The sequence below is a fragment of the Salvia hispanica genome, chromosome 6, assembly GCF_029641045.1.
Source record: "Salvia hispanica isolate PSC_SH4W2 chromosome 6, Shi_PSC_v1, whole genome shotgun sequence".
NCBI lineage: Eukaryota > Viridiplantae > Streptophyta > Magnoliopsida > Lamiales > Lamiaceae > Salvia > Salvia hispanica.
Window position 1 is genome coordinate 33484936 of NC_142697.1, and position 103471 is coordinate 33588406.

The 103471-nt window shown below is 37.5% G+C and overlaps 10 protein-coding genes and 1 pseudogene across 21 annotated transcripts; 2 read left to right on the forward strand and 9 right to left on the reverse strand.

Moving 5' to 3' along the window:
- Nucleotides 1–3287: 3287 nt before the first annotated feature.
- LOC125205424 (uncharacterized) lies at nt 3288–5537 on the reverse strand. Its single transcript, XM_048104347.2, has 2 exons — nt 5260–5537; nt 3288–4442 (listed from the first exon to the last, which is right to left on the reverse strand). Exon 2 carries the CDS (start codon nt 4394–4396, stop codon nt 3518–3520), a length of 879 nt encoding a protein of 292 aa, XP_047960304.1. The 5' UTR covers nt 4397–4442; nt 5260–5537; the 3' UTR covers nt 3288–3517.
- Nucleotides 5538–7064: 1527 nt separating this feature from the next.
- LOC125205420 (mitogen-activated protein kinase kinase kinase 1-like) lies at nt 7065–11612 on the reverse strand. Its single transcript, XM_048104343.2, has 9 exons — nt 10065–11612; nt 9617–9701; nt 9428–9490; nt 8932–9089; nt 8416–8488; nt 8242–8301; nt 7968–8072; nt 7610–7829; nt 7065–7448 (listed from the first exon to the last, which is right to left on the reverse strand). The coding sequence occupies exons 1-8, from the start codon at nt 11369–11371 to the stop codon at nt 7623–7625; spliced, it is 2058 nt and encodes a 685-aa protein (XP_047960300.1). The 5' UTR covers nt 11372–11612; the 3' UTR covers nt 7065–7448; nt 7610–7622.
- Nucleotides 11613–19710: 8098 nt separating this feature from the next.
- On the forward strand, nt 19711–24682 carry LOC125205422 (uncharacterized). Of its 2 annotated transcripts, XM_048104345.2 has the most exons (6): nt 19711–20015; nt 20121–20634; nt 20761–21482; nt 21574–21663; nt 23206–23988; nt 24205–24682. In XM_048104345.2, exons 2-6 carry the CDS (start codon nt 20547–20549, stop codon nt 24340–24342), a joined length of 1821 nt encoding a protein of 606 aa, XP_047960302.1. In that variant the 5' UTR covers nt 19711–20015; nt 20121–20546; the 3' UTR covers nt 24343–24682. The 2 variants fall into 2 exon arrangements, with proteins under 2 accessions (XP_047960302.1, XP_088917257.1); XM_089061131.1 differs by having other exon boundaries at nt 19711–20634.
- Nucleotides 24683–25345: 663 nt separating this feature from the next.
- On the reverse strand, nt 25346–34297 carry LOC125205419 (PHD finger family protein). 5 transcript variants are annotated; one of them, XM_048104337.2, is made up of 20 exons: nt 32545–34297; nt 31218–31303; nt 30889–30973; nt 30616–30803; nt 30419–30502; nt 29907–30284; nt 29624–29684; nt 29272–29368; nt 29008–29114; nt 28693–28941; nt 28313–28554; nt 28007–28237; nt 27668–27889; nt 27514–27567; nt 27368–27433; nt 27125–27265; nt 26986–27039; nt 26751–26810; nt 26106–26501; nt 25346–25982 (listed from the first exon to the last, which is right to left on the reverse strand). In XM_048104337.2, exons 1-20 carry the CDS (start codon nt 33884–33886, stop codon nt 25818–25820), a joined length of 4308 nt encoding a protein of 1435 aa, XP_047960294.1. In that variant the 5' UTR covers nt 33887–34297; the 3' UTR covers nt 25346–25817. The 5 variants fall into 5 exon arrangements, with proteins under 5 accessions (XP_047960294.1, XP_047960296.1, XP_047960297.1 ...); XM_048104339.2 differs by having other exon boundaries at nt 25346–25979; nt 32545–34296; XM_048104340.2 differs by having other exon boundaries at nt 25840–26012.
- Nucleotides 34298–36386: 2089 nt separating this feature from the next.
- LOC125205426 (uncharacterized) lies at nt 36387–37679 on the reverse strand. Its single transcript, XM_048104350.2, has one exon. The coding sequence runs from the start codon at nt 37658–37660 to the stop codon at nt 36572–36574; it is 1089 nt and encodes a 362-aa protein (XP_047960307.2). The 5' UTR covers nt 37661–37679; the 3' UTR covers nt 36387–36571.
- Nucleotides 37680–39087: 1408 nt separating this feature from the next.
- LOC125205425 (DNA-directed RNA polymerases II and IV subunit 5A-like) lies at nt 39088–41931 on the reverse strand. 2 transcript variants are annotated; one of them, XM_048104348.2, is made up of 5 exons: nt 41786–41931; nt 41104–41309; nt 40281–40460; nt 39890–40003; nt 39088–39462 (listed from the first exon to the last, which is right to left on the reverse strand). In XM_048104348.2, exons 2-5 carry the CDS (start codon nt 41299–41301, stop codon nt 39337–39339), a joined length of 618 nt encoding a protein of 205 aa, XP_047960305.1. In that variant the 5' UTR covers nt 41302–41309; nt 41786–41931; the 3' UTR covers nt 39088–39336. The 2 variants fall into 2 exon arrangements, with proteins under 2 accessions (XP_047960305.1, XP_047960306.1); XM_048104349.2 differs by having other exon boundaries at nt 41104–41306; nt 41786–41929.
- Nucleotides 41932–43141: 1210 nt separating this feature from the next.
- LOC125205423 (histone acetyltransferase of the MYST family 1-like) lies at nt 43142–47391 on the forward strand. Its single transcript, XM_048104346.2, has 9 exons — nt 43142–43458; nt 43839–43927; nt 44115–44174; nt 44605–44814; nt 45050–45118; nt 45729–45890; nt 46398–46491; nt 46806–46948; nt 47031–47391. The coding sequence occupies exons 1-9, from the start codon at nt 43167–43169 to the stop codon at nt 47232–47234; spliced, it is 1323 nt and encodes a 440-aa protein (XP_047960303.1). The 5' UTR covers nt 43142–43166; the 3' UTR covers nt 47235–47391.
- A 1499-nt stretch (nt 47392–48890) lies between these two features.
- LOC125206651 (uncharacterized) lies at nt 48891–49852 on the reverse strand. Its single transcript, XM_048105893.2, has one exon. The coding sequence runs from the start codon at nt 49708–49710 to the stop codon at nt 49120–49122; it is 591 nt and encodes a 196-aa protein (XP_047961850.1). The 5' UTR covers nt 49711–49852; the 3' UTR covers nt 48891–49119.
- An 8391-nt stretch (nt 49853–58243) lies between these two features.
- LOC148923639 (putative receptor-like protein kinase At3g47110 pseudogene) lies at nt 58244–68800 on the reverse strand (annotated as a pseudogene).
- Nucleotides 68801–70607: 1807 nt separating this feature from the next.
- Nucleotides 70608–84494, reverse strand: LOC125205418 (uncharacterized). 6 transcript variants are annotated; one of them, XM_048104334.2, is made up of 14 exons: nt 84360–84494; nt 83788–83905; nt 80379–80552; nt 79774–79986; nt 79442–79660; nt 77539–77751; nt 77174–77392; nt 76385–76747; nt 75538–75750; nt 75183–75401; nt 74666–74737; nt 73984–74127; nt 71406–73232; nt 70608–71300 (listed from the first exon to the last, which is right to left on the reverse strand). In XM_048104334.2, exons 2-14 carry the CDS (start codon nt 83792–83794, stop codon nt 70909–70911), a joined length of 4275 nt encoding a protein of 1424 aa, XP_047960291.1. In that variant the 5' UTR covers nt 83795–83905; nt 84360–84494; the 3' UTR covers nt 70608–70908. The 6 variants fall into 6 exon arrangements, with proteins under 6 accessions (XP_047960291.1, XP_088916575.1, XP_047960293.1 ...); XM_089060449.1 differs by having other exon boundaries at nt 80379–83449; XM_048104336.2 differs by lacking the exon at nt 80379–80552.
- Nucleotides 84495–93552: 9058 nt separating this feature from the next.
- Nucleotides 93553–96345, reverse strand: LOC148923640 (uncharacterized). Its single transcript, XM_089061565.1, has 3 exons — nt 95281–96345; nt 93916–94002; nt 93553–93633 (listed from the first exon to the last, which is right to left on the reverse strand). The coding sequence occupies exons 1-3, from the start codon at nt 96343–96345 to the stop codon at nt 93553–93555; spliced, it is 1233 nt and encodes a 410-aa protein (XP_088917691.1).
- Between the last annotated feature and the right edge of the window lie 7126 nt (nt 96346–103471).

The window sequence follows — 103471 nt, forward strand, 5'->3', positions numbered from 1 at the left end:
CGGCTAGCAAGTGGAAGCGACATGCGGGGGGATGCATGCATCTTGCGCGCTCATGTATATTTACACAATATAGCATGTAAAGCGTTGTGCACGCATAAGATTAAAATGTGTGCACGCACATTGTGGAAACGCTTGAGCACACCGTTATAGTGCCCTAAACAAGTCTCTTATGAGATACTACAATCTTACGTGTTGTTAATTTGTTTTTATCTTCATAGTAAAAATAAATCAAAACTTGATTTTGTTGTTATTTTAGACTTCATATACATATGTGCAATGCAACTCATTTTTTCCTAGGAATGTGTTGGTATAAGAAAGGGATAAGCTTCCTTTATTATTTCATATCTCGTTTGCTTTTACATAAAAAAATTCCAAGTAGACCGTATAAAATTTGGGACAGCATATTTTTTTATCTAGGTAGTGTTAGAATTTTATATCTCCTGTAATCTTTCAAAAAAAATAAAATATAAAAATGTGGCAATCAAATTAAATAGAAAATAGTACACCAAACGAGATTATAAAAAATGTCCACGAATCTTTTATACTCCAAATAGTAGTTTAATTATTTGAAAACCTACATCTAAAATATGTTTCATAATCTCTTGCTAGATGCTCTACCCAAACATACTCCAACTTCAGTGTTTGACATAGCTTAATGATATATATACCTTAATTAGTACAGGGTTTTAGTTCACGAAGAAGCGATAAAGACGTTTCTCTTTAACCAATACGTCAGGAATTGAGTTATAACTCGAAAAAACAGGAATATTTTCTCTCTTCATGGATATGTGTGTGGAATACGTGTGAGTTATAACTCAAAAAATTAAAAAGTGGAATTAATCAACAAATCTTTACTATACATCATCCATATTTATTAGTGAAATCACCTAACCAATTTTATAAAATGGTGTATTCCAACAACATTATGTAAGCAAATATTGTGGAATCAATCCATAATACACCTATAACAAGAAAAAAAGTCGGCAATAATTTATTAACGAAGGAAAAGGAATATAGCATTATACCTTTATGACGTCTTAATTATAAATAGTGGTCATTGTTATTAAGTCAATATAATCTAAGTGGCTCTTCCTTACAAAAAAGTCTTTATCTTCGTGTCTTTTCGCACTCCACATAAAGTTTGGACCCAACTCACGTATAATATCAATAGAATTATCTTACCGAAATCTAAAACATCGATAATAAGATATTTTTATCAAATAAAGAAAAATCTAAAAACGTTCATGCATTAAATTCACACCATTTAGCATGTTCCCAATCGTCTATAATTTTTGTATAATGTATTTTTGGTTGAAATTTATTTATATTCCTTTATTTTCCCATTGTAGTGTTAAAAAATCTTTGGCTCCTTGGATCGGTATTTGATTTATTTGATAGCTGTATTTATGAAAAGAAAGATTTGAATCAAGATGATTCAAGTAATTAGGGCCGTTGATAATATTTGAAAGTTTTGAATTTTTATTTATTTTTTTCTTTTCTTTCTATTATATTGTGATTTAGTTTGATCCAAATTTGTAGCATGGGTCGTCAGTGCCCTTGATTCCACAAGAAAGAGAAATACAAGTTATAGAAAAAAGGGGTGGAAGTGATGATGAAAAACATCAATATTCCATGAAAGATTCAAAAAGGAATTCTATTCCACCAATGAAATATAAGGTCTTTGTTTGGGATGAAAAACCTAGGAATCAATTCACATGGAAAAGGCCCCTTTTCACACCTCACCAAATCAACAAAGATTATGAGACATTGATCTTTTAGGATTGATCAATGAATCTAGATGTAATACTATGTATTTCAAATTGAAAAAATTAAATTCAAAATATCCACCAAAAAGGTAGCATTGGATCAAATCAATGGTGTGTAAATGATTCCATAGGAATCTAATTGGCCAGATTCCCAAATAAAAAAGAAAGAAAGAAAAAAAAAAGATTCTCATAGTTATAAATTACTCCTACTAAATAGCTAGATCTATCCTATTAATTGCTTTTTCAAATTTTTTTTAAACTGACAGACTTAATAAACTAACATTATGAAGCTCCCACCAACTAGGGTAGAGAGAGACTAGTAACCCTCCAATAATATGCAGAAAGAATGGTGGAGAAAATACAATAATTTTTATATTGAAGAATCTTGATTTAAATTAATGCTATAGAGACATGAAATTTCCTGAAAGGGGTTATGTTGTATGATTTCGAGTTTTTGCATCACAGTATAACAGTCATAGTTAGTAGAAACTAAAGATTAAAAATGGAAGAAAAAAAAGTTATATGCATTGAATGTTTGTATACAGCTCATAAATTATAAACAGGACAGTGAAGATGATTGTAAATTAATCAACAATTTCTTAAATTATCAATAGTACTATTATTGAATGATATGTGCATATTTTATTAATTGACCAAACAACCAAAGGATAGATCTAGTGGATCTAGATTGATATAAAAAGTTTACTGAAAGAGTTTGACCTAGGAATAATTTCTTGTTCAATATAAAATGCAAATTATGAAATATTGACTCACAATATAGTTTTATTTATCTACCACTAATGAAATTATGTTTATCATTCTAAGTTTTTATTTTATTTTTATCTATAATTAAATTTTAATGTTTGTATATGATAGATATACATATGTTCATACTATAATTTAACCATTTTTGTATAATAGTTTATATTTGATGATAATAAATTTATTTTTTAGAGATATGTATGATTTAATTTTTTTGTAATGTGTAATTAATACAATTAAATTGTAATATTTTTTATAATATATATTTAATCATCTACAGTATTCCGGTCCGACCAGTGGTTCAACCGATCGGACCAGTTGAACCATGAACCAGTAGCCTCACCGATTCGCTTATCGATCCGGTTTTTAAAATATTGGAATGAAGTTACTAGGCTTTCTTCACCAGAATAGCCCACACAATAATTAGATGGGATCAAAATTGCATCCCACTATGTATGTGAAGTCCATTTTCTACTCCATGATAAGAGTATTATTTTGCTTCGGAAAAAAAAGGCTGAATGCAAGATATTAATATTTCACTTAATTTTTACTTTTTAAAAATGATTACATGAAAAACGAATGGAAAGGTTAGGATAGGATTTTGATAAATTGATGCTAGATTGATAAAATCACTAACCTAATAAAATCACTACTATAACTCGGAGATTTGACAATCAACCCAAAAACATATAGTACTAAATTACTAATAACCAAACACAAAATGCTAAAGATTAAAATTTTGAGGATGACAAAAAATAGTGAAACATCAAAAAAGAAAATCATGTAGATTAATAATGTTACATGCTTTTCTTTCTATCTTTCTTTTTCATATTTGAGGATTATGTTCAGTGGAAAGGAACTACGATCAACACAGAGCTATACAAAACTAACAAAAACCAGCAATAAACAAGTCACTACCCAATAATACATACTAATGTCTTTTCAATCTAATGCAAAAACAATCTAAATTTCCTTCCAAACCAACCCCTTTACCTGCCTTGCCCTCTGAGCCGCCCCGTAATCCGATGCGCGAATAATCTCGCCCGTTGCCCGGGAGGACGATGGCGCCTGTCGGGTGCTGCCACTCGAGCTCCGCTATCCCACCTCCCGCCATACGACGGGCCGCTGAACCTCAAGTCATCCATATCATCATCATCGTCAGTACTGTCACCGTCATCGTCCAAATCATCATAATCGTCGTAGTCCCTGTAACTGTGGCGGCCCCTCTCGATCACGTAGTCACCAACGACAATCGCCCCAGGCATGGTGGACCGGATCGTGCTGATCACGTCGCTGATGTCCCTCTCGTTCTCGAGCTTTTTCCACTTCTCGGCGTGCGAAGGGTCGACATCCCGGGGACGGGCCAGAGGGTGCTCTAACTTGACGTGTTTCCGAAGCTCTTTGTAGCGGCCCACGAACGAGCAGCCGTCCTGCACGCAAGCCCTCTTCTTTGAATTGAGATATCTCCGCGCGGGCTCCACCACAGTCCAGCCTTTCACCTGGCCGCGGCAGAGAGGGCACAAAATCCCGGATAGTTCAGAGGCAGCCGACGTCGGTTTCCATGTTTTTGAGCTCAGGTCGGGGGTGACCTTCGTGTACTGCTCAAGGCAATTGGAGTAGCGCTGGCTAGTAGCGCACATGTAAGGACGACACCCCTTGTCATACGAGGAACAGAGCAAGAGAACGGCATTGTGAGGAAACTCCAAGCAGACCGAGCACTCTGCATCTTCCCATTCCTTCTTCTCGGATGCTTTTTTCCCGTTGTGTGTGTCTCCACAGACCTTCGTGCACCTAGACGACAGCTTACGCAGGCCTACTAGATGGTGCTGGGAGTCCGATCTCCTCTCCAGCTTCTTCGATTTAGCCATTGTCAATCCAATCTTCGATGAACCCAACACCCTCAACAGATAAAAACTAAGTCCACGAACAATAACGAATCAAAACGAGGCAATCAGTAATAAGCTATACGATGCTAAACAAACTATGTAGCTATCAGATTTTACATAATTAGAGGAATATGCATAGACAGAGCTGTTCATCACATGTTCCACAACCATCTTCAACATTAATTTTTAAGAAATTTATAATATCACTTGCACACATCACACACCAAAACTAACATTTACAGCATCTGTAAATCATCAGAAACAGCAAATGCATAGCATTTCCCCCTAACACAATGAAAATTTAAATAAACTGGAAAATTGCAGCAGCATCTGCACACACACACACAAAAACTAACATCGGATGTTTTTTGGCTGAAAATTAATGAAATTACTATGATTTACAAAGCATAAACAACAGAACAAATTCAATTAGTGTGATGTTAAATTTAAGAAATTTATAATACTCCAAAACCAACGTTTTCAGTTTTCTGGTGATAAAATGAAACTAATCCAACTGTAAATCATCAGAAACAGCAGATGCATTGCATTTCCCCCCTAACATCATGAAAATTTAAATAAACTGGAAAATTGCAGCAGCATCTGATGTTTTATGGCTAAAAATCAATGAAACTACTATAATTCACAAATTCAATTAGTGTGATGTTAAATAGAAACTACCTCACTGTAAATACAAAGCCGCATTGGAAATACCTAACCAAAAAACACCGAAATTCGACGATCGCAAAAATCAACGCATCTAAATTCGAATTTCATTCCGGATCATACATGTCCAGATTCATCATACCAAATCCAAATGTATTTGCAACAAATTGAAGGCGAGTTACCTTTGATGTGAATAAATAAAGAGAAACCGCGATAGATGCGCGCGGTTATAGGGTGAAGATTGTGGAAGTGGGGGTTTCGTCGAGTTTTTATACCGTACAAGTATGGAATCAAATTTGTTGGAATTTTAGGGTTGCGAGGGAAGACCGGAACACTCTGTCTCTCTCTCTTCCGCCTCTGTCGCTCTTCACGCACGATAGCCACCTCCTTCAGTTGATACGCGATCGTCGTCATTGTGGGTATACATATCGAATATTACTGGATTCTCGGGGGATCATTTTGTATAATATGGGCTTTTCAGTGGGTTTTTTTGTTAATATTGGATTTTATGGTGTTGAATTTCACGTGTATATATTTACGTTAATGACATTTTGATCCGAATTTAATTATATGTATAACTTTATTATAAAAGGTGGGGAATATTTGTAACCTAAATATTTTTATAGTGTAATTATTCAAATTTTGCAATATTAATTTAAATTCAAAAATCTATTATTCATATTTTATTATTCAGAGCTTATAACTCCAATTTTTATTATCTGATCCACAACAAAAAATAAAGGTAAACAGACCACGGAAATTAAAAAAAAAACAAGTGTTCAGAGTTAACAATCACTCAACAAGAACGTGATGCCGATTGCTTCGACACCAAAATATGTACTTACGAATGTAGGTGAAGACTAAAGAGACTAATTGGAAAATTAGGCAGAGACATGAAAGTGAAAAAAATACTCCAGTTGATTTGTTGTCTATTAGTGAGACATTTTTAATGAGGCGAGCAAGAATGTTAGTAGTATTATTTAATTTTAAAGTGTAATAAATTTTTTATCACAGTTTAACAAAAGAGATAAGTATATTATATTTATAATTATTATAAATTCATACTAAAAAATTACTCTACAATTAAATTAAAAACAGTATGATCATATTTCACTTCACTCAACTAAAATTGCAAAATTGTGCAAACGATTTCAACCAATATGATTTATCATATACCTAGGGCAGGTAATTCGGTCATTGGTTAGTCGGTTAACCAATGACCAAACCGATTACAGTGTTTCTCGGTTAACTGATAACCGATAATTTCGGTTATCGGTTCGTTTCGGTTCCAAAAGCAAGGCGTCTATCGGTTATCGGTTCGGTTCCAGAACCGATCGGTTAGAACCTCCGATCGGTTAGAACCGATGAGAACCAACTCCTCATTCCCACCGCCTGGCTACTCCCAGCTGCCCGCCCACTGCGCCGACTCCTCCTTTCCAGCGACGCAGCCACCAGTGACACAGCACATTCATACACAAGTTGTCTCAAATACATAAGCACATTTTGAGTAAGCAATTATTCTTTCTCGTGAGTGTCTCAAATTTGAGTAATCAAATATTAGTTCTCAAATTATTCTTATTTGCTCTTACATTCCAGAAATATATGAATGAACAGAGCAGTTTGTTGTTAATGTCAAGTGTTTATGTTACTTGCTTTTGAAAGAGAGTGTTTATCAGAATTTAGATTTTCCAGCACCATTCCTCACAGCAAAAATCATGAAATGAGGAAGAACAGGGGTGCCAATGTATTATTTGGCAGTAACAGAGTATTTAGTTTTCATTGATTTCGTTACTTTGCATAATATTTTTTTCAATTCGGTTTCGGTTCGGTTAATCGGAACCGAACCGACCCTATTCGGCTAGGAACCGAACCGAACCGATGCCAATTCGGTTTCGGTTCCGGTGCTCCGATTTCGGTTACTATTCATGTCGGTTAACCGTATTGTCGGTTCGGTTAGAACCGAACCGACCGAATTACCTGCCCTACATATACCAATAAAATTTATTACACCTTTTTGTACAAATAATAAGTGGAACACCATATACAATGAACTAACTAGCCTATGGGGTTTTGGGCTTGAACAACCCCAGCTCTAAAAAATTGAAATATATCAATAAATAACACTATCCTTAACAAAGAAAATCAGAATTTATAGTGCTACTCACTCACTCACCTCCATGGATTCTTGGGAGAAAAAATAATTGTGAAATCTCAATAACTGATCTGCAAAATCTCCAATGCCCCTATTCTAACTACAAGATGCAATGCTACAGTTTCAATCCCCAAAGACCAGCTGCAACGGGCGAGAACTCGGAGAAATACGAAGCCATCCAGGCTATATCAGATTATACAATGCAGTCCACATATTGTGCTGGGGAAGAAAAGGAAAAGGGACATTAGTCATATATGGCAATAGATTATCTAGAAATGCATAGCACCACATCTCTCTTTATCTTTTCTTTAGAATACATGAAGTTTGTGACAATATGACAAGAGAGATGTCAGCTATTTTTAGGTTTTATATAAGTTTACCTGAACTCTCAAATTAGCCGGTGAAAGGATTAGGAGATGCAAATCCCAATGGTACTGGCAGTGGTTGCTTCACAAAGGGATGATTCAAGAGCTCGGCAGCTGTTGACCGCACACTTGGGTCAGCTTGTAGACATTTAAGTAAGAAATCTCGTGCATCGCTGGAAAGAGAATCGGGAATAGGTGGTCTCTCGCCCTTTCCTATCCTATACATCGCTGGCATCTGTAGTTTCAACGAACAGTCAATCTCGGAAAAAATGTGTTTACTTAACAGAGTTTAGAGAGAGATAGCCACCCAGCAAACTTGAAGGAAGACTACTCAAGTAAACTGAGCTTTGATAAAGGGGCTAATGGAACTTACACATTCCATATCCCCATATGGAAAACGCCGGGTTAGCATCTCCAATACAGTGCACCCCAGGCTCCATATATCTGCCGCAAGGCCATAGCCCTCGCTCCTAACTACCTGCAGTCATGTAGTTTGATAACTAAAAATCGCAGCACCAAAAAAGTTTCATTACTATGTCGCTCTTCATTGATAAGGGAGAACATATTAAAATTACAAAGGCCAAGCATGGATATGTTAAATTAAGTAGTAAGGCAAGGGTGACAAAAGAGCAGTTCATGGGTCAAACCTCAGGAGCCATCCAGAATGCAGTCCCCTTGCAAGATTTGACATCATTCAACTTAGTTGCCTGCACAATGAATCATAAATATGTCAGTTACAATGAGAAAGACTGTATCATACTGTTTCATATGCTGAGAAATGTCTCAATTAAAAGAAGAGAGAAGGGAAAACAAGACAGAACCTTTGCAAGACCAAAATCCGCCAGTTTCACCAACCCATTAGTGTGCACCAGTATATTTGCACACTTGATGTCTCTGTACCAAAACAAGTAATGAGGGTACTGGAATGAGGACTACAATATTAGACGTCATATGCTTTCTTAAGCACCTTAAGAGTTCATTAGTAGTACAAGATCCATGTTGTATTGAATTCAAAATCAGTAACCTAGGATCCACATCTATGGGAAGATGATTATTGACTAGTAATGCAGAAAGTACAACTGTGCAATACAGGGATAATAAAATTACGAGAGAGTTGCATGAAATCAGATCCAAGCCTCAAAAAAGCATCGAGAGCGTAAAAGGGGCTCCAGGATTGAAAGAACCAAGATAAAATCATATCAAGTACAAGCAAGAATACACTGCAAACATGAATGCTTTACAATTGTCAAACATGTAAAAACACAAGAAACCATTTCGCCGAAAAATCATACAACTGGAAAAAACAGAAATGTAAAATAAGAAAGATAGGTGATTACCTGTGAACTACACCTTGGTCATGCAGATATTTTAAACCATGAAGAATCTGTCTTGTATAAGCAGAGACTACGGAGTCTCGGAGGGTATATTTCTGGTAAAGGCTCAAAAGGGAACCTTTGACAACAAGCTCAAGAAAGATGTAGAGACGTGAATCATCCTACAAAATGAAGAAAATCAAATAAGTAAAGGAAAAAAAAAGAATATGAGGGTGTTAATAGCTTTTCAATCTTCTTAAATATATTAATGGTGAGTAGAAATGGAACTTTTGGTACCTATTTCTTTTGGGTTATACATAATATATATATATATAAGGATAATAGGCCACTTGATGGCTTAAAATGTGTGTTAGTGTGTGTACTTTAGATATGAGCATACAGAAAAAGTACAGGGCATATGAAATCCATTATCCATAGATTATAGTAGTGCAAAAACTGTACATCATGATGTTAATAGTAATCATACTAACAAACTTTAGACAAAAAGCCAAGAGTTCACCTTCTCTGTGCCATAATACTGGACAATATTTTCATGCTTAAACTTCCTCAGAAGTGCAATTTCCTGGACAGACACAAAAGATTGCAAAATGATTTATAAGAAAAAGGTTCCACATAGATCAAGACCAGCCATAATTACACTCAAAAACTACATTGTTCATGACCAATATCATTACAAGTGCAACTAAACCTGTTCAAGTTGAGCGATACGCTGCTTTCCTTCTTCCCCTTGATCAAGCAAAGATACTTCCTTAATAGCAAAAAAGACTCCATCACTGCAGCAAAGCATGTCAAGACCAAAGCATAAGCCACCTATTATATGCCCTCATGAAAATCGCTACTAAAAGGATATCTACTATGCTACTAAATACTTATAAGAGACATTGATCAAGCTCCAGTCAGCAACTGAGGCGGGGTCCCCTAGAATAATGATGTTTAAAAAGTAAATTCCACCTGACCTTACACAATCATGTTAATACCCAAAGTGTAGTGTTCAAGAAAGCCACTAACTCACTCTATCCAAATTACAAATGATGGCAGCCCAAATGCATAGAACATATGGTTTCGTGCTCAGGTGAATACTTATACTTTTGCAGTGATAACTATGAAAGTAAAATGGAAAAGCAGTTTACACATACTCAGCAATTCCCTCATACACAGAGCCAAATGATCCACTTCCCAAGAGATCGCCCTTTTGCCAAGATGAAATAACACGTCTAAATCCCCCATTCGGTGAAACGCTTGATACAGGATCTGTTGTAGTACTCGAGGAATCATCATCATTCGAGCTTGCTGTGAATGAACACGGTGCTGAGAGAACAAAGTTCTCTTCCCTTGCCATTCTCCTTCTTCTTTCATCCTCCTCAACAGCATCCTCAGTCCTACCCAAACCACCTTGCTCATCCAAGGCCTGCAGTCTTCCATTGTCTGGCCCAAAATTTCGGAAGATATCCCAAGTCGAGCAATCTTGATCAATCACAGGTAACGACATAAAAGGCGGTGGCGCCAGCAGGCCGAGAAACGGCGGCCTCACACCCTTAATGCCACTTCCACGGAATTCATTCGATCTAGTACTCAAACTATCATTCGAAACTCCATCACTTACCCTCACAATATCCACCATTGCACTACCAAAAATATTAGCCTTATCCCTAAAATCACGAATTCCCTCGGAATTCTCACTGATTACTCCACCGCTGTGATCAGAACATCTAATTAAGCTATCACTTACTCCAATTCCCCTATTTGGCAAGCCAGCAACCTCAACATCACCAGAAACTTCAACAGCTCCATCACTAACCTTCTCGATTGGAACTCCATCACTTACCCTCACAGTATCCACCATTGCACTACCAAAAACATTAGCCTTATCCCTAAAATCACGAATTCCCTCGGAATCCTCACTAATTACTTCACCGCTGTTACCAGAACATCTAATTAAGCTATCACTTACTCCAATTCCCCTATTTGGCAAGCCAGCAACCACAAAATCACCAGAAACTTCAACAGCTCCATCACTAACCTTCTCCAACGGCTGGCTGAAACGGACTGGAGCAGAAGATGATCTCACTTTCATAACCTCATACTCATCAGGCGAAATAGAGAAATCATCTACCCCGGAGAAACCTAGGTTTTTGCACATAATCTCGATCTCGCCGTCGACACCTTCAACCCTAAAGCTCCGCCTCCCTCCGTACAAATCGAGCGACCGCGTGCGCGCGGACTCCTCCGACGCGGTGTAGTACGACGACGACGAAGAAGAAGGCGCCGAGGCGGAGGATGGCGAGTAATCGTAGTCGATGTTCTTCCTCGCGTTACGGCGCTCGAGCCTCGGCTTCGAACCGGCGGCGCGGCGGCTCGAGCTGGAGCTGCCGCCGGAGATTGAATCGGAGTCGCTTCTGCGGCGCTCGGAGCTGCTAGCGAAGATTTTTGGAAGGCGATGCATTGTGATCGCACGGAGCAAAATCCATCAATCGAGAGCTGGTGAGCTGGTGAAACTGTTAAATTAGCTCTCCGATTCCATTATCTATTGCTTTTTGCAGCTTTGGATTGATTTGTTTGGAGGTTTATAGGGAAATCACACCTTTTTTTAGCGGGGGGAAAGGGTTGAAGACGACAGTCGACAGACAAACGATGAGAGCTGAAAGCAGAGAGAAAGCGAGAAGCTGAGAGAGAAGTGGGAACGCGGTGCCAGGTGGAAAATGGAATTAAATTATTAAATTATTATTTGGGTACTAACTTTTCTACATTATGTAGGCTTTTTTGTTTTTATAGTCAACTTTCCTTTTGAAGCCATGTAAAAGATACCAACTTTATCAATTTAATAATGTCGATAAGTTACTTAATGTGGTAATATTAACATCTTACTTTGGAGATTTAACTCATTCTTTCACTCTTTTTTGAATAAGTGATATCATAAATTTTTTAATATTAAATTGGTGTTAGATTCTTTTAAGTTACCGCTTAAATAGTCATATTATCACAATCTCGAAATTAAACAGAACCAATACTACTTGGTACTATTATCTAATTTCAAAATTAAATGTTCGTTATGTAATGCAAGATCGGATATTTATAGTGCGAGAGGATGACATCTGCAGGGGGAGAGGTCGGGATTTTGGGGGAATAAGTTAGACACTTCTTAAATGCTAGCTAGTTAATCAGATTTTAAAACCTAACACATAAATACATAATGTCTGAATCCTCCATGAAATTGGATATCCTTGTACCCTTTGACCTTGAAAAGTATAAACGTTTGGTTGGTCATGGATTTTAATGCATAGTTGATAAAGTAAAATAGAGGGAGAGAAAGGTTAATGGAAGTTGTGTTAATGGAGAGTGAGATCCATATTATTAATAGAGCGATTGAATTTCTGAATTTCGAAAGTTCATATAGAGTACTATTTAGAAACAGAGTAAAAAGAAAAAAAGTTCATACTTTTTAGAGACAGAAGCAAGCAGTATCTAATAAGTTTTGATATTCTTTTGATATTTTCAACTACTCTCGTGGTAACTCAAAACTCCTAAGTTATTAATTGGAGTTGAAATATTCTGACAATTGAAATGTACTTCATCATCACCTAATGTTTAATATTCGATATTCATGCACACATTAGACCCGAACTTGTACTCAATGCGTGTAATTGTTGGTATCATATACAAATAATTCGTGATATCTGCTGTCCGATTTGACACTATTAATTAGATCATGATTACTCAACTAAACAATAATGATACTTACTTTTATCTAATTTATCAAATGTAATATTACAATTTACCAGTAGTATGAAATTAAAAGCTATTCGTCTATGAGATTCTAAGAACCTTTATCGAAATAAATAAAAGTATTGTGTAATAAATTATTTGATGATTAGTAAAGATTATGGGTTGATGCGATGGTCAATGGAGTGATGAGATATGTATAGTATACTAGATTTCGACATTCGGCCAACGTACGATTTAAATTACTAACAAAATATCCTAATGACGTACACAAGATATTCCCTAGTCTCATGACGTCAATTAGATATTAATAAATAATCTTTCAATGCAAAATAAAAATATCAGTTTTATAATTTGCACTATATAATTCCAAAAAATGTAGTGGAGTACTATTATTGCGCTGTAAAATTTGCAGTATATTTTTTGAAATTACATATTGCATATAATATTAATTATTCCCTTCGTATTATTATAGCCGAGTCATTTTATTTTTTTTATTTATTCAGTCTGTTATTTTATTATTTCTTTATTTCACTACTTTATTCTCTTTTATAAACTTTATCCATTCCCAATTCAACTTATTTAACATATTTCTTTTGAAATTACGTGTCAAAAGAATTGTCTCTATTTTAGAGGGATTGTAAGAGTACACAATGCATATAAGTAGGTTTCGAATACAACTTCGCTAAGATGAACTATTGAATGCCTCAAATCGCCACGTAATTAAATTAATTATGTTTAAAGGAGTCTAAGTATTGTTTGTTTATTTGATGGATGTCGTCTATTATGTTGGCGAGACCTATTTGTTTTTTTAGTAGATTCTTCAAGTTAGATTCTAGTACTATATTTTAAAAATATTGGTTTGAACAATTTTATAAATGACGTTACTCTCCCGTACGGCAGATGTATGATTGAAAATACGAAAAAGTGACAAAAGATGATTAATAATTCCACAAGCGTAAATGTGATTCTCTAATAAATTCAATTTTATTTAAGGGATTCTGTTCACACCAGCGATACTCTCAAACATTTTATGAGAATATTTTAATATTCCACCAATTCCACCTATTGGGCCCAAATTTTATAAGTATAGTTAGGTCTGTCAAATTGGATATCCGCGGATATTCGATTAGAAGTTTTTAGGTATTTGTTTTCAAAATTCTTAAAATTCAATATCTGATACCCGGCCCGAATTTGATTTCGAGTACTCGGATACCGGACTCAAGTATCTAGTCCCGATTGTGATTTTGATTTTTTTTTTTTTACCTCCAATCCTCGCAGCTGATGGCGGTAGCGAAGGCGGTGGCTATGGATGGCGGTTGAGTGGGACAGTAGCGGAGAGGGTGCCTTGTTGTTGGCTGCTGGGAGAGGGCCGAGGCGGAGGTGGACGGCCGGAGGAGGGAGGGGCGAGAGGGAAAGGGAGAGTCGAAAGGGTGACGGGAGGCGGAGAGGGAGCGGCACCCACTTCATTCTTCAACTGAATAAGAATTTGAATCGGGGACTGGGAATTGGCCGTTTGGGCCCTTGGGTTATTCTAATTTTACTAAGTCAAAATTTGTGTTTGACTCATTAGTTAATACTCCCTCCGTCCCAAGATAAGTGACCTACTTCTTTTGGGCACGGGATTTAAAGAATGGTATTTAAATAAGTTAAAGTGGTGAGAGTAAAGTATGAGAGAGGGAAAAGTAGAGGAGAGAAGAGAGAATAAAGTAGGTGGAAAATAAAGTAAGAGATATGACTTTTTGCTAAAAATGGAAATAGGTCACTTATAGTGGGACACCCCAAAAAGGAATACAAGTCACTTATCTTGGGACGGAGGGAGTACTTAATACTCCCTTCGTCCCGGATAATTTGTCCCACTTTGACTGGGCACGAGTTTTAAAAAATGTAATGAAAAGTAAGTTGAAAAAGTTAGTGGAATGTGGGTTCTACTTTATATATTAGTTTTATAATAAAATGTGAGTATGAATGAATTAGTGGAATATGAGGTTCACTACCAAAAATGGTAAAAAGTGAAATGAGACAAATTATGTAGGACGCACCGAAATGGAAAAATGAGACAAATTATCCGGGACGGAGGGAGTAATTTATAATTTAAAATTAAAATAAACTAATATAAGATTAAAAAATAATCGGGAAATTCGGGTATACCCGATCGGATATCGGGTTACCCGATATCCGAAAATCCAAAAATTGAGTACCCAATCCCGAACCTGAAAAATCGGGGAAAAATCGGATATCGGGTATCCAATAACCCAATTTTTCGGATTTGAATATCGGGTATCTAATATCCGATATCTATTTTGACAGCCCTAAGTACAATAGTACTACAATGTTTTTAGTACGTTAAAGTATATAAACTAAAATAAAAATATTATATTTTTATATTTAGAAATTTGTTACTCAGTTAGACAGAAGAGAATACTTGTTTTCAATGACAAGTCATTGCATTAGATGAAATCTAATTGTTCCATTTCTATGTGTGACACTCTTAAATCAATTATTTCAATAAAAATTACTCCGTATATAACTAACTATAAATAATATTTACTAGGCAAATTTGAAAATTAAATTAAAAATTACATATTTGGTTTTAATAATATCAAAATTTTACATTTGTGCGCCAACTTAACATTATATTTGCTTGTAAAAATTTATTTGAGGACATAAAAATATTTGAAATTTCATGATTTAGTATTCAAATTTTAAAGAGTGCGGAACAAATATTCAAAATCAGTTCAAACACCGTGATGCTACAAACAATTAAAATCAAATAGTAAGAATTTAAAAACTAAAATAAAATCTCATATATACAAAGACCTATGTTTCGTAAATAAGACTTTTCTTATGAGAGTAAATAAGATATTTTCCTTCAAAGTGCATGAAAACTTATAATAACACCAAATTGAACTTTGAGCTAGGTCAATTTTGGGTGCCGATCGGGCATGAGTTGGCCCGGGCTGGGTCTGGCGCTAAGCTCTTGCTTCAAAATTTATTTGATTACCCATGTGATTATTGTGCAATTTTTTAAAAATAAATGACTAATAATGATTTTTCGCAGACATGCTGATTTGAACCTTGACTTATTAAAGATGTTATCAATCAGGAAACTAATCAATGTCATCGTCAACAACTTTATTATCTTATTAAATACTTAGAAAATTTTGTTTATAAGTAGTAGACAATTATGTTTCAAAATTGCCTAAATTTGAAGCTATTTTAGATAAGCATCGCTTGACTATTATGGATTGGTTGTCCGAAAAATTTGATTTTTGACTGAAGTATGGTCACACCAAACTTGAGAAAGATGTACTATAAAATATGATAACTGAAAAAAATAAATATCGAACAAATATAAAATCGATGAAAGCGACATGGTAACAAATTGATTACATACACATAAAATACTTATATTTAAAAGATACTACTACTATATTGAAGCTTACATATGGAGGATATTTATGGTTTAATACTTTATTTAGCTCTATTATGAAAGCATAGAGAAACAGCTTCGAAGCAGCACATTCGTTTACATAATTACATTAATTTCTTGTTTAAATAATAAACTCTTGCATGTTGTGGGATATATTAAGAAAGAAGAACTTAACCTTTAATTCATGATTAATAATTTATCTGCGTAAGAAATAAATAATAAATCCTTCAGAAAAACAACTTAATATTGAATGATAAATCCTTTGGAGAAAACAATAAATAGTTATTAAATTGTTCTTTTCCATGGAAGTATTTGACTAGTTTTTTTTGGAAGAATGCATTTGACTAGTTTATTGATGAGGTTCTATCCATAGCCTCCTTTTCACACAAAAAATCTCTTCTAAAATAATTATACGAAATAATTATGAATATACTGGTTTATCCTATAGTCACATTTCTCAAAATTAAAAAATCTAATACATGTATTAGTTTATAAATGTTAATGACTTTGTATTATGAGTGGTTTCTCAGTCGCAGACTGATTCATGGTTTAATCAACCAAGTTTTTCGATTCATAATATTGGACCGAACGATGAGCCGATTCACGGTTGAACCGATCCGAGTCAAGTGATTTGTTCCGACTTTTAAAGCGCTACTAATATTGTTGAAGAGTCTCTCATATTAATTTAGTGAAACTTTTTAACTCCATATGAGTGGGCCATAAGCCCGACTTTATTGGGCCGTGGGTTAGGCCGATTGATTGGGCTCAGTTTGCCAATTTATAGAATGAAATACCAATACTCATCCAAATTGAATACTACTTACATTTACCAGTTTTTTTTTTTTTTACCTATAACTCTAAATTAAATAACCTAACAATTGATTTATCATTCCAATTTTGTTCCAATTTATATAATTCTACAAGAAAAGAAAAGTCCAAATTCGGGTCTTCTTGTTTTTCAACTTGTTTCCCCATATACTTGTTGAATATTTATGCACTCTATTTTGAATTTTCTATTACTTCAAATTATTTTATAGAATCGTAAATGAGGTTGAATTAATTGTTTAATTTGACCAATTAGATCAAGTGTTTATCCTCAATGAAAGGGCTACAAAATAGATTGATCTTTTTTTAAAAAAATTGTAACTACATGGACAATATTTTCATTATTTATATGGTTGGGTTATAGTAAGTGAAATTAGTGCTATGACTAGAATATTCTAAGGCGAATAGTCAGACACGTCTCATATTTAATAGTCAATTTGTATTATTGTTTTTTTCTTTCCAAAAATGCAATATAATTTGAGGATTGTGATCAATGGACTTGAACCCAAAGATTTTTGTCTCTACTCTCTATAATCACTCTTTATTTGGGAGCAAATGCAGAAAAAATTATTGGAGGAAGGCAGGAATCATTTTTAAAAAATGAGTTTGGAATCTCAAAAGGATATTTTTCTTACTATGAATGGATGATATGCACTATTGTAAAACAATTGCAAAAAATATGTCAGTAATTTAACAATTTTCAAAAAGAAATTATGCAACACCTAACACGATTTAACATTAAATCGTCGACTTATTTAATCAATATTAAAATTACATTAAACTATGCCAATTTATTGTCATAAATTTGACGTGGTTATACATTTATAGAATGCTTTAAACGTGACGTTACACTTGCAATTAATTGATATTTTAAGCAATTAATTCAGATAATTAAAACGGATAATTTTGAAATAAATAAATGAGATTTTTGCAGATTAGCCTATTATTTACCTTCACAATGAATTACGTCAAAAAAGCATTGTGAAGATTTCATTGTTCCTTTATGCTAATTTTGGGAAGTAATTGTCGATTCTAGAAAGCAATTTTCTTGGTACTTTTCATGGATCTGTGTTATTTTTTGTATCTTTCTTTTTTCTATGAAACAAATTAAAGTTTATACAAGTACAACAAACTCAAAGTGCAAGTCACACTCATTTCAACTTTTCTTTTACAATTTCCTGTTTGCTTTTGATATAAGAAAAATGTTCAAATAAAAAAATAACAAACTAAAAATATGAAAATAATTCAAAATATAAATATTAAAAATAGAAAAATAATAAAGTAAACGTTCTATTTAAAACTATTACTACTATAAAAACAATAAAACTAAAACAAATTAGCAGCACACGAAATAACATTATTTTTTAGAAGCTAAAATAATCTTCTAGGAAAGGTTAATAGTAGAATCAAGTCATATATAGTTATTATGATTGTTAATCTATTTTTACACTATTATTCTATTTGGTAAACGATAATTTGTTACTATCAGAGATTATGATATTCTATCGGTTCACAAAAAGTATTCCACTTTTAGATATCACTCCCTCGAAAAAAAATTCTTCATTATCATTAGTCATATTTTTGAGGAAAAAAAAATGCTTATGACTATTCATCATAGATGTGCTTTTATATTATAGAAATCAAGACATAGGGGTCGGTTTTGATTTCATAGAATTTTTTAAAACTTTTAAATAGGGATATTAGCTCTATGATAGACTTTTCGAAAATTTATTTTTATTTCTATAAACTTTGAATTTGGCTTATATAGTTGTTGGTTAACCATATCTGGCTTTTAAGGATTTTATAATTATATCGCTATCATTTTTCAGTGATAACCATATCATATGTAATGTATTAATAAATAAAATGTAGCCGAATTTTGTCGTCTGTGAAAAAAAATCATCAACCATGTTACCACAGGTCTTGGTCGAGCTCAGAAAGAGACATTGGAGAACTTGAAAGCAATCGACCGAACCCTCCACCGAACCTTGAGTCACACAGGCCTCATGCTCGGATACCACTGTTGGGGATCGGTGGTGCACACCCGACTCCACATTAGTATGATATTGTCCGCTTTCGATAAAGCCTTTACGGTTTTGCTCTTGGGATACTCCCTAAAAGGCCCCATACTAATGGAGTTGGAGTAACCCATATATATGCTTGTAACTCGTATTCATTCTCTAATGTGGGATATTGTTTGCCCGCACACTTATTATGTTCGCCTTTTTATTGGATCGACTTGATAAGCAGACGATGATACTGGGTTGGATTCTGGTTGGATAAATATAATTATTTTATTTATTTATTATTTTATTAGAGTTATGAGTATGTTTTTATTTTCTCATTTCACATATGATGCATTTACTCTTTACTTTAACAATCATGACCGATATCACGACGTCGTCGGGTCATACCTCCTCCACAAAAAGTCTAAATCAGTTTGTGTTATTATCGCGTGGTTGTCGTGTGTTGTCATTATTGTGTTTTATCCCGTCGTGTCGGGCCATATCTCCTCCGCAACACGTTTGAATCGGTTCGTGTCATTATTGCGTGGTTGTCGCGTGCTGTCAAGTTTGTCCAGTTATTGTGTTTTTATCCCGTCGTGTCAGCATGAAGAAGGTCATATCACTAACGCATTCGTGTCATAAGTTGCCCCGCGTATGAGTTTATTCGGATTGACTTTATCAGCTCAATTTTCCATTTTTATCCACAATCCGAATAGATTAACCCGATGCTTTTAAAAGCTGAACATTGACATCCCTCCCGAGTATATACTTTAGTTTCTCAAGTCCACAAAATCGAAAAAAATCAAATTAAAAGACACAATATTTATTTGTGTACCCTAAGATTAGCCTCTCTACATTCACATTTAAATCCATCGTTGATGAAATTCACATCTTAATTTCGCCGCCTGCATTTTTCCTGCTGCCAAACACGTAAACTGCAAAAACGCTCAACAACTGCGAATTCACAATCTTTCCATTTTCTCCGTTCCCAAATTCGACCTTATATACTGTTTTGTGGTGAAGTTTTTCACTACTTTTAGTGTGGCGATTGTTGGAGGGGATATGGTTTTGTACGATCCCTTTTTAGGGGAATTTTTCACGAGGTAGGGTTACTTCTCTCCCTCTCTCAATCGATTTTTCGTATTTGGATATCTATGCGAACGAATTAGGTTTTTTCCTGGTTTCTGAGTGTATTTATCAATCGACAGAGCCTAGTTTTGGGGGAATTTGTCATTTAGGGTTTGCCTTTTTGATTCGCCGCATATCACATTCTGTTCACGGTTATCAGTGTGTGGTTTTGTGACATTTCAAGCGAGGGAAGATCGTGTATTGGCGATTTAATCGTGGAATTTGGCGGTTGGAATTGAAATTGTTAACAATGGAGTGAAGTAGGAAGAATTTTGATTGTTGATTGAATATTACGTGAGGATTGTGGGACAGTTAAGCAGGACGGTTGCATTCCTGGGGGTTGGGGAGAGTTTGGTTTCCAGGAGTTAATACACCGTCTAAAGGCACTGTTTGTGGGTCTAGAAAGCACGTTACATTCGAAAGGATTTATCTTGGGGATAATCAGTACTGTGTTGTGGCATTAGAATTTATTCTTTCTAAGAATAACTGGATCATGTCTGGTGCTGATGGAAAGAACTGAGCCAGCATTAGTTCCAGAATGGTTGAGATGCACAGGAAATATTGCCGGAGGTGGCGCAGCACTCCATATCTCAGGTAAAGTTACTTCGATGATCTTTCACGCATTCACTGCACTTTTTAATTTACCGATCATTTGCTCTGCCTGGATGTTTGGATTGTTATAATCTGGTTTTGATTGTTAATTTCTGTTTTTCTTGTCAGATACTTCTTCGCCGCGAAGTAGGCCTTTTAGGAGCAATAGTGAGAAGGAAAGCTCACATTACCTTCAGAGGAGTTCTTCGTCGAATTCTAGGCGTAGTTCAGGTAGTAATGGCTCTGCGAAGCATCCGTATAGTAGTTTCTCAAGGAGCCACTGGGACAGAAACCGTGACAGGGAGAAAGAGAAGTCTATTTCTGAGGACTTCTGGGAGCATGGCTCTTCTGACCCTTTGGTGGGTATATTAACTAGTAAAGTTGAGAGAAATGCCTTGAGGCGTTCTCAGTCATTGGTTTCAAGAAAGACTGGTGAACCTTCACCTCAGAGAGTAGATAACAAGGACTCACCTATTCCTGGGAATGGTGTCCTTTCGCGGGGGAGCAAGCTAAATGTAATTCAGAAGTCTGTGTTTGAAAAGGATTTTCCATCGCTGGGGACTGAAGATAAGCAAGGTGTAGCGGGAATTAGGAGAGTCTCATCTCCTGGTTTGAGTTCTGCTGTTCAAAGTTTGCCCATGGGCAGCTCAGGGTTTCTTGGTGGTGAGAAATGGACATCTGCTTTAGCAGAGGTGCCTGCTGCTGCTGCAAATAATGGCACATGTCACTCTCCTGTCCAACAGAATGTTTCTACATTTCCAAATTCATCTTCTGGGGTTTCTAGTACTGTTGGTCTTAATATGGCCGAGGCACTGTCACAGCCTGCAACACGTGTTAATGCTAATCCCCAGGTAATTAGTGAATGTTCCTTATATGTTCATATATTTATATCTTTGCTAGTGATTACATTGTAACTTATAGTTTCTTCAATGAAAATTGCAGCTACCAGATAAGAGTCAGAGACTTGAGGAGTTGGCCATCAAGCAATCGAGACAATTAATTCCTGTGACACCTTCAATGCCTAAACCATTGGTAAAAGGAGTGATTATGCTACATTATTTAGATTATCTGATTATATGATGACACCTTGCAAAATTCTCATTCACCTTGAACATTATAGCAGTTCTGCTGTGACATTTTAATTTTAAGCCCTTACTTTTACTCTCTTGTTTACAAAATAAAAGCATGAGGTGCTACTTTATTTATAGCCAAGGCAAAACATGTTTTGTCAGATCCTATAGACAACAGGATAGCATGCAATTCGTCTCTATTAATTTATATGCCTAGCATGTGTTTTTTCTCAGCATGACTGTATTCGCTGTTTCAGACTTCAGCAATGATAAATTCATCCAGGCACGCCTGTCTTGAGCACACAGCCTTACTTTTTTTCTTCTGTGTGGAGTAGTTAGAGGCATGGGGTCTTATTTAAAAAAAAAAAAGTAGTTGAATGGTATAAGTATCTGAAACAGATAATTGGCCTCTATAAGGACTTGGTGCACACACTCACTTCTAAAAGTTTGTGAGTGTTCTATGACAGTTGAGTTTCCTTTTTCTTCCTCCTGAATTAATGCAACATCACGGTACTAAAACTGTTACTAGTTCTCACTGCCGTAATACCCTGTCATATGACTACAAATAAATGTGCCCCTCATCAAATTCTTTCATGCCATGCCTTTTCTGGTAGAGCCCATCCAATTCTCCTTCAGTTTTAGTGATGACCTTGTTTTTCGTACTCTTGTGTTGCCACTTGCCAGATCCTTAAAAGTTGGTTGTTGGTAGTACAACACAGGCAGGCCAATTTTGTAAAAGTCTGATTGAATCAGTTATTCTTTTTCTCATAACCATCAAATTCACTGTAATTTGTTATGTATTTGAGTGTGTTGTGGAATTGGTAAACATCTGCTGACGAATTGGTTCTACTCTGAGAATTTAAACTAACTGAGTGTAGTAACTAGTAACTACTAGTCTGATCAAGTTTGGGCAATATGTAGTTGAGACACTGTGTGATTATGAGTCTCTGTCAGGAAAGCACTGCTACTTACGATTCCACTCCTCTTTTCTTCTATTTATAGGGAGATTCCTATGGCCATATCTCTGCTAGACTATTAGAACTACCAAACCTAAAAGAGTTTACCCCTCAATGCATGCAGTATGTTGTTTCTAGGATTTTACATGCAAACATTAGTTATTGCGGCAAACTTTGTCATGCTCTGTACTTGCCCAACTAATCTAGTTGATACTGAGCATGCCATATCTCTTCTGCATTTTTCCAAATCTATACTTTGCATTCATATTTACAACTAGTTCAGACTATGAGTTACTTAAATATGGAACTATATCAAATGATGGTCAAAAGTTAATCTGCTCTGTATACTGATGCGCTGTCATGAATCATGATCATTGATTATGTTGAGCTAGCTTTTCTTAATTCACAGTAAATGCAACCTATGTAAATGGTCATTATATCACTTCTTGGCTTATATGTTTGCTATAATGTAATGCGTTGGATGGCAAGTGGTGTTCTTGTCTTTGACTAGGATGATTGTATGTGTTAAAATCGGCTACACTTTTCAGGTTCCTGGCACTGCAGATAAATCAAAGCAATCAAAGATTGCTCTGAGAACCAATGAGATGACTTTGGCACCCAAGGCTATTCATGCACAACCCAATTCTTCTCATTCTGTTAATCAATCTCGTGCTGGACAAACCAGGTCTGATTCTGCAAGCAACTCTCATGTTGGAAAGTTTCTGGTTCTTAAACCCGGCCGTGAAAGTATCGTCGTTGGACAAAAGGATGTAAATAGTGCACCTGGTAATGGCAATGGAAAAGTAGCTAAAGATGGCCAGCTTGCTATGGGTTCAAGTACTGCGACTGCATCAAATAGTGCAAGCAATGTGAGGGTTTCTGTTCTTGAAAACAAGTCTGCTGCCCTATCTCTAGGATCAAGATCCCCCGTGGAAAAGAAATCGCCCCAATCTCTGGCACAAAGTAGAAGTGAATTCTTTAATCTGATGAGGAGGAAAACCTCAGTCCGTGCTCCTGCCATTCACTCAGATTCAAGTTCGGATATTCTCTCTCCCACTGCAGAGACAACTGTAGAAAATTGTAAAGAAGGCCATGCTTCTGACACTCCTTGTGTTTTGGAGAATGGAAACCAGATGGTGTGTAATGGTGATAGATATGACATTACTGAGAAGACAGGATGTCTTCCGGATGTCGGAGACAGTAGCTTGTCTAGTCATGGATCAATTTACCCTGATGCAGAAGAGGCTGCTTTCCTTCGATCACTTGGCTGGGAGGAAAATGGTGAAGATGAAGGATTAACTGAGGAAGAGATTAATGCTTTTTATCAGGAGGTGAGTCTGCCCAGTATTTATTTGTTACTACTAGTTCGATGTAGCACAATATTAGTAGTATTTCTTAGGGAATAATGGTGCATCCGCCATAAACTCCGAGACAATCCAAGTTGAAGAAAGCAATATGACATGTATACATTTGCTAAGATGGTCATTTGTTTTGTTAGCTCATCACCACGTACGTCTTAATTGACCCCTGTTACGTATTCTATGCAGTACATGAAGCAGAGGCCATCCATGGCAGCGTGTCAAAGCTCTCAGCCCAAGCAGCCTACACCGTCAAAACTTCCCAATGCTATTTCAGATGTTGCAATATCTGACTCCAGCTCCTCTGAGTCAGAGCCCGAAGCTTGATTGTCAGGACCATGCTGAAAGTTATGTGGAGAACTCAATTTTGTTTGCTTTTTGTTCTAGAGGAGACCTAAGGTTTTTGGTTGATAAGGATTTTTGGCTGTGGCAGAATGAGGGGCCGTATAATAAAATAGCTGGCACCTGATATTGGCAGAAACGGCATCTTGTTGACCGGTCTACGTCTGAAAGACAGGATAGGGGATGCACTCTTGCATTTTGCATTGACAGTAGTTGGTAGGACTTCTTTATGGTATTTTCTTTCTAGAGGTTGGGAAAAGAAGTTGCCATGTTTTGATTAATTTTACGCCAATAGAAAGGAAATGAAAAGTGGGTTACATATTTATTCTTTTGTTTGTAGGTTGGCTATTTTTTTGCTAATTCTCTTCACTTTTCCTGCACATTAATGTGGCATATAAAACAAATTTTATAAATGAGAAATAAGTCCTTTGAAACAGCAGCAAAGCATAAATTTGTGTTTCTACATTCTCATTTTCTTTCCTATACTTGCTGTTTTTCTTCATACTGCTACGGTTGCACATCTTTGTTTTTGAGCAGCAAGTGAGGCTTCGAGCCTTCTCCCCCACGTGGTGGAAGCTGTTCGTAACTAGTTTGTGCTTGATCTTGCTTAACAACTTCAAGCACTGTTGTGACAAAATTGAACAATTATGTAATTGAGACAACCAAAAACGTAAAGAGAAATAGATTTACATGTTTCACCAACATTGTTGGCTATGAACATGAGCAGAAAATCGAGAACACTATTCAGATTGTTTTCGGATTTCAGAGTTATATGTGCCCTATTTCTATATAAATAGGCACACACAGATTCAAGGCATACTACCAAGCACGGTATAAACAATATCTGTAACATGCGACTACCAGCAGACGTTTGAGTATCACACATGGGAGTACTACATAAGATAGATATAAATACATCTCATTCAGTCATTGATCACTGAACACATACATCAAAATAAATATAAATTGTTTGGACAGAAACCTTGGATGAATCTAATTGGACTAAATTGCGTTGATTCTTTTAATCATGATACCACTACTATATACACAACTTTACAAGATACTACAAGAAACATAGGCAGATGGTTTTGTACAATTATTACAAGCAGCAGAGCTCCATTGCCCCCTTTCCAACTAGGAAATGTATAATTTAGTTTAAAAAGGTAGTAAAAAATAAAGAAATAAGATGGCCAGAGAAATTGAGCCGCTGGACATACATACAATGGGAAAAATACACCCAATCCCACTTTACAGTATACTCTGACATGCATGTACAACAATGGTTCCGATCTATCATCATCTGCGCCGGTGAAATCGGCCCTTTCGGCATTAAACAGGGCCATACTGTTTGCCCTGTGTAGCATCAAATGTCCCAGGGAGATGATGATATGCATCGGGACTCAGCCGATGCAACGTCTCAGATCTAAAACGAGAGTGTCAGGCGAAACAAGTCTAACCTTTTATGTTCCATCTGGTTCTCGTGCTCGGGCATCTGAGACGGTCTCCTTGTCCTTGGATAGGCATCGTATTGGAACGTAAACGAATCCTTTTGGTAGCCGCTGATTCTTCATGGATGCTTGGTCTGATGTCATTATGAGCTCTTTTTCGAAGGTTTCAGTGTGCTGCTATACCAACATTTAACAAGAAGGCACATCCTATTAATTTGAAAAGTAGAATAATGTGACATATATCACGATATACATTATACGAAAAGAATATGAATTTTGGAAACCTGGTCATGGACGTACTTTTCTACTTCTCGTTCGTTTTTCAGTGTCATTGGAGGGATTCCTCGGTTTGGCGGAAGGTCTCTGGGGGATTTTCTTCCCAGCAAAAGACTGTCTCTCTGGTGGTTTCAGAGAATTGACATTCTGCGATGTTGAACTGTCCTCTGTTCTCTGATCGTTATCCACGGTCATGGGGATTTTAACACGCCTCTTACCAGCGACTGTGCTGTCGACCGATATGTCATCTGATCTTTGAATCATTTCACTGCTTGTGTAACCATCAGTGTAACCTTTGATGGAGGTTGTTGCAGATTCTGAACTAACTTCAGGTTGGTAAAATGGATGACGAGCCAAGTTAGACAAAACGGAGTCTCGACTTGAAGCAAGAATATCATGAGAGCAAAGAACCAATTCACGCTGCAAAGTAGAAGGTTAGGTTAGTATTTGATTAGTATATACTCCCTCCGTCCCCCATTATTATTTTTATAAAACGAGTGCAGAAACGGAAGTGTGACTCCTAATGGGGGACGGAGGGAGTATAACGATAGGAGCAAGAAAGAGGAGAAGTTGCTAACAGCAGTATAACAATGAGAAAACATAAGAAGTGATTCCATTAATATAGAATCGGTAATTGATCTATGAAAATTCCCAGGGAAGTAATCTTACTTTCAATTTCTCCCTTTTTATAATTCTCTCGCACAAAAGTCGCAATCTCTCCAATTCAACCTACAGGAATCATAGCAGAAAGACCAAACATCAGCTCTTGATAAATTTCGCTGAAGAATTTACATCAGAACACTTCTTATTTATGGGTTCAACTAACAAAGAACTATCTAAAACAGCTGAATGAGGTACAATGAGCAGATTAAACCAACCAAATATTGCACCAGCTATCACTTACCCTGACTTGCTTAAGGCTCTTGAACTCTTCCACACCATGCTTCTGAGTGTCAGCCTGACATATACAAAACTCAAAAGTTATATTGCATGGAAACCACCTCTTCACAAAAATTTACAAGGCAGAAGGAAAGAAGTCAAACCTTTGCTTTTTGTTCAACACTGTGCTTTTCACAGTAAGCCTTATGCTGCAACTTGTCACCATTAGTCCTCACAGTCATGTAGAAACCAGCACTTCTAGCACAAGTAGGATGAAATGTGGTTTGACAGTGACCGTAACTACACTGCAGATAAGCAAAATAACAGAGAAAAATGACTTATGCATGGAAGACAACTTCAAAGTAGGAAGCATGACAGACAGATAAAAATAAATCTGATGTCTTCACCTTAAGGCAAACACCCTGTTTTCGACGGCAAACAGTGCAAGTATCACATCCCCTAGACACATTATCCTGGAAAACAAATAGAGCTGCTTTAAACTAAAGAAGAACAAAGACCAATGGGGAAGACAGGTATAGTGACAGCCAGTTACCATGCCCACAATAGGACTGACTTGTCCCCTTTTGTATGTTGACTCTAAAACCCACTACATCAAGATCAAAATAAGAACACTTTAGCTTTGAGAAGGATGCCAGGGATACAATTTCCAGATAGAAATAAATGGCAGATTAGAAAGAATCAATTACTTCAGCACATAAGGCATGTATCCATTGGCCACCAACTGACTTTCTAAAAGCACCTGCAGTGCCTCCACATAGACCACATTCGGCAACATAGTAGGGCTTCTCCCAAGAATTTGTTGCCAGAGCTCCCGAACCCCGAGAAGAAAATAAGTCCTCACACAATTCACAGTGCCATGGCCCAGTGGCACTTCTATCACTACAGTAGCAATCCATGTGAACTGTAATCTGCATTCCAAAAAGAATTGGCGCAAGCAGTAATATATATCTGATTGTCCATGAAACATGCAGAAATGTAAGATCAGAACTTTGAAGAGAATTTCAAAAGAATGTTATGGCAAGAACCTTGCAACTTGAACAAACTAAAACAGGATTCAAGGCAGTCTCTGGACGTCTGCATACGTCACATGTCCTAGGATGGTCTTTCAAGAACTCAGAAGTTGACCGGGCAGAATCCGAGTTCACATCAGATGAAGACCTCACGACAGCAGCCCTTGAAGTAGTCTCTTTTGCTCGAGGATTGAGCTTGGAGTAGAACCCAGGTCTTACATCAGATGAACCATTCTTATGAAGATCCTGGATGAAAACACATATATGAAAAAAGTTCGAAGCAATAGATCCAAAATCAAGGAAATTTTAGAAAAAGTGTACCTCATGTTGATCTTCTAGTGTGTCCTTCCTAAGTGATGATATTCTAGAGGAAGCTGCAGCTGCAGCAGTTGCAGCAGCCAGTACAGCTTGAGCTTCTTTATGCCTACGTTCTTTCCTTCCCTGCTTTTTGGCTTCTCTAAGCTCAAGATTATACTGACTAACCAGAACAGCATCCCATTTTTGTTTTCCTGCAGCATCTAACTCCTGTGGAAGACTCCTAACAACCTTTGAAATCAAATCATCTGCCAGATTGATACAGCAAGGAAAATATTCAGTACCCACTTAAAATGGTATAACTCTAATCAACCACACAATGTGCACTAATATGCCACAGAAAAAAGAAAACATAGAAGAAATGCTAACAGGTTTAGAGTAGAGACCACTTATTCGTTTTCTCATAGTAGCATTGCAAATGAGCTGTTGTTGATAATATATAAGCGCTCCTTCCACTTCATCTCCAGGAGATAGTTTTAATATACCCAGGTTTCTTGCCTTGGCCAATTGATCAATATTCAAACCCTCACAACTGGTAGTCTGGTCAGAAGATGTAGCTGGACGGTTATCAATATTGCAACCAAGACCTGAACTGGAAGATACTTTCATCTGCGAAACTTCCCGATCTCTCAAAACTGCCAAGAAACTAATCAATCCCGGAATTTGACAGGCAAAAAACGGAGAAGCAGACAGGAACCTACCTGCAGACTGGTCGGATACAACTTTTTCAAGCATGTCACTCTTGGTCTGCATCAATTTACAGTAGATAAATGGATGGATGTATGAAGCATGGTTTACTTCCCCATTTCTAAATAACAAAATGCAAGAAAGAGGTCAGTGTCGAAGAAACCCGATCTTAGACAAGACAACTAAAAGGAGAACTAACTAGAATCTAGTTAAGACCCCTTACTGCATCCATAAGTCATTGAGAGGGTAAATAAAAGGAATCTCAAATAAAAGATTACCTGAAAACGAGTGAACAGGCATCCATCGTCTGAGATTGTTTGGTTTCCCCAACCAGATCATCTTCAGAGAGACACTGCACTAGAGCTCTGAGCTCGTCTGCCAATGACAGAATAAAATCAGAAGAAGCACATACATACCAAAAAACAAGGTAGGAGCAAACAAGGAATTCCAGGACCCAAGATGTAAAAAATAATTAAAATGATGCAAGATGCCAATGAGTGAAGCAACAGCAGTAGCTTGTATTGTGTTGAGTAAAAAGTTCTGTCTAACATCTATACATTCTTTTTTAGAGCTAGTTTCACAGGTCTAGAACCTCAGTATCCTTGAGTAAAACAATTTAAGAAAACAAACCTTCAATTTTGACAGAATTATTTGCTGAATTATCTTGCTGTTGCTGAGGACCGGGCAAAACCTGCATACCAGAAAGTAAAACTTTTAAATGCCTCATTAAAGCCAAGGAAAACCGACAAAGGCAAGAATCAGAGTTAAATCTACAGTCAATTTTACATAAAAACAACGCGAATTTCATTTCGCGAAATTAAAGTTAAACAGTAAATTACTTAAGTATATAACAGAAATTGACCTTCCGTACATTTATACTTCCAAAAAAGCAGACTGAAAATAGTATCAATACCGTTTTGGACTCATCCGGCCAGGAGTCACTTAGCACGTCATTGGAGTGTTCTCCAACAAGAAGAGATAGACAGGCATCGCCCTCAGTTGTTTCGTTGTGAGTCTTGTCAGTTGAAAGGCATGAGTTATCGTCTTTCATAGTCCACACACTGCTTTTGGTTCTTCTCCGAGGTGGCACAGATTTAACTGGAACAGCGTCAGAGATATCAGACTCCTCTATTGAAACATCACCAACACCTTCAGCTACACCTAGCATGGGCTTTGATCCTAAAGATGATCTAATCATCACTTGCAAAGTCTTTTGTAGGTTACCAACATGAACATGGGTCTTCAACCATTTAAGTAATTTATATTGCAACTCAGGAACCATGTGATTTTCCTGTATAAACAAAAATGGGATAATGAGAAGATAAGTAACCAGGAAGTAGGACCAGCAAGTTCAACCAAAAGTAATTGGTCTGGAACAAGAAATATCTTAACTGACTCTGCTCAGTAAATTAATCAAAGCATTACCTTGAGTACTGTATTTAAAGAATCAGCAGAAACACCAATCTCTGAGGCGAGATCTCCAGCATTAACTTTCCCTAGATCGATCAACTGTGAAAACAAAATATAAAAAATAGGATAAGTAACACAAAGAATCTGCCAAAAGAAAGGAAACAAAATCAAGTAAAATATAATATCTGGCTGTTCTGGTAATCATTCAATACCTTCTTCAAAACCATAGAGAAATTGGGAGGACCGCAAGTATCGACGCCCTCATTGCCATTCCTATCTGCAGAATGAAGAGCAGTACGAAGTGCAACTCCATTTTCTGGGTGATTGTCAGAACTTGTACTATCTACCAAGTCCTCCCCATCCAGAACAACATCATTCAGCTTGCGAAGATCCAAATCAGCTATTCCAAAGTAAATAACCAACTTATAACCATTCTTGTGGTTAATGATATCACTCATGCTTTCTAACATAAAAAGTAATTTCACCTGTCAACGGAATGTCCCCAATATCTTGACAGCCACTGTCAGACTGGACTTCTGAATGCTTTGAACAAAAAGCACGCAATTCAACCTAAAAGATATGGCATACATCAATATCAGTGCAAAAATTGTAGAAGACTGAATATTACAACATGAAGAACCTCGAAGGGCAATAAGGCAAGATATGCACATGCATGCACATGCTAATAACATCCCAAAATGTATGTAAAATCACTCATGATTATTAGGACAACAGTTCCACTGAAGTTAATAATATGAAGGGTGGACTAACTGTTGGTCCATAACTAATAACATAAGACCAAAAAGAAAAACACCTCATCAGATCTAATCTTGCCCCATATCTCCATTCTGTGTTTTGCTTCCCTTGCACAAATAGGATGGAACGATGCTCTGCACGATCCTAATAAACACCAAAGGAAACAAATCTAATCAGTATACCAACACCTGGATAAAGACAAAAGGAATCATAATCATCAATTTCAAGAAGACAGATATCTCATGATATAAGACGACTCTATTTAAAATGTTCTTATTTACCAGAAAGATGAAACAAAAAACCCAACATCCTTTACAGAAGTACCAGCTATGCAAGACCATACAGCAGAGAGGAACTCTATTCCAATATTACAGCTATTCAGGTCAAAATTTATCACTAAACTAATTCAGTTTAACCACACAAGTATAACGAAAACCACGTGCAAGTTGGACCACTCTTCCGGCATAAATTAATATATCTTGGTTGGACAAATTTGGGTCAAATGTACCAATTAACTTAGCCTGTTAGTCCAGAAATCTTTTCTATGGAGAATGAGTTAGAAACCCTTAAGCTCTCTACAGAGTGATCTTAAAGTGGGTACAGAAATATCTAATGTAGTTTTCTCAGTTCAATAAGGGGGACAAAATCTAATTCAAGAGTATAGGGTCTACTGCCAGCAATTAAGTAGCTTCCAGTTATTTACTAGTTGAAGGTGTCATCCCCACTTGAATATATTGAGGAATAATAGAGTGTAGGCAGCTGCATCAATATGTTTCCATAATAGAAGAAATGCCTATTGTTCTCCTGTTAATAGCATTCGATATAGTACGAGTAAACAAATCTTAAGTCAATAACAATATTGTGGGAAATTAATTTTTGTCGTGAAATCTTGAAAGAATCTTGGAGAATATTAGCCGACCATCTTGATATTTTAAACCACCCCACTTGACAGGGCTCATCAGCATTGAAAAGATCATTATTCAAAATGTGACCAGAAAAAGAATATCATACAAAATTGCTGATATTAAGCAGTAGCATAAATATTCAGAGGTGCTGGCCATCATTGTCATTGCACATATGTATGAATTTCCATATCGAATGTTCAAATGCCCCATTCCATACATTTAAATTTGAATACCAAGGCTTTTATTACTTATGTTTACTCAAGGCTACAAGTTCTAATACCTATAAAGAAAAGCATAGAACATGAACAGCTTCCTGGGAATCAAATACTTATAAGATGATAAAACCAACAGTTAATGAGCGATAAGGATTAATATATGAACTTATAAAACCGCAGCAGATTACAAATAGCACAGATTCTTCATCCTGACACCTTACAAAAAATGTAGGAGCCTCTAACATAAGAAAGCAACAAAACATACCATTGCTGCATCGGACACAGGTACCGTGCTTAACCTTGCACAAATAACAAATTATCTTCCTTCTTGTGTCCTTCAATTCTTCCATATTAATGATAGATTCCGTTGTACCAATGTTATCAAGATAAACCTCAGGCATCCACAGGCAACAAAATAAATGAGCGAACTTCGACTTAGACTCGTCATTCTCGTTTCCAAGTCCTCTTTCCAGCACAGGTTTCAGGGCACCACCTTGCTTTGGACAGAGTAAACATGGTTTCTCTACACTCATGTCCACAATATTCCTCCATTTACACCATGAGCATAACCACAAACCATCTACATCTTCTTGAACTCCATAACACTTTTGATGCACCACCATCCCACAAGAAGAACACTTGATCAACTTATTCAAGAGGTCGCCAATGTCACCATAACTACAATAATGGCACACAGACTCTAAACCTTCAACTGGACGTACTGCAAGGAGCTTGTCCAGCCCAGCATCTTTCCCGAAAAGCTTTCGTTTCTTGGAGGGCCGCTCTGATGCCAAATAAATCCTGTTCCTTGAACCTAGAAGCCATTCTACACCACTACAAGAAGTAGTAACTTCCTCGCTATTCAGTCTTTCGTCAGCACCATTTTCTTCAATAATTTCCAATTCCTTTCTTTCGACTTCATCATCATCAACAATATCCATAGAACAAGGCCCATTCTCTTCTTTCTCAATCTTCACACCCGGGTTCAACTCAACACTATTTTCCAAGTTCAAGCTGTCCTCACAGGCTCTTGAAAGCATCCTATTGATCATGCCATATCGGTTACACAAACTTTCATCATTATCCAAAGCCGGGACTAAGAAACACTTCTCACTGCTCGAACACCCAACATTCGAAACCCTCTGAAGCCTCTCGACATCCTCAGCAGTCAATTCACGAAAATATTCCTCATTCTCCGCCCAAAAGTTGTTCCCCCGAGACCTCCCCGAGGCCGAGGACTTCTTGTGCTCCGAGCTCGAGTGCAACTTCTTGTGCCGTTTCCTACTATCCGATTGCCTACTCAACAAATGCGACACCCCACTAGGTAAACTGTTCCCACTAGAAACCAACGCGGTGGGCACTTGAGAGTCCTCCGAATCAAAGGGGGAACGAAACGACAGCGCCTTGAAAGCTTGAGCATACAAACCAAGCTCAACTCTACAAGCCGGGGGCAATTTCGTAAATTCCAAAGAATACGAGGGCTTTTCCGTAAATTCCCGCTTCAAATTAGGGCTGCCGCAATTCGAACCAATTACCTTCGCCTGGGCGGCGCCCCTACCACCACCGGCCATCCCCTTCCTCCGCCTCTGGCATCTGCCGCCAGTCATCGCGTTCCACTACCGCCGCCCTTGCACCATACCATTCCCAACAACAACAAGCCCTAAAATCCTAATTTCACCCTAAATAAAAACGATTTCCGAAAAATTCAATCCCCGTCCTACGAAATACAGGCTCTAACAGAGAGAAAAGGAGAAGAAGCGCGGAGGGGGAAGAGAGATTGAACGCATCTGCTTCGTTCTCGGTTGCGGCTAGGGTTAGGGTTCCTATTCGGTTTTGGGGGTAAAAAACAATTTGGGGCTATTTTTTAATTATTTTGGGGTCAGTTTCGTTATTTGGAATTGGATCCGTTTCGAAATAATCCTTTTTTTCGCTTTCTAGAGAGAGAAAGAGTCGCGTTTTTTGATAGAGAAAATAGTGCGTGTGTGTGTGAGAGAGAAAGAGAGCAAGTGAGAGAAAGGGAGAGTGCGAGTAAAGTGTACCCGCTTCCAAATTTAAAGGACGCGTCGTTTGGGAGTCATTGACTGCATTCGGTGTACTGAGCCAAGCCAATGAATATTAGTGTTTTTGATAGACTTATATATGAAGGGTGACGTGGGAGATTCGGATTGGGTTTGGTATTTGACTTGGATTTTGTGTATATGTGCACTTGGAGGCAGGGAACCGAAATTAGTGGCTACTTACTTTCTTGCAATGTGGTCCTGTTGGAATTTATATTTGCATACAGGGGCCTGTGGAAGTTAGAATTAGTAGATGGACACCTAGTTTTCTGAGTGATTGCATATCTTGGTGAGTATATATTGTTTTTTTATTTTTTTAAAGGGAAGAAGCTGAGATTCTTTAGTTGAGAGAATCTTTGGGATTTTTTCAGTGAAATGGGGGCCCGGGATGGCTCCGCAATGGGGGGAGAGGCGGCAGAGGCGGACGTCGTCGGCGCGGCCCGATATCCGCAATGCCCGTTTGGGTGGGACAACGTATGGGGGTGGGTGGTTCGATTTTGTTTAAATTAAAAAATTATAATAAAGTCTCAATTTTCATTCAAATTATTAACAATCTCTCACAAAAATCGTCTCTCTGAAAAATGAATCTGAGGCTGGACAAAAAAACCCTTTGCAATCAAGATATAAAAATGTTCACGGAAGCCATAACTAATGGAAAAAGTTCGGTCAAACACCAGCGTTTTCCATAGTTGATTCGCATGTTCTAAATCAACATCTATGAATTTTGAATGTTTTAATTTTTTTCGTAATTAATGAATAAATTTAGCATTATTATATTTCTTTATCGTAGTTCAATTTTACAACTACAATATAATGTAAATTAATATAAGAGGCGTGAATAGGGGCGTGGTGGGTGGAGACGCCCCCGTCATGGAGTTGAGCGCAAAAAAAGAAGGGAATGATGACATTGCGGAAGTTGTAGCATGATGAGAGGCACCCACTGTGGATGCTCATAGAGTATATTGACTGTAAGGTCTCGTCTCGGATGCCCGGATGAGGGCTGAATCGGGGTCCTACCATATGGCACACCAGATGGGTTGGCCCTGATTTTAGCCCTGTGGAAGGCGGAGAACCTGGGTGAAGGCTGATCCTCTGTCCTGCGATACTATGGTGACACTCGATTAGATTCTAGCAAAAAAAAAACGAGACAAAATTAGGTGTGTCCCATGTGAGTTTTGTTAAATAATCATGATTTTATTAGCTATTTGATTCTATTTTGTAAAACTGTTTAACCCGATTTGGCGCTAAACCTGATGGAGATGCGACGAGTACAAGTAATCCATCAATTTAGTAATAGCAGCATTTTTTTTCGCGCTTTGTTGATAGATTTTACTTCAATACCTCTCGTGACTCAATCTTGTGAAAGAGACTTGGAAATTGTTACTATTGGACTTCGTCGGCTATCACTTCATGGAGCTCAATTTGGGTGGGAAACTTTAGGCATAAATTGATGCATTCATTTTCTGTACTTGTTAATACAATTTCTATTCTTCACGTTTTGTTTAGTAAGATTATATTTGAGGAGCACTTTGATGAAAATGGTCTTTTTCAGTGCTTAATAAGACTCGTAGGTGATCCAGATGTGATTTGGTTGCATTGAACAAATAATGTGGGAGAAAACAAATTGATAGTATATCTATTATCTCTTGAGTAATGTGATCATAGATAATTAAAGGGTAAATCTGTAAATTTAATTTTCAGATTCAAGATAATTTATGTTGCATGACCAGTCCAACGACCAACCAAACTAAGCATTGTGTGCCATTTTTTACTTACTACTAATATATATTATTGGAGTCGCATTGAAAGGGTCGTAACACACATGCTTTATTATTCTAGTAAAGTAAAAGTCATGTTTTATAAGGGAAATATATATTTTGGGAATTTAAATTTTGACCAATCTTTTATAACAAAAATGCGCTACTGTTTTAAATGTCCCGGAAGGACCAAAATGATTATGAAAATTGTCACCATGTTTAGATGTTCACCATGTACAATGCACTTAAGATTGAAGAAAAAATAATTGTGTAATGATATGACCAAACCATGATTTAAGAAAACATTTGATTCATTAATATTTGACACAACATAATACATCTTCAAAGTACATCACCATATCATACATTTGATAAGCAACATATGCCATGCAATCACATTTTTTTCCAAATTTTTAAAATGAACATTAATAATCATAATTTTGCATCTTTGGGTAATAACTTGATCCAAAACACACTTCTACGGGGTATAGCCACCATGACCGCCCCCTTCGCCGCTACCAGAGCCTCCACCATATCCACCTGCATGCTCGCCACCACTGGCATAACCTCCTCCAGCACCACCACCAGCCCCATGCCCACCACCTCCCGCAACCGATCCTTCCCCTCCCGCATAACCCCCACCGGCCCCGGACCCACCTCCATGCCCACCCCCTCCTGCAGCCGACCCTGCTCCACCAGCATATCCACCGCCCCCGCCAGTCCCACCTCCTTCACCACCGCCTCCATATGCTCCACCATGAGCTCCTCCACCACCCGCACCCGCACCTGCACCTCCCCCACTACCATATCCTCCCGCTCCCCCTCCAGCCGCCCCACCGGCATATCCTCCGCCTCCACCAGCCCCCCCTCCCTCACCACCCCCATAACCCCCACCATGAGCACCCCCGGCCCCACCACCAGCACCCCCACCGCTCCCATAACCACCGGCTCCCGCTCCTTCAGCAGCCCCTCCTCCACCTCCTCCCCCGTGGCCACTCCCACCACCATACCCTCCATCCGCGGAATATCCACCTCCAACACCTCCTCCTTCACCCCCACCATACCCACCCGCATGCCCCCCACCGGCACTACCTCCCCCTCCTCCCCCTCCACCACCACCACCCCCTCCCCCTCCTCCTCCCCCGCCTCCACCTCCATTCACACCACCACCATATCCCCCGCCTCCCCCTTGACCACCCCCACTCCCATACCCAACCCCATGCTCACCACCACCAGCATATCCACCTCCTCCACCACCACCATTCCCTGCCCCACCGCCTCCACCACCCCCACCATGCTCCCCACCGCCACCTCCATATCCAGCCCCACCTCCAACACCACTCCCTCCACCGCTAGCATATCCACCATGCTCTGCCACAGCCCCACCAGATCCTCCCCCTCCACCATGCCCTCCACCACCAGCACCGCCATAGCCACTCGGCTCGTAGCTAGTAAGCGTCCTAGCAGCAGAGCATATCGCTACACCCAACAACACAAAGAAAACAACATTAAAAACTCTATTTGAAACCATTTTGAATGGAATGAAAACGGTTGATGAGAATTGCATGAAATTGTAGGCTATTTATAGGCGCTACAAAGCACACAATTGGATCAAAAGTGCGATTTCCAACAGTTGAAATTTGATATCTTCGAAAAGAGAAACGCGCTTTGTCCCACTAAGTGGTCCATTTTAGTAGCACATGCCTCTATCTATAGTGTGCTTCTGCTGTCTCCCACATTTTCATAGCCAAATCATGCTTCATATCCTATCAAGATTTTGAAATATTATATGATGCTAATTCTGAGAATTTGCCAGTTTTGATGTACTTATCAACATTGCCTATCTATGATTGGGTATTTTTATCTTTCCCAAAATTCATTCATTCTCAAGTTGTCAACAAAACTAATTAATCAAAGGATTTAGAATGTCCTCAACTTTAAGTTATAATCCTAAGTTATAATCAAATTTAGTTGCATTAAGTTATAATCCCAAGTTTTATTTGAATATGAGCAGAATTTATTCATTTTCACACACATTTACATTTATGCACAAGGAGAAAACGTCTTACCAGCTGAATTACGCTTATGCTTCGTTATAGTATTATTTTGGTGTCAAGTGCCTACCTTTGGTTATTTTTGTATTTTATCTTTTAACTTCTTGGAATTCAGTTCAATTTTATAGCATGGGATTTCAAATTCAAGTTACTAAATGATTACACCATTTCTCTAAGCCTCAGCATAGTAAAAAATGCAAATTAGAGCTTATTATATTACAATATAGTTTTCTAGTAAGAATCATTAGATTAATGTAATAAGTAGTATAGATTAGTGAAACAAGTATTATTTTTGGACTTGTTGATAGAATTTCAATTTTCAATGTATAATGTTGGATTACTTAGTTGTGCACCAATAACAGTATAGGCTTCATTAAAAATTAAAATACAAGAAATAATGGAAGTTTAGGACCGAATTTGCTGATGGATAAGATCTTTTGCTAAATTCTTTTTGTTGTTTAAGAGTCATATAGGAAACAAACTAAGGTGGAGATTATCCTAAAATACAAAATACAAGAGGAGCTTTTATATATACTTAAATATTTTTTAAAGATCAGTATGATTTTCTATTTATTCAGATGGCCATGGTGGCTAGAATTCTCAAACTCCTAATCTATTTAATTAGAGGCAAGGAACATATACATAAATTTATTTTGGTAGTAGCTATAAATTTTAACTCTTGATAGTACTTGCCTTTGTTAAAATACACAAAAACTCCCAAAACTCAAATATGTTGTATGTATTGGTGGGTCATGATTAAAAGCTTATTACCATAAACATCCACAAAGAAATACACTTAAATAAACAAGAGTAACCAAAACTGGACTTAGTGCAAAGTGCAAACAATATCATGATATACGGCCACTTTTATTATCACCTGTATATCATGATGGAAATCCAACTCACTTTCTATCTTCCTTTTTCTTTTTCAACACAAAACTTATACTTACTACAGTTTAATATTTTCTTAAACAAAAAATAGCACAAGAACAGTCATACAACTCATGTCTTCACAATCACAAAATCTATGAAATTATGAAGTTGCAAAATTAGTTTATAGAGAGTTCAATTACACCACTGTTAATATACTTATATGTATTCTGTCCCACATCGGTGACATAGCCTTTGTGCCTTATCGTCATCTGGTGCTGTCATCGACAAGATCAGCAAGTACAGATCTTCCCACGATTCAAACAACGTATCGGTAGGTGATATAACGTCCAGCAGTTTCACTCGGTCGTATGATCTTCACAACCTGCCCTCGCTTCAGCCCGTAGTATCTTGCAATCGGGTCAGTTATCTGGATACGAGGGAGCTGCCAACGGAAAGCATCAAGAAACAGCTTAGAATGGAGTGAAGTGAAAGGCAGATAGGAAACAACACGAAAAAAGAATTCGGGGCGTGAGATTTCAATATTATAGAGCTAAAAAGAGATCCACAGATAGTGCTGGTCCAAAAGCAATAGTGCAACCCAAATGCAGCATAAATCGACACTGACTATTCAGGAAAAGCCAACTTCAACAAAAACGGCACATGAAATGGTGAAAATGTACACGACACGATAGAAGTCAAGCAGTGTACAAGAGAGAATAACTGCTTCTGTGCTAAAGTAGCACTATTATAGCAACTCGAGTGTAATACATGAGGAATTTAGATTCCCACTACGCAAATATTCGATGCTACAGAAATCACTTAGCTGTGCGTAGTTAGATGGCATTGATTATTGGAAAATGGAAACTAACCTGTGTTTCCTTCACGGTGTACCTCTCCAGCAACGTCTTCTTTTCTTCAGCCGTAAGCAGCTGATGCTCGGGAACTAGAACATGTTCTTTTATGTTAACTAACAACTCAGCTTCCTGCACTATTGCAGCAAGAAAACATGAATTCCCTTGAAATACAACTGTAAATGAGGCTCACTTGTATGTAACTTTCCAAAACACTGCAACAATATTTGAAGCACAAAAATGCCGAATATCAATAATTCATAGTGATGAAAGCGATGCCTCATAAAATTTAAGAGTTCTTGAGACCATATAGCATGTTAAACGGAAAAGGAGAATGTTCTAATAAGATAAAATTTATTTGTATTGAAGAAATATAGAAATGAAATGAAATGAGAGCCTCAACAATAACCTGGAAGACTTCTAAGTGAAATTTAGTCGATATTTCACTAACGCAGGTCCGTGCAAATGGTGTTAAATTTTGCTGGACCACTAAGATTGCCCGATGAACGCCTTCTTCTTTCATGCGATTAGTGTAGGTCTTCATTGTCTTGACACCAACTTTCTGTTCCTCGGGAAAGAAAACGTATATCTGGAAATAAGCAGACAAGAAAAAAATGGTTATTAGGTGCTGCATCGGGGATTTTCAACAATTAAAAAAAATGCTCACAAAAAGATCTGAACTTTGTACTATTGTTTAGAACAACTTCATACTTTACTGATACTCTGATAGGCAACTACGTAATGGGAAATGCATCGAGCATTTCTAATGGATATCAGAGGAAGATAAAATTGAATAAAAAGTGTTATGCAAATCGGTACTACTACTTTCTTACTATGGGACAAACAACTTTGATAATAAAAGTTAAAACAGTGGCTGTTCTTTGCTAGATTGATCGTGTAACCTAGAAGACATCGTAAATAAACAAGTTTTAAGCATACAAACCAATGCAATTAAAACACAATAAGAAACTGATTCATCAGCCTCAATTCTAACATAAGCTCTTCCACTCGAATCCACAATCAGCCATGATATCTCACGTACGAGATACCTTAATTCATCACCTCAATGGCATTATTCTTTTCCGACATTGTTCCACCAAACACAACACCAGCTACACAATCATACATCTTGTATGCAGAGAAAAAAGATAAAATATTTTCCCTGATTTCAGAGAATACCCATTTTCAAGGCCACACATTGCAAAACATATTCTACATGAACGGAACCACACCTGTTCAGAGCTATTACGGAAGCCTTTATTGATAACGAGGTCCTCTCGCTTCATATTCTCGCCATGTTTCTGAACAAACTCATACTTTGTCATTTCAATCTCAAAATCTCCCACCATGTAGCCTCTATCCTTCAACATCTGCATCACTGTCTTCCGGATTCTGAAAAGCCGGGTAATTTCCTCTTCCGCCAAAACCATCTTTCCTACTTTATCCAAAGTAACAAAAAATTGAACAACACTTAAAGCCAATGTAAGACATTTTGACAACTACTGGTCTAGCAACACACACACACACACATATTATATCCAGTTAATCACCTAAAAATGCAATCTTTAACCAGATAAGGGTTTCATCCACTGTCATTAGCTACAAAAAGAAAACTAATAACCAAAACTCCTGTTTAATCAAGTAATGCTAGTATGCTACACCTATTTTTTCACTCAATGGCTTAGCAGCTACAGATTGATCAGCAAAGAATAGATAATCAAAATTAAATCATTCAATTTCTGAGTTTTCTTAATCCCCCCTCTCTATCTATCTATCTCCACACAGCAACCACCATTGAATTAATCCTTCACTAAGCCTAAATGTGGAGCCCTTACCGATTTCAGCTAAGATCAATGTATAAGCAGAAAAAAAGATCTTTAAATTGGATGATAAGATTATAAATAGAAAAATAACCTGAGCTTAACCACTTTTTTTAGCTGTGTAGAATGTGCGCAAAAGAGCGGGAGCGGCACAAAAGGGTTGAGAGAGGCTGAATTTATATACAGACACAGCAACGCACACAACACAACTAATATAATTATAAAATCGCCCCTTTACTCCGTTATATTACATCACTGATCCTATATTTTGCTACACACTTTCCAAACGGCATCATAATACCAAATTGATTAGTTTCCTCGAAATTATTATATACTATATGGTTCGAACATTCTAGGTTAATGGTTCTGTTTTCTTTTTAATTTTACAAAATTGATTTTTTTGGATCTAAGGTTGGGTTAAGTGCAAAAGAGTCGGCTTGAATTCAAACACAAGCGAATAAAATTGATATTATAAATTTATAATACTATTATTATATATAATAATATGTTAATTAAATCTCATTAGATTACTATGTACATTTTGAATACTTTTATTTATTAATGTTTTCAATTTACTTATTTTAAGTTGTGAATTTTTGTGATTGAGCTTTTTATTAGTTCAGTTATTTTATGATAATATACACGTCACTTAAATATACATATAATTTGATTACAAAATCTAAAATTGGTATTTCCTCCCTTTAAGGAAGTTGAGACATGTTTTTTTTAGCATGAGATTTAAAAAATTGATGTATTAAAAGTTAAGGCGGAGAGAGTTAAGCAATACTGATTATAAAATTTTGCTAAAAATAAAATGATTCAATTATCTTAAGAGATAAGACAATCCAAAAATAAATATGACTCAATTATCTTGGGATGGAGGAACTATGGAAGCAGTATTAATCTATAAGAGCATCTCCGAGGAGAGAATGTATACAGAAAATGAATATCATTTACTTAACTTCTTAAAAAGTGAAATAAACCTTTCTAAAAAATTACATTATTCAAAGGAAAAAGGTATATAGTAAGAAAGGTAAATTACTTTTTAAGAATAAAATAATATTATAAAATGCATTAAAAAACATAAAGTGTAATACCTTCTCAGATATCTTTTCCTTTGAAGAATAATTTTTCATGAAATGAAGACAAATATGTTAGTCATAAGATTTTACCTTCTCTATTGATGAGGAGGTAAAGATACCTCTTCAAAATGAGAAAATGTATAATACCTTCTTAAATAGCTCTCCCCTTGGATAATGATTTTTCATGAAAAAAAAGGTAAATACGGAAGTTATATTAGTTTACCTCTACCTTTGGAGATGCTCTAACAAAACTGTATCGAAGTACTAAATACTAAAAAAAGAGGGGATGAAGTTAGAATTTTAAGAAGTTAAGGGGGTGAGATTGAAATACACAAAACTCAACTGCTTTAATTAATACATTTCCCAACCTGCAATTTTGGGTAACCGGAAAATATGGTTTCAATTGACAACACAAATTCCACCACCGCCAACGGCCACGGCGCCGCCGCAGCGGCCGTCGATGATAATATGTCCACTGATCCTCCGGCGCAGGAATCCAACGGTTCGCAGCCGGAGTTCGACGCATATCGGAGGAGGAAATCGACGATTCTGCCCTTGGAGGTCGGTACGCGCGTCAATTGCCGGTGGCGCGACGGAAAGTACCACCCTGTGAAGGTTATCGAGCGCCGCAAGCATTTCTCCGGCGGATCCAACTATTATGAGTACTATGTTCACTACACTGAATGTAAGATTTTTTTAAATTTAATTAAAAAATTTATTGCTATGCTAAGAATTTCAAATTAACCAGTAATTTTTCACTGAGGAATTATGTTTCAGATATATTGTTTGCTGCTGACTTATTGTGGCATTTGGTGATGGTTATTTGTATGCACAGTGTTGAATTACTGGAATTGAACTTGATGAGCAATCTATGCAATTTCAATTCCTGTATTTTTAGTATATTCAGTTTTTTTTCAGGTTCACATTCCTCATTGTATCGCGCTGATTACATTTGATTTTTCAAAAACAAGAGATTGTTTTGTTGTTGCTCAAGCTTCGCCCGAAACTTTAGTCTGTATGATTCTGTCTTATTTATTCTGTGCACTTCTTCATTTTGTTGGGCAGTCAACCGCAGGCTTGATGAATGGGTACACCTTGATCAACTTGATCTCAGCTCTGTAGAAACTGATGTGGATGACAAAGTTGAGGACAAGGTAATATACTGCTCATACCTTTTGCTTTCCATGCTTAAGATAATTGTAGATGAAAAAATCAAGCTTTAGTTCAAATTCAGATTCATAGGGATCAGAACTCTCTTCTTTTAAGGAGGTTGTAGTACTGGAGTAGTTAATGACACTGAAAATTCTTCATCGAGAATGTACTCACGTGATAATATCTCAGGTAACAGGCTTGAAAATGACGCGCCATCAGAAGCGCAAGATTGATGAAACACATATAGAGGTATTTTCAAATACTTTTTGTTAATCGCTTAGCAATATATGTATGACTGTTTTGTGGTTATTTTGTTTTCTGTATGTATTGTCATTCATCATAGACCTATTGGTTCCTTATCATGAAGCCAATGTTACTTTTACGGTGTTTGAAAAATACACGTCTTGACACAGTTGTACAATCAGTGTGGGTTTAGATTATGCTTGTATGGACCCCCGGGCATCGTGTCTTGGTGTGATTCTTGTTGGTTTACTTCTTCTCTACTATGGCAGAAAGCTAAGTAATGTATCATTTCCCAGTGGTGTCCTAGGAAATGTCTAATAATGATTGTCCAATCAAGTTTATGTCAACTAACTGGTTTGCTATATGCTGGGACAAGTCACTCGAGTTACCTCATTTTAGTTTGGATTCCTAAGAGCTTGTGGTTGAAATTATATAGGGCCACGAGGAGCTTGATGCTGCTAGCTTGCGAGAACATGAAGAGTTTACCAAAGTGAAAAATATTGCAACAATTGAACTTGGAAAATATGAAATTGAGACTTGGTACTTTTCCCCATTTCCACCTGAATACAATGAATGTACAAAGCTATTCTTCTGTGAATTTTGCCTGAATTTCATGAAGCGCAAAGAACAGCTTCAAAGGCATATGGTAAGCTTCCTTTCTCAGCTGTTCATTTATCCTTGTTCACTTGTTTATTTTAGTTTGAATTAACTCCAATAATCCAGTAGAAAGTCCTTTAGTTTTGCAATTATGCCAGCTACTTGATCATTTGATTATGTTTCTGATGAATATTCTAAATACTAGGCTGTAAAAGGAGATACTTCTGTTATTTCTTAAATAAAGCTTTTCCTGTAGTTACTATATTTCATATTTGTATTTGCAGAAGAAATGTGACCTTAAGCATCCTCCGGGTGATGAAATATATCGGGACAAGACTTTGTCAATGTTTGAGGTAAGTATTGCATAACTCTAGAACTCAACTCTGAAGCATGAAGAAACAATTATCAACTATGAAAAGCCCTATTATTAAGCGCATGAGAAGTTTTTGGCATGAATAGAGAAACTGAAAAACACTTGTTTTTCTTCCCTTAAAGGAATATTTTGTGCTCTTAAATTCAGAGTCTTAAAAACTGTCTCATAATTTCTTCCCTTTATTGTGTTCAGACTTTCTATGCAACATGATGAAACATCATATGAATAAATTTCCCTTAAAAACCCGGATGTCACTCATGTTAGTTCGTATAAATGGGATGCCCTTATTAAAGATTAAAAGGATTTTTGTTACAAATGTTCCTCTATTTTTTTCTAAGGACCTTTTTTTTTCAAATGGTCTTATTTGGAAATCAAATGGAGATTTGAACGAGGCAGTTACTGGTATAGCCCTCTTCCTTTACGTGAATGTGGTTTACATGGAAATTTTATTTTTCAATATTAAGCTTGGCTCGCACCGTTTCATAGATGTACTTAGTATATGCAGTTGTCTTACATTTTCTGTTTGTCCAAATGTCCGGATTCCAAAGTTGGTAGAGCTATTAGAATGTAATTTTGAATTGCTATAACAGGTTGATGGCAAAAAGAACAAAATTTACGGGCAGAACCTTTGTTATCTGGCCAAGTTGTTTCTTGATCACAAGACCCTGTACTATGATGTAGACCTATTTTTATTTTATGTGCTATGTGAATGTGATGATCGGGGATGCCACATGGTGGGCTACTTCTCCAAGGTAAATTTCCCCCTTAGAAAATTACCAAGTTAATCTTGCTCACTTGTATCATCCATAATCATTGTTCACGATAGATGAGTTCTGATTGAGTAAATGGATAGACAATAAATACTCGCTCTACTGAAAGGCAATATTTGATAGTATTGAAAATTGAAATGGCAAGTCTACCATGTTAGGCAACTTCTATTTCATTCTTCAATTTGATAAATCCTAACTAAACGATAACAAGAAGTTAACTGAATCATTTATCACAGAAACGAGATTCATAAGATCTTCGCTTTTAATTGAGATACCCACATTCACTTGTATCAACATACGCTTTTTTCCACTGGCCATTTAGGGTCACCATCTTTGTCACAAATAGCAAGCCTGTAAATTGACCTCTTCACGTACTTACACGTAGTATGCCTAATGGCCTATTCCAGAGTTGGAAGGATAAGATTTTGCATGTTTTTGTCAGAAATGATATTTAACTTCCATATAATACTTTCATTACTTGATGTACAGGAGAAGCAATCAGAGGAGTCTTACAATTTAGCTTGTATTCTCACTCTTCCTCCTTATCAAAGAAAAGGCTATGGGAAGTTCCTGATTGCATTTTGTAAGCTCATTATTCATCTTCACGCTTAATTTCTACAGACTTTAATCACTTTAATGAATATGCTGAAGAAGTGAAACTTAAATGCAAATAAATGAAATCTAATCCTGTATGCTCGTAAATTTTTAGACCAACTATTGGACGGAGGAAGTTTAATGTAAGACTGAACTGCACATACGTTTGTATATGCAGAAAGTAATTGCCTCTTGTTCGTCTTAGAATTCTGAGAACGTTTCTGTTAGATATGAAAAGTTGTTTTGAGGAAAGGTTTATATTTGTACTCCTTTTGCTTAACTAACTGCAACATTCTGGTACAGCTTATGAACTTTCAAAGAAGGAAGCCAAAGTTGGAACACCGGAACGACCCCTCTCAGACCTGGGCCTATTGAGCTATCGAGGATACTGGACACGGGTTCTTCTAGATATTCTAAAAAAACACAAAGGCAACATTTCCATCAAGGTTGCGACCATTTAGCTATCATCGATTGAGCTCTACATCAATTCTTCCCTTTGTCCTTACTTCCTCCTCGTTACTTATCCAGGAGCTCAGTGACATGACGGCCATCAAGGCAGAGGATATCTTGACCACCCTTCAGAGCTTAGAGTTGATCCAGTACCGGAAGGGGCAGCACGTGATATGCGCAGACCCAAAGGTCCTAGACCGCCATCTCAAAGCTGCAGGCCGAGGCGGTCCTGATGTCGAAGGCAGCAAGTTGATCTGGACCCCTTATAAAGAGCAGAACTGATCTCATCTCAAATCTAGTGGAACTAATCTCCATTCCCCCCCTTTTGTATATACAACTCCACCTTCGTTATAACCTACTCGCTATTTCTCACGAATTCGTCAAATCTCCTATGTAACAATGTATGAGTGTGTATGTATCTTATCTAAACTTAAACTTAGATGTTGTATTTACTTAAAGAGTACATATGACCAAAATACGAATTTGGTCCAAAACATTCACTTTTTAAAAATAGGTCTATAAAAAATGAAATTCTTGTTGGAGTGGTCCTTTTTGACAGTTCCGTAAAAAAACTAACGGTTATGTCACTGTGCAATTAGCGTTGACCGTTAGTTTTTTTACCGAACCGTTAAAAGGACTACTTCGGCGACATTTTCATTTTGTTATGGACCTGTTTTTCAAAAAGTAAATGTATTGGGTCAAAGTTCAAACTCGTATTTTGGCCATATGTTTAGGACAAAAATTGACATTTACTCATACTTAAAACATAGATGTTGATATATTTGTCTCTTTTTTTTTTATCACTAGAGTACCTTTTTTTTCTTACCATGTTCGTTATGTGTGATATATGTCATCTTTAGCTCTGTGTTTGCCTCTTTTGTTTGTTTAGTTTGTACTTCATTCGTCCCGATAAATGTAATTTGATTTTTCCTATTTAGGTCGTGCCACACATTATAGACTTATTTTCTTTACACACAATCCAATTGTTTTAATGAGTCACTTATAATGAGATGAGTGAAGTATTTACAATGCAGTGTCGTGTTTTCGTGTTATGTCAGCGGTCAAATATTTTCTCTTAACCATCTCCATCTTAAAAGCTGTGTAGTTTGGACCTTTAGAAGACTTGGACTCGATTCGAATTGCGTTATTCACACTTCATATGATTGAAGTGGACACTTTATTAAAAAAATTTGTAACATAATTATCAATTTCATGAAATTGCGGAACAAATCAAATCTAATTTACATCAAATGTAAAGTCAAGCTACGTGACAGCCGTGGGTGGAAACAGAAAACAACCTTTACCTTAATTTGAAATTTAATTTCAATTGAATATATTCTTTTGTGTTTTCACCACATTTTGAACACGAGTCGCTGACTGCTAAATTGGACGAGCTATTGTTTGGTGGATTAGAATATAATTTTCGGTTGAAAAACATTATGCCTCGTGATGATGATGGATTATGCTAGTTAAAGAGTGAATTTTGACCTAACAATCATTTTTACCTTTTATTTAATTAAAATTTGGCACACTACTTTGTTCGAGCATATCTGTAAGAACAGTTATTAATAGAAGAAATAAATGCATATTGATAGAAGAAATAAATTTGGCTAACTACTTTCTATGTTTGCGGCGAATATACACACATAAGTTGGCAGTAGGCTAATTTGTTTGTTATATAATTTATTTTATTCATTTATTTATTTAGAGTTATAAAATCAAATAAACATTTGGTAAAACAAAACTAACGTGAACATAAACTGATGCTCATATTATAAGGTTTGTGGACCAAATATTTCTAACTAATTGGAATACTTGATTAAAAAATAAACACTAAAACAAAAGAAAATACAAAAAAAAAGAGAATAAAGTACTCAATATTCTGCAAAAATGTGGGACAACCTTAATTTGAACCCAAACATCATACCCTGACTATCATTATCAAAAACCATTCAGTTAAAATAAAGCAATAAAAAAGGAGAAAGAACAAAAGAATAAAGAAAAAAAAAATCTAACATTCTGAATTTTATTTACATCAAAATCACCTAAATTATTCGATCCGTTATACATTGATCGATTGTAAGTATACACCTAAATTTCCAAATTAAATTATGGACTACATAATTAAATATATATAAATTGAACCTTTAAATTTAAATTCATCTCCTTACTGCATAAACCTTGTACCGTCGTCAGCCGCGGCTGACGACAGCCGAAATTCCTTAACCGGTAAACGGATGGGTTGAATACTCATACTACGAGTATTCACCCCATCAAATCTCCTCTTCCACAAATTCACCTCAGCCGCGGCCGCGGCCCTCTTCACCACCGGCAGCGGCGGATCCATCTTGCTAATATCCAACGCCGCCGCCGCCTTAGCACTAAACAATTCTTGATCGAAGCTGACCCTCGCTACCGGTCTCCTTGATTCTCTCCGGCAGCTCCGGCTCACACTTTTCCGGCCTCCGGCGGCGGCGGCGGGAAGGAGGGTTTTGGTGGAAAAGTGTGTGTTTTTTCTTGGCTTGTTGGGGTGTTTGTGGTGGTGGGAGGAGGGGTAGCCGGAGACGCGGCGGCTGTTGCGCTTGACTTGGCCCATGCAGCTGACAATTGGGGAGGAGGGATCGGCGGCGGAGGAGGAGGAGGAGATGGGGATGGTGTTGAGCTTGACGTCTTTGATGGATAGGCGGCAAAACATGGGGAGGAAGATGCTTTTTTGGTCGTGGAAAATGGTTTCTTCATTGTAATTTGCGATTCCCATTTTCTTTGATTGTGATTTTTCTTTGAATCAAGAATTGTGGAGAGAGAGAGAGAGGTGGAGTTGCTAAATCGGAGGAGAGCGGAGGGAATTATGTGAAAAAAGGGGGATATGTGTAGCTAAATATGTATGCGTGATATCATTCTCATATGTATATTAGTTATATATATATGGTGACATAAGTCAGCAGTCACACAAATACTAAAGTAGGATTATTATATAAATATACATGTAACTGAAAAGTAGTACTTCCTCCCATTTCTATTAGAAGTCTCAATTTGCTATTTTCGTCCGATGCTCATTAGAAATTTCATTTCATTTTCATTATTTTTGGCTAATGGACATTATATTCCACTAATTCATTTTATTCATATTTTATTAATATAAAATTAATACTCCCCCCGTCCATGAAAATTTGTCACTTATTTTCCTTTTTGTCCGTCCCTAAAAATTTGTCACATTTCACATTTACCATTTTTGGTAGTGGCCGCACATTCCACTAATTCATTCCCACTCACATTTATTTTAAAACTAATATATAAAAGTAGGACCCACGTGCCACTAACTTTTTCAACCCACTTTCTATTACATTTCTTAAAACTCGTGCCGGATCAAATGTTGCCAAATTTTAAGAGACGGAGGGAGTAGTATACTGTATATTAAAGTAAGAGCCACATTCCACAACTTTTTTCTATTATTTTCATTTACAAAATTAAATAATTTCTGAAATCTTGCGTTGATAAAAGATGAGACTTCTAATGGGGATCGGAGGGAGTACTTCTTGAATAATAGTAGTACTTTGAAATGCCTACAAATCAACGAGATAATTAGTTATTGAGAAGGACAGTGAATAATATCATAGTCTTGAACAGAAAAAGAAAAGTTGAATTCCCTTGTAATCACAATCTATATCCCCTAACTTTAGTAATTTTTTCAATTAAATGATGTTGAATGACGATATTATGTATATCCGCACAAGGTTATATTAGTAAAATTTAAGTATGAAAGGGATAATGTGATAAGAGAAAAAAGGTGAAAAAGGAATGTTAATCTATGAAGCCAAATTTAGCATGAATAAACAAGTAAAATTACTTAAAGTTGAATAAAAAATAATAAATAAACCGATTTGTTGTTATATAAACCCGATTCCATAAATTTACTACTCTATTTGCATTTGCTCTACAAAAATGTTTTTATGCAAAAAGTTTGATTCATATCCCATTTAACATAAAAAGAAGGTTGGAGTAAACCCAAGATTAAATTCCTTATAAAATAATAATATTAATTGTTGTGCTGCAATTTCAACGTTTAATTAACGACATTTTTAAAGAAACATTCTAGGATATAATCAATAAGTAAAATTATAACAAATCTTGGTGAAGAACAAAGTGATGTTTGATTAGAATACCACAATATTGTTGGGTTTCTGGTTTAACATTAATTTGGCATTTCTTGCTATGTTGAAATTAAGTTAGAAATCCACTATTGCCTTGAATTCAGTTCAAATAAGTGGGATCCGGTCCTTGTATTTTCCCCACACATAAATCAACCTAAAAAGGTCTTTGAATTTTGTAAAGTTTTTTGTCAACTAACTTATGGAGTAGTAATAATTTCTTGGGATGAAGAATAAATTTTATTGAAGTCTTACTTATAGATAAGACTATTATCTACATGTAGAAAATTTGTGAATGTGCATGTAGAAATTTCAGTGAATATAATAGAGTAGTACTACTTTGGATCGGAGTCTAGTTTATAGATAATATTTACTATTATCTGTATGTACATTTTTATGATAAAAGTATAATTCTTTCATGTATTTTATAATGGGTAGTATATGTCATAACTTAAGGATCCAATGTACATGTATATATTATACAAAATCTAATTGAATGAATACATATTTTTTAATGTAATAGAAAAATGATCCAAATTATCGAATATAGTGAGAAAGAATTCAATAAGGCAACCGTAAAAACTCAACCACAATTAAAATTTATATAAGTATTGAATATGACAATAAATATATCGAAGTTTTATTCGCGCAAATCAGTGATTATCAATTTCCATGTGTTTACATCAACCCATTTGAGTAGTGTTGCCGGCTTATAAATGTGTGCATTTTTTCAAATAAAAACCAGCTTACTTCACAATATTTATTTACTTATCAAAATCAATGTTGTGTGCATGAGTTCATCCAATGACAAGTGTACGCACAAGTTACCACGTCTTTATCGTTGAATTGTTAATGGTCCTAATAAATAAAAATGAAATAAACTTAGGGTGTTTGTGGTAGTAATGATATTTAAAATAAGAAAGCAACTTATAACCATCTTGGAAAAAATATAATAAAATAAAATGATGGGAGTCGAAGAATGAGAGAGTTGAATAGTGAAGCGTGTTAAGATTTCTTTGTCTCAAAGGTAGCTATCTTTATAGACCAAATGACTTAGTAAATGGTTCAACTATAATGGCACTTATTTTGTTATGAAATAGTTGAGCAAGAGGCTATAGGCTATATACCCCTACATTATTAGCCTATTTTCACAATACAAGCAATATATGCATGATACCTAAATCCTTATTTAACTTACAATAAGGACCCCATTTTCAGCCATAATTCACTTTTTCTTTGTTACACAGACATTTTCAAATTCAGTCAAAACACATTCAATCTCACGACACGTGTGACGACTGTGAAATCGAGCCCTATTATGGATGTCCTTAGAGCATTCCAAAATTCGATGCTCTAGCTCGTTCCACAGGGACGTGGAACACAATGAATGCGCCGTGGGGATGTTTAAGAGACATATGTCACTTATATAGCTAAGGGTGCGATTTGTCAAATTTATATGAGATAAATCGGAGGTAATCTAATAATTGATATTTCAATAAGATTATAGGGTGTCTAAGCAATTAATTCATGCAAGTATGTGCTCAATATACCAATTATTCCTCAACAAAATTTAATTCCAATATTCTTTAATTTTTAAAACTTTGTAAATGTTTGATTGCGCTAGATTGTCATTGAATAGTGAATGCTTAGGGTTAATTTGTTTATACTTTGAAGATTGTAAATTGACATTTTATACACATGATTGGCATGTAAGCACATGAGAGATCCATATTGAATTGTTTAATTGATGATCTCACTCCCTTGATTGGATAATGTGAGAAAAGTTGGACATCTAAATAATAGTGTCTTTAGTCATGCCATAAAATTACTATAAGTATGGAGCAATGTTGAAAGTGATATAGACATTACATGAAGTTCCAAAGGAAAAAGGAAATGAGTGTGTTGATGGCCTCTCATTTCTCGTGGGCAACATTGTTTTGCAATTGAAGTGGACCTATATATCTATCTTTTTATTATCAACTTTTAGGCAAAGAAAAATGTCCCAAACCCCTCATACATCCATCCTTTCCCTCTTTTGCATATTGCACACATATTATGGTGATCTCCTTGGGTCAGCCGGTCTCACGTTAAGATGGGTCAAGATATATATCTTTTTGATCACTAGGGTCTAGCCGGTCTCACATTAAGACGAATCAAGATACATATCTTTATGATCACTAGTAAAATCAGAAAGGCAATTTGCATGTAGTTTTGCATACTAAATTTAAAATTTGTTAGTAAATTATCCAATTATGAATATGTGCTAATTTTGCAACCAATCTATTGATCTGTTCTGATTTTACAACCAATCAAGATTTCAACAGTACATAGATTAAGGACACTATCAGACGTCAACCAAAATGATGTCACATTTGAGTTTATATTAAGTCATAATAATGCTAAAATCTTGATTGATTATCAGAATACTCTGATTATAAATATGTAACTGGTATCGGGTTTGAATTCAGATCTCGACCGGTCTCACAATGAGATGACTTGTACAAATTTTGTAGTATGTAATTCACAAAAGCAATAAAAATTACTCAAAATTATTATTATTACTAATAATAATCGATTTCAACCATGCACGGTCTAGGTATAAATAAACATTTGAAACTTATATAAGAATTTGAAATAATTAAAAATTAAACATAACTTGATTAAAAAAAAGGCATGCATGCAGTCAATCAAATACATTCTGAAAATTTTACTTTACTAGTAATAAATAATCATGATTTTTTTATATTACGTTGATTCTTTGATTTGTCTAGTAGGTACTGCGATGCATAAAATTTCTACATTTACTTCAGAAATAAATACTAGGAATTACCTGCATCAGTGTTGTCGAGATATTTTAATATCTTTGACAAAAATAAAAAAAATAAAATAATACAGATAATCTTAAGAAAATGATGTAATTAGGGTCCCAGGTTTAGTTAGCTTAAAATGGCCTTTTATACAAAAGTCATTGTTAGATGTGATTGAAAGTCAAAGCTGATGAACACATTGTGGGATATCCTAACAGTTAGGATAATAAATTTGTATTTAATATCCCCAATGTACAATGAAAAATTCAAATCTCGGAACAAGTTTCTGTTTTCATATAGCTTTTTGATCTAATAATTTAGTGAGTAATTTGTTTGTAAATTTTTTAATTTTACATACTAGCTTTAAAATATTCATGTAATTAAAGTATACCAAATCATTGTTTTGTTCTAATTTGCAATTAATCAATATTTGGACAATAGTGTAGTTGGATGACTTACTTATACGATGTTATTAAATGTCATATTATACACTACCAAACAATATCGACTAGATAAAATATTATTTTTGTTGAATTAAAATTTTTCTTAAGAAAGAATGACATGGAAGGGAGAAAATGTAAAATGGAAAATGAGAAACAAGTTGGAAAGAAGAGCAATAAATGAAATTATTTAATTTAGTATAATTCGGCGTCGTTTCAATTAATTGCCTTCATTATATTGTCGTTTTAATTGATGCGAGATAGTGTCACGTAAGTTCGTAACAAATTATATCAGTGCCAGAACATTAATTACTTGCAAAATCATAACTAATCAATAATTTTGGTAAAATATAGGCGACCTTTAAAAATTTCATTATCGAAAAAAATTACTACTATTCATCTTTATTAAATATAGAAGTTCTCATTTAAAATCTTTTCACATGGATATTGCGATCCAGTTACATTCCTATGTACTCTATATTTATTTATTATATTTGATTTTTATTTGTGGGGAAATACTAGTAGTACTAAAATTGGAATTTGGAACTAGAAACGTTAAGACAAAGGCATACAATTTAATCCAACTAACGCTTTTGTCGACATGTGGATAGCATGTGATAAAGTATTCATGTGGGCCCTCTACTCATGATTTAGTTTTTTTTTTTAATTTTCGAATATTAAGAATTAATATTATAAGCACAAAAACAATAATAAAGTTAATTCTCTCTATATCTGGTAGCAAGTATTATAACCATTATTAAAATATTTCAAAAATTCATATTAAAATTGCAAAATAGATAAAGTTTATACATTACTAATAGGCAATTAACCCAAAAATTAATCAATATTTAGAGTGGTGAACTCTATTAAAGAGTTGTAACCTCATATAATCCTAGGACGGCAATAGCCCCCACCCATGTAAATAAACAAATAAATAGAAGGATTAATTAAACGTGAAAATAGTAAAACTACTGTAACTTCTGTTGACTTAATGGATAATCAAATGTGCTAATTAACAAGTAGATATTAGATTAGGGTTATTTTGTCTTAATAAAGAGAGCAAAAAGTAGCCTAAACTTTTGTAACTTTGGTGACTCATCTTATTACTTTAACTTAAGCCAAAAAAATAATAATATAACAAAAATAACCTTCATTGAGTATTAGCTTACTTAGAAATAAATTTATTTATTGGTGAGCGCTTGACTTTATTAGTGCCTATTAATTGACTTTGGATCTGTCTAAAACAGGTGAAAATGATTACTCAATGCCTTTGTTTCTTATCATAATCTTGGGGCTGAAATTAAGCACCTGAAATGAGTGAAGTGTGTTGTGGCAAATGGTGGTAGCTTGTGCCTCAATTATCTAACAAATGTAAAATGATTAGTACACAAAATCTAGATGACTAACATATTTAATTATTAATCTAAACTCTTGATTTTGGATGGAAGCAAAAGCAAGAAATCCGACCGTTAGGAATGGAAAAATTATAGAAGCTAATTTTCCTACAAAACTAATACTTATTCACTCCGTCCAAAAAAAATAGTCTCATTTATAGATGGCTCGAGTTTTAATGAAAAATTGGTAAAATAAAAATAAGAGAAAAAGTAGGTAAAATAAGAGGGATGCGGAGAAAATGTAAGTAAAAGTATAAGGAAGAGAGGAGAAAAAATGGGTAAAGTATAACAAAGAAACTTTCTATTTTTAGAAATGAGACTATTTTAGTGGATATTCCAAAATGGTAAAATAAAACTATTTTTTTGGGCGGAGGGAATAAAATAAATTTTTAAGTTAATTTTCTTTCGAACCACGCATTTTCTAGTGATGTTATCAAGGCATTAACTAGTGTCAACGTTGTGCGATGAAAGATCTATTTTATTTTCCTCGTACTAATTTCACATTGCCAATTAATCAATTAAATAAAAAATAATGTCATTACATATACTAACATGGTGGTGCTCGTGCACAAGTTTTAAAAATTGAGCAACAGAAAAAGGGAAAGATTCAAAAGAACAAGATGCACTAACATATGATATTCTGCCAGATTTTGTTCTTGGACTCATTTAAAAGAACAACATATTATTTCCTTGGAACATGCACTGCATCCATGCACACACCATATATATAATCTAAGCTTTTCAGATTATAAAAAGCTAACAAAATAATAATTGCAAAAATTGTTGCAGTGGTTGAGAAAAAAAATACTTTCTCCATCTCAACGACACATTTTCCTTCTTGTAATGCCTCTTTCATAAAATGACACATTTCTAAATACGAAAACCCATTCTCTCTATCAGACTTACTAAACGACATTACATATAATCTCATGTCGTAAAAGAAATGTTTCGCTTTGAAATGGGATAAATGAAGTATATTATATATAGCTGGAGGATGAGATAAAAGATCATGACCATATTATAGAAAAAGCTGTGCTTGCTAGTTGTCTTTGCTTAACTTATTCAAGTATTCAACTCTATCAATTGTTGCTCTCTTCCTCTCTTAGTCTAATAAACAGAGAAAAAGTTTTCCTTTTTAACTTATTTATTATTATTTAACTATTATCCAGTCAACAAGCAGACAAGCAAACGTGAAGCAGATTATTAATTATTAATAGCAACAATAATTGGGAAATATTCCTTCTTCTCATCATCAACTTATGAGGCTATCTCATGATAAATTAATAATAGAGCTCTGGAAATAAAATAAGATAAGCTGTGAAAAGTCTGTGATGAGAAACAACTATCCATTTAGGTCTGATGAATTCTAAGTTGTTTTCTTAATAATAAACTGTGATTCTGTAATAACAATGGTCTTTTTCCTGTTGGTACACCAAAATTCTAAACATATTGCACAGATTATGACAGCTCCAACTAATCCTAATTTATGCAAAAATATTTTAAAAAAGTAAAACCAAATGCATAATACATAATTTAACAGACCTGCATAATTTTTTATCATTAAGGATTCTGATTCTCATCTCCTTCCCCAGCTTGATGTTTAGGAGCTGTTTCTTCCACCACATTCAATTAATTAATCGTGGTTGGGTTCTTATCACATGGAAATTGTGGATGGGCCGGGCCTGATCTGATTTTGCTTCAAACTCCGGCCCAATTCAATTATTTTACATATTTGTAAGAGTTGCAAACTTGCAATACATCAAAAAATATAAATTATTTAACTTTTACCTGTTCGCATCGCAGCGTCTTACTGTAAATATTTTGGATTCAGTGCCAGTTCGCCGGGGCGCCGGCGCGGAGAGAGACACAATATAACGTCATAAATTATTTATCTGCTAGAACATATTCCCACATAATCACTTAGTATGATTTGGGAAGGCCCATATAAAAAACTAGAACAGATTTGGGTACTGATGGCCCACCATCAAAGAATCATATACAATATTAGGTGAGTGTGATTTGTCCAGTTTTTGAAAATAATGATTCCTCTTTTTGTGTGTATAAGGACATAAGTACCCACCATCTTTTTGTTGAAATGAATTAGGTCGTCTGACTTTTTAGGGGGGCTCGGAGGGTAAAGTTGTCTATTTGCAACAAATCATTTAGGAAACTTGGCCTATCAGATTTAAGTCCAATCCTTTTTGGATGATTACTTAATGGGCATATATGGTGTGAACAGTGAGGGCCTCAATTTTATCTAGGGCACTATGATATATATCTTGCTCACTGAACAATCAGATTTCCTCCCAAAACTTGACATATCAGGTAAAGTGAACACGACCTTCTAATAACTCAAAATATAAATTACTCCATAAATATGCAACAATACGACACAATATAACGCCATAAATTATTTATATTTTATAGCAATATAGTTGCACACGTATTATGCATATTTTTCCAAATAGATATAACATAATGCATTAGGATATAATACAAGAATCAGATCCCATTATTGCGAGTATTAACAGTTGCATAGATCTTGTGGAGAGCAGCCACTGCTTCAATCATGTTGATTCTTTCATCTACTGAAATGACTAAACATTTCATTGCCAGTTCGAATATTGACAAGAAACACTTCTCATTTGCAAATTTATGCTGATCTTCCCTTAACAAAGCAGGTGCCACCACTTCAGCTAATGCATTTTTCTCTAATGCTTTACTTACCCAATCTTTTAAGCTCATTTCTTCATTGAAAATATCATCCGTTGGCTTCTTTCCTGTAAACATCTCGAGTAGAAGTATCCCTGATGTGAATCCGGGTGTCCGAAAGATGAATCTAAGAACCGGATTTGAGGAAAAATCCTTTCACAAAGAAGGAGAGGATGATGTGAATCCGGGTATTCACAATCATAGGATGCAACTACATCGAGGGCCATGGGTTGATTGGGGTCCGAAAAGAAGGTGGAGATATGGCAAGGAGCCAAGCCGGATTCGAAGGTCTGACTCAAACCAGAATTTGCCTAGCAAAATGATGTCCAAATGCTGTTCTAAGACCACCATTATCTTCATCATCAAAAGAGCTTCGCGTGAGTACCTTACACGCCTCAATCGGAGCTCGGATGAGGAAGTTATGGCCTTTTGACGAAAGTCGCGCAGAGCTGCCAAAAAATGCCCGGCCACAGAGAAAACGCCGGGCAAGGCCCCAAAACGCCCGGGCCGGGCGTTTTGCCCGAAAATGCCATTTTTTTTAAGTTTTCAAAGACTATTTTCCCTATTACTTTTGTTTTAGTATAAATACTGTTTTGCAGGGTTTTCATTCTCAGCCTTTGAATATTTGTAAGAGACCAATTCTCCATATTTGAGAGCTCACCTTCTTCATCTTTTGAAGACTTATCAAATTCCTTCGGGTTGCATTCGATCTTTTGCCGGGCTAAGGTTGATTGTAAAGGTATGCTTGCTAGTTCTTGTGTTGCTAGTTTGTGGAGCCATTAGGTGTTTGTATGTGAAAGTGCCTTTGGGATTTCTTTCTTGTTCTTCACCTAAATCATAACACTAATCAATCCTCTATCCTTTTATCCATTTTTCTTGTTCCATTTCTTGGTTTATCTTGTTTATTTGTTGGGTTTATTTACAAGAATAAGTCCGGGGCAAATTCATGAGTCTTCAATCTAGAAGATTCACATTATTTGGTATCAGAGCCATTGGTTCTTGTTCTTGTAAGAAAAGAAAAAAAAAAAAAAGAAAGAAAAAATCCCCAAAGGGTGAAATTGTTAGAAAATTGTCAAAAAAAAAAGAAGAGATATCTCCAAATCTATCCATGGGCATTAGCTATAAACTTGCATATGTGTTGTTGGGTATGTTTATGTGAATGTTACAAAGTTATAGGCCGAAATTCCATCAATTGTTGGGTCTATTGTTGTTTAGTGAAATTGTGAACACAAATTGTTTGTTGTTTTGTCCCTTTGTCCTTGCACCCTACTTTCACTAATCTTGTGGCTTCTTGGACTAGTTTTCACTTGTCTAGTTGTGTATCTTGTTTGTGCTATTTGTGCAACCCTTGGGATTACATCATCGAGAGCAAGTGAGGGAGAGTATCTAGCCACTAAATCTCTAAACCTTCCGAGAGACATTGGGTGTGAGTTTGGGGAATTGGGGACATACTTTGTGGGTTGGGAAGTGAGCTCCTCACTAAAGTCTCCATTCTTGGGTGTGTGAGTTGTTTGTGTTATTAACAAAAGGGATGTGTCCCTAGTCCTCTTTATCTTCTTTGTAGGTACCGAAAATGCCACCACGTACGAGGATTTCTAAGCACAATTCGCCTAGAAGGGAGGATGGGGACGACATCGCGTCCACATCCGACGACACCCTCAAAGAGATGTTTTCCTCAATCATGAAGGAGATGCGCGATGCACGGGGAATCATGAATTCTATGCAAGAGGGATTTACGGCATACCATGAGAATATATCTCTAATAAGATATCTAGTTAGGCATAACCTTTCCATAGCACCTAGTGACCGAGAGAGACATGATAGGAATGACTACAAGTCAAGGTATCACGATGATGGACTTGATAGAGGGAGTAGAAGGGAACAAGTACCAAAGTTCCATGGAGAGTCTAACTCTAAGAAGATGAATGATCATGGTCATCTTAAGGTGCATGAGCGGTTAATAGGGGAGGAAGTCTCAAGTAAATCAAGGGAGAACTCAAACCCTTGACATTATGGTGGTGACACAAGACGAAGAAGCATCCCACCAAAGAAGATGGACCTATCTCATCCTAGCTATCATACGAAGGTTTCGTCGTGGTTGTCATCCAACTTCACTACTTCAAATGGCTTGATTCAAAATAGGTGTGACAATAAAGAGCGTGTCAAGAATATGGTGGATTTTGTTGATGATGATGATGATGAAGAGCAATGTGAGGATGAAACGGAGTCCATGGTCACACATGAACAAGATGTTAGAAAACCTTGTGAAGAGCAAGCTGAGGCTCGAATCAAGAAAGCATGCAACGTTGAATTGCATGAAATGGATAAGACAAATGATTCATTAAGGTTGTGTGGAACACCTAATGAGGCCAAGATGCAAGAAGTACAAGCTGGACCACATCTGATGAAGGTTGGGGATCTGCCGACAGTCAAGCAATGGGACCATTGTACTTGGAGAGACATTGTGGTCAAAGGAATGACAAAGAACAAGCTTTAGCAGAATTCTGTTTACTTAGTATTGTGTTTATCAGAGTTTGTTAAATTAGTGAAGGAATTAGTCACGGCATTCTAGATGCTTCTGATTAGTAGTATAAATACTGTAATGTAGAATGTTCTCACTTATGGAATGAAACAGAAAAATTCTCTCAATGGCTAAAGCTTTCTTGTTCAGTCTTTCAATGTCTACTGTCGTTCTTGGCTATATCTTTCATGGTATCAGAGCGGGATCTTCATGATCCTGTCTCTCCTACCCCATTTCTGTTTATTTTCCTTTTTTTCTCACCTTTTACCTTGGGAAATGGCAGACCCTAATGCGGTTCCTTATGGAGCAGTTCCTCTTTTCTCACAGCTGCCACCCATATCAGTGAAACTAACTGATGGGAATTTTCTCATGTGGCAACAGCAAGTTGATGTTGCTGTCTATGGCTACGGCCTTGAAGGATTTCTTACTGGTGAAGCTACAGCTCCACCTCAGATGGTTCCGGATGCAGAAGAAGGGACTTTGGTGATGAATCCGACATTTTTGGCATGGCAAAGACAGGATAGAAGGGTAGCAGGATGGCTGCTCTCATCACTGTCTGAAGGAGCTCTCACTCTTGTGGTGGGACTCAGATCAGCAAGGGACATATGGTTTGCTCTTGAAACGAATTTTGCCAGCCGCTCAACTGCCAAAGTGATGCAGTACAGACAACAATTGCAGAGCTTGAAGAAAGACTCACTCAAAATGAGTGAATATCTCAGCAAAATGAGAACTTACTTTGATCTCCTGGGTTCAGTTGGGTGCAGGATATCAGATGGAGAACAGATTCTCTACATCTTGGGAGGTCTGAGTCAAGAATATGACCCAGCTGTGTGTGCTGTCACCTCCAGATCAGATCCGTGGAGCCTAGGAGATGTGAGCTCTTTCCTGCTGAGCTTTGAAGCAAGGATGGAAAACACCATAGGAAATGCAACAAGCATTGAAGGGTCACAACCCACACTGAATCTGGTGCAGCAAGCTGTGCAGAAAAGAGATTTTCCACCCATTTACTCCAACAAATTTTATACTGGAGGAGGAAGAGGTGGATCAAGGAATCAAAGGGGAGGCCGAGGTGGCAGAGGCTTTGGAAGAGGAGGAAATAAAATAGTGTGTCAGCTCTGTGAGAAGCCTGGCCATTCTGCAGCAAAATGTTGGCATAGGTTTGAGCAGAACTTCACTTCTCCTCAGGTCCAGTTCAGAGGAAGTGCACCTCAACAACAGCAGCAAGGGTATTTCAATCCCTCAGCTCACATGGTGCAATCTGTTCCAAGATCACCTACTGCCTCTTTCTCTATTGGAAACCAGTCAGAGTTTAACTATGATGCTGGGCCTTCCACAAGCTGGTATCCGGACTCAGGAGCAACTCATCACATCTCTAATGATCTGAGCAACTTGAACATTAGCTCAGAATATACAGGAGGTAAATCTTTAGTTCTTGGAGATGGATCTTCTGTTTCTATTTCTAATATTGGGGAATCTGCTTTTAGTCCACAATCAACTACTTGTTCCAGAAAGCTTCATCTAAAAAACCTTTTGCATGTTCCTAACATCACCAAAAATCTTCTTAGTGTGTCTAAATTTGCTAGAGACAATTCGGTTTTCTTTGAATTTCACCCTGACTTTTGTTTTGTCAAGGATCTGGGCACCCAGCAAATCGTGCTCAAGGGAACTCTTGAGAAAGGATTATATCACTTCCTAGTTGACCATTCCCCAATCAAGAGAAGCTCCAGCTCCAATTTTCATTCAAGCCAAGCCGTTCCTGTTGTTCACTCTGTCAGTCTGGATCCTTCCAACCCCAGCAGCAGCTTAGATATTTCCAACTCTAGTAGTAGTTCAAATTGTTCCACTGGCCTAGATGTTGCTTTGTGGCACAATAGGCTAGGTCATCCTACTCTAGATGTTGTTAAAATTGCTTTAAATAGCTGTAAAATTCCATTTGTGTCAATGAAAACTCCTCTTTGTGAACCATGCTGCATTTCAAAGTCACACAGACTCCCTTATACTCAATCTACCTCTGTCATAAATTCACCTCTGGAGTTGATTCATAGTGATTTATGGGGTCCATCCCCTGTTCTTTCAAGAAATGGCTTTTCCTATTATGTATCTTTTGTTGATCACTTTTCAAGATATACATGGATTTATCTCTTAAAGCATAAAAATGATGTTCACTCAGCCTTTAAGGAGTTTAAGGCTATGACTGAGAACCTTTATAACTGTAAGATTAAAACTCTTCAGTCAGATTGGGGAGGTGAGTTTCAAGGCTTGACTTCATTGTTGAAAACATGTATTTTCCATAGAGTATCCTGTCCCTACACACCACAACAGAATGGCCTAGCTGAGAGAAAGCATAGGCATATAGTTGAGACACGATTGGCTTTGTTGGCTCAGGCTTCTTTGCCTCAAAAATTTTGGGATGATGCATTCATCACTGCTGTTTATCTGATAAATTTGATGCCATCTAAAGTCATCATGAACCTCTCTCCCTATGAAAAGCTAAACTCCAAGAAACCTGACTACAGTTATCCAAGGGTCTTTGGTTGCTTGTGCTATCCTTTTACCCGATCATACAATAAGCATAAGCTACATTTTAGATCAGTCAAAGCCACTTTTTTGGGATATAGCCCATGTCATAAGGGATATAAGGCACTCCAACCGGATGGAAAGGTGATCATCACTAGAGATATCCTCTTCGATGAATTCAGTTTCCCATTTAAGTCCTTTTCTTATGAGAAAAACACAGAAAAAAATTCTCTTTTCCTCCAGAAACTTCAATTTTTCCCCCCACTTCATACATGCCTGCCTCACACTTTCCAAACCTTCCACCCTCTTCTACCTTTCAGCCACACCACTCTTCATCAAATTCTGGTTCTGCTTCTCCATCTTCTCCTGCTTCCTCCCAAACTCATCATACCTCATCTCCTATCTCCTCCAGCTCCAATGACTCTGATCCTGCTACTATCACCGATCTCAAGCAACCAACTCATCCCATGACCACAAGATCCAAGGCTGGTGTATTCAGGCCAAAAGTGTTCACTGTACACCTCTCACCATACCTCACTCTCAAGTCTGTATCAGAAGCTTTGTTAGTTCCAATTTGGAAGGCGGCAATGTTATCTGAATTTCTTGCTCTTCTCAAAAACCACACTTGGATTTTGACCACACTTCCACCGGGTAAAAATCTGATAGGCTGCACCTGGATCTTCAAGATCAAGTTTCACATTTCTGGAGAGATAGCTAGGCACAAAGCAAGACTTGTTGCTCAGGGTTTTTCACAGCAACCTGGATTTGATTTTAATGAAACATTCAGTCCGGTTGTCAAGCCTACAACTATCAGAGTTATTCTCAGTTTAGCTGTTTCTCTTGGGTGGTCTGTTACACATCTTGATGTGAATAATGCCTTTCTTAATGGGGATTTGAAGGAAGATATCTACATGAAACAGCCACCTGGTTTTGAGCAAGGGGGGCCACATCTAGTCTGCAAGCTCAACAAGGCAATCTATGGGCTCAAACAGGCTTCAAGAGCCTGGTTCTACACTGTTCACTCAGTTCTTCTTACTCTTGGTTTCACACAGTCACGAGCTGATGCTTCTATGTTCTTCAGACACAGAGGAAATGAGGTTATATATCTACTGATCTATGTAGATGATATGCTAATTACAGGAAATTGCCAAGCTTCTATACAAAAGGTGATCTCTCAACTGCACTCTCATTTTTCTTTAAAAGATCTTGGGGAGGTGAGTTTGTTTCTGGGAGTTGAAGTTATTAAAACTACTGAAAATGGCCTTCCCCTATGTCAATCTAAGTACATCAAAGATCTCTTAAAGAAAGCCAATATGTTGGGTTGTAAGGGTTGTCCTACTCCTATGTCTTCTAGCTGTGAGCTGAGCAAGAATGTGGGTGAACCAATATCTGATCCAAAGATGTATAGAAGTGTTGTGGGGGCGCTGCAGTATACATCCATAACAAGACCAGACATAAACTATGCTGTCAATAAAGTGAGCCAATATATGGCTTCACCATTAGACACACACTGGAGAGCTGTGAAGAGGATACTTAGGTATCTCTCTGGAACCATTGATTTTGGTGTTCAAATTCGCAAGTCTAATGGTGAGATATCAGCCTTCTCTGACTCGGACTGGGCTGCTGATCTTGACGACAGGAGATCGACAAGTGGTTTGTGTACTTTCTATGGAAGAAACTTGATTTCTTGGTGCGTGAAGAAGCAGAATGTGGTGGCTCGTTCAAGCACTGAGGCAGAGTATAGAAGCCTGGCACAAGCGGCTTGTGAAGTGACTTGGTTGACTTCATTGTTGGGAGAAATGAAGGTACAAAGGAAGTGTGACCCGGTCATTTGGGTGGACAATCTAAGTGCAATCGCACTGGCTTCAAACCCAGCGCTTCACGCACGAACTAAACACATTGAACTTGATGTTCATTTTGTGAGAGACAAGGTTCTTGCTAAGGAAATAGAACTAAGGCATGTCCCAACTCTAGACCAAATTGCGGACATCTTCACAAAGCCCTTAAGCCAACAATCCTTCGTGAAACTGCGGGAAAGATTAGGCGTTGTGTCCCTTGCCTCACTCGGATTGAGAGGGCGTGTTAGAGAACCTTGTGAAGAGCAAGCTGAGGCTCGAATCAAGAAAGCATGCAACGTTGAATTGCATGAAATGGATAAGACAAATGATTCATTAAGGTTGTGTGGAACACCTAATGAGGCCAAGATGCAAGAAGTACAAGCTGGACCACATCTGATGAAGGTTGGGGATCTGCCGACAGTCAAGCAATGGGACCATTGTACTTGGAGAGACATTGTGGTCAAAGGAATGACAAAGAACAAGCTTTAGCAGAATTCTGTTTACTTAGTATTGTGTTTATCAGAGTTTGTTAAATTAGTGAAGGAATTAGTCACGGCATTCTAGATGCTTCTGATTAGTAGTATAAATACTGTAATGTAGAATGTTCTCACTTATGGAATGAAACAGAAAAATTCTCTCAATGGCTAAAGCTTTCTTGTTCAGTCTTTCAATGTCTACTGTCGTTCTTGGCTATATCTTTCACAAGATGCACACCCAACTTTCAATGATGGCATGTCTAGCATAAGGGAAGCCGAGGACGGGAGTGAGCCATTAAATGCCCTTCAAATCTTGAACAACGAACCAAAGCCACATGAGGTTGATAATGGGAATAAGCACTTGAGAGGGAATCGAGAGAAAGAGCAAAAGCTAGAAAATGAGAGCATGCTTCAAAAGCAAATAGAGCGTGAGAAAAGGCGAAAATGTGAGATGCAAAAGCCAAGAGAGAGTGGCGGGGGTGAGTGTGAATCAACACTTTCAAGAGAGAAAAACCACAAGCATGTGAGAAAAAAAGGTTGCTTGTTAGATTCTAAGATCACCCATGGGAGGGCTCTAAACCACCCTATTATTTTTGCCCTTGGTGAGGAGAATGACCTTTATTTCACTAACTCTTATTACTTGTCTTTTCTCTTGGATGACATTTTGAGACAGGAATTGGAAGGATTGGAATGTGAACCCCGAGGCGTGGATGCACCGAGTAACTTCTTACCGGTGATGAACTCATGGACGCAAGGTCAAGTTGAATCACCTCTTTCCCAAGGTTCAAGTATTCTCACCTTAACTTGTGATAATGATTTAATGAAACAAGTGAATGTGATTTGTTTTCAAATGCCCATTTGTATTGATACTCTTATCACTTGTGGTTTGTTTGATATGTGGCATGAAAATCTAGAATCATTACTTGCTAAGTTTAGTCTTACAAGCTATGAGGATCCTTTCTTGTGTATCCCTAGCCCTTCTAAAAATGTCAATTCTTTTATGAAGACAATGTTAGGTATGTGGATTGGTAGAGTGGATGGATTTGGGACCAAGAGATACAAAGTGTTTGACGCATGTGTGTCTTGGCATGATAAGTTCTTTTATTGCATAAAAATCAAACTTTTCCATGGAGTTGGCATGTTTTATGGATCCTTTATCAAAGGTCTTACAACAAATGAGTTTGTTTTGGATTACCTTATAAAAGGATTGTTAGAGTTGTGTGTCTCCATACCATGTGCTTATATTTTGGACTTGTTAGAGTATGGAAAATATCTTGATGACACGCACAAATGTGTTAGGAGAAAACTTGTTGATAGTATCATTACTTGTGATATTGAGTTTACATGTGCATTATGGTTAGGGTATAGATCTTATGCTCCTTACTTGATGCAAGTTTCATTGTTTGATCATAGCCTCCTAATCCCTAGTGGTCGAATTTTTCCAATATTGTTATTACTTTATGATCACAATGATGGTATGATTGATGAGACCATATATGCATTAGATATACTCCACATGGAGATTTGCAATCTTGACTATATACCTCTCTACACCCTTGGTAAGCCAAGTACATCTTCTAGACCTATGATACTTGATTTGGACTTACTTGGTCTTATAGGTATGCTTGATCCGGATTTGAGGACAAATCCTTCAAAAGAAGGAGGGAATGATGTGAATCCGGGTGTCCGAAAGATGAATCTAAGAACCGGATTTGAGGAAAAATCCTTTCACAAAGAAGGAGAGGATGATGTGAATCCGGGTATTCACAATCATAGGATGCAACTACATCGAGGGCCATGGGTTGATTGGGGTCCGAAAAGAAGGTGGAGATATGGCAAGGAGCCAAGCCGGATTCGAAGGTCTGACTCAAACCAGAATTTGCCTAGCAAAATGATGTCCAAATGCTGTTCTAAGACCACCATTATCTTCATCATCAAAAGAGCTTCGCGTGAGTACCTTACACGCCTCAATCGGAGCTCGGATGAGGAAGTTATGGCCTTTTGACGAAAGTCGCGCAGAGCTGCCAAAAAATGCCCGGCCACAGAGAAAACGCCGGGCAAGGCCCCAAAACGCCCGGGCCGGGCGTTTTGCCCGAAAATGCCATTTTTTTTAAGTTTTCAAAGACTATTTTCCCTATTACTTTTGTTTTAGTATAAATACTGTTTTGCAGGGTTTTCATTCTCAGCCTTTGAATATTTGTAAGAGACCAATTCTCCATATTTGAGAGCTCACCTTCTTCATCTTTTGAAGACTTATCAAATTCCTTCGGGTTGCATTCGATCTTTTGCCGGGCTAAGGTTGATTGTAAAGGTATGCTTGCTAGTTCTTGTGTTGCTAGTTTGTGGAGCCATTAGGTGTTTGTATGTGAAAGTGCCTTTGGGATTTCTTTCTTGTTCTTCACCTAAATCATAACACTAATCCATCCTCTATCCTTTTATCCATTTTTCTTGTTCCATTTCTTGGTTTATCTTGTTTATTTGTTGGGTTTATTTACAAGAATAAGTCCGGGGCAAATTCACGAGTCTTCAATCTAGAAGATTCACATTAATCCCAAAACTGTATACATCCCCATTTGTAGACACTTTTCCCTCCATTCCAAACTCTAATTGAATCACATGCATTCAACATTTTTTTAAGAATTAGGTAAAACATTTAAAGTTATAAAAATTAGAGTCAATCATCACCTGGTGCTGCGTAACCGATCGTTGCCATTGTTTGTGTTTGAATGAAAGTTTCCCCTCCATCAAAAAGTTTGGAAATACCAAAATCAGCAAGATGAGCAATCATGTCTTCATCAAACAACACATTGCTTGGCTTTATATCACAATGAACAACCGGAAATGTATGGCCATGGTGAAGATATTCCAATGCTGCTGCAACATCTATTGCTATTTTCAATCTCTGTATAAGATCCAAACCATACGTGTCGTAATGTAGCCATTTATCCAAGCTCCCATTTGGCATATATGTGAGAATCAGTGCTTTAAACTCCATATTAGAACAACATCTAATAACTCGAACTAAGTTTCTGTGTCGAATGCTACTCAATATAGCAGTTTCAACATCAAAGCTCCTTGCCGTTCGTTGCAGTTCCAAGTTGAACACTTTCACTGCAGCTTTCAACCCATCAGAAAGAGTTACTTCAAACACAGAACCAAAACTACCTCTTTCAAGAAGCCTAGTTTCACTAAATGAACTTGTTCCTCGCTCAAGTTCTGTGTAAGAAATTCTTCTGCATTCGCTAACTGGTGGTGAAATAGCAACTGAGAGTGCTATTTTTTTCCGCTTGCACATCCACATGAGAACAAGCATTACAATCAACACAATGACAACAGAAATTCCTACTGGTAACATGACTTTCTTTAACCATGGTTTTACGGTGATTTCGTAGACTCCTATTCGCGGATGGAGGGAGTATATAACTAATATTGATTTTTTTGCTTTTATAAATTAATAAAAAAACATTGAAAAATCTAACCCAACCGAGTTATTAAATGGGTCGTCTATAGTATACAAAAAACCAAGGCCATACATTCTCTTGAAGCTGATCGTCAGCTTTTACATCTCCTGGAATGGAGGAAATTATAACTTGGTCATAACATACTTCTCCTGTCCATGAAATTAAATTACTTTCTTTGTTCCAATGTAGTTGAGTCTTCCTCTTTTTTTTTCTGGCAAAAAAACTTTATTCTCTCTTTTATTCTATTTCCACGTACACATTTAAACATCAATTTCTTAAATCATGTTTCCAAACGAAACGACTCAACTAACACTTTTAAATATTAAGATCCTATTTTGTCTAGTGACAACAAACACCAATGCTTTCTATGAGTTGACGATAAATCATAGACCCCAAGGACAACTACATGAATCAAAGGAGATGTATTCTTGCAGAAAAGTTGTAATACTGAAAACATTTTATTGAACTTGTGTGATCTTTACACACTTCTTCGAAGTACCTAAAATTACATACTCTCTCCGTTCCATAGTAATAGAGTCATTTTGCCATTTTGGTACGTTCCATAGTAATAGAGTCATTTCCCTTTTTAGTAAAAGTCAATACGTTTTTCCACACCTACTTTACTCTGTCTTACTTTTCTCTCTCTTCATCTCTCTATATTTTTCATTTTCCACTTTATTATCCTTTTACTTAACTCACCTAACATAATTTTTCTTAATCCCCGTGCCGAAAGGAATCCCTCCATTATTATGGAACGGAGAGAGTATGATGTTACTCATTGGGTTTAGAAAATTTGACCAGATCGTGTCTTTTGTTGTTTGATACGAATATGAAAAATTATTTCTTTGCTATTTCGCGATAAAATACCAAAGTTATAATATATTAATGTTTGTAAGCAGCAAGCTTACAAACATCGGTAAAGAGGGGCCATTTGCTTAGGATGATTAGTTTATAATGATAATTAATATTCACTTTGTCTCCTTAAAATGACTCATTTCCTTTTTGGAATATTTCGATTGAAGTGACACATTTCTTAAAAAAATAGGAACATCACTTTTCCTAATTTATTCTCTTTATATTCACATAACACCACGTAAAATTCAACCACCATTTCCTTAGGATGATTAGTTTACAATGATCGTATAATATTCACTTTATCCCCTTAAAATGACTCGTTTTCTTTTTTGGAATGTTTCGATTGAAGTGACACATTTCTTAAAATAGGAACAATCACTTTTCCTAATTTATTCTCTTTATATTCAACACATTGAAGAACACCGCATAAAATTCAACCAAACAAGAAATGCTCCACTTTAAGTGGAATAGAAAAATATGACAAGATTGCTGTTCAAGAAATGTACTCCATTCATATATATTGAACACCTTTCTCCACTCAAAATACAATTTATTAAACATATAGACTCACTTTAATAACTCAAAGTAGTTGAAAACTGTACAAATATATAGTGCAGTAGAGGTTTGCACATCCCAACAAAGGATTGCAACTCCTCACTCAAACCACTAATAAGCTCTGCAATTCACTGTACAATAACAGTATCCAACCTAAACTTCTCTACGTAGTCTTTACACAATATGAGTTCGCTATAGACAAATTAAGAGTGCACACACTATGTTACAAGCATCATAACCCATTATTGTGAATACTAATAGAAAAAACATATGGTGGACTATGCCTCTTTGTTACCATTGTTGCAAAGATCCTCTGGAGAGTAGTCACTGCTTCAATCATGTTTATTCTTTCACGAGGTGCAGTGGCTAAACATTTCATAGCTAGCTCAAAAATTAACAACACACATTGCTCCTTTGCACAGAAAAGTTGATCTTCACTAGATAGCAAAGTGGGTGCAAGAGGAACTGATTTTTCTTGCAGTGCTTCACTTACCCACTCTTTCAACCTCATTTCCCCATCAAACATACCATCTGTTGGCTTCTTCCCTGTAAACATCTCGAGCAACATTATCCCGAAACTGTACACATCTCCATGTGTGGACACTTTCCCTTCCATTCCCAACTCTAACCGCACAACATGCATCATGAGTATCATATTAAACATTGATATTTCAAAAAGAAAAAAACGATAATATAATTGAAGATGGAAAGTTTAGCACTATGCATCACCTGGTGCTGCATAACCGATGGTTGCCAATGTTCGTGTTTGGACGACAACTTCTCCATCATCAAAAAGCTTCCCAATGCCAAAATCACCAAGATGAGCGACCATGTCTTGATCGAGCAAAACATTGCTTGGCTTTACATCACGATGGACAACTGGGAATGTATGACCATGGTGAAGATATTCCAAGGCTGCCGCAACGTCAATTGCTATCTTCAGTCTCTGTATAAGACCTAGACAATGCACATTGGAATATAACCATTTATCCAAGCTCCCATTTGGCATGTATGTGAGAACCAGAGCTCTAAAGTCTGGGCTACTGCAACATCCAATAACTCGAACTATGTTTCTGTGTCGAATGCTCCCAAGTATCTCAGTTTCAGTATCAAAGCTCCTTTCAGCACCTTGTAATTGCAAGTTGAAAACTTTTACTGCAACTTTCAACCCATCAGAAAGCGTTGCTTCAAATACCAAACCAAAACTTCCTCTTCCAAGAAGGTTGCTCTCACTAAAACAACTTGTTCCATGCTCTAGCTCTATGTAAGAAACTCTTCTATATCCAGTCATCGGCGCAATGTCACTGGGCATTGGTGATTTCTTCGGTTTAAATTTCTTTATAAACACGAGGATGACAATCACCACAGTCACAGCTAATAGCACTGAAGGTACTATAAATTTCATCAAGCTTCTTGATCTATGATGATTTTCTGTGCAGAGTGGAACTTTAAATCTTATTGGACCACAAAGGGCAAGGTTGTTGGAAAAAGACTTATCATTCAAGTTACCAAAAAAGCCCTTGTCTGGAATTTCCCCAACCAATTTGTTGTTGGAAACATTGAAATACTGAAGAAAATGAAGGTCTTCTAATGACTTGGGTATAGATCCGGAAAGGTTATTGTAAGACAAATCCAATGTTATCAAATTTCTAACATTTCCCAAGGATTGGGGAATAGATCCCACTAACAAATTTTTTGATAAGGAGAGATATTCCAATGACTGGCAACCATCAATTGAGATAGGGATAACACCTGAAAATTGATTAAAAGATAAGTCTAGATTGTCAATTGACTTTAAATGTCCAAGTTGAGATGACAATTGACCGCTCAAATAATTTGAGGTCAAGCTAAAAGCCAAGAGGTCTGTAAGATTCCAAAAGTTGGAAGGGATGGTGGAATTCAACTGGTTGTAGCCTAAGTAGATCACTCTCAAGGATTTGACTTCACCCAAACATTCTGGTATTGAACCAATAAACAAGTTTTGATTAAGGTACAAGTCCCCCAAATTATTCATTTGACAAATGTCATCAGGGATAGACCCTCCCAACTTATTACCAAAAAGATACATTCTTTGGAGCTTCTTCAAATTCCCAATTGATGGTGGAATGGGTCCACGCAATTGATTCCCTCCAAGATTTAAAGACAGCAAACTACTTAAATTTCCAACTTGAGAAGGAATGACACCAAAGATGTTGTTGTTTCCTACCGACAATTCTTGAAGAGAAGAGGATAAATTACCAATTGAAGCAGGTAGGATACCATTCAGTGAATTTTCTAATGTTTCCAAGTACTTCAAATCTCGACAATTAGTTAACGAAGAGAGAAATGTCTCTTGAGCTCCACTCAAATGATTTCCCCCGAGAAATATACCTTGTAGGTGTTTCAAATTTCCAAAGTCTGGAATAAAGCCAGTGAAGAAGTTGTTTCCCATGTCCAACCTGGTAAGTTTGGAAGCATTGTTGATAGAGCTTGGAATTGGACCATCGAGTTTGTTGTGAGCCAAATAAAGAAATTCGAGATTGGGAAGTGAGGTCCCCATATTGGAAGGAAGAGTACCTGAAAACTCATTCAATGAAAGATTCTTCAAGACTGAATATGGAAAACTTAACAATGCTGTTATGTTCTCCTTAGTTTCACATAAAAAAGAATACTTATCTCATAAGAAAATGATTGAAGAACATATTGGCCAAAACAAAGTCATAAATTAGCTTCTGTGTATAATTTATTAATCTGTTAAGGCCATCAAAGTATACGTTGAACTTTCTTTACACAATATGATGTTATAGAGTAAAGGTCAATTTTGGTCCTAAACATATGACCAAAATACGAATTTGGTCCAAAACATTCACTTTTTGAAAAACAGGTCCATAAAAATGAAATTCTTGTTGAAGTGGTCCTTGTTTGACGGTTCCGTCAAAAAACTAACGGTCATGCCGCTGTGCAATTACCGATGACAGTTAGTTTTTTGACGGAACCGTAAAAAAAAGGACTACTTTGTCGACATTTTCATTTGTTATGGACCTGTTTTTCAAAAAATGAATGTTTTGGACTAAATTCGTATTTTGGTCATATGTTTAGGACCAAAATTGATCTTTTCTCAATCTTATATAACGATAAAAATGATCATATACCTACTAAATCATCAGTATACCTTCTAGTTTACATCATACTTTTATAAAGTCGCAAAATTATCTTCATCAGTTGAATTTAATTGTAAGAAACAAATCATAATTTAAACTACACACAAAACTATGAAAGCTTAGTGAGCATATAGAGCATCTATGTTTTCAGGAAAGTTGATAATTACCAGATAAGCTGTTGTAGCTCAGTTCCAGTTCTGTCAAAGAAGAAATGTTGAAAACGGAAGCTGGGATATTTCCAGTTAGAGAGGTATTTATAAGGTCCAATACCTCTAGTTGTGTAAGCTTCCCAATTTCTGCTGGAATTCCTCCTGAAATCGTGTTATTTAATGTATCGGCGAAATTCTACCATTGATCATCACAAGAATTATATGCAATTTCTGATACGAGGAAAGCTGTAAATTATTCTCCAAAATAAATACTGCTATAAAATCACACTCACTCCGTACACAATTAACTCTCCTAACTTTTCTTTTTCGTCCATCCACGATTATCTGTCTCTTTTTACTTTTAACTACTTTTGGTAATGGACCCCACGTTTCACTCACATTTTATTTTAAAACTACTTTTGATGTTTTTTCCATGTATGAGTACTGTACCACAAATTAGACAAAGTAGAAGAAACAAAGTGCTAAATAGTTTTGTTTCTCATGGAAGATATTTTGTGAACGAAGGGAGTGTATCGGATATTTCAAATTATAAAAGTACCTTCTAAGTTGTTATGAAACAGATATAATTCCTCTAACTTAGGAAGATCGTGAAAAGTTGGGATATTTCCAGGCAAACTATTGTTAGAAAGGTCCATGAATTTCAATGAAGATATGTTGAACACTGAAGATGGAATATTACCGGTCAGAGAGGAGTCTTGGATACTTAACTTCTCTAACTGTGAAAGATTCCCTATTTCTTCAGGGATTATTCCTGCATTTTCGGAAGTAGAAAGATATCATTAGAGGATGCCTTTTAACACAACAATCTGTATATGAGCTTAGCATGTGTTTGATACAGCAACGTGGTATAATTAGATAATCATATATTTCTTCAAAACCATCTTTAGATCCTAGCTGGTAACAAAATGACTTTCTCAACACATTTTTTAAAAAGAATAACCCTACCCCCTCGGTCCCAGAATAGGAGTCCATAGTTGACTCCTATGGGTTTTAAGAAAAAGTAAAGACATATGATAGACAAAGTTAATGAAATATGAGCCTCATTTTTGTAAAGTAGAAGAGATCATAAAGTAGAGAATTGAGGAGCGTTTAAACTAAGAGAGAATACAGTAAGAAAGATTAAAGGTATTGCATTTTACTAAAACAAGGAAATGACTCACTTATAATGGGACAGCCAAAGAGATGTGTATATATACCTTGAAAATCATTCAAGCCCATATACAACTCCCTAAGATTGCTCAATTTTCCGATTTCAAATGGGATGTTACCATTGAAATGGTTTCCTGATAATGCCAAGTACTCAAGAAGTGTGCATTTCCATATATTCGGCGGAATCTGGCCTTCAAGTTGATTCCCGTAGAGAGAAAGTATCTTGATGTTGGGCATATTGCTGCATATATCACTTGGGAACAAATCTGATAGTTCATTATTAATCCCAATATCAGTATTATACCTCAAAGTAGACATGTCAAAAAAACCAATGGTTATTAAGCTGCTTCTTTAATGGTGATTTTTGACATAGAAGATATTTGAAATTAGAGACAGACATACCTTGTAAGTTGTTATTAAAAAGATATAACCCCTCTAACATAGGCAGATTGAGAGAAGTTGGCATATTTCCAGACAGACTGTTATTAGATAGGTCCAGGAATTTCAACGACGATATGTTGAACACTGAAGATGGAATGTTTCCGGTCAGAGAGGAGGCTGGGATACTTAACCTCTCTAACTGTGAAAGATTCCCTATTTCTTCAGGGATTATTCCTACATTTTTACAAGTAGAAAGATAACATGAGAGGATGCCTTTTAATACAACAGTTTGGATATTAGCTTAGTATGTGTTTGATACATAAACCTGGTTTAATTAGATAATCATTTATTTTTTCAAAACCATATTTTAAATCATAATAGCTGGTAACAAAACGAATTTCTCAACACACGTGTAAAAAAGAACTACTCTCTCCGTCCCGGAATATGAGTCCATAGTTGACATAGCATGAGTTTTAAGAAATGTATAGTAAAATGGTGGAAATAGTTAGTGGATTACGAGCCTCACCTGTATATATAGTAAAAGTTAAAGTGTGAGAGTATTAAGTTAGTGGAATGTGAGACCTACTTCCATTTATAGTAAAAGTGAAAGTGGTGGACTCTTATTATGAGACAGACCAAAATGGAAAAAATACTCTTATTGTGGGACGGAGGGAATGTATATTTTGATAATGACCATTCCTCCATTATTATTATTATCTCTCATTCATGCAAGTGTCTCTCCATGTTAACATAGTACAAAGAGTTGCAAGTCTTATGTGCAAGTTGAAATGATTTTTTATAGCAATGATATATAATATAGAAATCACATATATGTAGCTAATTAAAAAGAGATGCATATGCATAATACCTCTGAAATCATTAACGCCCAGGTACAACTCTCTAAGCATACTCAAACGTCCAATTTCACTTGGGATTTTTCCATTGAAATGATTAACAGATAATGCCAGCTGCTGAAGGTGTCTGCATTCCCATATGTTTGGTGGAATTTCACCAGAAAGTTGGTTGCCCGAAAGATCAAGTGCTTCGATATTTGGGATACTATCACACATATCACTTGGGATATTTCCAGACAAACTGTTGTTAGAGAAGCCCATGGATTTCAATGAAGATATGTTCAACACTGAAGATGGAAATATTCCTGTCAGAGTGGAGTCTGGGATACTTAACTTCTCTAACCGTGAAAGATTCCCTATTTCTGCAGGGATGATTCCTGCATGTTTGGTAGTAGAAAGATATCATGAGAGGGTGGCTTTTTATCACAACAGTTCAGTTAAGCCTTCATTGATGCTTTACACATCTTAAATTGATAAGAATTACTGCAATAATTGAATAAGCATATTTTTCCAAATTTCAAAAGTTGCGATGGACAAGAGGTGTATCATATATGTTCTTTATTTTATTACTCCCTCTGTCCCACTATAAGTGAGTCAAATCTTTTGGGTACGGGATTTAAAAACAATGATGTTTAGTAAGTTAAGTGAAGAGAGAATCAAGTACAAGGGATCATAAAGTACAGAATTGAGGAGAGCTTAAAGAAAGGGAGAATAAAGTAAGAAAGATTAGTAGTGTAGCTTTTTACTAAAACAAGGAAATAACTCACTTATAATTGGACGACCAAAGAGATGTATATAAATACCTTGAAAATCGTTGAAGCCCAAATACAACTCCCTAAGCATGCTCAATTTTCCGATTTCAAATGGGATGTTACCACTGAAATGGTTGCCTGATAATGCCAAGACCTCAAGATGTGTGCATTTCCATATATTTGGCGGAATCTGGCCTTCAAGTTGATTCCCGTAGAGATAAAGTATCTTGATGTTGGGCATATTGCTACATATATCCCTTGGGAACAAATCTGATAGTTCATTATCACTCCCAATATCAGTATTATACCTCAAAGTAGACATCATCTCGAAAAAACCAATGGTTATTAAGCTGTTTCTTTAATACTTAATAGTGATTTTTGACATAGAAGATATTTGAAATTAGAGACATAGATACCTTGTAAGTTGTTATTATAAAGATATAACCCCTCTAACATAGGCAGATTGAGAGAAGTTGGCATATTTCCAGACAGACTGTTATTAGATAGGTCCAGGATTTTCAACGATGATATGCTGAACACTGAAGATGGAATGTTTCCGGTCAGAGAAGAGGCTGGGATACTTAACCTCTCTAACCGTGAAAGATTCCCTATTTCTTCAGGGATGATTCCTGCATTTTCAGAAACAGGAAGATATCATGAGAGGATGCTTCACTGTCAACCATGATAGGGTTCCTTTTGACACAACAGTTTGGATAAGCTTTCATTAAAACTTTACATACCCCTAAAAATAACTGCTATGATTGAATAAGCATATTTTTCAAAATTTGAAGTTGCATTGATTGAGAGTTGTAATCATCCACATGATAAACTTATAACTTATAGTTCTATATAATATTACTTTTTCAGTTCCACTATAAGTGAGTCATTTCTTTTGGGCACAAGATTTAAGAAAATGATGTTTAGTTAGTTAAGTTAAGAGAGAATAAAGTAGAGAACTGAGGAGCATAAAGTAAGAAATACTAAAGGTGTTGATTTTACTAAAAAAGAAACGACTCACATAATAAGATTGAGAGAGTATATATTATCCTTAACTGATAAGAAAAAGGAGGGATCTGTATATAAGCGTTGGAGTGCAACCTTATCTCATATCGGTAAACAAAAAGAGTTGAAAATAATATTTAAATATTTTCTAAACATTATTACTATGAAGTTTTTTGGGGAGTGACTAAAAACCAAAACTGTAAGAGGTTATTGTGGCGCATCTCACAACTAGGTTTGCTAGTTAGAAAATAAAAGGAAAAAAAAATCCTTACACATGGAAGATAGCAGAGTAAATATATTGGGGCACTCTGTATTATTTATAAAGAAGATAAATAATGATTAATCAATTATCTTGTGATGGCTTGCACCCTTGAATATATTTCTAATTAGAGAGAGGCTTCTAAAATTGTGTTATTTGTGTACCATCAGAGCAACAAAATTATACAATGATCAGAAGCGGCGGATCGAAGTGGAATTTACACTTCCACCAAAAATTTATCGAAAAAATATTTTGAAAATTTCCAACTATATCAGGTATATTTCGCCAATTTCTAGTTTTGCATACCCGACTTTATGATCGCATGTAAATTACCAAAACTATTGATTTGTTATCAATTTGAAACCAATTAAGATTTCATGACAATATCTGCAGTGTTGTTAGGTGAGTATTTAGATTTTATAATAAAAAAATATATTATATATATAATTAAATTTATATTTCACATTAGATATTACTCCCTCTGTCTAAAAAAAATAGACAAGATTGTGAATGACACGGGTTTTAATGTATTATTGGTAAAGTAAGAGAGAGATAGGAAAAGTAAGAGAGAGGGAGGGAAAATGTTGTGAAATAAGTGTTAGTGGATTGTGGGTTCCACATTTAGAATGATGTGTAGGGTTCGTATTAGTTGAAAACTTTCCTTTTTGAACTTTAGTCTATTTTTTTGGACGGACCGAAATGGCAAAACTTGTCTATTTTTCGTGGACGGAGGGAGTATATATATAAATTTACAAAATATATTTAATATATAATTATAATTATATTTTAGCCATATTTTTGAAATACAGCGTAATTAACAGTACATACCGAATTTCGACATATCACAGTTTACGAAAATTTATATCGTTACCTTACCTAAATCTTTTGGTAAGGTATTATACCGTACCGAAAATCACAGTAGACTAAAAATTTAGTATTTTCAGTATTTTTTTTCAGTACGATAGGATTGATATTTCAGTTTTTCCCCACCCCTATATCAATGTACAAGTTTCAATGTAAAATCAGATTTGAAAATAAAAAGGGATGCATATATATACCTCGAAAATCGTTGAAGCCCATATACAACTCCCTAAGCATGCTTAATTTTCCGATTTCAAATGGGAAGTTGCCACTAAAATTGTTGAAGGATAGTGCCAACCTTTCAAGATGTGTGCATTTCCATATATTTGGTGGAATCTGGCCTTCAAGTTGATTTCCGCTGAGAAAAAGTATTTTGATGTTGGGCATGTTGATGCATATATCACTTGGGAGCCAATCTGATAGTTTGTTATCACCCCATAGTAGACATGTCCAAAAAACCAAGTGTTATTAAGCTGTTGCTTTAATGGTTTAATTTTGCCATAGAGGATATTTGAAATTATGGACATACCTTGTAAGTTGTTATGAAGCAGATATAATTCCTCCAACTTAGGTAGAATGTGAAAAGTTGGGATATTTCCAGACAAACTGTTGTTAGAGAGGTCCATGTATTTCAAGGAAGATATGTTGAACACTGAAGATGGAATATTTTCAGTCAGAGAGGAGGATGAGATGCTTAACACCTCTAACTGTGAAAGATTTCCTATTTCTTCAGGGATTTTTCCTGCATTTTTACAAGTAGAAATATATCATGAGAGGATGTCTTTTAACACTATAGTTAAGATATGAGCATAGCATGTGTTTGATACCATCTTTTAAATCATTTATTTATTGAAAAACCAGATTTAATTAGATAATCATTTATTTCTTGAAAACCATCTTTTAAATCATACTAGATGGTAACAAAATGACTACCTCAACGTGTGTAAAGAAGAACTAAATATTTTGACCTTCCACCATTATTGTTATCTCTCATTCATGCAAATGTCTCTCCGTGGTAACTGAGCAGAAAGAGTTGCATGTCTCATGTGCAAGTTGAAATGATTTTTTATAGCATCAATATACAATATAGAAATCACATATTTGTAGCTAATTAAAAGGAGATGCATCATATACCTCTGAAATCGTTGTAGCCGAGCCACAACTCTCTAAGCACACTCAAACTTCCAATTTCACTTGGGATTTTTCCATTGAAATGATTGATGGATAATTCCAGCAGCACAAGCTCTCTACATTTCCATATGTTCGGTGGAATTTCTCCAGAAAGTTGGTTGGCCAAAATGTCAAGTGCTTTGATATTTGGAAGAGTATCGCACATATCACTAGGTAGCCAACCTGATAGACTATTATTTCTAATACTAATTTCTCTAAGGGAAGACACATTAAAAATGACATGTGGTATGGACCCACTCAACTGGTTATAGTTCAAGTTTATTATTTGTAACATCTGGAGCTTGGAATTGTTAAACAAAGTCGCAGGAATTGTACCTAAGAAATTGTTGTTGTACAAATAGAGTTTTTTCAGTTGAGGTAAACTGCCCAACCATGTTGGTATTCCTCCAGTGAATGAATTCATTCCCATATTCATCACCTTCAAACGACGCAGTTTAGAGAGCTCAAAGGGTAAGATCCCCGTGAAACTATTGGAACTGATGTCCAAATATCTGAGAAACGTTAGGTTTCCGAGGTGTGGAGCAACAAATCCAGCAAAATCGTATCGAGAGAGATTGAGAGCAGTGACACGGCTGTGTTTGAGGCCGCACGACACACCAATCCAATTACAAACTGATGTATTTTGGGACCAATTGTGGCTCAAAATAGCATAAGGGTCGGAAGTGATGGAGTTTTTGAAGGAAACGAGTGCATTTTTATCTGTGATTGAATCCAAGGAGAGGGCAAAGCCATTTAATAACAAGATTGAAAGAAGAAAGGAAAAGATAGAAGTCTCCATTACTAATTTGCTACTGTACTTATTTTCAATTGGGTTGCTCTCTTTATGTAGACACAAATTGGTGCAAAATGAATATACTTGGCTATAACCTCACAACTCACAAGACTTGGTCAAAAAGTAGACGATGCAATTAATTTGCAAGCGATGTTGGTTGTCGTCGCGACCTCAAATTCTTCTTACCACATTTTTTCGACAAGAATTATGCGAATGATACTTTGTGTGTCATTGTCTGTAGCTAGGAAATAAACTAAAGGAAACAAGTTCCACGCTATCAAGATGTCTATATGTATTGTATTACGTGATCAACTGGGCAAAAGATGTGATCGTCTTTGTCAACTCAGCTTGTCACATTTCTATTTTAGTTTCAAATATTAATGCAACAAAAAAATAAAAGAACTGTATATATGTATTGTATTACGTGATCAACTGGGCAAAAGATGTGATCGTCTTCATCAACTCAGCTTGTCACATTTCTATTTTAGTTTCAAATATTAATGCAACAAAAAAAATAAAAGAACTGTATATATATACATGTGGTGTCCATTAAATGTACAAAATGGAAGATAAATACATTGATGTATTCACTCTAAATTTATTCGGACTTTCTTCTATGAAATAATCCATTCGTCCCACTTAAAGTGACTATTTTTATTTTTTGGGACATCTCATTCAAACCAATGACAGAGCCAATGTATAGTGAGAAGGGGCAAATTCCCCCCTCAATTTAAATGACACATTGATAGCCCTATCTATTTGACATATTTCCTAAAATGGAAACATTATCTTCTCTACTTTATTCTTTATCCAAACAACTCAAAAAAACAATTGCATAAAAATTTGTGCCAATTATAAATGCTGAACTTAGAATGAGAAGGATGGAGCATTATTTTAATAAAGTATTTAGTAAGCATTAAATTGATCCCTATTGATCCCTATATTTAAAAATATAAAATGTAATTGCTCCCCTTAGAAGATATAAGGGGTCAGAGCCCTAGAAAATATAAACATGAAATTTTTTTTTGCCTCCCTTTAGAGAACAGAACATAGAAAAAATAAACCATTGAGAGCAGTTGAAAAACAAAAATTATAGCTTCTCTAGGCCAAGAATTTGTAAGTCGGCCCCGTCCCTGATTCAAACTGAAACGTTACTTAAAATAAAAAATAACTACCTGTACTTCATTTTTTCTCCACCTAACTCCCATAAAATAACACTATATAAACTCTCGTGTTTAACAAGAAATGCTTCACTTTAAGTGGGACAAAGGTAGTATATATATTTGTCCAAATATACATGCCGAATATATTACCACTAAGTAATGTGGCATTGTGGCTGGTCTTTCCACTTTCGGCTGTCCATGTTCGTCACCATAATAATAATTTCCTTTCTACCTTAAAAAAGTATTTTATCATTTTATGATAACTATCATGAACACTAATCGTGTTTAGTCAGATTATTGCTTGCTGATACTATTAAATGTGTATTTCGAATGATCTCAGCAAAATATCTTATTGTTTCTGGAGTAAGAGATATTTAATTACTAAATGGTTGTTAGCCACACATTTTCTACAACATGACTGCGTAAAAGTACAAAATTTCTATTGACAACTATGCGAAGGAGACTAGTGTATCACTTTCTGACTGTCCCTAAAACATGACTGTCAAGAAGTCTATGTATTGTATTACGTGATCAACGGGGCGAACGACGCAGGTCACCATCATCAAACTTCTAATTTTGTTTTTAAAGCATGCAAACAAATCTATCAAATGAACTTCTCAAAAACAAAGTCATAAGGACACCAGAGTTCCAGCAGCTTCATCAACGGCACAAGCCCAGCCCACTACATCAGCCCATGAAGAACCCTCGACATCCACAAGCCCAACAAAGACCCACAGCTCGCCCAACTCACCTCCACCGTGCCAAGCCCACCCCAACTCAAAGTAGGCCGACCAGCACCGATATGGGCTCCAAACCATTGCAACCATCCAACACGAGAGATTTCAGTGTTTGAGATTAAATTGGAAGTCTTTCAGTATCTGAGATCCAATTCGCACCTCTTTCAGAATATGGGAACACGGCACGCGAACTTTTCATTTTAGAAGATTTTTGTACTTTTCTACTCTTTTATCTTCTTTTCTTATTCTTCCCCCTCACAGAATACGTGAATTGACCAAACTGCCCTTTGCCTTATTTTTCCTTATATCTTCGCGAGACATATCGAGAGGATCGATCCACTTCTAAAACGAGTTCACAGTTAATTCTTCATTCCTCATTGGTTCTTGCTACCTAATGTAACACTCCTTTGATATCTTCTAACTCCATTTTTAGCTCAACTTATCCATTATTTATGTTTTAAACTAATTCAAACAAATCAGCCAAATATTAGAACTACTCCATTATTGCTCTAATGACAGTCTAGAAATAATACTCTCAAGAGAAACTTGCATTTGATCACTTCAATATGATAAATCTTAAACACACCATCAGATAAATCTTCAAATAATTAAAAAAAAAGATAGAAAAGAAGTTCACATGTTACAAGCAACCTCATAACAATGATAGAAAAAATACTCACTGTCCATCTCCTCTGAAGATCAAGCCCAAAGGGAATGAGGCTGCTTCCATATTGCCAAGGAAATCCAGCACAGCTACACAGTCCCTTTCCGCATCTGGAGTGTTGTTAAAAAACGATCCTATAAATCCACGAATGTTTCAGCTCACAAATCCATATAATAGACCAGCTCAAGAACTAATTTTAGAAATTCAAGGAAAATGACTAATTAAGCTATTGCATTTTCTATGGAGGTAAACTAGCAACTAAGTTACACATCTAGAAATAAAAATATAATACAAATACAAATTAATGTAAATATAAGACTTTAAAAATCACATTGCATAGGCCTTCGCAGCAGAAAACTGATGAACAACAAAATTTCAACTCACATAATTTTTTTTCAAAAAAGTGCAAAATCATTGAAACAGAACATTCTCATCATCAATTCTGCCAAAATCAACGAATATACACAAATGAAAAGATCCAGGTAACAGTAATTGACACAAAAGAAAGGAAATTCCTAAATTCGAAATGCCTCAAATTAAACAATCAATCAACGGTAAAAGAGTCTGTGCGAGTGTGTACAACAGCACCTTTCGATGGCGCTCGAGGAAATCGTTCCACGCCGTCGACGAGCTGAGCACGTCGGAATTCTCCATCGCCGATCGACGGCTGCGATTAAACCTGGTTGGGTTATTTTGAGTAATCACATGGAAATTGTGGGCCGGCCCTGCTCTGATTTTATTGGGCATTTATGGAAACGAATTGATTTTCGGGCCAGATAGTGGGTCAAATCTGGGCCCAACTCAATTCATTATTTATAGTTCGATTCCGCGTAGTAACGACTCTTGCAATATATATTACCCGTTCCATAAAATTAGAGATTTTAGAAATGACACGGAAATTAAAAAAAATTGTCAATTGTGTGAAAGATGGAATAGCATTGTTCGTTGTCGAGTCCACCTTATTACAGTAAAAAAATTTAAAAATAAAAGTGAACTAATTGTAAAATAGACTTTTTTCTTGAGATGAAGGGAGTATTTTTTTAAAATACTCATTCCGTCTTATCATCATTACTTGAGTTGTTTCTTTTTGACCAATTTTCTATCGAACTGATTTAAATTTAAATCAGATATACTGCTAGGTCAGTTAAATGTATCTCATAGCCGGCCACCCGCTCTAATACCTTAATAGGACTCCTAAATAGAATGCAAAAAACAAAAAGGATGCAAGAATCATTAATACTACTCCTAGCATATTGTATTATGCTCTATAATGTTCACTTAATTGTTTATAGGCTCCAATTCTAGGTGTACATTGAAGGCTCCGATTCCTCGCCCACAATTGACAATTCCATACTATTTCCACCCTCCATAAAAATAGTCTCGCTTGTGAATTTTAATAAGAAATTTGGTAAAGTAAGAGAAAAGATAAAAAGTAGATAAAGTAAGAGAGATTAAGAAAAAGCAGGTAAAGTATAGGAGAGAGAAGAAAAAATAGATAAAGTGTGAGAGAGAAACTTTCTATTTTTTGAAATAAGACTAATTTTTTATTGATATCTAAAAATGACAAAATGTGACTATTTTTTATGGACGAAGTGAGTACTATATAAGTCATAACAGAGCTGATTCACTTGGATTTTACATGGTTTTAGAGAGTAGTTTTACTTGGTTTTGATCATATATTGTGTACTTTGAGACATGGTTATAGCTACTTCTCTATTATTTCGGTATTTGGACCATTTTGTGAAGAATGTGTAGAAAAATGTACAAAACATATGGATGTGCAGCTGCTCAGTGTTCGAGACAGCTTTTCTAGAGATTTTCAAGTCCGATTCGCATGTAATGCATACCATTCTCTTCGTCTTCGAAAGAGCTTCGCGTGGATATCTTAAACGTCTCAATCGGAGTTCGGTAGAAGAAGTTATGGCCATTTTACCAAGACTGAGCGGAGCAGTGACATAGCTGGCGACCCGCCAGGTTCGCATGCAAACGAACCTGGCGACCCGCCAGCAAAAGACGAGAAAAATGCCGTAAGCAGCTGGCGACTCGCCAGCTTCGACGCACACCCAACCGGGCGACCCGCCAGCTTCGTTCAACAGTTTATTTCGGGCCCAAAGTCAACCCTAGGTATATATATGCCTAGGAAACGCCTCCAAACAGAACTTACACGCCTTCAACCCCAAAAATACTACTTTTTCACCTAGGAAGAAGAGAAGAACGAGCAGAGGATGAGTATTCATCGCAAGATTGAAAACGAGACCTCCAATCTGCCCAATCCAATTCTAGGAGTTTCTACTTTTAGTTTTATTCTTGTTCAAACCATATTTTTGAATATTTCTTTGAATATTTCTTTGACTTTTGTGATGAACATGAGTAGCTAAATCCTTCATAGAGTTCTATGGGGGAGATACAATGATTCTTATGTTTAATTGATTTCCTTTTTCTATGCCTTGGCTCATGTGGTTATTTTGATTTCTTCTGTGCTTATACATTTATTTAACTGATCACCTTATAAATGCATGTGGGTTTTACTACAAGAACTGAGAAGTGAGTAGTTTAATTTGAAAGAGAAGAAATTGACGTCTTCGCCAATATAGTCGAGAGATTTGAGCCTTTGAATGAAGCTAAGTATCTTAGGAGCTATTAGGAGTTGTTGCCTTAGTTCTAGGAAGGAGACTTCGCTTCTAGGTAGCAATCTACAAATTATATGCTTTGAGAAATAATATAGTTTTACCTTAGTGATAGCTTAATAACCCTTGAGACCCTTTGTTGGCATATTTAGGAAGTTAGTTGAGCATAGGATAGTTGTTATCGATCCCGTAGGATTCTACCCTTCTCATCCTTGATCTACATCCGTTTTCTCTTATTTGTTTTTAGTTCTCTATTTGTTTTTAATTGTTTTTACCTTGCTTTTAAGTAGATTCAGAAAACCAAAATTCCGATTCATCTAGATAGTAGTTGAGGTTGGTTCGTGGTAATTAGGTTGACACTCATTGTCTCTGTGGATACGATACTCTTTGCTTACTATTTGCTACATTAGCCCCGTACACTTGCGGGTATACTTGTGTTAAAAATAAGTTGAGTCAAGTTTTTTGCGCCGTTGCCGGGGACAATTTTGTGTTACTATAGCCTAATATCGTGATAAATATTAAGATTACTAATTTAGATTTTACTTGCTTTATTTTTCTTCTTTTTGAGTTATTCTCACTTTTTTGTTTTTCTTTTTAGGTTGTATGCTCACTCGCTCTAAAAGGCAACCATTAGAGTTATTCGATCCTGAGATCGAAGCATCCAACCGAAGGAGAAACGCTCAGAGAAGGCTCAACCAAAGGCGATCACTTTCGCCTCTTAAGAGAGAACCGCTTACTCCTGTTGCAATAACAATGGCGGACAACGAAGAGAACAATGCACCACATCCAGATCCGGTAGTCCAACAACTCCAATTACAACTTGCAGATGTGGTGAAACAGCTGAAAGAAAAAGAGGAACAACAAGCCACAGTGCCAGTGCAAAACATGTACGCTTACAGAGAGGTAGAGAACCCACCAATTGGCAACGATGGGATCGATGCCAATCATTTTGAGCTCAAGCCAGGATTGCTTAATATGGATGAGGCTAATGCTTTTGTGGGGAAGGCCAATGAAGATCCCAACAAGCATTGAAGAGCGTGATCAGTGTGTTTGCTTTGTCTCTTCCTAGTGCTTGTAAAATTATCAAGCCTCCTAGATCCAGCGAATCGACTAGATCACAGGGTCTAGGAACTCGCGGAACTGGAGAATCTCGGTCGTTGGATACACAAAACACTCCTTCAAAACCCTCAACCACGAATACTAAAATTTAGCACAGGGAAGTAGGGATCGATCCCACAGAGAGAGATGCGTAATAAATATGCATAGAGATCTGGAAACTATTTTTGGTTTGGCTGCTGCCACGCATTTTTGGGTTGAGGAAATTAAACTAAGTTTGGAATTGAACTCTGCTATGCTAACAGCTAGATCTAGGCAGAAATGAATATTGCATGAAAACTAAGACTAGACAATCACTGGATCTAAAGACTCGTAACTAATTTACCTAGACCAGGGAATTTAAAATGCAAGCGGGACCCAAAACTGAAAAGGCAGATACGGACGAAAAGAAAAGCTGCAGAATAACTAACTAAAGCATCAACTGAAAAAAATAAATAAATGACTTCATCTTCTCCGACGGACTCACAATAACACTCGGTAAACGTAATAGGACGCGATTCAGAAGCAAACAACCAGATTTAAAACAAGCAGGTGACATACGAAAAGATAACAGAAAAAATCTACGCTACTAGACGAAGCCAAACAGAAACAGAACATAACACTTGAAATTCATGCACAAATCTATCTCCCCTGCTCAGATCCAAAACTCGGATGCTAAATCCACCCCGGATCCAAGCATCCGACTCAAAACTCCAACCAAAAACAGCTCCATAACAACAGATTTGGATTCTCCACAAATCAACAACAACAAATACAGATCAACAATCAAACTCCCAGATCAAACACCATGTCGACAGAGAAAATAGCTCAACATAAATCAACTCCAAAACAGAGGAAATGAAACCAACAGAAATGCATAGGAAATTTAAACAACATCAACAGCAGATTCGACTCCCGAAAGTGAAGTTCGAAAAATCAAGAAACAACAAACTGAAATTTAAATGATTGTATCTTCGCCCTCACGCGGACGGTGTTACGTCGGAACTACTGAACTAAAAAACGACTCCCTTAACCATCCCGAATTCCCATTTCCAAGTGTGTGTGTTTGAGCTAAGTATGAGCAAAAGTTCTCTCCCCTTTTTTTCGTGCTGCATACTCCTCCATTTATATGCGTTGAGGTGGGGCCCAGCGAGGTACAGATAGACCTTGTTGCCCTCAGCTATCAACTCCCTTCCTCTAGCCTTCTTTTCCTTCAGCTTTGATCAATTTCTGCTCTGTTCCTCGCTAGACTGTTTCCTCCAGTATCTCCTGGATCTAGCGCTTTATCACACACCTGGCTTAATCAAACATGTTAGACCCAGCAGAAATGTGATGCTTTTCACTATATAACCAATGCATGAAATTAGCCTTATCAAACTGCTCACACTTAGACCATACTTGTCCTCAAGTATAAAGACAAGAGAAAAGAATAAGGCGAATTTCTAAGCATGGTTATCCCTTGACCGACTCTACAGACTCTAAACAGACTCCTAGACTTAGACACAACCGACACAATTTTAGACATTAAAATGAAAACACATAAACATTTAAAACGAAAACACATAAACACATATGCATGAACTGGCTTCAAATTTTAGGCAACCGTCCCCACAAGATTAAGGTCAATCCAACAGGCTGCACTCCTCCAAATAGGCCTTTTCCCTTCCTCTACCTAGCCAATCTGTCAGTTCGTCAAGATGGCCTTTTACTTCCCCAATTGTTGGATTCACTCGATCACTCATTCCTCACCAGGGATGTTAGGACCAACTCTCTCTTATGTCATCGCCATACCACTGAAGCGTCAGGTTATGAGAATTTTCTCCTTCTAAACTCTCCCCCTCTTCTAAACTTCATCCAGCTTATACCTCCTTAATTTCCTGGACTTCGTCCAGCTTATACCTCCTTAATTATACTTCTTGATTTTACTTCCTCTGGACTTCGTCCAGCTTATCCCTCCAGATTATCATTTATTTTATTATCTCCTTCCTAAATTCTTCTCCTTCAGCATTCAGTGGCAGCCCAGTTACATATGTTAGCTCGAAGTTATTACAGGCTTATAACTCGCTTTTAAAGTAGGGCTTCACGACTGAGTAAGTAAAGGCGTTCTCTATCGTTCTCACTTCACTCAGATTGGCTCGGCTTGTTAAAGAAAAAAAAGGCTTCTAAGTTGGAATACCCCCTATTTTCAATTACTCTCACTAAGGGAATCCTGCCATATTATATTCACCGGTTCATGCGACTCAAACAACTAGACCTAACGACTCCTATATCAAAATTGCATTGACTCCTCTCCCCCTCCCCACTTCACTCAAGCTTGCCCTCAAGCCGTCGTCGTGAAGGGGAAATAGAGAGATCAATGCAAAACAAGCAAACAAAACTTCTCACACTTAGACCGAGCATCGGGCTAAGTGGGAGAAGATAAAACAACACAGAATAAACAAAACAACTTCTCACACTTAGACCGAGCATCGGGCTAAGTGGGAGAAAAGAAAACAGAACAGAAAACAGACAAACAAAACGTAAAGGAAAAAAAAAAAAAGTAAATGTTACTTGGTCATGGGGTGGTGTTCACTTCTGGAGCTGGCTCCCTCGGGAGCCAGAATGTGGTGGGATTCCGGGGCGGGTCATTTTCACCTTCTTCTTTGCTGGCTGATCCAGCTCTTCCTCTGCTTGTCCTGTCTGGGTGAGTACCGACTTCATCACTTGGGGCTTTGATTTGGGTGGGACTGGAACTTGCTTGGGAACGATCGGGGTGGTCATCTGCTGGAGTGACTTGACGGAGGGACTGCTCTGGATGGGCTTCTTGACCTCACTGCTTGACCCAGGAGTTGCCTTCGTCTGGGTCAAGGGGAGCGTTTGCTGCATCCACTTCAACATCCTCATAGAGAGCTCTACTGCCTCCGCCACTCGTTCACTTTGTTTGGCGCATTTCACGGCCAAATTCTCCACATTGTCCCTCAAGACCTTCGCTTCCTCCTGATTCCCGTTCAATTCTTTCCTGATCCCTCCGAGTTCCTTTACCATCTCCTTCCTCAACAACTGCATCTCCTTTCTCACTTCCTGGACTTCCTTCCGTAGCTCCTCAATCTCTTCACTGGGCATGGTCTCCTCGGCTTCCTCAGGCTCTGCAGTCCCCTTATCTCCCAATGAGTAGAAAAGGGTCTCGGCGCCTCGAGTCTGTAACAACCCCTTGTTGAAAAAATAATCAACACTGAAAACCTCCGGGGGGTCGCACATAACTATCAAAGGAGCGGATTTGGCGATTTTCATATCAATATTCCGCTGGAGGTAGGCGCCGAGAAGGTGGCATGTGTACATATGGCGCGCAGGGTTGCTTGTCATTTGATGGCAAGCCTGAGCTAGCCAATATCCGAGGTGCACCTTTATGCCCTTTGCCATGCACCATGTGAAGTATAGATCGGTGGTAGTAAGAGCGGCATTTGCTGTTCCCATCAAATTGTAGCTTATGAAGGTCTGAGCGAAACGAAGGATGCGGTTTTCGATGTGGGATGCCTTGGAATAACTGGATTTGAACGCTCCAGCCTTGGGGTGGGTGATCAGGTCCCATGCCGTTTGCACCTTAAAGCCCGGCGTGTTCTTGGGTGCACCGATCATCCTCTCATTCCATTCTCCTTCATCGTCCTCTGCCTGTGTGAACAATCCCATTCGCAGTGACCACTCCCGGATGCTCATCTCATACTCTTCGTTGAAAAGCCGGAACGTTATGGAGTCAGCGTCCAGATCAGTAGTATTTTTCAAACGGAAAGTGGAGAAAAACTCCCTTGCTAGATCCATTGGTACCCTTTCTTGGCTGTGTCGCAGTAGCCACTCGAATCCTATCGAAGAGATGCAGGCGCGGAACTCCTTGTCACACGCGATCATCTTAAGCTCCCTCGAGCTATACTGCTTCCCGGATTTGGTCATCTTTCCGGTACCACACCTTTCCTTGTACACCGCGGCCCTTTTTTGATCGTCAAACTGTCTCATCGCTTCCAGTAGTTTCTTCGTTAGCCAGACTTCCGGACGTCCAGGAACAGGTACTCCTTCAGCTTCTTCTGATTCATAGTCGGATTCAGGGGCAGGCTCGTCTTGTTCCTCGGTTGAGGGAACGTCAGCTTCTGAGGAAAGGGTATCCTCAACCTCCTTGACAGAGGGAGCTTTCCTAGACCGTGTAGACATAGTCGCCGTGCCCTTTCCTTTTCTCGCCCTTTCTCTCGTCAGGCGACGCTCTTCCGCTTCCGTCCCTTGCCCAGGGGACTCATTTTTCCCTGTATCGACTAAGTCGTCTACCTCATCAAGTAGGCTTCTCCTGGCCAGTCTCCTTTCTGTCCTCCTATCCTCTCGGGGTTCGTCTGCATCCTGGTCGTCCACCAGGTCCACAATCAACTTCATTCCTGCGTCCACGTCCTCTGGTACTTCAGCCATCTGCAGATCTGCGTCTGCAAAAAGTTTGCCCCCTCAATATAAACGGGGTCCTCCCCCCTGACATCGCCCGGGGTTGTCTCCTCTTCCATGGCTTCAGAGGTTGAGACTCTGAATTCAGCCGGACTAGCCATAGCAAAGGTTCCTCCCTCCATATCGTTATCACCCTCAGATTTAGGGTTTCCGTCACCCTGCAACTCTGTCTCATCCACCTTCCCGCCGTTCGTTGGTTCACCCTCCTCATCGCCCGCCTCCTGCGAAGCGGTCTCTGCATTTTGTGGTTCAGAGTTCGGCTCTCTCGCGTCTTCATGAGGCAATTCTTCTTGAAAAACTGAGGGTTCAACCACCGAATCCTCTGGAATCGACGTTGGTGGAGTGGCCGCCGCGGATGTCATCAGATTAGCAGAAAAGAGGGCATATACTTCTTTTGCCTTCTCGACGCTCCCCAATTTTTGCGTCAATTCAGCTAACAACGCTGGGTCGTACTCCGCTTGGTGCGAACTTCCAGTGGGCTTGGCTGATTCCATCGCTTCTGAAATTAGACAAGAATTTGGTCGATTTTGGGTTAGGGTTTGTATTTTTTTTTTTAGAGAGAGGGAATGACAGTAGAGAGAAAAGAAGAGCAAATTCAGTTGAGTATGTGGAGAGAGAAACGACGGTTCGCTCCCCTTTAACTGAAAAGGTGATGCGGTTGCAGACGTGACGTCAGTAACCGTACGCCTTCCATAAATATCGGTGATTTGAATTTCAAATTATTTTCTTCCCTCCTTAATCCTTTCCTTCATGCTCTCCTTCCCTAGTTGATTTCCCTGATGTGACCCTATACTAAGAAAAGATGAAGACGCCAAACTCCTTGGTCAAGATTAGAGTACAAGATATAGATTCCCCTTGGAGCCTGGTGTTTCGAAAATATTTTTTTTTTTTTTTGGAAATTAAAACTTTTACTTTGTTTGGATTTTCTTAAGTTTTTCAAAAGCAATCAAACTATTTACAAATTATCTTTGAGTATTCTCGAAATCCCCTGGTTCAGTATTTAAAAAAACATAAACATTTTCCTTGACCCAGGAGTTTATCGAGAATACTTCCTTGCCTGACTAGGCGACAACCGAGAGTGCACGTAGTGGCATTTCCTCCACTACGCACAACTCAGAATTATCCCTATAGACTTTTAATCTATGACCATTAACAAGAAAAGGAACAGAGTTAGAGGCACTTCCCTGGATTTCTACTGCTCCGTTTGTGCGGAGGCTAACGATGGTATATGGGCCAATCCACTTAGACTTCAACTTCCCTGGCATCAGCTTGAGCCGGGATTGGAAAAGGAGCACCTTCTGTCCAACATGGAGTTCCTTGACCCGGACATTCCTATCATGCCATAGCTTCGTCCTTTCCTTGTACCACATGGCAGACTCATACGACTCCAGCCTCATTTCCTCCAGTTCTTGTAACTGCAATTTCCTTTCTTCTTCGCAAGCCATAGGCTTCATGTTCAACTCTTTTACTGCCCAGTACGCCTTGTGCTCAATACCCACGGGCAAGTGGCACATTTTGCCAAACACAAGCCTATAAGGCGACATTCCAATAGGTGTCTTAAAGGCAGTCCTGTAAGCCCATAGTGCGTCACCGAGCCTCTTACTCTAGTCCTTCCTTGACAGGTTAACCGTTTTCTCCAATATCGCCTTGATCTCGCGATTAGATATCTCCGCTTGACCGTTAGACTGAGGGTGGTACGGGGTGGATATTCTATGGTGAACACCGTATTTCTTCATCAGAGCCTCGATGGTGCGATTACAGAAATGCGTTCCTTGATCTGAAACGATTGCTCTAGGAACTCCATATCTGTTGAAAATATTGGTCTGCAGAAATTTTGCCACTTCTTTTGATTCACATGTCGTTGTGGCCTTGGCTTCTATCCACTTAGACACATAATCTACTGCAACCAATATATAAGTATTCCCACAAGATGACGGAAATGGTCCCATGAAGTCCATTCCCCATACATCAAAAACTTCACAAACAACCACCGGGACCTGAGGCATCTCATCCCTCCTAGAAATTCCCCCCGTCTGTTGGCATCTCTCGCAGCACTGGCAAAATTCAAATGCATCTTTATTCAATGTTGGCCAGTAAAAACCACTATCCAGGACCTTCCTTGATGTCTTCCTTGGTCCGAAGTGACCTCCACATGCCAAAGTATGGCAATGAATTAGCACGTCCTTTTGTTCCCATTCGGGAATGCAGCGCCTAATCACTTGGTCTGAGCACATTTTCCACAGGTACGGATCATCCCAAAAATAGTATTTGGCTTCGCTTTTAAGCTTCATCCTCTGGGCTCGGGAAGCTTCTTCTGAGCTTGGCACTTCTCCCGTGACCAAGTAATTTGCCAGATCGGCGAACCAGGGTTCTGCGTTAAGTGTGCGCTTTCCTTTATCAGATTCTCCAAGACCGGTTAATGCCAACACAGCTTCCCAGCTTATCGGTCTAGGGAGTCCATCCAGACAGTACAAATGCTCTTCGGGAAAAGCATCAGGGATGGCCTCTTTTGTTTCCCCTTGATGAATCCTACTCAAGTGATCGGCCACTTTGTTCTCCGTTCCTCTTTTGTCCCTTACTTCCCAATCAAACTCCTGCAGAAGCAATACCCATCGGATCAACCTTGGTTTTGACTCCTTCTTAGCCAGTAAGTACTTTATTGCTGCATGATCCGTGAAAACAATAACCTTTGACCCAAGTAGATAGGGTCGGAATTTTTCAAATGAGTACACGACAGCCAACATTTCCTTCTCCGTGGTATCGTAATTTTTTTGAGCTTGATTCAGCGTTTTGGACGCGTAGAAGATCACATAACTTTTCCCGTCTATCTTCTGCCCTAGGACGGCTCCCACAGCGAAATCACTCGCATCGCACATTACTTCAAAAGGGTAATTCCAGTCTGGCGCCCTGATAATTGGTGCGGTCACGAGTCTATCCTTGAGCAACTGGAATGCCTTTTTGCATTCTTCATCAAACACGAACTCCACATCGTTATGCAACAAATGAGTGAATGGTTGCGCAATTTTTGCAAAGTCCTTGATAAACCTCCTATAGAAACCTGCGTGACCCAGGAATCCTCTAATTTCTTTTTGACTTGTGGGGTAAGGTAGCTTTGAAATCACTTCCACCTTTGCCTTGTCTACTTGAATTCCCCTATCAGAAACTACATGACCTAGGACAATGCCCTCGGTCACCATGAAGTGACACTTTTCGAAATTCAAAACCAGGTGCTTCTCTTGGCATCTTTGCAGCACTAGGTCAAGGCTGGCCAAACAAGTATCAAACGAGTCTCCGTATACGGTGAAGTCATCCATGAATATCTCGATACATACCTCCAGCAGATCTGAAAAAATACTCATCATACAACGCTGGAACGTTCCCGGCGCATTGCATAGACCAAATGGCATCCTTCTGTAGGCATAAGTGCCAAAAGGGCATGTGAACGTGGTCTTTTCCTGATCTTCTGGGTTGACGTAAATCTGGAAATAACCGCTGTATCCGTCAAGGAAACAGAAATACTGTTTGCCAGCCAACCTCTCTAGCATCTGGTCAATAAATGATAAAGGAAAATGATCCTTTTTGGTGGCCTCATTCAGTTTCCTGTAGTCAATACACATCCTCCATCCAGTAACCAGTCGAGTAGGCACCAACTCGTTTTTATCATTTTCTACCACTTGTATTCCTGATTTCTTAGGTACCATGTGAACCGGACTAACCCACTCGCTATCGGGGATGGAGTATATGATTCCCAGGGACAATAGTTTCAAAACTTCCTTGAGTACCTCCTCCCTCATATTCGGATTCAGCTTCCTTTGTGGATCACGTCGAGCCTTTGCCCCTTCCTCTAATCTGATGTGGTGCATGCAAAGATCGGGGCTGATGCCAATGAGGTCCGAAAGTGTCCATCCTATGGCCTTCATGTTCCTCCTAATTACGTCCAGCAACGTACTCTCTTGTTCCTTAGTCAAGCAGCTGTTGATTATCACTGGACAATTTTCCCCTTCCTCTAGGTACGCATACTTGAGATTCTCAGGTAAGGTTTTCAACTCTTTCTTTGGTGTGACGGCTTCCTGAGGCAGGGGGTTTTTCTCCATACCTCTTGTCGCTATTCCCTCTAGACTTGTTCCTTCGTCTGGGCTCTTCCCTAGAACTGACCCTGCTGATTGGAATGACAGTGGTTGTTGGCAGAATGCCATGATCGCTTCATTGATTTGGTCGTCCGTCATGTTCCGAGTAAAAAAAGTTTCACACCATCCTGTCACCTCCTTCTCCACAGCTTGGCTTAGCTCAGAATTGTTAATCTGTTCCTGCATTAACTCAGTCTCAAGATATTCCTGGACCAGGGGGTTAATTACATCCACAACATGCAAATTCTCAACATCGAGTGGTTTTTTCATCGATTCATCAATGCTGAAGGTGTACTTCTCCCCATGATAGTCTAGGCATATTGTTCCATCAAACACATCAATAATAGTCTTTGCGGTGCGAAGGAAAGGTCTTCCCAACAGCACCCCGCTAGACTCAGCCGATTCATTATCACTCATTTTTATCACATGAAAATCAGCCGGGTACAGGAAATCATGCACTCTAACTATGACATTTTCCAACACTCCCTCAGGAGAGATGCATGTTCTATCGGCTAACTGAATTACCACTTTCGTATTTACCATGCTAACTCCCACCAATTTTTTATATATTGAAAGAGGTAAAACATTTATCGATGCACCTAGATCACACATGGCATGCTCAATTTTAATATTACCTAGAGAAATAGGGAGAGTGAACATACCCGGGTCTGTGTATTTTGATGGCATCCTTCTTTTCTGTATCACTGCGGACACACTTTCTCCTATGACAATCTTCCCATCAGGTTTGGTTTTCCCAGCTATGAACTCTTTGATGAACTTGCTGAAAGTGGGTATCTTCAGAGCTTGTAAAAACGGCAGGTTAATCTCCAGCTTGCTAAATATTTCCACAAAATCCTCCGGATCATCCTTCTTTTTCTTGGCTTCCCCTCGGTATGGAAATGGCTTTGGTCGCTTCACTGCATTTGTGGAACTCCCTGCGGGGGCCTCACTAACCTCCCCGCTGCCTTCTTTACTCTTTAATTCAGGTTCTGGATCAAGGAAAAATGGGTCACTTGGTCGAGGTAGAGATCCCCCTAAATCTCCCTCCTGGAGGTCATCCTGAACAAGGACTTCTCTGGGTCTAGGGTTATCCCCTTGAGACTCTCGGCTTCTTTTCCTCCGATCACCTGTGAAGGTATCTTTTCATCACTCTCCAGCGTCGGTCCTTCATAGCCTCGTCCGGATCTCAAAGTGATTTGACTAATGTTTGCTCGGTCTGGTGGCTTGACCGTGGCAGACAGTCTTCCTTCATTTCCCCGCATTTCATTCAACGATGTGGCTAACTGTGACATTTGCTTTGCCAGCATGTCCATGGCAGACTTCTGCTCCTTTTGAGCATCCTGAATTTTGTGCACCACGTCATTGTTAGCCTGCATGTTATTCTGCATGTGTTGCTGAGAGTTGACCAGGTCATGCACCATGTCATCTAGATTCCTCTGAGGCCGGTAATTTGTTTGATTTGAACTGGAACCTTGATTCTGACTTGTTCCAACAATCTGGTTCTGGCGATAGTTTCCCTGACCTCCCTGATTGTTGTTGAACTGATTTGCTGGACCTTGGTGATTTTGTTGGAAATTTTGATTGTTCCCCGAAGTATTCCTTTGATGTGGGGGCACATAGGAATTCCCTTGGTTATTCTGTTCCTGCTCCAGTTATTCGGCCCTTCTTGATTACGGTAGCTCCAGTTATTCGGCCCTTCTTGATTCTTCCCTGACCCGTTAGAATTATGCTGCGGTCCTTCCTGATTCCGGTTGGGCCAATTCTGCTGGTTCTCCGCTGGACCTGGGTATTGCAATTGCAGTTGTTGGTTTCCTTCAGCCCACCTAAAACAAGGGTTGTCCCTCCATGGTGCATCTTTAATCTTCCACTGGTTCCAGCTTGTATTTTGATTATTTTGGTTCCAATTCCCCATCGCATTTGCTTGAGCTTGAAGTTCTCCATCGGGTGATGGACTGCTATAGCATTGGATTTGATTTTCCTCCTGACCAGGGGTATTCTTCCTTTCAATGGCATTTAACAGTGCCTTCTCCAATCGATCAATCCTGTCTCTAACCCCTTCTCCTTCTTGTTCCTTAACTGCATTCGCTGAACTTCTCCTCATGATGGCACGCGGGTTATCATACGCTTTCTTCGCGTCAATTAATCTTCCCAGAATTTAGCGCGCTTCACTTGCCCTGTTCTTGGTAAAATTCCCCCCGCTCGAGGAATTCATTAAGTCCTTTGATTCAGGATTTGCTCCTTCATAGAACAAATAAAATGTTTCAGCCTCCATCATTCTATGATTAGGACAAGCATCAAGCAGTCCCTTAAACCGAGACCAATATTGGCTTAAAGACTCATCGTAGTCCTGCTTGCATTCTTGAATCTCCTTTTTGAGAGCATTCGTTTTGTTGGACGGGAAAAAATAGTCCAGGAATTCCAGTTTGAAATCCCTCCACGTGGTGATTGAGTCAGGTGGAAGCCTCAGCAACCATGTGTTGGCCTCTCCCTTTAAGGCAAATGGAATCGCACGCAGGCGGTAGTCCTCCTCAGTAGTTTCGTTGGGCCTCTTCTGAATGCTGCATAGCTTGCTGAACTCGTTCAAAAATTCGTAAGGACACTCGTTTCTCCGCCCTGAGAATGTAGGTAAAACGCCAAGCACATTTGTTTTAATCTCAATAGATCGCTGGCGCTGATTCGACACTATGGCATGGGCTGGCTCTCCATCCAGATGTGCAGTGAGTGAACCAATTTCTGGGTCTGTGTCCACTACGTTTGCCATTACAGATTCCTCTTCTGAATGTTCAGTTTCTGATGACGACTGTGGATCCTCTTTCCCCGATGAATTCCACTCTTCTTCGCTTCCTGATTCACACGGAAGCGGATCTACTGTTGACAACCCTGATCTGGTAGTAACGGCGGATGTTGATTCCTTGACTTGACACCTCAATTGGACGTTCCTTGACCAAGACGGGTTACTCCAGACTCCTGACCATAAGCTTTTGCTCATAAACTGTCAACAAAAAGAAACACAAACATTAAACTATATACACCAAATCTCTAGCGTGAAAAAAAAACTACGCCATCCATCCCCGGCAACGGCGCCATTTGAAGAGCGTGATCAGTGTGTTTGCTTTGTCTCTTCCTAGTGCTTGTAAAATTATCAAGCCTCCTAGATCCAGCGAATCGACTAGATCACAGGGTCTAGGAACTCGCGGAACTGGAGAATCTCGGTCGTTGGATACACAGAACACTCCTTCAAAACCCTCAACCACGAATACTAAAATTTAGCACAGGGAAGTAGGGATCGATCCCACAGAGAGAGATGCGTAATAAATATGCATAGAGATCTGGAAACTATTTTTGGTTTGGCTGCTGCCACGCATTTTTGGGTTGAGGAAATTAAACTAAGTTTGGAATTGAACTCTGCTATGCTAACAGCTAGATCTAGGCAGAAATGAATATTGCATGAAAACTAAGACTAGACAATCACTGGATCTAAAGACTCGTAACTAATTTACCTAGACCAGGGAATTTAAAATGCAAGCGGGACCCAAAACTGAAAAGGCAGATACGGACGAAAAGAAAAGCTGCAGAATAACTAACTAAAGCATCAACTGAAAAAAATAAATAAATGACTTCATCTTCTCCGACGGACTCACAATAACACTCGGTAAACGTAATAGGACGCGATTCAGAAGCAAACAACCAGATTTAAAACAAGCAGGTGACATACGAAAAGATAACAGAAAAAATCTACGCTACTAGACGAAGCCAAACAGAAACAGAACATAACACTTGAAATTCATGCACAAATCTATCTCCCCTGCTCAGATCCAAAACTCGGATGCTAAATCCACTCCGGATCCAAGCATCCGACTCAAAACTCCAACCAAAAACAGCTCCACAACAACAAATACAGATCAACAATCAAACTCCCAGGTCAAACACCATGTCGACAGAGAAAATAGCTCAATATAAATCAACTCCAAAACAGAGGAAATGAAACCAACAGAAATGCATAGGAAATTTAAACAACATCAACAGCAGATTCGACTCCTGAAAGTGAAGTTCGAAAAATCAAGAAACAACAAACTGAAATTTAAATGATTGTATCTTCGCCCTCACGCGGACGGTGTTACGTCGGAACTACTGAACTCAAAAACGACTCCCTTAACCATCCCGAATTCCCATTTCCAAGTGTGTGTGTTTGAGCTAAGTATGAGCAAAAGTTCTCTCCCCTTTTTTTCGTGCTGCATACTCCTCCATTTATATGCGTTGAGGTGGGGCCCAGCGAGGTATAGATAGACCTTGTTGCCCTCAGCTATCAACTCCCTTCCTCTAGCCTTCTTTTCCTTCAGCTTTGATCAATTTCTGCTCTATTCCTCGCTAGACTGTTTCCTCCAGTATCTCCTGGATCTAGCGCTTTATCACACACCTGGCTTAATCAAACATGTTAGACCCAGCAGAAATGTGATGCTTTTCACTATATAACCAATGCATGAAATTAGCCTTATCAAGCATCTTACTAAATTTATTCAGATCAGTAACACGGTGAAGCTTAATGGGGTGAGAGATGAACAAATCAGACTAAGGCTATTCCCATTTTCCTTGAGAGATGATGCTAGAGATTGGTACGACAGCATGGGGTCAGGATCTGTTAAAACATGGGATGTCATGGTAGACTTATTTTTGGAGAAGTATTTCCCACCCAGCGAAGTTCTAAAGAGGCAAGCAGAGATAATTCAGTTCCAGATGAAACCTCATGAGACAATCCGGGAAGCATGGGCTAGATTCAAGACACAGCTGAAAAGATGCCCCAAACATGGTCTAAGTCCGGGACACCAAGTCATAACTTTTTATAGGGGGTGTACTCCAGATGCAATGCGTGAACTGAATTGGAGCGCCGGAGGAGCACTACTTCAATTAGGAGAGAATGATGCCATGCAAGTGATTGAGAGAGTGGCTTCCACTGATGAAGGATGGAATAATGAGAGAAACAATTCATACAGGGTGGCCTCTGCTACATAAGATGATAGGATAGACAGAATGTCAAAGCAGCTAGATCTTTTGACCACTCAACTGGGGATCATGGAGATGAGACAACCTAGACCAGAACTGCAAGGAGGAGTTGAAGGTGTCAACTATGTGCACCAAGGAGGGAACAACATGAACTTCAACAACTATCGCCCCAACCAAGGGGGTGGTAACTACAACAATTATGGTAACAAGGTACATCCCAATCTCTCATATGGGAATCCCAACAATGCTCTGCAACCACCCCCAGGATTCACAGTGTCTAATGGGTTGGTAGAACAGCAGAAAAAGCCTACTACTGAAGATATCTTGGCATCATTCATGAATCAGACTACCAAGTACATGGAGAAAACTGACAAGTACATGGAGAGCACTAGTCAAAGGTTGGGGAAGGTTGAAAACGACGTGCAAAGCTTGAATGAGCATATGAAGAGCATTGATACTCAGATAAGCCAAATCTCTCAAGCTGTAGGTGTCCATCATCAGCCAGGACAATTTCCAGCACAGACCATAAACAATCCCAAGGACTGCAAGGCCATAAATTTGAGGAGCGGTAAAAACTATGGAGGACCTTCCATGCCTGTAGAGGAAAAGAAGAGTACTCCAGAGGAAGATGTCAGAGCAGAAGAGAATTCCAAGGGAAAGAATAAGGTGGACATTCAGACCAAGAAAGACGCAGTGCTAGAAAAGCTGCCCCCTCCCTCCATTCCTACGACAGTTAGAGTGCCCTTCCCATTTGCAGTGAAGAAGAAGAAGTTGGATGAGCAATTCTCCAAATTTCTCGATATTTTTAGGAAGGTGCACATTAATATACCATTGATGGAAGCTCTGCAAGAGATGCCTACATATGCAAAGTTCCTAAAAGATGTGCTCTCCAAGAAGAAGAAGTGGAATGATTATGAGACGGTGAACATATCTGAAAACTGTAGTGCGATAATTCAAAAGAAGCTACCTGCCAAGCTTAAAGATCCTGAGAGTTTTAATATCTCATGCGTCATTGGAAATGACAGACAGACAAAGGCACTGTGTGATCTGGGGGCGAGCATAAATTTGATGCCATTATCATTTTTCAGAAAGATGAAGATCGACACTCTCAAGCCGACTACAATCACACTGCAGATGGCAGATAGATCAGTCACCTATCCTAAAGGAATTGTTGAGGATGTTCTGGTGAAGGTACACGACTTCATATTTCCCGTCGATTTTGTAGTGTTGGATATGGAGGAAGACATGAATGTGCCGCTTATCCTAGGGCGCCCATTCCTAGCCACGGGAAAAGCATTGATAGATATAGCAAAGGGAGAGCTCACTCTTCGTATGGGCAGCAAACGACACATTTTATCTATCTATAATGCTATGAAGAGTCGTGAAGATGAGGAACTTGTTATGAAGATGGAGTGCAAAGGGGTGCATGTTGTAGATGTGACATCTCTAACCCGAAATCTACATTATTTTGCATATCATCATATTGCATATTATATTGTCATTTATGCTACAGAGATATGAATTGTATCATAGAGAATATATTTATTTTTATGATTGACTCGGTATAGTTGAATATATAGATAGTTTTGATTCAGGAGAATTTTAAGTAGGAGTGTGTATATAGTATGTAATTAAATTAATGTATATGCTATAATTATTTAAATATATGTGCATGTGTATATAGTACTAGTACTTATACGTACTTATAATATAATATATATGTATGCTTTTGGATAAAAGGTTACATGCATTAAATAAATTGCTATGTACGTTTTGTTAATATAATTACTACATTGTTATATTATTATTTATGTGGTTGACGTACGTGCTGCATTTTTAGATAAGAGCAAGACACTTGTAATTATAACATTCATTTAATTGGTATGAGTCAGGCAAAATGGCCGACGTACAAATATATATACATATACCTATTGAAAAAAAGGGTTCAGAAGGAAAACAGAAGTTGAGAAAAAAAGTTTTGTACCGAGTGTTATAAATCAAGAGTCGAATCAGGAGTTCGATAAGTTTATCTATCATGACCAGGTGTGTATAGATCACACTTTTAATTTTACATATTTTTTATGTGATTGATTGTTACGTGTTAAGTTGGAGTGAATATTTGAATTATATGATATGAGACTAAATGGTTATGTGTTATTTGATATGTGATTTGTGCAATGAATATGCATTGGAATTATTATTGATGAAATATATGGGTATGTAATTGGTGCAATGGATATGATTGATGCATGGTATTAGAATATCTTGAAACATTGAATTAAAGAGGATATGTGACAGTCTTGCTCTGGATCTGATATACAATGGCAAAAGACCTACGGGTCATATACAATGATAATAGACCTACGGGTCAATACAAAGAGCAAAGAGGGATCTT

What these genes read in the sequence shown, in the direction of transcription:
- LOC125205424 (XM_048104347.2), bottom strand. Translation starts at nt 4,396, where the DNA reads ATGGCTAAATCGAAGAAGCTGGAGAGGAGATCGGACTCCCAGCACCAT.
- LOC125205420 (XM_048104343.2), bottom strand. Translation starts at nt 11,371, where the DNA reads ATGCATCGCCTTCCAAAAATCTTCGCTAGCAGCTCCGAGCGCCGCAGA. An exon ending in GTATCGCTCAACTTGAACAG is followed by an intron (nt 9,491 to 9,616) that starts GTTTAGTTGCAC and finishes GTGTCTGTCCAG; the next exon opens with GAAATTGCACTTCTGAGGAA. An exon ending in CGGATTTTGGTCTTGCAAAG is followed by an intron (nt 8,302 to 8,415) that starts GTTCTGTCTTGT and finishes TTCATTGTGCAG; the next exon opens with GCAACTAAGTTGAATGATGT.
- LOC125205422 (XM_089061131.1), top strand. Translation starts at nt 20,547, where the DNA reads ATGGAAAGAACTGAGCCAGCATTAGTTCCAGAATGGTTGAGATGCACA. An exon ending in CGCAGCACTCCATATCTCAG is followed by an intron (nt 20,635 to 20,760) that starts GTAAAGTTACTT and finishes TTTTCTTGTCAG; the next exon opens with ATACTTCTTCGCCGCGAAGT. An exon ending in CTTCAATGCCTAAACCATTG is followed by an intron (nt 21,664 to 23,205) that starts GTAAAAGGAGTG and finishes TACACTTTTCAG; the next exon opens with GTTCCTGGCACTGCAGATAA.
- LOC125205419 (XM_048104337.2), bottom strand. Translation starts at nt 33,886, where the DNA reads ATGACTGGCGGCAGATGCCAGAGGCGGAGGAAGGGGATGGCCGGTGGT. An exon ending in TCTCTATGGTTTTGAAGAAG is followed by an intron (nt 30,503 to 30,615) that starts GTATTGAATGAT and finishes TTGTTTTCACAG; the next exon opens with TTGATCGATCTAGGGAAAGT. An exon ending in AGAGCCTTAAGCAAGTCAGG is followed by an intron (nt 26,811 to 26,985) that starts GTAAGTGATAGC and finishes TGATTCCTGTAG; the next exon opens with GTTGAATTGGAGAGATTGCG.
- LOC125205426 (XM_048104350.2), bottom strand. Translation starts at nt 37,660, where the DNA reads ATGCAATTCTCATCAACCGTTTTCATTCCATTCAAAATGGTTTCAAAT.
- LOC125205425 (XM_048104348.2), bottom strand. Translation starts at nt 41,301, where the DNA reads ATGGTTTTGGCGGAAGAGGAAATTACCCGGCTTTTCAGAATCCGGAAG. An exon ending in TCCGTAATAGCTCTGAACAG is followed by an intron (nt 40,461 to 41,103) that starts GTGTGGTTCCGT and finishes GCTTATTTCCAG; the next exon opens with ATATACGTTTTCTTTCCCGA. An exon ending in TTCACTTAGAAGTCTTCCAG is followed by an intron (nt 40,004 to 40,280) that starts GTTATTGTTGAG and finishes GCAATAGTGCAG; the next exon opens with GAAGCTGAGTTGTTAGTTAA.
- LOC125205423 (XM_048104346.2), top strand. Translation starts at nt 43,167, where the DNA reads ATGGTTTCAATTGACAACACAAATTCCACCACCGCCAACGGCCACGGC. An exon ending in ATGACAAAGTTGAGGACAAG is followed by an intron (nt 43,928 to 44,114) that starts GTAATATACTGC and finishes ATAATATCTCAG; the next exon opens with GTAACAGGCTTGAAAATGAC. An exon ending in AACAGCTTCAAAGGCATATG is followed by an intron (nt 44,815 to 45,049) that starts GTAAGCTTCCTT and finishes TTGTATTTGCAG; the next exon opens with AAGAAATGTGACCTTAAGCA.
- LOC125206651 (XM_048105893.2), bottom strand. Translation starts at nt 49,710, where the DNA reads ATGGGAATCGCAAATTACAATGAAGAAACCATTTTCCACGACCAAAAA.
- LOC125205418 (XM_089060449.1), bottom strand. Translation starts at nt 81,213, where the DNA reads ATGGAGACTTCTATCTTTTCCTTTCTTCTTTCAATCTTGTTATTAAAT. An exon ending in CGGCTACAACGATTTCAGAG is followed by an intron (nt 79,987 to 80,378) that starts GTATATGATGCA and finishes GTAAAAATGCAG; the next exon opens with GAAAAATCCCTGAAGAAATA. An exon ending in TTTTAATAACAACTTACAAG is followed by an intron (nt 75,402 to 75,537) that starts GTATGTCTGTCT and finishes ATGAACTATCAG; the next exon opens with ATTTGTTCCCAAGTGATATA.
- LOC148923640 (XM_089061565.1), bottom strand. Translation starts at nt 96,345, where the DNA reads ATGAAAAAACCACTCGATGTTGAGAATTTGCATGTTGTGGATGTAATT. An exon ending in TTTTTTCAGATCTGCTGGAG is followed by an intron (nt 94,003 to 95,280) that starts GTATGTATCGAG and finishes GAATTTTGCCAG; the next exon opens with TGCTGCGAGAGATGCCAACA. An exon ending in TTGTTTGTGAAGTTTTTGAT is followed by an intron (nt 93,634 to 93,915) that starts GTATGGGGAATG and finishes TACCACCCTCAG; the next exon opens with TCTAACGGTCAAGCGGAGAT.